Consider the following 144,179-nt stretch of genomic DNA (forward strand, 5'->3'; position numbering starts at 1 on the left):
CTAATTTCAGTTTAGCTTTCAAATTTACCTAAAGATAGCTTTTCTTTAATCTGGTACTCTTTAATATGAGACTCTTAAGAAGTAGGTTCTCTCTTATTTAATAGAGAACAATTATTTTTAAACTCCAGGTTATAATTCAATGAGTTGTGAAATCAGTCTTCTGTCATCACCAATGTTTTTAAATTATTTTTATGTTTATTCATCTTAGAAAAAGCACAAGTGGGGAAGGATCAGAGAGAAGGAGAGACAGAATCCCAAGCAGGCTTGGCACCATCAGAGCAGAGCCCGATGTGGGGTTCAAACCCACAAACCATGAGATCATGACCTGAGCCAAGATCAGGAGTTGGACACTTAACTGTCTGAGCCACCCAGGCGCCCCATGACCAATGTTTTTAAATGCAGCAGTGATATTACGATGTATTATGTCTTTTACTATGTACACATTACTTTGGCTTGTAGTCAAAGAAGCTTGATGATATCTTTTCTAAAATAGTTTCTACTGGAATATAAACTGTTAAGACCCAGGACCTCTGCCACATACCCAATGCCTAGAATGCCATCTGGCACATAATAGATACTTAACAAATATTTGTTGAATGTATAAGAAACATTAAATAAAAACTCTCCATTATATGGTGAGTGTTGAGAGCTTCTTCAGCCCCATAACAGGACATTTTACCTAGCATTTTCCTTAAGACATCCATTCTGTACTCTGGACGATTCCATATATCATACTATGTATGTCAATCTGAAATCTCTATATGCAGACTAGGTTACATCTCATACTTTATAGATAGTTGGGCCTTTATAATAAGTTCAACCTCAAAACCTTTTTTCTTCCAGTGAAGGTTATTGCTCACTCTAGGAACCTGAAAGTCATCTCTAACATCTCCCTTATCCTCATATCCAAGCTAGTTTTATTAAATACATCCACAGTCTTTCAGTTTCTCTCCCTCTTCTTTGCTATCATGCTGGTCTAAACCATGCTTATCTCCTACCTAGGTGTTAGCAGTCACTTCCTAACTGGACTGTCTACATTATTTTATTGTTTTCTTCTCCCAGTCCAGAACAGAGCAGGCAAAGTGATTTGTTTAAATGGAAAATCTGGTGAAGTTGTAACCACCACTGAAAATCCTTCCAGTGACTTGTTGATACTTTCAGGACAGAGTCCACACTTTTAACTTGATTTGCATTGTTTAGGTCTCTTTCTGCCACCCAGCCTCCTCTCTAGCCCCGTCTCTGACCTACTAAGCCCCAACCACCTTATGTTGCTTTCATTTGTGGGGTGGGGTGGGGCTGGCCCCTTCCTGTTGTGGAGCCCTCCCACCTGCTTTTTTCCCTGCCTGGAATACATCCACCTCTGCACCTCCGCAGCCACCCCACCCCCCACAAACTCCTGCTTTCTTTAGGTCTTGGTATAAGTATCACTTTCTCAAGGAAGCCTGTCCTGGAACTTAGTTGCGTCTTGTTATACACTCTCATAGCACTATGTGTTTTTCCTTTATAAAACATATCAAAAATAGCAATTGAAGAATTGTTTAATCATTGTATCTGTGCAGTCTCCCTTCCTGTGGGTGATAAGCTCCATGAAAACGGAGACCAGGCATATCTTGTTTTATGCTTTATTGCCAGCACTTAGCATAGGGAACGTTATGGGTCCCCAATACTTATAGAATGAAAGAATTGGTTAAACTGTAGGTTCTAGGGTGAGTCATTGCCCAATAAGAAAGCATTAACTGAAGTGATATAAAATATCCTGAATTCATTTCTTGTCACAAATATTGAAGTACTTTCTCTGTTTAAGGCATTAAGCCAGGGGTAGGTATAAAGATATGTCTGTGGAGACTCCTGGGTAGCTCAGTCTAAGCATCTGACTCTTGATTTCAGCTCAGATCATGATTTCAGCATTCTTGAGATCAAGCCCCGTGTCCAGCTCTGTGCTGACAGGGCAGAACCTGCTTGGATTGTCTCTCTCTCTCTCTCTCTCTCTCTCTCTCTCTGTCTCTGTCAAAATAATCATTAAAAAAAAAAAAAGATGTGGGGGCCTGGGTGGTTCAGTCGGTTAAGCATCCAACTTCAGCTTATGATGCTGACAGCTCTGAGCCTGGAGTCTCGGATTCTGTGTCTCCCCCTGTTGCCAACCCCCATCTCAAAATTAAATAAGATGTTAAAAAAAAAAAAAATGGGAGCACCTGGGTGGCTCAGTTGGTTGAGCGTCCGACTTTGGCTCAGGTCATGATCTCACGGTTCGTGGGTTCGGGCCCCGTGTCGGGCTCTGTGCTGACAGCTCAGGGCCTGGAGCCTGCTTCAGATTCTGTGTCTCCCTCTCTCTCTGCTCCTCCCCTGCTCACACTCTGTCTCTCTCTCTCAAAAATAAATAAAGATTTAAAAAAAAATTTTTTTAAAGATGTGTCTATGTGCTTGCCTTTAAAAATGTACAGATATTTTATATGCTGTCACCAGAATGAAATCTCAGATCCAGTAGTAATTAAGTCATATTCAAAAGTACTGCAAATAAGAAATCTATTATTTGTGTGACAGTTTTGAATACTGAATATTGACAGATGTTGAATGTCATTTTGAATATTACCTTCTACATGAGTAAATCATACATAGGCACCAATGTTCAAATGGTGACCATTATGCTTGGGCTCAGAGGTAAGGATAATATCTCAAGCATGGTATTGAGGTGGTTAAAAAACCTAATGATAAGTTTAAGGCTAACCAGTAGAGATTTGTTGAAAAAAAAGCTGGGGGCGCCTGGGTGGCTCAGTTGGTTGAGTGTCAGACTTCGGCTCAGGTCATGATCTCACAGTTTGTTAGTTCGAACCCCGCGTCAGGCTCTGTGCTGACAGCTCAGAGCCTGGAGCCTGCTACTTGTTCTGTGTTTCCCTCTCTCTCTGCTCCTCCCCTGCTCACATGTTGTCTCTCTCTCTCAAAAATAAATAAAGATTAAAAAAAATTTTTTTAAATAAAAAAAGAAAGCTTGTTAATGGTGTTTTATTACAAGAAAAGTATTTTAGTTTTAATAGGAAATACTTAATCAGTGTTACAGTATAGTTTCAGGTTATAAAAAGTATAGGAAATATGTGGTTTCAGTGTCCAAAAGAGGAATGGAGAGAGAATCAAGTAATTGGTTAGCAGCTCACTAAATGCTGGAGAAAATGTCTCTAGTTGATTCCAAATTGATAACCTGGGGCAGAGTTCAATTTTAATGTGTGTATGAATCATCTGGGCATCTAGTTAAAATCCCTATGCTGATTCATTAGGTCTGGGGTGTGGCCCAAGATTGTTCATTTCTAACAGGCTCCCAGAGCACACTTAAAAGTAGATGACATGGGGGACATTGAGAAAGATGACTATGTGATTTTGCAACATTTCCTATTATTGGAACTTTGACACTTCACCTTTCTGAGCAGTTATTATGTCTAGAACACACTACTAGGTGCTGTATAAGTTAACTATAGGCCCTGCCTGCCTTTGGATGACTTTTATTCCAGTAAAGTTCGTTTACTGTGTTGTCTTTTTCTGAATCTTTTGGTTAACTGTTTGTTTACAGTTGTACACCTAAGCAAGTCAACTGTTTTAAAGTATGGCTTTCCCTTGCCATTTTAGAATCAGAAAAAACCTGAAAATGATGATGATCTGGAGATTAAGAAGCAGCTGTCCAAGTATGAATCTCAACTTTCAACAAATGAGGAGAAAGTAGATGCAGACGATCGTAAGTCTTAACACATCTGAGGGCTGGAGGTAGTTGATTGCTCCGTGATTTACAGGCAGTTTAGACTATCTGGAAGAAAGGGGACTATGTCCCTTTTTAAATGTTTTCTTTTTTACTTTTGAAATATCTTATACCTTTTCTTCTTAATTGTAAGTTGTTTATATTATATTTATTTTTCCAGAGGTAAATTCAGACATACAGAGAAGTTTCAAGAATAATACAAAGAATTTCTGTATCTCTTTCATATATTCCCCAGTTATTTTACCTACATTTATCATTCTATTTCTCTGTGAGTACACATATACAATTTTTTGCTAAACCACTTGAAAGTAAGTTACAGATGAGATGTCTGTGTATCCCCAAATGCTCAGTATGTGTTTTTTTTTTTAAGAAAAAGGGCACTGTGTTCTATAGTTACTGAAATCAGGAAATTAATGCTGATACTATGCCATTATCTAGTCTCTGTAGATATCACTCAAGGTTTTCCAGTTGTCTTAATGACTCCTTTATATTCTCCCTCCACCCAAAGAAAAAATTGGTCCAGCGTATAATCCAGAATCAAATGTTGCGTCTAGTTGTCCCCGACTTGGGGTTTCTCTCTCTTTTTTTTTTTATGATTAATTGATCATTTTGGGCAGGAATACCACAACGTGATATTGTATCCTTTTCAGTGACATGATGTGCCACCTAACATGATGCTCCACTGTAAAGTTCCTATTTTTCCTGTAACTTGACTATTAGCTTGGCATTTCTTGTTAGACAGATTGAGTTAATAAATTTTTAAACCAGGCTCCTTGCCATGAACTCTCTCTCATTGTTCATTGTGTCCAGTTTCACTGGCCGCCTTTTCATTCTGTGAGCACACCAGGTTTATCTCGGAGCCTTGCATTCGCTGTTGTTTCTTCTTGAAAGCCTCTTATCAGATCTTCACACAAATTCCTTCTCCCATCATTTGGGGGTCAGAGGCCTTCCTTGATCACCAAAAGACAAAGGTTTCCCGGTCACTGTCCTTCACATTAACCTTTTCTATTTTTTTCCATGCTTTCTGGTGCCTTAAATGACCTTATTTATACATGTGTTTCCTTATCAAATATGGCTGTCACCCCACAAGAACGTAACTTCCTTGAAGGTAGAGACCTTGTCATGCTCCATTCCATCCCCAGTGCCCAGCAGGGTACTGGCCAGTGTAGGTGCTCACTACATAGTTGCCAGCTGACAAAGGAGAAAAAACTACTTTTTTGCTACTGCCTACTTGTAAGGTTTCCTGTCCACCCTTTGTTTTTTCACATGTTTTTTTCTCTAAAGAGTAAGTGAAATGTTCTTGCTCTTTTTCTTGTGTCTCTTCCCTCTTCAGCCTTTTTAATGGAGTCCAGTGAAATATGTAACATTGAGCAGAAATAGCTGCCCTAGGATTGGACCACAGGGTCAGAATGTTCCCAAGAAAAGTGTCATCAGTGGACAAGACAAAGGGAAAAAAACAAAACTTTATTGTTGCAGTTTAATTTACTTCTCTTTGCACAATAAATGGTCCTTGGTGATAATTGTATTTCAAATACACTACTTGTTTTTCCTTGAACTTTGCCCTCAAAACAGAAGAAGTTGGATGATAGGATTAAGCATGTTTTTTATTTCCAAATTTCAGTATTTTTCTTACATGTTTTTCTAAAGTATGTGGTGCTTTTATAATCAGGAAAACAGTCATCTTTCAAAAATATAAGGAGGCAGATATTACACTGTATGTTCACTAACTGGAATTTAAATAAAAACTTGAAAAAGAAAAAACAAACGTAAGAAGGCAGAAGAAATCAAGGAAGAATCTGAGCGGTTGTTATTGAAGGCTAAAGTTTAAAATCCATTCTTAATCTGTGAGACCATTTAATTTCTTAAAATTCAATAAAACCTGTTGATGTTTGTATTTTCTTCTTTCCTTCTTTTTCTTTCTTTCTGTCTGTCTTTCTTTCTTTCTTTCTTTCTTTCTTAATTTACATCCAAGTTAGTTAGCATATATTGCAATTATGATTTCAGGAGTAGAATCCCGTGATTCATCCCCTACAAAGAACACCCAGTGCTCATTCCAACAAGTGTCTCCCTTAATGCCCCTTACCCATTAGCCCATCTCCCCTCCCACGACCCCTCCAGCAAACCTCAGTTCTCTGTATTTAAGTCTCTTCTGTTTGTCCCCTCCCTGTTTTTGTTATTTTTGCTTCCCTTCCCTTATGTTCATCTGTTTTGTATCTTAAATTCCACATATGAGTGAAGTCCTATGATATTTGTCTTTTTCTGACTGGCTCATTTCACTTAGCATAATATCCTCTAATTCCATCCACGTAGTTGCAAATGGAAAGATTTCATTCTTTTTTGCCAAGTGATATTCTATTGTGTGTATGTGTGTGTGTGTATATATATATATATGTGTATATATATATACACACACACCACACTTTCTTTATGCATTCATCTGTCGATGGACGTTTGGGCTCTTTCCATACTTCGGCTATTGTTGATAGTGCTGCTACAAACATTGGGGTGCATGTGCCCCTTGAAAACAGCACACCTGTATTGTTTGGATAAATACCTAGTAGTGCAATTGCTGGGTTGTAGGGTAGTTCTATTTTTAATTTTTTGAGGAACCTCCATACTGTTTTCCAGAGTGACTGCACCAGTTTGCATTCCCACCTACAGTGCAAAAGACATCCTCTTTCTCTGCATCCTCGCCAACATCTATTGTTGCCTGAGTTGTTAATGTTAGCTATTCTGACAGGTGTAAGGTGGTATCTCAGTGTGGTTTTGATTTGTATTTCCCTGATGATGAGTGATGTTGAGCATTTATTCATATGTCAGTTGGCCATCTGGATGTCTTCTTTGGAGAAGTGTCTATTTATGTCTTTTGCCCATTTCTTCACTGGATTATTTGTTTTTTGGCTGTTGAGTTTGATAAGTTCTCTATAGATTGTGGATACTAACCTTTCATCTGATATGTTATTTGCAAATATTTTCTCCCATTCCTTAGGTTGCCTTTTAGTTTTGTTGTTTGTTTCCTTCACTGGCTGTGCAGAAGCTTTTATCTTGATAAGGTCCCAATAGTTACTTTTTGCTTTTGTTTCCCTTGCCTCTGGAGATGTGTTGAGTAAGAAGTTGCTGCAGCCAAGGTCAAAGAGGTTTCTGCCTGCTTCCTCCTCGAGGATTTTGATGGCTTCCTGTCTTACGTTTAGGTCCTTCATCCATTTTGAGTTTATTTTTGTGTATGGGATAAGAAAGTGGTCCAGGCTCATTTTTCTGCATGTCGCTGTGAAGCCTGATGATGTTTTTCATAAGCATCACTCTGTTTAGTACTTGCCATGCTCTAAGATCTTTTTGGACTTTGTCAGTGGGACTGTTTGAAATGTATCCAGGCACATTAACAAAGTTTTCTGACTCTTTCCCAATGTCCTTTGTGTTTATACCTAGGACCTGAAGGCTATTTACGAGCAGACTCACAGGAGCCTTCCCACTTTGATTCTCAACAGCCAGCAATCTTGGAAGAAGAAGAGGTCATGATAGCTCATGCTCATCCGCAAGAAGTCTATAATGAATATGTACCCCGAGGGTGCAAGAATAAATGCCATTCGCATTTCCATGATACCCTCGGCCAATCAGACGATCTCATTCACCACCATCATGACTATCATCATATCCTCCACCACCACCACCACCAAAACCACCACCCCCACAGCCACAGTCAGCGCTACTCTCGGGAGGAGCTGAAAGACGCCGGCATCGCCACATTGGCCTGGATGGTGATAATGGGCGACGGCCTGCACAATTTCAGCGATGGCCTGGCAATTGGTATACATCTACATAGTTGCTTGTTGTTTGACTCTGAAAATGTCACATTAAACTACAATTTTAACAAAGAATAGGTTGATTTTGATAAGGCTATTAACTTCTAAGATTATCAAAATGTTATTTCTTCTGTAGCTACTTCGACAACGAAGTTCTCAATAAATATTAGGTAAGGTTAAGTGCTACAACTGCCTACCCCATTACCTAACTTGTAACTATCAACAGTTGTTTTAATTTGCAGTCTTAAGATCAAGATCTAATGTGTACAGAGCATGTGTTTTGTTTTTGTTTTTGTTTACATTTAAGTTCCCTTATCTATAAAATAGTATTAAGGGAAGAGAATTTTCATCATCTTTTATACCAAAATCATCTTGGCATATCTGATAAGTTCAGTTACGAATCTCTATCCAAAAAACTAGTTTTTGCTGTTAAATTGTTGTATCACAATCAAGAGATAATAGAATACTTATGAGTTTTAGTAACTTGATGCTGGAAGGAGCAATGGAAATAATTACCGGTTAGGCAGCTGAGGCCTGGCAAAGCGAACCACCTGCCCCAGGAGGTAGTGCTGTTGTGCAGCCGGGCAGATGCGCCCAGGCCTTGGCCCCCTGGAAGCCTGGTGCTCTCCCTCCGGTATGTACTGTGCACAGCATGAGCAGCAAAGGAGGACGTGCAGGTGCTCAGTCACCCTGTATAAGCAGTCAGTTATATATGGTGTTAGCTTTTAAAATGGGAGGAGCCATTTGTTCTAGACTGTCCTTGGTAGACAATGAAAGAATGAATGTAAACAAGTCTAATTACATAGTGAATTCTTCTGAGGCCAGCGAAACATATTTGTACTCCTGACTGCTGTGTTTTCTTTTAAACCTTTTAAATCAGTTTATTTTTTACATAAATGCTTTATGTGGTTGCAGTTACTTCCCGGGTCTGTGGGAAGATCCTCTAATCACTCTGAGGCATAGTGGAACTTTCCCTTCTCTCTCGTACCTGCTTATGCTCCACTGGGAAATGTAAACCTAATGGAATGTAATCTAACATTACTTATAAAGGAGATACGGAGTGCAGCTGGGAAAGTTCTGTTTATTTACGACCAGAATATGGTTCACATCTTTTACCTTGTTTTTTAAGCTGGTAAGTTGTTTTTAAAAACACCCGCAATATAATGTAGCCAAACTTTCTCTGATTTTTACCCAGGGGCTGCTTTTACTGAAGGTTTATCAAGTGGTTTAAGTACTTCTGTTGCTGTGTTTTGTCACGAGTTGCCGCATGAATTAGGTAAGAGAACCACATAAATGGCATTTTCCAGGGTTATGAAGTATCCTAGTATTGCTGGGTTTTGCTATTGAGAGTTCCAGCAAACTTCTTTGTAACTTTCATGCCTTCTTAGAAGTCTGCTAACCTGTCTAGCTTGCTTTTCTTACTGAGTACAAGTTTGTTTCCAGCCAGAACTCTGACCCTATAAGTATAATTACACAATTGTCCGTGTGGGGTTGCCAGAGAGAAACCTGGGTCTCCTCCCTTGTCCTCTTTCCCTACCACATATCTTCTTACACCAGCATGCTGGTGACATCAGTGATCATTATCTTCATACGTACAATATGAATAAGACCACAGGAATAAGAGTCATCTTCTGTTAACAGAGATAAGTTGGCAAAGAGACTTGTTACAGCTGAAGAAAAGGGAAGTTGATGAATTATGTTTTGAATATTTTTTTCTTCTGTCACCAGGACTTAAAACCTTCCCAGAGTTGTTCTGGATCCCAGTTCATGTCCTTGTTTTTCTTTTTACAGACACATATGTGCACACACCTGTGATGCCATTTTCACTTTTGCTCCTTGGCATGTGTTCTCCCATTCACAAGGCCTCCCATCTGCCTACTCAATGTTTATGATCCTCAACATCTGGTTTATGTTCCACATTCTAGATCCTTCATGCTTCATTAAGCCTCTCTCAGCTATTCCTATCTTAATTTGTCTCTTTTTCTCCTTTTATAACTAGAACATTAGACTCTTTAGCTCTTAATTATAAATTGCCTTTATCATATGCTAATCATTTCCTCTGTTCTCCACTCTCCTCTTCTTGATGGCCAGTTACAAGCTTGTTGAAGACAGTGCAAGACCACAAATAGTAGGTTTGTGGTATTTATCATTCATCGACAAAGTGAAAGCCATAACAAAAACCAGAAAAAAATAATTTAGGGGTCCTGGGTGGCCTAGTTGGTTGAGCATCTGACTCTTGATTTCAGCTCAGGTCATGATCTCAGTTTGTGAATTTGAGCCCACATCAGGCTCTGTGCTGATAGTGTGGAGCCTGCTTGGGATTCTCTCTCTTTCCCTCTCTGCCCTCTCTCTCTCTCAAAATAAATAAATAAATAAATAAACAAGCAAACAAACAATCACAAACTTAAAAACCAAAATCTTAATTTATAGAGCTGTTAGGTGATTTACACTAACACTGTTACCCCTGGGTAATTCTCAAGTTTGCTGCTTTTTCTTTTCCCCTCAAAAAAATTAGAGAATTTTGTAAATTGGGAAATCTGTTGGGTTTGTGTCTTAAAAGTGATTTTTCATTACTTTGTCCCTTTTTGTTTTCTATGAAAGGTGACTTTGCTGTTTTACTAAAGGCTGGCATGACTGTTAAGCAGGCTGTTCTTTATAATGCTCTGTCAGCCATGCTGGCATATCTTGGAATGGCAACGGGAATCTTCATTGGTCATTATGCTGAAAATGTTTCTATGTGGATATTTGCACTTACTGCTGGCTTATTCATGTATGTTGCTCTGGTTGATATGGTAAGTTTTTAAGAAGTTTAATTATAGTGTTGATTAATGATAAAATAGAGAAAATGCTCAGTGAAACCTTATTTTTATAAAGGCTTTAGATTAAGGGGCATCTGGCTGGCTGAGTAGAGCATGTGACTCTTGACCTCAGGGTTGTGAGTTCAAGCCCCACATTGGGGATAGAGCTAACTTTTTAAATAAATAAATAATAAAAAGGCTTTATATTAAATGCAGTAGTGATAAGGGAGTCTATACTTTAGTAAGGTAACAGAAAATACAGGCTCTTTAGAGTTTATCCTTTTGGATTATTGATCACAAGCACATTTATCCTAATGTGTATCAGGATACACAGAAATATCTACCCCTTTCTGATGTGTCTTCTTGAAGGTAGAATCTCAGTAATCAGGTATTGAATTGTGTATAGATTTGTAGGAAACCCAGCACATGTCACATTTTGTTGGCATGCTGTGTATACTTGAAACTGTTCATAAGTTTCTTACTAATGGACAAAGGAGTTACTTTTTTTTTTTGTCACCAAAATCCACACAATAGTCCCAGCTAATCTGATTGCCGAACTTCTATATAATGTAAGAGTTCCAGATCTCTGAACTTAGGTGAGCTATATGTCATGTTCAGTTCAGCTATACACAGTAACTGAAGCAGCATAATCAGTATAGCTCTTAATCTTATAGCGGAGCAAACTGGACCAATAAAGATTGTGGCTTGTTGAGCATACTGTGAATAATCATTATTAATTAAACTGCTGGGAGGGGTGCGTGGGTGGCTCAGTTGATTAAGTGTCTGACTCTTGATTTCGGCTCAGATCATGATCTCGTGGTTCGTGAGATCAAGCCCTACATTGGGTTCTGCGCTGACGGTGCACGCGCTCCGAATGCACGCACTCTCTCTCAAATAAACAAGCATAAAAAAAGATAAACTGCTGGGAAATGCTGTGTGGCAGTATTAGCTAGAGTCAACGTGTCCTGTTTTAAGATCCTGTTTTAAGGAGTTGACTCAGTATATCCAGCTACGTATACAACTAATATTACCGTATACTATATACTATATACTATTCTGTAATAAAAACAAACTTGTGGTTCTGAAAACTTAAATGTTGCCCTTTTTTTTTTTCTTTAAGGTACCTGAGATGCTGCACAATGATGCTAGTGACCATGGATGTAGCCGCTGGGGATATTTCTTTTTACAGAATGCTGGAATACTTTTGGGTTTTGGAATTATGTTGCTTATTTCCATATTTGAACATAAAATTGTGTTTCGTATAAATTTCTAATTAGGGTGTAAATTCTAGAGTAGCTTAAAAAATATAGCTGTCTGTAGTTTGAATAGGTCATAGGGAAATGAGAGTTCTTACGCTGTGATACGCAGACTTTACGGTTAGTGGATTTTGTGTGTTTTTTTTAATTGAATATTTCCATTTGTTGTGCTTTATAAGGTCAGTTTTGGTGGTAACATAAAGGTACGTTTTAATATTTAAGTTATTCTATTTTGGGAATATGAGCTGTATGTGCAATTTACCAGTTTTACCAGTTTATTGTATAAACAAGAGATTTGGCATGACATATTCTGTATATTTCAGGAAAAATGTCTTGAATCCTTTTTCTAGAACTAATCTAACACAGCAAGCCCCGTGCTGGATGTCAGGCCTCTGAAGAACTGCTGGTGTTGAGGAACAAGGACGCACACAAAGCCTAAGATACCAATAAAGCTTGTACTGAATTTAAGCTAAGAAATAAAAAGAAGAATCTGTAAGAATAAAGAAGACACAGATGTCTTACCCAAAAAAGTCACAAAACTAGTTATAAAAGAGCAGGAAAATTTTGAATTAAAAAAAAGCAGTATTAGTATAGAGTACACATGCATAAACATTTTTGTCAGAGTAAAATAAACCACAGTGAGCACTTTTTACTAATTTAGTTGTACATTTAACTTTGTATAATAGAGAAGTCTAAGTATATTTAATGAGCCCAAGCATATATAGCTTAACCAAGAAATTGGAATCTTAAAATATTTGTATGGAGATATACCGGATGAGTACGAGTAAGTTTATGTATGGTCAGAAAACTTGGCTGTTGAGTGTTCTGGTTATCTGGTTTGCCAGATGTCAGTATATTAGAACTTTGAGATAGGTAAAGACCTGAAAACCATTCTGAGTGTAATTTGACTTCTTGGATTCAGAAAGTACTTTGGTATCTTTCAGTGCTTCAGTGTTGTCACTTTGAGCAATTATCATGTTTATATGTAGTACTTTAGACATACTAGGGCTGTCTGTGGCATTCTCTAGATGTTGCTTTTCTACAAAATAAATCCCCCATGTCGGCTTGGTATCAGATACCTGATTTTCTTTTCTCTCTTTTACCGTCGTAACCATTTGTAAGTATATAGTTCATTAAAGTATATTCACCCTGCTGTGCAGTGGGTCTCCAGAGCTTTTTCATCTTGCAGAACTGGATCTCTACACCCATTAAATAACAACTCCTCATTTCCTCCTTTCGCAGCCCCTGGTAACCACCATTTTACTTTCATCTCTATGAATTTGAGATGTCTAATTTTAAGTACAATCCAGATTATAGTATACTTATCAACTCATTTATATTATTAGGTGGCCTTAACTCCGTTTGAAAATCTTTTCCACAAAGACAATGATCCACAATCTGTTCCAAGCTGCCCCTAGTTTTTCTTTTATAACAACCAGGGCCTTAAGCCCGAGAAGCATTGATACCCTACGTTCTAGAGAATCAGAAGAAAATTGGACAAAACCCGATGGCCTACTGAGAGTCAATTGGGCTATCATTTCTATTCCCCAAACCAAGTGACAGGGATGGATATGGGTAACCAGAGAATGACTTGGATTTAGGGTGCCTCAAAGCATGACATGAGGTGTCTCCTCTAGTTCAATGATTACTGTGCTTGAGACTTCTGCCCACAGACCTACCTTACTGCTACTACTAAATCACTGCAAGATGAGGAAGTTCTGGAAGAGCTGAAAATGTTCCTTGAGTTTGGGGAACACAGACTTCATAGACTCTGAAGGTGGAAGGTGTGCAGGACCAGCCCACAAAACAATGAACTGGAAATAATTCCTACTCCAGGTTAAACTCCTTAGTAGATATGTGGAAGATTTAAGTAGTTTCCATGGCTCCATATGGGGGAGAATGGAGATGAGAAGAAAATGTAGGGGGGCGCCTGGGTGGCTCAGTCGGTTGAGTGTCCAACTTGAGCTCAGGCAATGATCTCACGGTTTGTGAGTTTGAGCCCCACGCCGGGCTGTGTGCTGACAGCTCATAGAGCCTGCTTTGGATTCTGTCTCCCCTCTCTCTGCCTCTCCCATGCTCATGCTCTATCTCCCTCTGTCTCTCAATAATGAATAAATGTTAAAAAAAAAAAAATGTAGGAGCTGTAGAATATGAAACAAGCTGATCAGGCAGGGAGTGGGGGAAGGGTAGGGAAAACTTAAAAGACTGATAGAAAAAGGCACAAGTAATACCTTGAATGAAAAATGCATAGAGTAGATCATGTATACTTGAAAACTTTATGGATTAATTTTCTGGAAAATGGCCACTCAAGAAAAAAATAGAAAGTCAATTACTGTTAAAATAATCCTGTCAAAACTCCCGCCTTCCTCCTCCCAGACAAGGCATTGTTTGCTGTGAATTTTCCCAAAACTTCAAGCAGCACATAAATCCCTAGGTTATTTATTTAAATAGCTTCTGGGATTAGAAAAAAAGAATGTTCACCATGTTAATTGAGGGTAGTGTAAGCTTGAAATAAAACCGTGCTGGGAAAGGCAGTCTACCTGGTACCCTAAGACTCTCTACATTCTTGCTAGCTAGGTCAAGAATGGAGGACCCTGACCACTCTTTGCTTGGGTCATTTCTCAGTGAACAACATTGAAGGATGAGGTCAGAGACAAAGATCAGGCTTGTATATGAGGTGAATTCCCCAGGTTCAGCTGCTACACAGATTTATACCATGTACAACATCCACTGGAGACCTTTCACTTTGCTACTGTAGGATCTGGGGTCAAGAAGTACCGATGCAAATGCTTGCTGTGCTGTGAGCAGTCAAATCCTTTGTGTCCCGGAAGTCTCATGTCTTCAGCCATTATCCCTGAAATATCTCAGGCTTGCTTGCAGCTCCTAAATTGGATAAAATCTCAGGCCCTCACAAAACTATAGGATTGTGTAGAGAAAGAAAAAAATGGATATAGGTACAAGAATCCTTTTTTTTTTTTAATATGAAATTTATTGTCAAATTGGCTTCCATACAGCACCCAGCGCTCATCCCAACATGTGCCCTCCTCAATACCCATCGCCCACTCTCCTCTCCTTCCCACACCCCATCAACTCTGTTTGTTTTCAGTTTTTAAGAGTCTCTTATGTTTTGGCTCCCTCCCTCTCTAACCTTTTCTTTTTTTCCTTCCCCTCCCCCATGGTCTTCTGTTAAGTTTCTCAGGACCCACATAGGAGTGAAAATATATGGTATCTTTCTCTGTATGACTTATTTCACTTAGCATAACACTCTCCAGTTCCATCCATGTTGCTACAAAAGGCCATATTTCATTCTTTCTCATTGCCACGTAGTACTCCATTGTGTATATAAACCACAATTTCTTTATCCATTCATCAGTTGATGGACATTTAGGCTCTTTCCATAATTTGGCTATTGTTGAGAGTGCTGCTATAAACATTGGGGTACAAGTGCCCCTATGCATCAGTACTCCTGTATCCCTTGGGTAAATTTCTAGCAGTACTATTGCTGGGTCATAGGGTAGATCTATTTTTTAATTTTTTGAGGAACCTCCACACGGTTTTCCAGAGCAGCTGCACCAGTTTGCATTCCCACCAACAGTGCAAGAGGGTTGCCGTTTCTCCACATCCTCTCCAGCATCTATAGTCTCCTGATTTGTTCATTTTAGCCACTCTGGTGTGAGATGGTATCTGAGTGTGGTTTTGATTTGTATTTCCCTGATAAGAGACATTGAGCATCTTTTCTGTGCCTGTTGGCCACCTGGATGTCTTCTTTAGAGAAGTGTCTATTCATGTTTTCTGTCCATTTCTTTACTGGATTATTTGTTTTTCAGGTGTGGAGTTTGGAGAGTTCTTTATAGATTTTGGATACTAGCGCTTTGTCCAATATGTCATTTGCAAATATCTTTTCCCATTCCGTTGGTTGCCTTTTAGTTTTGTTGATTGTTCCTTTGCAGTGCAGAAGATTTTTATCTTAATGAGGTCCCAATAGTTCATTTTTGCTTTTAATTCCCTTGCCTTTGGGGATGTGTCAAGTGAGAAATTGCTGCAGCTGAGGTCAGGGAGGTTTTTTTCCTGCTTTCTCCTCTAGGGTTTTGATGGTTTCCTGTCTCACATTCAGGTCCTTTATCCATTTTGAGTTTATTTTTGTGAATGGTGTAAGAAAGTGGTCTAGTTTCAATCTTATGCATGTTGCTGTCCAGTTCTCCCAGCACCATTTGTTAAAGAGACTGTCTTTTTTCCATTGGATATTCTTTCCTGCTTTGTCAAAGATTATGTTGGCCATACTTTTGTGGGTCCAATTCTGGAGTCTCTATTCCATTGGTCTATGTGTCTGTTTTTGTGCCAATACCATGCTGTCTTGATGATTACAGCTTTGTAGTAGAGGCTAAAGTCTGGGATTGTGATGCCTCCCGCTTTGGTCTTCTTCTTCAAAATTACTTTGGCTATTCAGGGTTTTTTGTGGTTCCATACAAATTTTAGGATTGCTTGTTCTAGCTTTGAGAAGAATGCTAGTGCAATTTTGATTGGGATTGCATTGAATGTATAGTTTTGGGTAGTATTGACATTTTAACAATATTTATTCTTCCAATCCGTGAGCACAGAATGTTTTTCCATTTCTTTATATCTTCTTCAATTTCCTTCATAAGTTTTCTATAGTTTTCAGCATACAGATCTTTTACATCTTTGGTTAGGTTTATTCCTAGGTATTTTATGATTCTTGGTGCAATTGTGAATGGGATCAGTTTCTTTATTTGTCTTTCTGTTGCCTCATTATTAGTGTATAAGAATGCAACTGATTGCTGTACATTGATTTTGTATCCTGCAACTTTGCTGAATTCATGTACCAGTTCTAGCAGATTTTTGGTGGAGTCTGTCGGGTTTTCCATGTCTAATATCATGTCATCTGCAAAAAGCGAAAGCTTGACTTCATCTTTGCCGATTTTGATGCCTTTGATTTGCTTTTGTTGTCTGATTGCTGATGCTAGCACTTCCAGCACTGTGTTAAACAACAGCGGTGAGAGTGGACATCCCTGTCCTGTTCCTGATCTCAGGGGGAAAGCTCTCAGTTTTTCCCTATTGAGAATGATATTAGCTGTGGGTTTTTCATAGATGGCTTTTATGATGTTTAAGTACGTTCCTTCTATCCCGACTTTCTCAAGGGTTTTTATTACGAAAGGATGCTCAATTTTGTCAAATGCTTTTTCTGCATCGATTGACAGGATCATATCGTTCTTATCTTTTCTTTTATTAATGTGATGTATCACATTGATTTGTGAATGTTGGACCAGCCCTGCAGCCCAGGAATGAATCCCACTTGATCATGGTGAATAATTCTTTTTATATGCTGTTGAATTTGATTTGCTAGTATCTTATTGAGAATTTTTGCATCCATATTCATCAGGGATATTGGCCTATAGTTCTCTTTTTTGCTGGATCTCTGTCTGGTTTAGGAATCAAAGTAATGCTGGCTTCATAGAATGAGTCTGGAAGTTTTCCTTCCCTTTCTATTTTTTGGAACAGCTTGAGAAGGATAGGTATTAACTCTGCTTTAAATGTTTCATAGAATTCCCCCAGGAAAGCCATCTGGTCCTGGACTCCTATTTGTTGGGAGATTTTTGATAAGTGATTCAATTTCTTTGCTGGTTATGGGTCTGTTCAAGTTTTCTATTTCTTCCTGTTTGAGTTTTGGAAGTGTGTGGGTGTTTAGGAATTTGTCCATTTCTTCCAGGTTGTCCAGTTTGTTGGCATATAATCTTTCATAGTACTCCCTGATAATTGCTTGTATTTCTGAGGGATTGGTTGTAATAATTCCATTTTCATTCATGATTTTATCTATTTGGGTCATCTCCCTTTTCTTTTTGAGAAGCCTGGCTAGAGGTTTATCAATTTTGTTTATTTTTTCAAAAAAACAACTCTTGGTTTCATTTATCTGCTCTACAATTTTTTTAGATTCTATATTGTTTATTTCTGCTCTGATCTTTATTATTTCTCATCTTCTGCTGGGTTTGGGGTGTCTTTGCTGTTCTGCTTCTATTTCCTTTAGGTGTGCTGTTAGATTTTGTATTTGGGATTTTTCTTGTGTCTTGAGATAGGCCTGGATTGTAATGTATTTTCCTCTCAGGATTGCCTTCGCTGCATCCCAAAGTGTTTAGATTGTTGTATTTTCATCTTCATTTGTTTCCATATATTTTTTAATTTCTTCTCTAATTGCCTGGTTGACCCACTCATTCTTTAGTAGGGTGTTCTTTAACCTCCATGCTTTTGAAGGTTTTACAGACTTTTTCCTGTGGTTGATTTCAAGTTTCATAGCATTATGGTCTGAAAGTGTGCATGGTATGATGTCAGTTCTTTTGTACTTATGAAGGGCTGTTTTGTGACCCAGTATGTGATCTATCTTGGAGAATGTTCCATGTGCACTGGAGAAGAAAGTATATTCTGTTGCTTTGAGATGCAGAGTTCTAAATACATCTGTCAAGTCCATCTGATCCAATGTATCATTCAGGGCCCTTGTTTCTTTATTGATCCTGTGTCTAGATGATCTGTCCATTGTTGTAAGTGGAATATTAAAGTCCCCTGCAATTACCACATTCTTATCGATAAGGTTGCTTATGTTTGTTATTGTTTTATATATTTGGGAGCTCCCGTATTCGGCACATAGACATTTATAATTGTTAGCTCTTCCTGATGAATAGACCCTGTAATTATTATATAATGCCTTCTTCATCTCTTGCTAAAGCCTTTACTTTAAAGTCTAGTTTGTCTGATATAAGTACAGGTACTCCAGCTTTCTTTTGACTTCCAGTAGCATGATAGATAGTTCTCCATCCCCTCACTTTCAATCTGAAGGTGTCCTCAGGTCTAAAATGAGTCTCTTGTAGACAGCAAATAGATGGGTCTTGTTTTTTTATCCATTCTGATACCCTATGTCTTTTGGTTAGAGCATTTAGTCCATTTACATTCAGTGTTATTATAGGAAGATATGGGTTTAGAGTCATTAGGTACAAGAATCCTAAATAGCTAACTCTGTTTATAATATCATCAGGTAAGGTGATCCTAGGAATGTAGGCATTGTTCATCAGAAACCCTGTTGCTGTAATCTATGTTAAAGAGAGAAAAACACAATCGTAACTGGATCAGAAATTAAATAATTCAGGGGGCACCTGGGTGGCTCAGTCAGTTAAGCATCCAACTTGAGCTCAGGTCATGATCTCACGGTTCGTGAAGTCGAGCCCGACATCAGGCTCTGTGTTGACAGCCCAGAGCCTAGAACCTACTTCAGATTCTGTATTCTGTATTCTCCTGTATTCTCCCTCTCTCTGCCCCTCCCCTACTCGCGTTCTCTCTCAAAAATAAACATTAAAACAATTTTTTTTTAAGTTTAATATTTCAGGATTAAAGGAAAACATTTTAGCATATTAAGAGTACAAGAAATGTTTTGGAATTCAGGAAGTCTTTTAAAAACTTGTCTCCTTTATATACTCTGGTTTCTCTTCAAATTGTATAAATCTTTTGCCTTTTTAAAAACTTGGCTCCTTTTTGGTGTCCCCATCCTATGAAGTCAAGGGCTTGAGAAAGAACAGGAGAGGGGTGCCTGGGTGGCTCAGTTCGTTAAGCATCTGACTTGATTTAGGCTTAGGTCATGATTTTAAGGTTCAGTTCGTAAGCCCCACGTCAGGCTGTCAGCACAGAGCCTGCTTGGGATTCTTTCCTCTCTCTCTTCCCCTACTCCCCCACTCGTGTGCACACACACATGCTCTCTCTCAAAATATTTTTGTAAAAACAAAAAAAAAGAGGGGAGGGGAACTGTGCAGAGAAGGAGGAACTAATGTAGACCAAAAAGAGAGAAACTACAAGTCCAAAAACATCAGAGCTTGAACTTCCCATTAAAGTATACAAAGTATAATGAGAAAGGAGGTAGCAAAGTACCACAATTTCATAGCTGTCATCATAAACACTATGTTACTGATAACTAGAAAGAATTTTTCCTTTAAAAAAATTCTGGTAAACATAATATTTACTATTTTAACCATTTTTAAAGGTACAGTTCAATAGCATCACCTATCTTCATGTGTTGTGCAACCATTACCACCATCCATCTCCAGAGCTTTTTCATCACCCTGTACTGCATCTCTGTAACTTTTAAACAGTAATTCTCCATTCTCCTCTCCAGCCCCTGGTAACCACTGTCCAACTTTTTTTTTTTTTTTTTTTTTGGTCTCTATCTATTTACGTATACCATGTAAGTGAAATCCTACAATTTGTCCTTTTGAGTCTAGCTTATTTCACTTAGTGTGTCTTCAAGTATCATCCCTGTTGTAGCACGTGCCAGAATTTCCTTCCTTTTTAAGGCTGAATATTACTTCATTATATGTATATACTGCATTTTGTTAGTCCATTTATCCATTGATGGACAGTTGAGTTGTTTCTACCTTTTAGCTATTGTAAATATGTTGCTAGGAACAGGGGTACAAATATCTTGTTTCCCTACTTTCAGTTCTTTGGGAGTATATAACCAGAAGTGGAATTGTATGGGAATTCTAGCTTTGATTTTCTGAGGAACTACCATACCATTTTCCACAGTGACTGCACAATTTTCACATTCCCACTATCGGTGCACAAGGGTTCCAATTTCTCCACATCCTCACCAACATTGGTTTTCTGGTTTATTTGTAGGTTAGTTTCTGGTAATAGCCATCCTACTGGATGGGAAGTGGTGTCTCATTGTGGATTTGATTTGCATTTCCCTAATGACTAACCGTAAGCATCTTTTCATGTGCTTGTTGGCCATTGCTGTATCTTTGGAGAATTGTCTGTTCAAGTTCTTCTCCTGTGTTTTAATTGGGCTGTTTGTTTCGTGCTCATGTTGACTTGTAGGAGTTCCTCACATATTCTGGATATTAACTCCTTATCAGATATGTAATTTCCAAATATTTTCCCCCACTCTAGGGGATTTTTACTCTGTTAAATTGTCCTACAGTGCACAAAAGTATTCAATTTTGATTAAGTCCAATTTGTTTATTTTTGTTGTTGTTGTCTGTACCTTTGATATCATATCTAAGAAACCAGTGCCAGATCCAATGTCACAAGGCTTTTCCTCTGTGCTTTCTTCTAAGAGTTTTATAGTTTTAGCTCTTACTTCTTTGATCCAATTTGAGTTAATTTTTATATATCATATTAGGTAAGGGCACAACTTCATTCTTTTGGGTGTGGATATCCAGTTTCCCTAGCACCATTTGTTGAAAAGACTGTCCTGTCTCTGTTGAATAGTCTTTACCTTTGTTGAAAATAATTTGACCATATATACAAAATCTCAATTCCATTCCACTGGTCTGTTTATCTGTCTTTGTGCAGTACCACACTGTTTTGCCTATTATAACTTTCTGGCTATTTGAATCTGTTACTGAAGTTTCTATTCTGTCTTGATTACTGAATTTTTTTAATTTTTAAAAATGTTTTAAACAGCACACAAGAGCAGGGAAGAGCAGAGGAGGAGAGAGAGGGAATCTCAAGGAGGCTCCACGCTTAGCACAGAGCCCAGTGCAGGGGCTTAATCCCATGACCCTGGGATCATGACCCGAGGTGAAATCAAGAGTTGGACATTCAACCAACTGAGCAACCCAGACATCCCCTGAATTGTTTTTAAGTTTATATATTTAAGTAATCTCTACACCCCATGTGGGGCTCAAACCCATGACCCTGAGATCACCAGTCATGTGCTCTTCTGACTGAGCCAACCAGGTGCCCCTAAATTTTCACAAGTTTGAAATCAAGTCTTGAAATCATGACATATCAAATTTTGTTTACTTTTTTCAAAAATGTTTAGGATAAAAAAAGTGTTTAGGATATTCTAGTCTTCATTTTCCAATAAAGATTTTAGAATCACTTTTTCAATGTCCAAAAATATTGTGCTTGGATTTTGACTAGGATCACGTTAAAACTATAGGTAAATTTGGGAAGAATTGACAAGTTAATAATATTGAGTCTTCTAATCAATGAACAACCATGTTTATCCATTTATTTAGGTCTTTAAAATCTTTTTTTCATTGATGTATAGTGTTTAGCATGCATAATCCTCCACACATTTTGTTAGATTTATACCTAAGTATTTCATGTTTTGGGTACCATTAATAAATCATTCTGGTTTTTATTTCAATTTCCAGTTTATTTTCTAGTATACAGAAATAAAATTGATTTCTGTGTATTCACCTTATATCCTGCAACCTTGCTATACTCATTTATTCTGAGAGATTTTTAAAGATTTTTTTATTTTTCAGTAATCTCCACACTCAGCTACACCCAACATGGGGCTCAAACTCACAACCCTGAGATCAAGAGTCACATGCTACACTGACCAAGGCACCCACAGACCCCATTCTAAGATTTTTGTAGATAGTTTTTGATTGTCTATGTAGTAATGTCATCTATGAGAAGAGCTTATTATATGCCTCTCTTTCCAATTGTATGCTTTTTATTTCTTTTCCTTTATTACACTACATTATACTAGGACTTCCTGTATGATGTTGAATAGGAATGGTGCAAATGGACATCTTTGCTTTGTTCTGATCTTAGAGGGGCATTCAGTATTTCTCCATTAGATAAAGTGTTAGCTATAATTTTTTGTAGATGTCCTTTATTAAATTGAGGAAATTCTTTCTGCTTCTAGTTTGCTAAGAATTTTTATGAATGAATGTTGAATCTTGTCAAATCCTTTTTTGATAAAAAAAAAAATTTTTTTTAAAGGGGGGTGGGGCACCTAGGTGGCTCAGTCGGTTAGGCGTCCAACTTCAGCTCAGGTCATGATCTCCCGATTCGTGAGTTCAAGCCCCATATCAGTTCTGTGCTGTCAGCTCAGAGCCTGGAACCTGCCGTGGATTCTGTATCTCCCTCTATCTCTGATCTTCCCCCACTCACACTCTGTCTCTCTCAAAAATAAACATTAAAAAAAATTTTAATGCTTTTTTGGTATCAATTGATATGATAATGTAATTTTAATATGGTAGGTTAATTAATTTTTAAATGAACCAGCCTTGCATTCTTAAAATAAATCCCATTGTAGATGATATGTTATCTTTTTTGTGTATTGCTGAGTTCAGTGTGCAGATATTGAGTATTTTTATTCTGTATTTGTTCATGATGGATATTGGTCTGTAGTTTTCTTGCACTTTCCTTGTCTGGTGTCAGTGTTAGAATAATGCTGGCTGCATAAAATGAGTAGGAAAGTGTTTTCTCCTCTTTTATTTTCGGGAAGTGTTTGTGTAGAAATGGTATTGATATTTCTTCCTTAAAATATTTGTTAGAATTCACTCCTAAAACAATCTGACCCTGGAGTTTTTAATCTCTGTATTCAATTTATTTAATAGATAACAAGAATATTCAGATATTTCATCTTGAGTGAGTTTTGGTACTGTGTGTCTTTCAAGGGATTAATCCCTTTCATCTAAGTTGCAAATTTATAGGCACAGAGTTGTTCAAAGTATTCACTTATCCTCCTAATAACAGCAGTAAGTTAGTAGTGATACCATTGCTATTATTGATAACGTGTCTCTTTTCTTCTTTCTTGATCAGTCTGACTACAGGTTTATCAACCAATTTTTGTGATTTTCACAAAGAATACACTTTTTGGTTTCATTGATTGTCTCTATTGTTTATCTGTTTTCAGTTGCATTAATTTTGGCACTTTTTAAAATAAGTTTTGGGTTTATTTTGTTGTTTCCTAATTTATTTAAGTGGAAGCTTAGATTATCGATTTGAAACACTTCTACTTATCTTCACTTAATATCATAAATTTATCTCTAAATACTGCCTTAGCTACAACCTACACATTTTAATATGTTGCATTTTCATTTTTAGTTCAAAATAAAGGATCAAGGAAAACTATATTCACAAAAATTTGGCAACTTAGAGCAAATAAACCAATTCCTAAAAAACTACAAATAACCAAAATTCACCCAAGACGAATAAGCAACCTAAATAGTACCATAACTGTTAAAGAAATTGAATTTGTGGTTAAAACCTTCTGAAAACAAAACGAAACGAAAAACAAATAAACAAAAAACCTTCTGAAAACAAATATTCCATGCTGAGATCATTTCAGTGGTGAATTCTCCCAAATATTTAAAAAAAGAATAATGCCAACAGTAAATGATCTCTCTTAGAAAATAGGAGGGAACACTTCCCAACTCATTTTATGAAGCCAACATTACTCTGATACTGAAACCAAGAAAACTACAAGAAAGAAATGATCATATCAATTGATGCACAAAAGATATTTGACAAAGGTTAACAACCATTTATGATTAAGAAAAAACAATAAAATGATAGCTTACATCATACCTATTAGTCAAAGAATGAATGCTTTTCCCCTAAAATTGGATATTAGGCAAGGATGTCCACTCTCAGCACTCATTTTCAACATCTTGCTGGAACTCCTAACCAGTACAATAAGGCAAGAAAAAAATTAAAGTGCATATGAATTGGAAAATAAGCGATAAAAATTTTTCCTCGCCACAGATGACATAATTATCTACATACAAAATTCCAAGAAATCTACAAAAATGTTTCCAAGAACTAATAAGCAGTTTCAGCAAGGTTACTGTATACAGTGTCAACAAACAAAAGTTAATCATATCTATTTTTGGCAATGAACAATTGGAAACAAATTTAAAAATAAAATTCCACTTACAATGGCTCCCCTCAAAATGCAACCCTAGTTACAAATCTTAACAAAATATGCTGAAAACTAGAAAATGCTTTAAAAAAAGAAAAAAAAAAACTAAGAAACATACCATGTTCATAGATTGGAAAGCTGGACATAAAAGTAAGTCCATTTCAGTCAAAATTCCAGCAGGATCTTTTAAGGTAGACAAGCTGATTCCAAAATTTATATACAGGCCACCTGGATAGCTCAGTCGCTTTAAGCATCCAACTCTTGATTTGGGCTCAGGTCGTGATCTCGCGGTTCATGAGGGCATGCCCTGTGTCAGGCTCTGCACTGACAGAGCAGAGCCTGCTTAGGAGTCTCTATACACCCCTCCCCCACCTATGGGTGCGTGCTCTCTCTCTCTCTCAAAATAAATAAACATTAAAAAATAAAATGTCTATAGAAAGGCAAAGGAACTAGAATAACCAAAACAATTTTGAAGAGTAAAGTTGATGGAATCATACCATCTGACTTTATGACTTACTATAAGCCTACTATAATCAGTACTCTGGTATTGGCCAATGGATGAACACATAAATTAATGCAATAGAATAGAGGGTCCAGAAATAGACCCATACAAAGATGGCCACTTGCTATTTACAAAAGTGAGAAGACAGTTTAATGGAGAATAGTCTTTCCAACAAATTGAACATTTGGAGCAAAAATAAATATCTACCTAAACCTCACAGCTTGTACAAAAATTTATCTGAAATGGGTCATAGACATAAACCAATGAAACTTATAGAAGAAAATCTTCAATACCTGAGGTTAGGCAGTGTTCTTAGACATGACACCAAAGCACTAGATAGATAGATAGATAAATAGATGGATAGATAGATACACACATAGATAGATTTTTAAAAAACAATTTGAACTTCATAAATATTGAAATATTTTGTGAGAATGCAAAAGAGAGACTGGGAGAAAAATATTTGCAAATCACATGTTCAAAAAGTTACTTGAATTTAGAGTGTGTAAGGAGCTCTCATAACACAAAGGGGGAAAAAAGCAAAAATTTTTAAAGTGGATAGAAGACTCAAACAGATATTTCACCAAAGAGGATGTATGGTGGCAAATAAGGTAATGAAAAGATGTTGAACATAAATAATCATTAGGAAAATACAAACTAAAACCATAAGTAAAAACCAGTGACAGATAAAATAGACCAATAATAGATAAAATCAATAAAACCAAAAGCTGTGTTTTTTTTTTTAATTTTTTATTTTAGAGAAAGTGAGTGTGAGTGGGGTGGGGGGGGGACAGAGGGGTGGAGAGAGAGAGAGAGAGAGAGAGAGAGAGAGAGAATCTCAAGCAGGCTCCACACTCAGTACAGAGCCCAACTCAGGGCTCCATCCCATGACCCTGGGACCATGACCTGGACTGAAATCAAGAGTCAGGTGCTCAACCAACTGAGCCACCCAAGCGCCCAAAAGATCTTTCTTTGCAAAGATCAGTAAAATTGATAAGCTTCCTAGCCAAATTGATCAAGGAAAAAGATATGACAGAAATTCCCAATGCTATAAATTAAAGAAAAGATAGATCCTATGGAAGTCAAAAGGATAAGAAGATGTTATAAGCAAAATATGGCGATAAATTAGACAATTTACATAAAATAAGCAAATAGTATAGAGTAGTGGTTCTCTAATAGTCCAACAGTAATATGTCACATTGTTACTATTAGTTAAGAGCCTTTCTGCAAGCAACATGTTTCCAATGATGGTTAAAAATAATACAATCTGGAAGTAACTTACTTTTCAAAAAAAATTTATTTATTTATTTTTTTAATGGTTTTTATTTATTTTTGAGACAGAGAGAGACAGAGCATGAACAGGGGAGGGTCAGAGAGAGGGAGACACAGAATCTGAAACAGGCTCCAGGCTCTGAGCTGTCAGCACAGAGCCTGACGGGGGCTCGAACTCACAGACCGCGAGATCATAGCCTGAGCCGAAGTCGGCCGCTTAATGGACTGAGCCACCCAGGCGCCCCTCAAAAAAAATTTTTTTAACGTTTTATTTACTTTTGAGAGAGACAGAGACAGAGTGTGAGCGGGGGAGGGGCAGAGAGAGAGGGAGACACAGAATCTGAAGCAGGCTCCAGGCTCTGAGCTGTCAGCCCCAATGTGGGGCTTGAACTCACGAATTGTGAGATCATGACCTGAGCTGAAGTCGGATGCCCAACCGACGGAGCGACCCAGGTGCCCCAGTAACTTACTTTTCAAAAATAAATTGGGAGTAGATTCAAAGTCAATCCTATAACATTATGAAATTACATTTAGTAATTTATGTACATAGAGTACTGAGAAAGATTAAAAGCCATAGTCTATCTTACTCATGTCTCTGTTACTACTTGAGAGAGTGTCCCACACATGAAAATCCTCTATCACGAGTGGTAGCAAAAAAAGATGTTTGAATATCTCCCAACTATGGAAGTATCCTATATAAATTAGTAAATCATGTCAGGGGTAGAACAATGTTTTTGAAATGTTATTGGCTGTTTTGGACGAAGTTCTTACTGAGTTCTGAAACTAGTAGCATATTTCTAGTGGCAAGGCTTAAGAAATGCCAAGTGCTTATATCTAGAAAAAACTAGAAATACAACCATAAATGCTGTATACTAATTGAAAGAGTAATGCTAGCCTTTTAGAAATATTTCCTCCTTTGCAGTTTTCTGGAACAGTTTGTGTAGAATTTATATTGTGTCTTTTTTATTTACAAAGCTTTTGTTTACCTTTGTTTATTTTTGAGAGACAGAGCACAAGCGGAGGAGGGGCAGAGAAAGAGGGAGACAGAGAATCCCAAGCAGGCCCCACACTGCCAGCACAGAGCCCAATGTGGGGCTCGAACTCAGGAAACCATGAGATGAAACCGCGAGATCATGACCTGAGCAGAAACCAAGAGTCAGATGCTTAACCAAATGAGCACGCCAAGCACGCCAAGAAAAATTATTTCTTATCAAAATATTCCCTTTAAAGATCCATAGAACACAACTTTTAAAAATGATTTTTAAGGGGGGCCTGGGTGGCTCGGTCAGTTGAGCATCTGATTTCAGCTCAGGTCATGATATCATGATTCATGAATTCAAGCTGCACACCAGGCTCTGTGCTGACAGCTCGGAGCCTGGACCTTGCTTCAGATTCCGTGTCTCCCTCTATCTCTGCCCCTCCCCCGCTTGCACTTTTTGTCTCTCTCTCTCTCTCTCTCTCTCTCTCTCTCTCACACACACACAAAAATAAATAAACATCAAAAAATTAAAAACAAAAAATGATTTTTAAAAACCATGATATCACTACTCACCTACTAGAATGGCCAAAATAAAAAGTATTGGCAGGACACCTGGCTGGCTGAGTTGACTCTTGATCACAGGGTCGTGAGTTCGAGCCCCACATGTGGTATCAAGTTCACAATAAATAAATGAATAAATAAATAAATAGCAATTACTGGCAAGGATATAGCACAACTGGAACTTTCATACATTGCTGGTGGGTATGCAAAATGGTATGCGCCACTATGGAAAACCTTTTGGCAATTTCTTATGAAAGTAAACATGCACCCACATCATGACCCAGCAATCCCTCTCCTGTGTATTTACCCTAGAGTAATTGAAACACATTTTCACAAAAAGCTGCATAGCAGTTCTATTCATAACTGCAAGAAACTGGAAACCACCCAAATGTCCCTCAAGTGTTGAATGAATAGCCAACACTGGTGTATTTGTTCAATGCAATACTGCTCGGTAATGGAAAGAACGAACCATTGATACAGGCAACAACTTCCATGAATGTGAAAGGCATTACGCTAAGCAGAAAAAGACAGATACAGAAGGTTACCTATCGGATGTTGCCATTTACATAACATTCTGGAAAAAATAGTAAGATAGGGAGAATACATGAGTAGTTTCCCAAGGTTAGCGTTCAGAGGGAAGGTATGACCATGAAGTGGTAACACAAAGAGTTTTTTGAAGTGACAGACCATTCTGTATTCTGATTCTTGTGGCAGTTACACAAATCTATATTGTATTAGAATGAATAGAACCATACTGAAAATTTTTAAAGTAAATTGTCCTGTATGTTAAACTTTTTTGGTGGGGAGTGGGGGGCTGTGGAGAGGGTGGGCAGTGCCTGGGTGGCTCAGTCCTTTAAGCGTCTGACTCTTGATTTCAACTCAGGTCACGATCTCACTGTGAGATGAAGCCCGAGTCAGGCTCTATGCTGACACCAGAGCCTGCTTGGGACTCTGTCTCTCCCTCTCTCTCTCTCTCTCTGCCCTCCCCCACTCTCTCTTTCTCTTTCTCAAAATAAGTAAACTTAAAAAACAGAACAAAACACAACAGAACTTTTTAAAAAAGATTTTATTTTTCAGTAATCTCTGCACTCAGTGTGGGGCTCAAGCCTACAATCCCAAAATCTAGATTCACATGCTCCACTGACTGAACCAGCCAGGTGCCTCAAACTTTTTTTTCCAAAACAAGGATGAGGTAGATTTTTGTCTCTTAAACTAGTTACGCAATTTAAAATATCAAGTTTTCGGGACACCTGAGGTTCAGTTAAGTGTCCAGCTCTTGGTTTGGGTTCAGGTCATGTTCTCGTGGTTTAAATGCAAAGTTCTATGATTCTATTACAACTAATTTAATGGTAAAACTTGTCAACTAGATTTGTAAAGTTGTTTCTGGGAGAAAATATCTTCATAGATTCCCTTTGTTGGCTTAAAAATTTGTTTTATACTTGGGGATGCCAATATTGGGAATATCTAGAATGTATTTAAAAATCAGTGCATTGAGGCCAATTTAATGGAACCAGTCTGCCGCCTTGTGGAATTTTACTGCAACTTAAATTGTACAAATTGAGAGGATGACTAGAATTTATAGATGATGCTCTCTGTGTTCAACTATTAGGTTTTTCTCCTGTGTTAAATTTAAAGAACCAGTTTTACTTAATGTATCTGTGCAAGATCTATGGGAAGATAAAATGCTGCTAATGGACACAAATATTTGAATAAACGTAAAGGTATTTCCTGTTCTTGGCTAGGAGGAAGTCACATATGACATGAATTGTGGGGTCACGGGCAAAGATTCAAATCGCTCTTCATTGTATAAAAAATGACGTATTACAAAATTTCTCACTCATGAGAAAAAATACAACTCAAAAATTTCACTGTCTACAGTATGGATGAACCATGATGAGAACATTATGCGAAAGTGAAATACACCAGACACAAAAGGACACATACCGTATTTGTGCTTTTTTATTGTATGATGTTACTGGGAAAAAAAAAGCTCTCTGCTTCCACTTTATCATGGCTGAAGACACTTGGCAAATGGGAAGGGGTTATGAAGTAAAAATGATAGCGTTTATTAAAGTCTCTTGTAGGCTTATACATAATCCTCTCAATCTTTATGACAACGCTGCTGTGTAGACCTGATCAGTTACAAGTCGCAGATGAAGAAAATGAAGTTCGGTTAGATTCATTGGTTTGACGAAAGTCTCAATGCCACGTGATGCCACAGAAGAGGCTTAAATTCCCATTAGCCTCAAAAGCTGAAAAATTTGGGAGTTCAGGTTGGGCACCCTTGTCTTAAAAGAGATTTCCCCATCTGATGTCCAATGTCTTTTTTTCTCCATTTCCTCTGAAACATGTGATTCCATTATTAGAGATGAGGAACATACCCTGAGCTCTGTGGGGTTGGCTGGCTATGGATTTGTTTTTCTTCAGGTCAGTAGAAGTACACGGTGCCAGATAGGGAGGCATGAAGTCGCAAGACGATTGTCCGCCAGACAGGCTGAGCTTGCCATAAAATTCAAGGCTATAAACAAAGGAGAACCACCTTAGTATTTTAAGACTTATCTAGAACATATTCTAATAGCTTCAGAGAAACATTGCCAAACAAGCGTGTTCATAAATGTCAGACCAACATAATGATGGATCTGAAAACCATTCATTCAACAAATATTTATTGAGCTCCTACTATGACCAGATGCTGCTCTATGCAGTATTTTGTTATTTAGCAAAATAAATAAAAATTCCTGCCTTAGTATTTATTTTATTATTCTAGCAAGAATAGACAGACAAGAAGATAAATAAGCAACTTACGTAGTGTATTAGAAAGTGATATTTGGGGGCATCTGGCTGGCTTAGTTGGTGGAGCATGTGACTTGATCTTGGGGTCATGAGTGTGAGCCTCATGTGGGGCACTGAGCTTACTTTTTTAAAAAAAATGATATTTTACAAAGAAAGGGGGGGGGTGGATAATGGAATAAAATATTCTCCTGAAAAGAAAAGTCCCAAGGAAGATAGTGCTAAATCTAATAGTCAACTCTCATCCTTATCTTGGTCTATTAGCAACATTTGACACTTGATCATTCCCTTTCAAATGCGTTCTTCGGGTTTCTAGGATTCCACATTGCTAGTTTCTTATCTCAGTGGCAATTCCTTTGGATAAGTTTAGCTTATTTCTTTGCCTTTCCCCAATGTCTAAATACTGGAGTGCCCTGAGTTCAATCCCTGACCTTCTCTGTTACCCTGCATTCCCAGCTGGCTGCCCTCATGCAGTCTCAGGACTTTAAATACTGTCCATCACCAAACTCAGATGTTATAACTCCAACCCAGATCTCTCTTCTGGATTCTGGGCTATTCGGTTGCCTGCCCAACATCTCCACTGGTAATTGCAAATGTTATGTGAATTCCTATTCTTTCCTCCTAAAAAACCTGCTGTCCCACTATCCTTCCTCAGTCAATGGTAACTACTTGCCTTCCAGTTGTAACTCTTCTCTCTTTCACTCCTACCCCCTACCAGTAAATCTGGCCTGTTCTACTTTCCAAATAGATCTAGAATCTGTCAGCTTTTCATCTCCTGTGTTTCTGACCTGGTCCAAAGCACCATCAACTCTCACTGGGTTATTACAAGTACCTGGTCTCCTCGCTTGATGCTACCCCTCACCTGGTGACTCCTCAACCTAGCAGCTAGAGTGTTGTTGTTGTTGTTTTTCATTACAATGTAAATGGGGAGCCTGGGTGTCTCAGTTGGTTGAGAGTCCAACTTCAGTTCAGGTCATGATCTCAAAGCTAGTGGGTTTGAGCCCCACATCAGGCTGTGTGCTGACAGCTCAGAGCCTGGAGCCTGCCCAGATTCTGTCTCCCTCTCTCTCTGCCCCTCCCCTGCTCGTGCTCTGTCTCTGTCTCTCTCTCTCAAAATAAATAAACATTTAAAAACATTAAAAAAAATTTTTTTAATGCTTATTTATTTTTGAGACAGAGAGAGACAGAGCATGAAAGGGGGAGGGTCAGAGAGAGAGGGAGACACAGAATCTGAAACAGGCTCCAGGCTCTGAGCTGTCAGCACACAGCCTGATGCGGGGCTCGAACTCATGGACCACGAGATCATGACCTGAGCCAAAGTCTGATGTTCAACCGACTGAGCCACCCAGGTGCCCCTAAAAGCATTTTTTAAAAAAATAAAACAAAATGTAAATAAGATCACGTTACATTTCTGTTCAACACTTTCCCACAATTTTCCATCTCAGAGTAAAAGCTGAAGTCCCTGCAGTGGTCTGCAGGTGCTGTATGCTCGTTCTTCCCCGCCCCCGGACTTCATCTTACTCTCTGCCTCCTCTTACTCTCTGATCACCCCCCTCCAACCCTAGGACTTCTCCTTGCTATTTCTTGAGCCACAACAGGCACACTCCTGTCCTAGGGCCTTTGCTGTTGCCATTCCCTCTGCCGGGAACACTCTGAAATAGTTGCTTGACCCTTGCTCCCTGTCCTTCAGATCTCAAAATATCATCTTAGTAAGGCTTTCCCTGGCTAAGCAAGTTAAAAATTCTAACACAAGTTGTCGAGGATGCAGAGAAAGAGGATCTCTTCTGCATCCAAGATAGATAGATAGATAGATAAATAAATAAATAAAATTCTAACATAAGCTACCTCCCCCCCTATTTACTTTTGCTCATGGCACTTACTCCACCATGCCTTGTATTACACTTACATACATGGCTCATTATTTACCTCCAAGTAAGCTCTATGAGGGGCAGAGTTTTTTTTGTCTGTTTTATTCACTGCTGTATCTGCAGCACCCGGCTCATGTTAGGTGTTTCATATCTCAATGTCCTCCTGCCAAAGACCATGAGGAATACAACGGGTAGTTGATCAAGTTGGGTTTTTAGCTGTTGTAATGAGGGAGAATGTACACTAGAGGGAACCAGGGAGCGGCTCACTTAGAGGTCTTAAAGCATTCAGACTTTTTGGTAGGTAATTTGGGGTAGGTTTCAAGGAAGAGAGGCTTTTTTCTTGTTCAAGTAGGTATATGTTTGAATGATTTAATGAATAAATATAAGGGTGGTCTTCACATACCTGAAGGGCTGCCGTATGAACCTGACTGAAATCAAGTTCATTTTATAAGAATTCAGAGGGTGGAGTTGAGATAATGGATAAAGTAACAGAGTGAGCAAGCTTCCACTCACCCTAAGAATTTTAACAAAATGAGCCCCTCTGCAGGAAGATGAATCCCAATGACTTGACTTCTTGAGAGAAGCTGCAGGAATAGTGGACTAGGATATTGTAGAAGTAACTAAGGCTAGACCTAATAGCTTCAGATTTTTGTGAAGTTCCGTAAAGATCTACCAAAACTTACTTGGCCTCCCAGCTTTCTTCCTGTGAAGATCCCAGTAAGAATCAGACACTGGTGACGCTAAAATGAAGAAGAAACTGTCTATGTCATTAAGGATTTCACAGTCTAGAAGTGAAGACAGACAGGAAACAAACATAGGCAGTGTAGTTCTTTTTTTTTTACAAGTGCCCTCCTCAGTGCCCCTCACCCACTTCCCTCCTCTTCAGCCCCACCCTAATCAACCCTCAGTTTGTTCTTTGTATTTAAGAGTCTTTTATGGTTTGCCTCCCTCTCTGTTTGAAACTGTTTTTTCCCTTCCCTTCCCCCATGGTCTTCTGTTAACAGGTTTCTCCAGTTCCATGCATGAGTGAAAACGTATGATATCTGTCTTTCTCCAGTTCCATCCACGTTGTTGCTAATGGAATAATTTCACTCTTTCTCAATGCCAAGTAGTATTCCATTGTATATATAAACCACATCTTCTTTATCCATTCATCAGTTGATGAACATTTGGACTCTTTCCATGATGTGGCTATTGTTGAAAGCGCTGGTATAAACATTGGGGTCCATGTGCCCCTACGAATCAGCACTCCTATAGCCTTTGGATAAATTCCTAGTAGTGCAATTGCTGGCTCATAGGGTAGTTTTATTTTTAATTTTTAGAGGAACGTCCACACTCTTCCAGAGTGGCAGCATCAGCTTGCCTTCCCACCAATTCTGTCATTATTTAAAGTATTTCTTCCAACATTCTCTTATATACTGTATCCACCTTCTTTTTCTTTTCCTTTTTGTTTTATTCTGCTGTTGTCATCAACATGAGAGTTCCTGTTACATTTTGGTTTCAATGCTGGTGCACAGGGAGGGGTGGTTTTTAAGTAGGTGGGCCTTCTGCTCTGCATGAGGCACAGCTCCCTGGTGGCAAACTCAGATGTTAAAAGTGGAAATATTTGTGCCACAATCGGCAGTTAGCAAAATGTATCACTATTTTCAGCCATAATTTTTTTAATTATTATTATTTACATCCAAGTTCGTTAGCATATAGTGCAACAGTGATTTCAGGAGTAGATTCCAGTGATTCATCCCCTATGTATAACACCCAGTGTTCATCCCAACAAGTGTCTCCCTTAGTGCCTCTTGCCTATTTAGTCCGTCCCCCCTCTCACAACCCCCTCCAGTAACCATCTGTTTGTTCTCCATATTTAAGAGTCTCTTATGCTTTGCCCCCCTCCCTGTTTTTGTATTATTTCTGCTTCTCTTCCCTTATGTTTCATCTGTTTTGTATCTTAAAGTCCTCATATGAGTGAAGTCATATGATATCTGTCTTTCTCTGACTAATTTCACTTAGCATAATACCCTCTAGTTCCATCCACATAGTTGCAAGTGGCAAGATTTCATTCCTTTTGATTGCCGAGTAATACTCCATTGTATATATATACCACATCTTCTTTATCCATTCATCCATCAATGGACATTTGGGCTCTTTCCATACTTTGGCTATTGTTGATAGTGCTGCTATAATCATTGGGGTACATGTGCCCCTTCAAAACAGCATACCTGTATCCCTTGGATAAATACCTAGTAGTGCAATTTCCTGGGTCATAGGGTGGTTCTATTTTTAATTTTTTTAAACAATTTTTTTAACGTTTATTTATTATTGAGAGACAGAGAGACACAGAGCATGTGCGGGGGGGCGTGGGGGCAGAGAGAGAGGAAGACAAGGAATCTGAGGCAGGCTCCAGGCTCCGAGCTGTCAGCACAGAGCCTGATGCAGGGCTCGAACTCACAAACCGTGAGGTCGTGACCTGAGCCGAAGTCGGATGCTTAACCGACTGAGCCACCGAGGCGCCCCTTTAATTTTTTGATAGTCAGTGTTGTTCTTAAGGGTAGTTCTGAAGAAGTTGTTCTCACTGGGGGCAGTTTTGCCTCCCCATGGGACATTTGACAATTATCTGGAAACACTTTTGGTTGTCACAAAGGGGAGGGAGATGGTACTTGTATCTAGAAGTAGAAGCCATGGGTTGCCTACGTGGCTCAGTTGGTGGAACACAGAATCTGACGCAGGCTCCAGACTCCAAGCTGTCAGCACAGAGCCTGATGTGGGGCTTGAACTCATGAACCAAGAGATCATGACCTGAGCTGAAGTCAGATGCTTAACTGACTGAGCCACCCAGGTGCCCCAAGACATTATTTTAGAGGGAGCATCTAAAATATTTATTGATGAAATGATATAATGTCTACGATTTGCTGCAAAATAATTCAGTGTATGTATGGTGAGGGGAGGGTGTGAGAAAGGGTAGAAGTTTGGCCAGGGATTGATAATTGTTCTGAGTGTTGATGGGTACATGGAGGCTCATTAAATTTTTCTCTTAATTTTTGTATATTCCTGAAATTTTGTATAATAAAAATTCAAATCAAGTTTTTTCTTTTCTTATTGTGGTAAAATATACATTACATAAAATTTATCATTTTAAGGGGTGCCTGGGTGGCTCAGTTGGTTAAGCATTTAACTCTGTATCTCAGCTTAGGTCTTGATCTCACCATCTTGAGTTCAAGCCTTGCATTGAGCCCTGTACCACGTTGGGCATGAAGCCTACTTAAAAAAAATTTTTAGGGGCACTGGGGTGGCTCAATTGCTTAAGTGTCTGGCTCTTGATTTCAGCTAAGGTCACAAACTCACAGTTGGTGAGGCTGAGCCATCGGGCTCTGTGCTGACAGCATGGAGCCGGCTTGGGATTTTCTCTCTCCCTCTCTCTCTCTCTTTCTCTGCCTCTCCCCTGCTTATGTTCTCTCTCTCTCTCTCTTTCTCTCAAAATAAATAAATAAACATGAAAACAAATTTTTAATTTTTTTTTAATTAAAAAATTTCCATTTTAAGGGCACCTGGGTGGCTCAGTTGGCTAAGTGTCCAACTTCAGTACGGGTCATGGTCTTATGGTTTGTGGGTTCAAGCCCCACATTGGGCTAACTGCTGACAGCTCAGTGCCTGGAGTCTGCTTCTGATTCTGTGTCTTCATCTCTCTCTATACCCCTCCCCATCTCCCTCTATACCCCTCTCCTGCTCATTCTCTTTCTCTCTCTCTCTCTCTCAGAAATAAACATTAAAATTTTTTTTAATTCCATTTTAATCATTTTTTAGGGTATAATTCAGTGGCATTATGTATATTTACAATGTTGTACAACTATTACCACTATTTCCTGAAATTTTTAATCATCCCAAACATAAATTCTGCACCCATTATACAATAACTCCCCATTCCTTCCTCCCTCTAGCCCTTGGTCATTAATTTTTTAAAATTATTATTTATTTTATTTTTAAATTTTAATTTAATTTAATTTTTTATTTAATTTTTTTAAAAATTTACATCCAAATTAGTTAGCATATAATGCAAAAATGATTTCAGGAGTAGATTCTTTAGTGCCCCTTACCCATTTAGCCTATCCCCTCTCCCACACCCCTTCTAGTAACCCTCTGTTTGTTCTCCATATTTATGAGTCTCTTATACTTTGTCCCTCTCCCTGTTTTTATATTACTTTTGTTTCCCTTCCCTTATGTCCATCTGTTTTGTCTCTTAAAGTCCTCATATGAGTGAAGTCATATGATATTTGTCTTTCTCTGACTGGCTAATTTCCCTTAGCATAATCCCCTCCAGTTCCATTCATGTAGTTGCAAATGGCAAGATTTCACATTCTTTTTGATTTCCAAGTAATAATCCATTGTGTATATATATATAGAGAGAGAGATAGATATAGATATAGATATATGTATATATATACATGTATATATATACATATATCTATATCTATATATATACACACACATATCTATATCTCTATATCTCTAGATCTATAGATCTATAGATATAGAGATATAGAGATATAGAGATCTATAGATATAGATATAGATATAGATAGATATATATATCTATAGATATAGATATAGATAGATATATAGATCTAGATATAGATCTATAGATATAGATATAGATATAGATATAGATATAGATAGATATATATATAGATATATACCACATCTTCTTTATCCATTCATCCATCAATGGACATTTGGGCTCTTTCCATACTTTGGCTATTGTTGATAGTGATGCTAGAAACACTGGGGCGCATGTGTCCCTTCGAAACAACACACCTGTATCCCTTGGATAAATACCTAGTAGTGCAATTGCTGGGTCATAGGGTAGTTCTATTTTCAATTTTTTGAGGAACCTCCATACTATTTTCCAGAGTGGCTGCACCATCTTGCATTCCCATAAAATTATTATTTATTTTAGAGAGAGAGAGAGCACGAGTGGGGGAAAGGCAGGGGGGCACAGGACAAAGGATCTAAAGCGGGCTCTGCACTGACAGCAGAGAGCCCGATGCAGGGCTCGAACTCACAAACCATGACCTGAGCTGAAGTCTGACATTTAACCTACTGAGCCACCCAGTAGCGGTCACTTTTTTTTTTTTAATGTTTATTTCTTTTTGAGAGAGAGAGAGAGAGAGACAGAGCGTGAGCAGGAGAGGGGGAGAGAGAGAGGGAGACACAGAATCTGAAGCAGGCTCCAGGCTCTGAGCTGTCAGCACAGAGCCCGATGTAGGGCTTGAACTCAAGAACCATGAGATCATGACCTGAGTGGAAGTCAGACACTTAACCAACTGAGTCACCTAGGCGCCCCTGGTCACTTCTATTCTACTTTTTGTCTCTATGGATTTGCCTGTTCTAGGTTCCTGGTGTAATCATACAGTGGAATCATACAATATTTGTCCTTTTGTGTCTGGCTTATTTCACTTAGCATAATGTTTTCAAAGTTCACCTATGTTGTAACGTGTCAGAATTTAATTTCTTTTTATTGTTGAACAATATCCCATTGTATGTATGTATTGCATTTTGTTTGTCCATTCATTCTATTGATTCAAACCATTGTTTAAGTTTATTTATAATTTTTTTAAATTTTTAAAAAATATTTATTTATTTTTAAGAGACAGAGAGACACAGAGTGCCAGTGGGGGAGGGTCAGAGAGAGAGGAAGACACAGACTCTGAAGCGGGCTCCAGGCTCTGAGCTGTCAACACAGAGCCTGATGCGGGGCTCCAACTCACAAACAGTGAGATCAGACCTGAGCCAAAGTCAGATGCCAAGCCAAATGAGCCACCCAGGCACCCCTATTTATTTATTTATTTTGAGTGGGGAGTGGGACACACATGGGGCAGGGTCAGAGAGAGAGAGAAAGAGAGAGAGAGAGAGAGAGAGAGAGAGAATCCCAAGCAGGCTCTGAGCTGTCGTCACAGAGCCCAATGTAAGGCTCGATCTTACAAACCGGGAGATCAAGACCTGAGCTGAAATAAAGCGTTGGATGCTTAACCGACTGATCCACCCAGGCGCCCCAAGATTCAGACCAATTTTCAAGCCAATTTAAACTTCAAAAGGAAGTTCCTCATTGTGGGGGAGAACAGGCAGGTGCAGGAAGGATATTGTTTGCATGTTTAAATGGGTCGAAAGCAGTGGAAAATGGAATTGCATAGGATTTGGGAAATAATTGGGGAGTCTGACACAGCTAGAGGCTCGAGAACATAGGGGAGTTGTGACCAATGGGGCTGCCAAGACTAGTAGAATTCAATTAATGTGAACCTTGTACGCCAGACTAAGGACGTGGTTTTTTTCTTAGAGCAAAGGGAGCCAATGGAGGTCCCTCATCTGCCCCAATCAAAATATACTTATTATTTTTCTCAGTGCATGCTTGTGGTCAAAAACTCAAACCTTACTGAAATGTCTACATTGTAAAGAAGACATTACCTGTTTTCTTACCCAGAGAGCTAACCACTAGTTAACAGTTTGATGTATATCTTATATTAAAGCTGTCTAGCTGAAAGACCACAAGAACCACATCAAGTTAAAGTTCGGTTGATTTAGCTTGCTGCAACTGAAGAACACACATCAGAGACACTGTGGGTGCGTCTTTAGGAAAGAATTGGGAAGGGCTTATAAGATTTGAGCTTGAGTTGGGTGATTCTATGGAGATTTTAGGGAAAGGAGGGATCTGTTCTGGATTGGATGCTGTCAGGAAGCAGGGAGAATCTGGTGAGTGGGTAGATCTTTGGTAATTTGTATCTACAATGCCAAAGGACTAAGGTGGGTGGGGTTAGAGATATCATTGGTAAAGGAGCTGTAATCATTTATGTTTGTTATAAGAGGAAGACGTTAGTGATTTTTGTGGTTTCAAGGTGGCCTTGACTCTGTTTTGTTCCACAACAGTCACAGAATAACCTTGTCCAGTTACTCTTTATATCCTCTGAGGATAGTTGATGTTTTGTTAGGAACACTACAGCCCAGCTATCAGCTTCCAGGGTTATCTTTTTCCTTTCTCAGTTCCCCATGTTAGCAAGGGCAGATGAAGTCAGCCTGCAGGATATGCTATTCTGTGATGTTCAGACCCATTGTCAAGATTTCATTGATTGGAAGGTTGCTTAGAGAACATCATCTGTTATTGCACTGAAGTCAGTAATCATGTTTCTTCTGTTGGAACAGGAGCTGTTGAGTCATCTGATGTGACCATGGCTGTATTTACACGTACGGGGAAAAACAGCCAAAGTACCCGATCTCCTAATTTCTTTGTTTCCTGGAACATTTTAGTAATATTAATGATTTCAGAGAAGTCTATAGGGATATAAGTACAGTTGACCTTAAACAAGGCAAGGTTTAGGGGTGCCAACCTCCCTGCACAGTCAAAAATCCACACATAGCTTTTGACTATAACTAAAACTTAACTACTAATAGCTTACTGTTGATTGGAAGCTTTACCAATAACATAAACAAATGATTAACACATATTTTGTGTTTGATGTATTCTATACCATATTCTTATAATAAAGTAAGCTAGAGAAAAGAAATTGTTACCAAGAAAATCATAAGGAAGGGGGAGCCTGAGTGGCTCAGTTGCTTGAGTGTCTGACTCTTCATTTCAGCTCAGGTCATGATCCCATGGTTGTGGGATCAAAACCCACACTGGGCTCTGTGCTGAGTGTGGAGTCTGCTTAAGATTCTCTCTTTCTCTCCCTGTGTCCCTCTCCTCCTGCTCGTGAGCTCTTTCTCTTTCTGTCTCTAAAATAAAAAAAAATTTGGGAAATATGAAATAAACCATTAATCTAATTATTTCTATTAGACTTCCCTTTTTTTTTTAGTACTGAAGTGAAATGCACATAACATAGAATTAATCATTTTTAGTTTTTTTTTATTTTTTTATTTTTTAAGTTTATTTATTTTCAGAGAGAGAGAGAGAGAGAGAGAACTCGCACATGAGCACATGAGCAGGGGAGGGGCAGAGAGAGGAGGGAAAATCCCAAGCAGGCTCCGTGCTGTTAGTGCAGAGCCCCATGTGGGGCTCTATCTTATGAACTGTGAGGTCATGACATGAGCTGAAATCAAGAGTCTGACACTTAACCAACTGAGCCGCCCAGGGGCCCCTATTATTTATTATTTTTTAGTAATCTCTATGCCCAACATGGGGGTTGAACTCACAACCCTGAGATTAGGGGGTCGCATGCTCTTCCAACTGAGCCAGCCGGGCATCCCAGAATTAACCATTTTAAAGTGTAAACTTTAGTGGCTTTTAGTACATCTACAACGCACTGCAACCATTACCTCTATCTAGTTCTAAAACATTTTCATCACTGCAAAAAACAACTCCGTTAAACAGTCACTTCCTTGTTCCCCCTCCCCACCCCCCCCAGCCCCTGGCAACCATTTTCTAGCTCTGGATGTACCTATTCTGGACATTCCATATAAATGGAATCATACAGTATGTGCCTTTTGTGTATGAGTTCTTTCATTTAACATAATGCTTTTAAAGTTCATCTATCTTCTAGCATTTATTGCTGCTTCATTCCTTTTTTTCACTTAATAATATGCCACGCTGTTTTGATTTCTATAGCTTTGTAGTAAGTTTTGAAACTCACTTTGCTTTGCTTTTTCAAGATTGTTTTGGTTATGCAGTCTCCTTTGCAATTCCACATGGATTTTAGAATCAGCTTTCCCATTTCTGCACAAAAGGCCACTGGGTTTTAACATGAATTGCATTGGACTTGAAGATTGTTTTATGTAATATTGTTATATTAACAACATATGTCTTTTAATCCATGGACAAGTTATGTCTATCCACTTATTTAGGTCTTCTTTGATTTCTTTCAAAAATATTTTTGCAGTTTTCAGTGTATACCTGAAAATATCCTTGTTTAAATTTATTCCTGTGTTTTATTATTTTTTGTTATTGTAAGTGGGATTGTTTTACTAATTTGATTTTCAGATTGTTTATTGCTAGTATGTAGAACATAGAACTACAACTGATTTTTGTGTATTCACCTTAGCCTTGTTTTTTTGCTGAATTAATTTAAAAATTATTTAAAATGTTTATTTCTTTTTGAGAGAGAAAGAGAGACAGAGCATGAACAGGGAAGGGGCACAGAGAGAGGGAGACACAGAATCCAAGGCAGGCTCCCAGCTTCACGTTGTCAACACGGAGCCCGATGTAGGACTCAACCTCACCAACCATGAGATCTTCATCTGAGTGGAAGTTGGATGCTTAACCTACTGAGCCACCCAGATGCCCCCTGATGAATTTATTTATTAGCTCCAGTGCTTTGGTGGATTCCTTAGGTTTTTTTTTTTTTTTTTTTTTTTAGGATTTTCTTATGTGTAAGATCATGTCCTCTGTAAATAGAAATAATTTTATCTCTTCTTTTACAATTTGGATACCTTGTATTTCTCTTTATTGCCTAATTGCTATGGCTAGAACTTCCAGTATAATGTTGAACAGAAGGTGGCAAAAATTTATATACTTGTCTTGTCCCTGATCTTAGGAGGAAAGCTTTCAGTCTTTCATCATCGAGTATAATGTTAGCTGTGGGTTTTCCCATACATTTTATTATGCTATATATATAACATTATATATGTATTATTATTATATAATATTATGTTCAGAAAGTTCCCTTTTATTCCTGCTTTGATGAGGTTTTTTTTTTAAATCATGAAAGTATGCTGGATTTTTGTCAAAAATTTTTGTTTTTTCACCAATTAAAATGATCACGTGTTTTTTTCTTCATTCTTTTAAATTAAAAAAAAATTTTAATGTTTATTTATTTTTGAGAGAGAGAGATGGGGGGGTTGGAGAGGGGCAGAGAGAGAGGGAGACACAGAATCTGAAGCAGGCTCCAGGCTCTGAGCTATTAGCACAGAGCCTGACAAGGGGCTCAAACCCACAAACTGCAAGATCATGACCTGAGCCAAAGTCAAATGCTTAACCGAGTAAGTCACCCAGGTTCCCTACCTTCATTCTTTTATTATGATGTATAATATTGATTGGATTTTGTATTTGAACTACCCTTGCATTCTTGGAATAAATCCCACTTGGTCATGATGTATAATCCTTTTAATAGGATGATGGATTGGGTTTGGTAGTATTTTGTTAAGGATTTTTGCTTCCATATTCATAAGTGATATTGGTCTAGTCTCTTCTTGCAACAATCTTTTTTTTTTTAAGTTGAAGGAGCGCATCTCTTTGTTACTTAGTGGCCATTCCAAGAAAGCCAAAGATAGTTTTGTCTTTAATTTTTTTTTTTAAGTTCATTCATTTTTGAGAGAAAGAGAGAGACAGAGCACGAGTGGGAAGGGCAGAGAGAGGGAGACACAGAATCTGAAGCTGTCAGCACAGAGCCTGATGTGGGGCTTGAACTCACAAACTGGGAGATCATGACCTGAGCCAAAGTCGGATGCTTAATGGTTAGAGCCACACAGGCGCCCCAAGCCAAAGATAATTTATGGGGGGAAAATGCAACATTCTGATTTAAATTTTTTTTTAATTTATTTTGAGAGAGAGAGAGAGAGAGAGAGAGAGAGAGAGAGAGAGAGGCTGCAAACAGGGGAGGGATCTGAAGCAGGCTCTGCGCTGAGAGCAGTGAGCCCGATGTGGGGCTCCAACTCACAAACCGTGAGATCATGACCTGAGCCCAAGTTGGATGTTTAACCATTGAGCCGCCCAGGTGTCCCAACATTATTCTGAATTTGAGGCCTGTATTTGGAAAGGCAAATCAAGAAGTATAGTCAGAGGAGGGGTGCCTGGGTGGCTCAGTCAGTTAAGCATGACTTTGGCTCAGGTCATGATCTTTCTGCTTGTGAGTTTGAGCCCTACATAGGGCTCTATGCTGCCAGCACAGAGCCTGCTTCAGATCCTCTGACCACCTCCTCTCTGCCCCTCCCCTGCTTGTCTCTAGCTCTCTCAAAATACATAAATAAACTTAAAAAAAAAAGAAAGTGACATAATTTGAAGGTTTTTTTTTTAAAGAAGTATAGTCAGAGTATATTATGAAAACAAGTTATAATTATCTAAGGGCATATGCAGTTACAGCCAATATTTTAAAAACACAGCAATAAGTACCAATGTCAGTAAATATAGAACTAACAGCTTAGTGTGGAAAGCCATGTCACATACATGTACAGAATACTGTAGAAGTTCAGAGCAGGAACAGCCAAATCAGACCAAGGACTAAGGCAGACGGAAGAGTTGGTGCTTTTACTGGGTCACTGAGAGCAAAATCTCGCTGGAGAGAGAACAGATAAACTATATAAGCATACATAACATAGATTAGTAGTGTAAGTGCTAAAGAAGGCATTCAAATCAGTAAAGGAACTTTTTACATGCATTGAACTGGCTGGGAAGGAAAAGAAGGTGGAATTTAAGATGGTCTTTAAATTTCAAGTAGAATTGAGGTAGAGAAGGAGGGAGTGGGAAGAATCAGAATTTTAGGTAAAGACATAATTTGGGAGATGATATGTAGGAATTCTGGTGGCTGAACGAGAATAGTGTAGAAGATACACTGAGGTCTCAGAAGACAGGTAAGTTAAACCTGAACAAAGTGAAGGCTAAAAACTAGACTAAGTAGATTGGAAAAACAAAGGATGTACAATAGGGAAAGACAAGAGTGTAGAGACAGGAATAGACCTAGGAGTGAGAGGAAGAGAAAGAAGTCATCTCACCTTTTGAGGTATGGCAGAACCTCAAGCTGTAGTAACATTAAAAATGGGGGGGGGAGGGGCACCTGGGTGGCTTAGTCGGTTGAGCATATGACTTCGGTTCAGGTCATGATCTCACAGTTCCTGGGTTTAAGCCCTGCGTTGGGCTCTGTGCTGACAGCTCAGAGACTGGAGCCTGCCTCATATTCTGTGTGTCTCTCTCTCTCTCCCCCTCCCCCACTTGTGCTCTGTCTCTGTCTCTCAAAAATAAATGCTATTTTTTTTTAATGGGAAAGATAAACTATACTTACGATCAAACAAACAAAAAACGTATTTGATGCCCAGTTGGTGCAAAATTCTTGAACACTGCTTCTCAAAAGATAAGAATTCCTGTGTTTTTTTATGTATCTTTCTAGAAGTTTGTATTAATATTTAGAATGTGACAGTACCTGTTTCTTTTGTGAACTATTGTAGTACTATGTCAAAACGTATGGATTTGTCACACATCATGTCATTTGTCATATGTCAAAATGCTAGATTAATTATGGGATTTCTTTTTTTTTTAATTTTTTTACATTTATTTATTTATGAGAGACAGAGAGACAGAGCACAAGTGGGGAGGGGCAGAGAGAGGAGACAGAATCTGAAGCAGGCTCCAGGCTCTGAGCTGTCAGCACAGAACCCGACAAGGGGCTTGATCTCACAAGCTGTGAGATCATGACCTGAGCCGCAGTTGGGCACTCAACCAACTGAGCCACCCAGGCACCCCAATTATGGGATTTCTGAAATTAGTTTTTAATTATACAAGGAATATGTGAAACCATTCTTGTAAAAAAATGAAAACAATAGAAACATAGCTTAAGGACTCCGATTCTGATCCTCTCTTTGACACCACTATTAATGTAGTGTATACTCTTCCATACTTTTTGCCCTGCATTTACATACTTATGAATTAATATAAAATATACACTTTTATATTAAAAAAACAAATGTTATACTGTATTTTCCCCCAGGAACTTAAAAAAAAAAACAACCCTCCAATTCACCACTGGATTTATTTAATCTTTTGAACTGCTGCATGTACTCTGTAATATGCAGTATTACAATTTTTAGCCATCTATCTGTTGTGAATGTCCCATCTCTTTAGGGTTAGTAAGCCTGACAAGAAACTAGCATACAGCTCCTTGGGCAAGCATGCGATTTCCCTAGCACTGAGGGCAATTAGCGAAAGTGCAGGGTCACAGGGAAATTGTAATTTTAAAATGTAATTATCACGCCAAATAGTCTTCCAAATTGGCTATGCCAATTCACACGCCTATGTAGATATTTTTAATCACTCCTTTCTTGGCAGACAGTTTTAACCCACGAGGGTTCCAGACTGGGCAAACCCCACTCCGCCCCAGCCTGGCCCAAGCGGCACGCCCCCACATGCCTCCCTAGCGCCAGTTTTGGCCCCGCCCTTCCGCTCAGAGGACCTGCCGCTTGGCCTCGCCTCTTCCGAGGGCGGGGCGTGGGTCGGCCGTGACGTCACTGCCGGCCGGACGCCATCTTGCTGGTTTGCGGCCGGTCTTGGATGTGGCGGCAGCAGTGGTGAGGGCGTGGGGAAGGGTGGGGTGAGGGGGCGAGGCCGCGGCGCGGGCGGCGAAACTCTCCTCCCCTCAGCCCCACCGCGTGGGACGGCGTGAACGCGGTGTCGGAGGGATGTCAGCCTTCTCTGAGGCGGCGCTGGAGAAGAAGCTGTCGGAGTTGAGCAACTCGCAGCAGAGCGTGCAGACCTTGTCCCTGTGGCTCATCCACCACCGCAAGCACTCCCGGCCCATCGTCACCGTGTGGGAGCGGGAGCTGCGTAAAGGTGAGTCGCCCCGCCACCCGGCCTGTTCCCTGGTGCCGCCGGGACCCCCCTCCCCGCGAGCTCCACTTGCCCAGCGACCCCAGCTCCCCGCTGCCCGGCACCGCCCTACCCAGCGTGCCCGGCTTCCTGGCGTCGGTGGTCCGCCGGCTAGGAGGAGCGGCGTGCACTGCGCTTCCCGCAGAACCTGCGGTTAGTAGGTATTGTTGCATAAGGAATGAAGGATCAAAACAAAACACAACTCCTTCTGATTTAACACAGAGGCCGTAGCCAGGAACTCAGGACTCTGCCTCTAATTAGGGCCAGAAATTCAGGCAGTCAGGTATCTTTTTCATTCTGTGGGTTATAATGGAGGGTAAGGGTGAAAAAAGGGAAGTGGAAAGGAAAAGATTGGCGTGCGGATGGGAGTTAATTCCATCATTTCTATAACGCATCAACTCAGTCTTGAAAAATTAATAGAGGAATCGGAATTTTAGAATTGGGGAATGTGAAATTGCATCCATGCCTGATGCAGTGAAGGAACCCTGAATTTGTAGATTTTAGAGGACTAGCATTCGGTGAATTTATTATTAATTTCTGGATTGCGGTTGCCTCACCTGAAAATGAGGGAGTTACATTGAGTCACCTAAAGTCTTTTCTTGCTCCATGATTATGTACTTTCAGGGCAGCATGTTTGTTTTGCAAAACATCAGTCCTGTAAATGAAGTTAACTTTTTTGAGCAGTAGTCTGCTCTCGCTAAAATACTCAGAATCATTTCACTTCTGCAGAGCGACTTTATCTGTAAGAACTGATTGTCAGTGAGACTAAATCATTTGCTTAGAGTCTGGGTTTTAACCGTAATTCTTAATTCATTGCGTCGAAAGAATGTGCGCTTCTCGTTATTGCTTCAGACATTCTCATGTATCGATATGCTGGTTATTTATTAATTAGGGGTTTTAACAGCCATTATTAATCAAAATGGATGCTTGTTTACTGACCTATATGAAAGCTGTATGATGTGATGTATTAACATGGGAGCTAAAATGTGGCATTGGCTATAGGGAATGGAAACAAACTGTCCTTTTCTTGTGTATTTGCTTGTGGTTAATCTCTTAAGAGAAATGGACCTTGGAGTGAGGTTTTTCAGTTCATATGTGTGTCTCTGTATTGGTGCTCAGGGAGGAATTCATCTTCTGTGAGTGACCAGAAAGGTTTGAGAAACATAAGATATAAAGATCTGGAAAATAGCTGAACTCTGAGAAGGAAGTAGTTGTCTTTGCTCCTATACTTTACTAGATTTCGAAATAAGCAAAAGGCTTATACTTTTTTGTGGGTTAGGGAAGAGTATTAGAAACACATAATCAGTAAAGGATTGGTACCCAGACTATCTTAAGAACTACCACAAAGCAATAGAAAAATGGCAGTACTATTAAAGGTGTCCCATGAGCAGAAACCTGAAAGGCCAATGAATGATACTTAATCTTACTGATAAGGAAAGAATAAACCAATGAGGTACCACTTTATACCCTTCAGTTTGCAAGAATTGGTGAAGATGAAAAAAAAAAAGAATTGGTGAAGATGGGGAGAAACAGGAACTCTCCTACACTACTGGTTGAAGTGTAAAAAGGAGATAAACTCCATGACTTCCTAATGAAGTTGAAGGTATATATCCTTTGACCTAGCAGTTCTTCTAGGAATGTGTCTTAGAAACTAATACATGTCCTCAAGGAGTTATGTTTATTGTAGCTTCTTAGTAACAAAATTAGAAACAGCTGTGGGTGAATATATTGAAACATTCATGGAATATAATACCGACCAGCAGTTTTCCTGAACAGACTAGAGCTCCATGAAACAACATCACTGAATTAAAAAAACAACAAACAAGCAAAATGTTGAGCTAAGAAAGCAAGGTGCAGACCAGTATGCCATCTGGTAAAGTTTGAAAACATGCAGGAACAATACTCTGCTTCGTTCACAGATACCTGTAGTTACAGTTAGAAAAACATGCATAGTGATGATTAACATCACGTTGCAAGATAGTGCTTACCATAAGGGAGAGAGGAAGTGAAAATGGATCTGTGGTATCTTACATTTCGTATTTTTTTTAAATCATTTGATACCTGTGGGAAAGTGATAAGATGTGCTATTAACTGGGCTTGGGGTTATTTCCATATGTTTAAACGATTTATAATTAGAAAAAAATTGAAGGCATATAAATAGATACTGTAGGAGGAGAGTGGTGTTGGGTGATGATGGTGATGATGGTAATGGTGGTAATGGTGATGATGATCATGCTGCTGCTGCTGCAGTTTTGTTTGGTTTTGCATTATCTGCCAGAAGTTTCCTTTCCTTGACATGACTGTACCTTTGTAGGGTAGAGCCTTTGTGTTCCCCCACCTTTGCAGTGTTTTGCTCATCAACTTTATTTTTTTTTAGTGTTTATTTTTGAGAGGAGAGAGAGAGAGAGAGTTTGTGTGCGCACGCATGCGCGCAAGTTGGGGAGGGGCAGAGAGAGAGAGAGAGAGAGACACACACACACAGATTTCAAAATAGTCTCCAGGCTCTGAGCTGTTAGCACAGAGCCTGACATGGGGGTCGAACTGATGAAGTGAGGAATCGTGATATGAGCCGAAGTTGGACTCTTAACTGACTGGGCCACCGCAGCATCCCTCCTCATCAGCTTTAGGATCCTCCATGGCCTGTAGCATAATGATAAGGCGAATGGTTAACTGAATATCAGCATTGTTTTATCTTACCATCTTACTGTGATATTGTGAATCCTCACATAATCTCTATAAAATAAATATTTATAAAAGGAATTGGTCAAATTTGAAATAAAGAAATCAATAAGTAAAATCAGTAGAACATTTTGTATTAAGCTTGGCATTCTTTAGTTTCTTGAAGTGATTAAAGAAGACAAATGTGACATGGGTAGGAAAAATTACTGTTCAAAATGTAAGAATCAGGTAAAATGGTAATGTCACACATGGTAATTATCCAGTTATGAAGATTTCCTTTTTTGTTGTACCTTCCTTATTTTTGCGTCTTTTAAAGAATTTCTGGGGTGGGGACAAAAAAAGAATTTCTGTTTGCAGGTATATATCCCAAGGCCTTTATGAAGACTATAAAGTAGCCATATTTTCCCTGAGAAATGTGATAGAGTGTAACCAAAAAACGTAAGGATTTTGTTGTTTTCTAACTGCTTTATTGAGATATAATTAACGTATCATACAATCACTCATTTAAAGTGTATAGTTCAGTGGTTTTTAGTGTATCGTAAAGTTGTGAGACCACCACCATAGTCAATTTTAAAACATTTTCATCACCCAGAAAGAAACTCTATGCCTTTTAGCCATTATCCCCCAAACCCCTCCACTTTCCCTAGCCTTAGGCATCCATTAGTTTGTGCTGTCTATAGATTTGCCTATTCTTAGCATTTCACGTAGTGGAAGTATACAACATGTCATCCTTTGTGCTTGATTTCCTTTGATTAGTATAATGTTTTCCAGGCTCATCTGTGTTGTAGCATTTTTCATTCCTTTTCATGGCCAAATAATAATCCATTATATGGATTTATCCATTGATCAGTTGATAAGACATTTGGTTATTTATGCTTTTTGCTATTATGAGTAATATTGCTATGAACATTTGCATACAGGTTTTTGTGTGAATGTTTTTTCATTTTTTTGAATATATACCTATGGGTGGAATTGCTAGGTCATACAGAAACTCTATGTTTAACCTTCTGAGGAACTGCCAGACTTTTCCACAGTGACTGCTTCATATACTCCTACCAGCAGTGTATGAGGATCCAGTTTTTCTACACCTTTGTCAGCACTTGTATTACCTGTCTTTTTTGTAGCCATCCTATTGGGTTGTAAAGTATGATTGTGGTTTTCATATGTATTTTCCTGATGGCTAAGGATATTGAGCACATTTACATGTGCTTAAGGCTATTTGTATGTTGACTTTGGAGAAATGTTTGTTCAGATTCTTGCCCATTTTTACATTTTTTTAAAATGTTTTTTTATTTTTGAAAGGGGGGAAGGGAAGGGCAGAGAGAGACACACACACAGAGAATTCCAAGCAGGCTCCAGGCTCTGAGATGTCAGCACAGAGCCTGACACAGGCTGGGCTCGAACTTATGAACTGTGAGATCATGACCTGAGCTGAAGTTGGACACCTAACCGACTGAGCCACCCAGGTGCCCCAAATTGATTTCATGTTAATGTAAAATAACATTTAGTAAAAGATAACGATTTCCTAAAAATATTAAGGATTGGAGTGATTTACATTTTTGCAAATCTTTGTATCTCTTTTTTTTTTTTTTTTTAATGTTTATTTATTTTTGAGACAATGTGAGAGAGTAAGTGCAAGCAGTGGAGGGGCAAACAGAGGGAGACACAGAATCTGAAGTGGGCTCCAGGCTTTGAGCTGTCAGCACAGAGCCCGACATGGGGCTAGAAGTCACAAACCATGAGATCGTGACCTGAGCTGAAGTTGGACACTTAACCGACTGAGCCACCCAAGCACCCCTAAGATACATATTTTTTAATGTTTATTTATTTTGAGAGAGAGAGAATCTCAAGCAGGCTCCATGCTCAGTATGGAGCTGGACTCGGGGCTTGATCGCACAAATTGTGAGATCATGACCTGAGCTGCAATCAAGAGTTGGACACTTAACGGACTGAGCCACCCATGTGCCCATAAGATATTTGAAATTTTTATGTTTATAAAATGCGTTAGGAGGATTATAATGAATTATTTAGTTACCTTGCTGTCTTCTAGGTCATTTGGTCATTTTTGGTTCTGTAGCATAACTCTTGGCTGCTCTCAGGTACCTAGAATCTTCTTTTTATAATTTTTCCTTAGTCCCTTCTTTAATAACTGAGAAATTAAGTAAAAATTTTACTGTGCTTACATTAGATGCTTGGACTTTCCAGGTGTATTAAAAAATACACAGATATATCTTAGTAACAACATGCACATAATGTAAAATTCAAAAGCCAAAAAAGGTTATAAAGAGGGGTAAGACTCCTTCCGATTATTCTTCTCTTCTTTACCCACAGATTTTCCCCACCTAGAATCAATTTAACAGTTTATATATTTTTCCAGAATTTTCTATGTATATACAGTCATATATGTAATTTTTTTCTTTCTTGTTTAGACAAATGGTAGAGTATTACATAGACCAACATGTAGACTTTGCTTTGCTTTTCTTCCTTTTAATATATCTTTCAGATTGTTGCATATTGATAAAAATGGTGTTGCTTCATTAAAAAAAAAATACTGCATTGTATTCTGTTTTTTGGACGCATCAAAATTTATAACTGTTTCTTTATTGATGAACATATAGGATGGGTCTGTTTTTAATATTAATATTTATATATTAATTTTTGTTACTAAATATTCTAGTGTTTTTCTTAATGGTTTCAGCTGACTTAAGACACCATAATAGAGGGGCCCCCTGGTTGGCTCAGTCAGTTAAGCGTCTGACTTCGGCTCAGGTCATGATCTCACGGTCTGTGAGTTCGAGCCCTGCGGTCGGGCTCTGTGCTGTCAGTTCAGAGCCTGGAGCCTTCTTTGGATTCTGTCTCCCTCTATCTCTGCCCCTACCCCCCCCCCCCCCATGCTCTGTCTCTCAAAATATGAATAAATGTTAAAAAAATTTTTTTTTAAAAGTAATTTCATTAAAAAAAAAAGAGAGAGACCATGATAGAAATGGTTGGGCCTTAGTGTATTGTACCATTTTTTTTTAATGTTTATTTATTTTTGAGAGAGAGAGAGAGAGAGAGAGCAAGCATGAGTGGAGGAAGGGCAGAGAGAGAGACAGTCTGAAGCAGGCTCCAGACTACAAGTCAGCACAGAGCCTGGTGCGGGGCTCGAACTCACAAACTGTGAGATCATGACCTTTTCAGTTTATATATTAGCTTAAAGAGAATTCACATCTTTTTAATGGTAAATCATTTTAGGCTGAGAATCATGCTGTCTTACTCTAAATGTATTTATTATAATTCTTTAAATAAGTGGTTCTCAAGCTTGTTTATATATCAGTTCTTGATATTTATAAAGGTTTGTAAAGACTATTGTGCAGTGCACCCTTAACTTTAGAATAATTTTGTGCTAAATGTATCTTGTTTAATTCTAGTACAGACTAACAGAAGGATGTGTCAAAGGATTAAGCCACATTACACAGAAAGACTTAAAACTGAAAAAATATTTTTTGCAAATTGAGAAAATGGCTTGCCTTAGTTGATTTTTGTGATGGCATGCTTTGGTCTAGCTCAGGGAACATCAATCTGCTTCAAGAGCGTGGCTTAAAATCCTCATCTACTCAACAGTGTTTGTTTCATTAGTATTTGTACAAATCGTACTGTGTACTGTATTCTGTTTTATATATTACTTTTTAAAATAACTGAAATTTATTTGGGTAGTCAAGGACCATATTTTTGCTTATCAGAAAATTCAGTTTTCTTAGCAGAGTATCATGAATTATTATCTTTAACAGCACTTAATGATGGTTAATTTTATGTGTCATGCCGACTGGGCCACGAGGCAGCTAGATATTGGGTCATACAGTATGTTTGTGAAGTAATTTCTGGAAATTTAACATTTGAATGTATAGACTGAGTAAAGCAGATTGCCCTCCTTTAATGTGAGTTGACCTCTGTCAGTTGGAGTCCTGAATTGAAAAAGGCTGACCTTCCTGTAAGTAAGAGGGAACTCTTCCTGCCTGACTGTTCTTTCTTGCCTTTGGACTCACACTGAAACATGGACTCTTCCTGGGTCTGGAGCTGCTTGCAGACGGGACCCACGGGACCTAGCTGCAGATCTTGGGACTTGTCAGCGTCTATAATCTTATAAGCTACTTCCTTTTAATATTATAATCTCTTTATATGTATATACACACATATTTTATTGGTTATGTTTCTCTGGAGAACCCTCATAACATAGCAGCTTTATCTGGATTTACTACGATTTCATTAGTAAATCAACTATATTAATTGTGGATTTAATCCAAATAAGTCCCTGTTTGAGAATTTTTAAAAAGCAGTTGATATGCTATAACTAACATATAGCACATAGAAAACTCTTCATGACTAAAAATAATTTCATTTTATGTGTTTATAATTTGGTGCTTTAGATGTTAAGTGATGGTAGAAACATCAATATGCTGATCACACTTAGTGATCCCTTTTTTTAGCCCCTGTTTCAATGTTACTGAATGGTATTTCTTGAGCACTACAAACTCACCTTGCACAAAACAACCCTTTATGTCATCTTTCCCCACTCTCATCCCACTGTTTTTTTGGTTTTGTTTTGTTTTGTTTTGGGGGGGGGCTTTCCTGTTCCAGTGAAAGACATTACTGTCCACCAGTTGCCTAAGCTCAGAACTTTAAGTTTGGCTTGGCCCCTTTCCATACGTGCCTCACCTTGAGCTATTTTGTTGCTATTTTAGCACTATCTCTACTGCCCAAGTCCTCATCTTTCACTAACACCCTTGCAATAGCCTCCCATCTAATTTCCTTGTGTTTAGTCTCTTCAGCCATCTGCTTGTCCTCCTTACCAGTGTTAGCATAGAATTACCATATGACCCAGTAATTCCACTTGTAGGTATATGTTCAAAGAGTTGAAATATTCAAGGATTCAAACATATATTTTACAAGACTGCTTATAGCAGTGCTATTCAGAGTACCAAAAGGTGGAACAACCTGAATGTCCATCAATGGATGAATGAATTTATATGGTGCAGTGGAATTCATGCAGTAGGATAGTATTCAGCCAGTAAATAAAAAGGAATGAAGGGCTAATTCTGCCACATTGTGAATGAACCTCAAAAACATGTGAAGTGAAAGAAACCAGAGACAAAAGGTAACATTTTATGATTGTATTCATATGAAATATTCAGAAGAGATAAATCCACAGAGATAGAAAGTGGTTGTCAGGAGCTGGGAGGAGGGGAGGAATGGAAAATGGACGACTTTAATGGGTATGAGGTCATCTGGGGGCATGACAAAAATGTTTTGGAACTAAATACTGTATAGGTAATGGTTGTGGAACTTTATGAATGCATTAACTGCTGCTGAATTAGATACTTTAATGTGGTTAATTTTGTTATGTAATTTCCTAAAAAAAAAAAAAGTCCTATAAACACCTTGCACTTTTATGTGTCTCTGTGCTTTTATATCTCTGTTTCTATTTCTACTCTGTCTCTTAGCCTCTAAGCTCTGGTGTCTACCTACTCCTCTCTGCAGCTTCCCCTAGTCCCCAGGAAGAGTTAATTGTCCATTTATAGTCCCTAATGCTTTTTTGGGAATAAAAATTCCAGTTAACATCCTAAATTTATAATGATCTAGTTTGAATTGATACTAACTTTTCTTCAATAACATACAAAAACTGTTCCTATAGAGCTGTCTCCCCCCCCCCTTTGTTATTACTGTCACAAGTTACATCTTGTGCCCATTAAAAGACTTAAAATTGCTGTTCTATATATTTGTCTTTTAAGTCATATAGGAAACAAAAAGAGGGTTACAGATTAAAACATCAATTAATACTGGCTTTTATATTTAATTATATAGTTACCTTTACTGATGATCTTTATTTATATTCTTCTAGTTACTATCTAACATCCTTTCATTTCAGGCTGCCGGAGTCTCTTTACCATTTCTTGTAGGACAGATCTGCTAGTGACAAAATCCCTCAGCTTTTGTTTAGGTTAATATGTCTTATTTTCTCCTTTGTATTGAAAGATAGTTTTGCCAGATTTCTTTCAGTATTTTTTGGCATCTTTTGGCCTCCATAGTTTCTGATAAGTTGGCTGTCCTTGTTACTCAGTCTTATTGAGTCTCTTTTGTGCGTGAAAGTGAGTCATTTCTTGCTGTTTTCATAATTCTTTGCCCTAAAGTTTGATTCTGTGTCTCAGTGTGGGTCTCTTTGAGTTTATCCTACTTCGAGTTCATTGAAATCCTTGGATTTGTAGATTCATGTCTTTCCTAGATTTGGGGACATTTTTGGCCATTGTTTCTTCAGATATTCTTTATGCACCCTCCTCCCTTCTGGGATTCTTGTAATGTGTGTGTTTGTTGTATTGATGGTGTGCCACAGAACCCTAAGGTTCTGTTCATTTTTCTTCATTCTTTTTCTTTCTGTTCTCCACACTCCCATTTCAGTGGTCTTCTTTCAAATTTGTTGGGTCTCCCAACTCTGACATCAAGTACTTGCTACTGCTATTCTTATACTACTTATTGTACTGTATTTTAATGGTTCTGTGTTGAGTTTCCTATTGCTAGAGGACTGAGCCTATTTCTTCGTTGCCTCAGAATCTAGCATGAAGTAAAATACGTGATGAGTTAATGAATGTTGGAAAGTGTGTAGAATCTGAGATTTTTAGAGCTTGGAAGGAGTATTAATGTTTTGCTTTTAAACAGTTTCTTTTAAAGATAGTGCCTGATTTAGGAACTTCCAACATTTTAAGACAAATAATGAATTCCAGTTATGAATATTTCCCTTAATGAGAAAAACTTGGAAAATTTCCACCATTTTCAGTCTGTCATACTGTTCTGCTTTTCCCATATTTATCAGTTCTTAGGGTAGTGGTTCTTAAAGTGTGGTCAGTGAATCACCAAGACCCTTTTAGGGAGTGTATGAGTCCACAAGGTAAAAATTATTTTTGTAATACTTCTAAGATATTTTCCCCCTTTTGACTGTGTTGACGTCAGTGTAAAAAGCAGGTGTGGGTGAAAACGGTTAGTGCCTAAATATTAATAAAGGTAGAGGGACCATTCTACTGAAATTCATTGTATCTTTCACATGACATTCACAGCTGAAAAGTGTATCACATTCCTGACTGCTTATCAAAGCAGCGCACACTACTAATTTTGTTGTATCTTGACCCTTGAGTGCATGACTCTGTGTGTGTGCACACACGTGCACATTTCTTTATTGTGGTAAAGTATATGTAACATAAAATTTAATGTTTTAATGTTTTTTCTTGGTTATATATAATATACACTTACCATTTTAACCATTTTTTAAATGTGCAGTTCAGTGGCACTGTGTATTTTCACATTGTTTTGCAACTGGCATCATCATCCATCCTAGACCTTTTCTCAGCAGGGAAGGGGCAGAGAGAGGGAGACAGAAAATCTCAAGCAGGCTCCACGCTGTCACCACAGAGCCCCATGTGGGTCTTGAACCCACGAACCATGAGATCATGACCAGAACTGAAACCAAGTCAGATGCTTAACCAGCTGAGCCATCCAGACGCCCCTGAATTTTGCTTTTGATATCAAGTTTAAGAGCTTTGCTTGGCCCTGTATTTTGAAGATTTCTTCTACATTTTGTTCTAAAATGTTTATATAGTTTTACATTTAAGTCCATGATGCCTTTTCAGTCGATTTTTGTGGAAGGGGTGAAATTTAGGTCAAGGTTCAGTTTTTGTATGTGGATGTTCAGAATCTCCAGTACAGTTTGTTCAAAGGCTGTCTTTCTTTCATTGAATTACTTCTGCATCTTTGTTAAAATTGACTTGGGCTTATTTGTATGCATCTTTTTCTGGGTTCTCTATTCTATTGATCCGTGTGTCTTTTCCTGTACCAATAAATATCACACATAGTCTTTATTATAACTATGTAATAAATCTTGAAATTGAGTAAACTTATTTCTTCTATATTTTTCAAAATTATTATAGCTAGTTCCTTTGTTCTTCTGTATAGACTTTAAAATATTCTTGTCTATATCAATAAAAATTATTTTGATGGGATTTTGATAAGGGTTCTTTAATCTTGTATATCAGTGTAGGGAGAATTGGCCTTTATTACTCTGAGTCTTCCAATCTATAAACATGGCATATCTTCCCCTTTCTTTACTATCTGTGCAGAGCCTGCTTGGGATTCTCTATTTCTCTGACCCTACCCCACTTGCGTGTGCACTCTTTCTCTTTTCCAAAAATAAATAAGCTTTAAAAAAAGTATTTATCTTGTTTTGTGTGACCTTGCTGAACATACTTATTAGCTGTAGGAGTTTTTTTGGTAGGTTTCCTTGGGATTTTCTGTGTAGACAGTCATGTCATCTGCAAATGGGTATGGTTTTATTTTTTCATCTTTGACCTCTGTGGTTTTTTCTTTTTCTTACCTTATTGAACTTGCTGGCATGTCAGGCACAGTGTTGAATAAGAATGATGAGTGGACATCCTTGTCTTTTTCCTTAGTGGGTAAGCAGTGTTTTCACCATTACGTATAGTGTTAGCTGTAGTTTTATTTTTAGATTCTGTATCCAGTTGAGGAACTTCCTCTCTGTTCCTGGTTTTTGAGAGATACTAAAATAAAATGTTGGTGAAATTTGTCAAAAGCCTTTTTTGCATCAATTTGATCATGTGATTTATTTTCCTTAGCCTGTTAATATGGTGCATTATGTTGATCAGTTTTCAAATCTTGAACCAGCTGTGCATCCCTACAATAGATCCCACTTGTTTGTGGTTGTTAATTCTTTACGTATATATATAGCTGAATTCTGTTTGCTTAATTTTGTTAAGGGTATTTACATCTGTATTCAGGAGGACTGTTGGTCTATTGTGTGTGTGTGTGTGTGTGTGTGTGTGTGTGTGTGCGTGTGTGCGTGCGCGCGCGCGCGCGCATGCACATGTGTGTCTTGTTTTGAAATCAGAGTAGCACTAACTTCATAAAATGAATTGAGGTTTGTTCCCCTATTTTCTGGAAGAGGTGTAGAATTTTTAAAATTCTTCTTTAAATGCTTGGTAGAATTATTTGGCAGAAACTATCTGGATCTGGAAAGTTCTTTTTTGGGAGTTAAAAAGTTGCATATTCAATTTTATTAATTGTTACAGGGCTGTTTAGGTTTTCTATATATTTTCTGTATATTCATATATTTGGTTTTCTGTATATTTTCTGTATATTCATATATTTGGTGAGTTTGCAGTGGTTTGTGTTTTTCTTGAGGAACTATAGTCCATTTTTTCTAAGTGTCAAATTTATGTGTCCAGAGTTTTTCATTGTTTGCCCTTACTATCCTAATTGTCCTTTCAATACCAGTGGTAATCCTCATATTGAAAATTTGTGTTTTCCCTTTTTTCCTTTGTCATTCTTGGTAGAAGTTTATCATTTGAATTCATATTTTCAAGGAAGCAGCTCTTTGATGCTTAACATTACTAATCATTAGGAAAATGCAACTCAAAACCACAATGAGATATCACCTTACACTTGTTAGAATGGCCATCATCAAAAAGAGAAATGATGGAGAGGATGTGGAGGAAAGGGAACCCTTGTGTCCTGTTGGTGGGATTATAATCTGGTACAGTTACTATGGAATTAAAAATAAATTAAATAATTAAAATTGGAGGGGTGCCTGGGTGGCTCAGTTGGTTAAGCATCTGACTTCAGCTCAGGTCATGATCTCACCACTCATGAGTTCAAGTCCCTCATTGGGCTTTGTCCTGACAGCTCAGAGCCTGGAGTCTGCTTCAGGTTCTGTGTCTCCCTCTCTCTCTGCCCCTCTCCTGCGCGCACTTTCTTTTTCTCAAAAATAAACGTTAAAATTTTTTTTTGAAAGAAAGAAAATTAAAATTGGAATTAAAATAGATTTAAAACTTAAAAAATAAAACTGCCATATGACACATCAGTTCCCCTTCTGGAATATATCCAAAGGAAATGAAAATGCCAACTTGAAAAGCTGTCTGCACCCCCATGTTAATAATATCAGCATTATTTACAATCGCCAAGACAAGGAAACTACCTAAGTGTTCATCATCAGATGAATGGATAAACAAATTGTTTTATATATACACAATGGAATATTATTCATCCATAAAAAATGAGGAAATGCTGCCTCTTGTAACATGGATGGACCTGGAGGGCTTTATGCTAAGTGAGATAAGTCAGAGAAAGACAAATACTATATGATCTTATTTATATGTTAACAAACAAACCCAGATTCAGCAAAAAGAGATCATTCGGGGCGTGGTTACCACAGGTGGGAATGTGGGAAGGGGCATTGTAAGGAGATGATCAAACGGTACAAACTTCCAGTTACAAGGTAAATAAGTACTAGGGATATAATGTACAACATGGTGACTGTAATTAACCTTGCTGTGTTATATAAATCAAAGTTATTAAGAGTAAATCCTAAGAGTTCTCATCCTATGGAGAAAAAATATTTTTTTTGCAACTGTATGTGATGATGGATGTTAAAACTTATTGTAGTAAGCATTTCACAGTACAAGTCCATCCATTGTGCTACACACCTTAAACTTGATGTACAATGATGTATGTCAATTAAATCTCAGTAAAACTGGTGGAGAAAATAGCTCTTTGTTTCACTGATTTTTTTTTCCCCTCTAGTTTTCTTTTCAGTTTCATTAATTTCTGCTTTTACTTTTATTTCCCCATTCTGTTTCCTTGGGTTAATTTTGCTCTTATTATTCTGTGTTTTTGAGGTGAGAGTTTAGATTAGTGATTTGGGACTTGTTCATTTTTTCCATTATATGCATTTAGTGCTAAAAGTTTCTCAGCCCTGCTTCAGCTTTATCCCACAAATTTTGATACGATGTCTGTTCAGTTTATTTGCATATGTTAATTGAAGTGTTCTTATGATGGATACCTTAAAATAATTCTCATACCTTTGTCATTGTGGCGTTAGCATCTATTGATTGTCCTTTTTCATTCAGTTTCACATCCCCCTGGTTCTTGGTATAATGAGTGATATTTGATTGATTCATACTTTTCTTTTTAAGAGAAGGCGCGTGCCTGTGCAAATGGGAGGAGTGGAGGAAGGGGAGAGGGAGGGAGAGAGGGAGAATCTCAAACAGGTTCCATGCCCAACTTGGAGCCAACTCAGGGCTGGATCTCACAAGTGTGAGATCATGACCTAGGCCAAAATCAAGAGTCACACACTTAACCGACTGAGCCACTCAGGTGCCCCGATTCATAATTTTTTGTATGTATTATGTTTTGAAACTCTGGACTTTATGTAATCCTGTTTTATCTGGATTTCTATGACATTAACCCATCAGGGGAAGGTTAGGTACTTTTTGTTACTGCTGAGTGCAAGTGAGAGTTTGGCTGACACCACAGAGTAAGGGGTTTAGGAATGTGTGGTGTTAGTATTGCTGGGCCATGGTGAAAATCCTGACTCTTCACTGGCACATCCCAGGGGGAGTGCCTTCTTACCCCTGGGTAAGGGTGGAAGTCCAGGCCTTTCTAACTTTGCCTTCTCTGACACCACTCTTGAGAGGTGTTAGTCTCTATATCACAGCCTGGTTTCCTACTTAACCTTTGCTGGTATGGATGTGAGTGGGGCACTGTTTTGTGTTTTTGGTTTTCCCCTGTCATGTTTGGCTGGAGTAGATTGGTTATTGTCTAAAAGTTTTCTGTCTTTCTAGGCTGTCCTTTTCTTGGTCCTTTGGCTGGAATGAGAAAGTTTGTGTTGGAACTCTTTATGTCTGCACCTGTTAGGATTTCTGGGTTGCTGACTTTTTCAACTCCCAATTTGAGATAAAGGCAAAAAGAAAACCCCGAGAGCTCATTTTGTATTGTTCTTTGGGTTGCAAGGTCCCTAGCCTGTCTGCTGCCTTTTTTCTTCTTATATTTGTTTTAGTTATAATGCCCAGGATTTATAGTTGTACTTTCCAAGAAAAATAGGGAAAACTACATCTGCTCTTATCTTCCTGGAAGCAGATGTTCCCTACAAAACTGGTCTTTATATTGGAACTGGGACACATCAGTTTTACTGGTATTTTTACTAGTATTTCCTTGTCCGAGATATTATAAGATACTTTCTGGTTTGCATCTGGTATTAGTATTTTAATAAGCTTATTTTAATATAACTGCTAAACAGTTCTACTTTTTATTGTTTTAAAACACACACTTGTAAAATTTAAAACAGCACAGTAGTATGTAAATTGCTAAGTAAAAATGTATTGCAAAGAGGCCAGTTATCCCCAAATTAATTTATAAGTTCAGGGCAGTTTATAAGAAATGTGTTCTTTTACAAGACATTTTACAAGGCAAGGTCTTTTATAAGACCTCTAAATCTAGGGGCACCTGGGTGGCTGAGTTGGTTGAGCATCTGACTTCAGCTCAGGTCATGAGCTTGCCATTCGTGAGGTCAAGCCCTGTACCGGGCTCTGTGCTGACAGCTTGGAGCCTGGAGCCTTCTTCAGATTCTGTGTCCCCCTCTCTCTCCACCCCACCCCTGCTTGTGCTCTGTCTCCCTCTGTCTTTCAAAAATGAATAAACATAAAAAGGTTTAAAAAAAAAAAAAAGACCTCTAAATCTAGAGGTCATTGGGAAAAGTAAATGTGGAGGAACAGCCAAGGCAATTTTTAATTTTTGTTTTGTGAATTTTGACAGTTTTGAAGGGAAAACAGTAATGGAGGTATTGTGCACAGACTGTGAAGGCACTGAAGGTAGAAGAGTGTGATGTTGATAACAGAAATAAAAATATATGTGGAAGGAACAGACCAGAGATTTATGAGGAAACCCATTTTATGTAGTAATTTGGTAATCATTAATTTGGTAAAGTAAGCACTTTAAATTCATGCGGAAAAGGCTAGAATATGAAATGATTCTTAGGTTTCTACTTGATACCATATATAAAGTTAAAGATACAACACTGAAAAAAAAATCACCTGTGGAATCCTGTAAGGAAAACATGTTTATAGTTATTTCTAGTCTTGCACTGTGCAAAGATTTTCTAAATAAGGTCCAAGAGGTCTTGTAGGAAATAGATTTGGCTAATAAAATTATAAAATCATTGAATATGGAAAATACCAAATTTCAGTGCCTAGTTATAAGGAAATAGTGCATATATTTTTTAATACAAATATAATTAACATACAGTGTTACAGGTTTACAGTCTGATGATTCAGTAATTCTATATATTTCTCTGTGCTCATCGAAATAAGTGTACTCTTAATCCCTTTTATCTATTTCATCTACCCACCCACTCTCTTCCCCTTGGCAATCATCAGTTTGTTCTCTGTATTTATAAGTTTGGTTTTGTGTTTGTCTCTTTTTTTCTTTGTTTCTTAAATTCCATATATGAGTGAAATCATATGGTATTTTTCTTTCTCTGACTTATTTAATTTAGGAGTATACTCTCTGGGTCCATCTGTGTTGCGAATGGCAAGATTTTATCCTTTTTTTATGGCTGAATAATACTCCATAGTGTATCCATCATCTTTATCCACTCATCCACCAGTGAACACTTGGGTTGCTCCCATATCTTGGCTATTGTAAATAATGCTGCAATAAACATAGGGGTGCGTAGATCTTTTTGAATTAGTGCTTTTGTTTTCTTTGGGTAAATACCCCCGTATTGTTTTCCACAGTGGCTGTGAGAATTCCACAATATTATTTTTAAAACGTTATTCTTAAAGGAGCAAAAAATTTTTAGTCTCCATCCTACTGTAGTGGCATAATGTGAACAAACCATATAGTGTGTATTCTAACAGAACTCTTCCATTTGACAGTGTCCTTTATAGTGGTCTGATGGTTCAGGATGAAGTTTGTTCTTTTTAAGATTTAAAAAATTCATTTGTTGCATATATCAAAATAAAAAAATTTAAAGTTACTTCAGGAACTTGAATTGATTTTAACCTATTAGACTGGGAAAGATGTCCATTTGTTTGGGTGTAGGTGGAGGTGTGCCTGTTTGTTTGTTTGTTTTTACCAAACATTGAAATAGGAGAGACCATTGATAAATACACCTACAGGACAAAGTCATATTGGTGGAGGAGCACTGAGTCAGCACTACCCAAAAGGCGTTTTCAGCATGTAGGTTCAAGTTAATTGTTTAATATACCAACACATGAGTTGTTGGTAACTCTTGACACACACGCCTCCCCAAATTACTTCTTGGTCTTCCCTCAAAGTAGGTCTGTCTGTTGTGTGTTTGTGTTTGTGTGAATATGTATAACTTAACACTACGTCTGAGATGTCTGTTTGAGATAATTTTGCATATCAGTATGTAAATATCTCATTTTTGAACAGTTGTAGGATATTGGATTATATGGATATAGCATGATTTATTTAGTTATCTTTTTCTTGTTGTTGTCATGAGTGTCCTTAATTATTTCTGTGTACATTTATGAGAATATATCCATAGGGTAAATTCCTAGACATGAAATTTGCAGGGTCAGGGGATTGTGTGTTTACATTTTTCATCGATACTGCCAAATGATTTTTCTGAGAGGTTGCAGTAATTTATTTATTAACCACCAATGTCTGAAGTTGTCTAAAGGTGATAATCTTACTCATGCTTTTGCCAACTTTAGTGTCAGACTTCCATCTTGGTCATTTTAATAGGTGGAAAATGATGTTGGTTTTAATTGCTTAGTATTTGTGTTTCTTTGACCTTTCCATTCATACTAGCCCATTTTTCTATAGGTTATTGATTTGTGAGAACTCTAGAATGGAGGGGGAGATAAAAATATTTGAATTCAATACATTGAAAATAAGCAAAATTAGCTAGATCTGTAAGAAAGTTTGTCTTTCATAATCTGAATTTGAAGTTGAGGTTTATGAGAGCAGTGTGATTTAATTATTTCCTTGTTCCCATCTTCTGTTATGTTGGGCAAGGTAAAGACCAGGAGCCAACTTAGTAGAACAGATAATTAAAGGCACAGGTCTAGGCCAAAAGTTATTTAGTAAATAGCTGAACAAATTTTGAATCGACTGCTGGGCTTGATTCCATAGATTGGTAGATGAGAGTGACAGTTGTTGCTTTCAATGGAACTTAGTTGTGTTGGGAAGCATTAGATTAAATAAAAATGATATCTTTGGGATTAAGTGTTCAAAGTAAAGTATGGGGTGCTCCGAGAGCATATCAGAGTTGCCTGACCTGTGGGTACTAGGTGGTCAAGGGAAACCAGAAGAACTTATTAACTGAGGTCTAAAGGATGGGTAGGAGTTGGGGAAGTTAGAGGAGGCATTGTATTGGTCATGAAGAGAGTAGTATAGATGGCAGAGACAGACATTTTTGGGCCTTTGGTTCATATTAAGGATTTAAAATATTATCTGGAGAATAATAGAAAATCTTTGAAGGATTTTAAAGCAAAGGGTGGGCTGCCAAAAATCTGAGGCACTGGGGCAATGGTGCAGGAATACGCTGGCTTTATCCACCTCGTTTTTCACCCACCTCAGCTGTTAAGCAGCCAGCTGCAGCTGGTCCTGTCTGGGACAAAATCCATTCAGGAATCACCTGCGGATTATACAGTTTCTGTGACAAAGAAAATTAGTTTCTGCCACATAACCAACTATTTATCTATATGAGCATGTCTTCTAGTCTGTAGTGATAATCAGCTTACCAGGGAAATAAATGAGGCTGTCCAACAGTCAGTAGTAAGTCTTTAATAGAATTTTATTTCAAGGTAATGGCTTTTCTTCTGATTTCTTTCTGTAAGACCTATAGTAATGCTCATTGGTGTGTGTGTGTGTGTATTCAGTTATTTTGTTTGTTTAGAGAGAATATGAGAGCAGGGGAGGGACAGACGGAGAGAGAATCTTAAGCAGGCTTCATGCTCAGTGTAATGCCCCACGTGATCCCACGAATGACTTGAGGCGAAGCCAAGTCTGATGCTCCACCCACTGAGTCACCAGACACCCATTTATTCAGTTTTTTTGCTGCTTCTCCCATTAATAGGGCTTCCTCTGTAAAGTGTTCTTGTGTTAATAGGTAACACAGTAAAATTTTAGCTATTTGTTGTATTTATTGGCATTATTATCTGTGATTTTAAATTTCAGTCCCTGTAAAAACATGGGTGATTAAATTATATTATAATATTCTGTATTATGTCAAAATGAATAGGTATATGGTTTGTACAGTGTAAGAAAATAAGTAATGTTGTTGGTTCCTGATTATGAATAAGTAAAACTGAATTCTGAACTGATTATGAATTAGTGAAACTAGGTGGAATTTATGTAGTACTTTGACTAATTAAGTTTGTTTCATATTGTTTATCTAATAGCCCAGACTCTTCTTTTTGAAGCCTTGTAGTTGATCTTTTTTTTAATTTGAATTATTGAATTATGTAACTCTTTCTTACTTGTGTGACGAACTGAACTTGTATTGCCCTTTAGGGGATATGCTTAACATTTTAGGTAATATTATGTCCTCACATATTGGCCAGATTTTATTATTTTTATTTGTTTGTTTTGATGTACCTATTTACATACAAGGTCTGAGGAAAAGGGGCTATACTTAATACCCATAGTAGCTTAAAATTTACAGTTCAGACAGGTGAGATATAAGAAACCATTTTCTTCACAATATAAATGTTGATCGGTCTTTAATTGCTTATACTTTATTGGTGCAAATATAGCAGTACAGACACATACAGATACACTGGGACATAATATTGTATTTAAGATTGTTTCCAGTGTTTGTGTGATACATCGTCGGAGAGAAGGAATAAAGAAAGAGAACTTACATTTTTAGTGATGTGACGTATCACGTACCAGTTTATATAGAGCTTACAAGCTCTTGATTGAATAGGAAAGGTTATTTTTGATCTGTGCCCAGCATGGGACACTATTTAAATTGAATGGAAGATTTGGAAAATAAGGAGCCCTGTGACAGTAGAAATAAAGGAAGTGACTAGATCAGACTTGGTTTTAAGCCTTATTGTCAACAGTTTTTCTTTAAGGAATTATGAAATGGTTTGTTGCTCTTTCTGTTAATTTTGTATGCCTTAATAAAAATTTATGGCCCTGTTATTTTCAAATTATCAAAATTCACTTGAAAGTCATTTTTGTAATTTTCTTCTGGAATTCCTTGTTTTGATTAGTTCCTTTAGTTTAATTTGCTCTACATAAAGGTACACCTAGCTTTAAATGAAAGTAAATTTTTTCACTGAAAACTTGGAAAAGAGTATACATTACAGCAGTTTCTAGGTATGTCTCATATTTTAGCCTGGATTCCACAAGGGAAACAAAATGAAAATAATGTCTTGATATTTGTACCCCATACCAAATCCACGCTCCTGGTATGGTTTGTTTTTGGAATACACTGGGAACTGCAGTTTGAAATCTTGTGAATTTTTGCTTTAATGTATATTGTAGTAACTTTTCTGCATTAATTTTAAGAGATGGTAGCCCATGGATTTAAAAAATACTGTCAAATACACATTTTTTAATTTGCATAGTAAAGTACCCATAACAGAAGTTACCATTTTAACCATTTCTAAGTGTTTGGTTTATTGGTATTAAGTACATTCACACTGTTATGAAACCATCATCACGATCCATTTCCAAAACTGGAACTTTTCATCTTACCAAGCTGGAACTCTATACCTATTAAACAGTAACTCTCTATGCCTTTCTTCCCCCAGCCCCTGGCAATAACCATTGTACTCTCTGTCTCTGAATTTAACTATTCTAGGTACTTCATATAGCGGGACCATATAGTATTTGTCTTTTTGTGACTGACTTGTTTCACTTAGCGTAATATCCTCTAGGTGCATTCATGTTGTAGCCTGTGTCAGGATGTCCTTTCTTCTTTCTTTCTTTTTCTTTTCTTTCTTTCTTTCTCTTTCTTTCTTTTTTCTTTCTCTTTCTTTCTTTCTTAAAAATGTTTTTTTAATGTTTATTTGTTTTTGACACAGAGACACAGCTTGAGCAGGGGAGGGACAGAGAGAGAGAGGGAGACACAGAATCTGAAGCAGGCTCCAGGCTCTGAGCTATCAGCACAGGGCCCAACGCGGGGCTTGAACTCGTGAACCGCGAGATCATGACCTGAAGTCGGCTGCTTAACTGACTGAGCCACCCAGGCGCCCCAGGATCCTTTCTTTTTAAGGCTGAATAATATTCCATTTGTATTGATGTACCACATTTTGTTCATTTATCTGTCCGTGGATACTTGGGTTGTTTCTACCTTTTGCTGTTGTGAATAATGCTGCTAACATTTTAAAATACTTTGATTGAGTTGCTCCTTGATCTTTTCCAAAGGTAACATTCTTTCATTTATAACATAGTCATGAGAGGCATAGTCCAGTTATTAAGAGGGAAGCTTGGGTGTTGGACTTTGGATTCAAATCCTGGCTGATCCCTTCCTGGATATTTCACTGTGGGCAATTAACCCTTTTGATGCCAATTTGTTAAACTGCCAAATGAAGGTAATAATGGTACCTCACATTCCTTGGATTAAATTAGGTATTAAATGTAAATTATATGTAAAGTGCCTAGGGTAGTGTGTAACACATAGTAAAAGTTTGCTGAATGTTACTGTTATTTAGGAAAAGGAGCCCATTGGTTCAGGTACCCATTCAAAGTACTGCAGATGCTCTCCCAATTGGGTAATAACACAAATTTGAATTTTTAAAATCATTTTGATGCTGAGAAGGCAAATACTTGGATTAAGTAATATTAACCTTTCCTTTGGGTAAGATTTTCTTTGGGCAGAGTTAGGTAAAAAAAAAAAAAAATAGGGTTGAATATTGGGAAAGTTGACATTATTGTCATCTTCATGGGAAAAGGTCCTAGTATCTTCACCAGTTACACTGTATAGTTTATCTAACCAGACAAGCCAAAAACAAATCAGAAGTTGGTCTTTGTTATTGCCATCTCTTTCATATCTCTATTCTATTCCAAGACTTTGAAAAACATGAAAAGTGTGGGGCCACATCTTTAGATAGACAAACAAGATTCTGCAGCGGATAGCATAGGTTTGTAAAGTCTGGTCATCTCTAACTCAGTATTTTAGTTTCTTGTAAGATCGTGTTACTAGTTTCCCCTCAAGAAAGATGTGAACTCAGAAATGGCTTTTAATTCATTGAACACTTAAACTGAATACTCAAATCTAGAGGACCAAATATAGCCTGCCTGTTTTTGTCTTAAAACCAGTAAGTGGCCACATTAATGGTGCACTGGATTATCATTCCTGACCAGAAGTTTCCTCCATCATTGAATGTGGATGCCACAAAGTAGTGTTTCTAAATATGATGGTACAACTTTGAATAATTTAGATTTAATTCTAATAAAATTACGTTATGAAAATAGTACAAAAGATTATGTTCAACTAACTAAATTTTACCCATTTGTAAGACTCTTATTTGAGTCATACTTAATAATAAGCCACTTAACCTTGTAACCAGTAAAAATGTATTCTGGCCCATAATTGTTGAAATCTTTTCTGTTCTTTTTAGAAGGATGACTACTCCCACAGAATATAGTGAGTAGGGACATATTTTTGTCAAGATGAATTCGGTTATTTAAGGTCATGTAATTCAAAGCAGGAGAAAATCTAAACTGCCCATTTGGTCTCTCTAACATTTAGTCCGTTAGCTTGGGAAATATTTATTTCATGAACAAAAAATCCATAATTATTGAAGTGATGTTTCTTTCAACCTATTTTACGTTTTGTACTCTTGTTTCACAGTAACTTAATGATCGACTGTAAAGTCAACGTGGGTATTAAAACATTCAAATTCAAGATTTAGGGTACCATTTTAATGGTACCAGTTGCCATCTTACTTTATTTTATTTTTTAAAAAATGTTTATTTATTCTTGAGGGAGAGGGAGACAGAGCATGAGCGGGGGAGGGTCAGAGAGAGGGACACACAGAATCTGAAGCAGGCCCCAGGCTCCAAACTGTCAGCACAGAGCCTGATGGAGGGCTTGAACCCACACATCATGAGATCATGACTTCTGAGCCAAAGTCAGATGCTTAACCAATGAGCCACCCAGGCGTCCCATCTTACTTTAAATAAGCTTTATTTCAGGTAGTGTTTAATAGTTTTAGCAAAATTTAGTACAGATAGAGTTACAGAGATGCAGTTTTACAGACATGAGGATTCAGTGTATAAAACTATTAATTTGGGAATTGTGATAAGACTAGGAATCAAGGGTAAGTATTTTGGGCAGTTTGGTAAAAGTGCAAGGAAGCAGATTAATTATTGATTTTCTCTGCCTCTTGAGTCCTCTTTTTTCCTCACATGATCCATCTCCAGAAATTATAGAAACCTAGTGAGGTAAAGAATTGTGACTTTGGTAGTAGAATGAGAAGCTAGAGTTGAATATATTACATAAAGGTTAGTAGCCATGTTGTAGTTCTCAAACTGCTTCATTCAGATATTGAGAATGTTTGTCTAACTTAAATGAGGATATTTTAAGTAGATTTTTAAATTTTTTTATTTTTCAGCCAAACCAAACAGGAAGCTTACTTTTCTCTACCTAGCCAATGATGTCATTCAGAACAGCAAAAGGAAGGGGCCGGAGTTTACAAAAGATTTTGCGCCAGTTATAGTGGAGGCTTTTAAACATGTTTCAAGGTATGATAATTGTTTTGGGTACTTGGTAATGTTTTAAATGCATAATATGTCCTTTTGTTAAAATTTACTGTAAGCCATTCAAACAAAAAACAGAGAATGTATTTCTTTGAAAAGACTTAACTATAAATGGCATTTGTAAATGTGTTAAATACTTTCTGTAAAGGAAAATTTTTGAACTGTCACAAAGTGGTAGGCTTTTGGAGTACTTGAATTAACAATTTTCCTTTAAGAGACCAAAAAAAGCAACTGCCATTTTGGAATGGACTTCATTAAGAATGAATGAGTATTGAATTGAAAATTTGTGTGCTTATAAAGCTGTCTGTTTTCCAGGTATTATTTCTGGATAAACGTTGTACCCTTTACTTGCATATAATTTGAAAGTTTTTTTAGTGTTTGGGTATATATGATAATACTTCAAAGTGTTTTGGAAGTACAGGAATTTATTTAGAATAATTATAAGCCTGTTGAAAAATTTTGCTACAGAAAAGTTCTAAGGGTAAAAGTTGGTGCTTTGGCTTATGCTCTTTTTAAATGCTTATTTCCAAACATATGCAAATATTTGGTAGATTTCTGGGTAAACATTATTGGGGTAGACTGTTAAATCAGTCTAAATTACAGAATTCAGTGGTAAGTGAAGATCTGTGTTGAATGATTTAAGGATGAAAATATGCTCACCACATGCCCAAAAACTTCAGTCATAGTGGATGCATTTTTTAAAAATTACAGTGTATGAAATACTACCATATGTTACTTTCTTAAATGAATATTATTTATCTTTCAATTTAGATACTATCTTACCATCTTTTCAGATGTTGCCATTTTTTAAGAGTTCAGTCCTAGTCCCTCTTCCTATGGTCATATTCTTCGCTTGACCTTTGGGTGATTTCATACACTGCATATATTTAGTTATTACACACCCTAATAACTCAATTAACTGTGAGATCAAGACCGGAGCCGAAGTTGGACGCTTAACTGACTGAGCCATCCAGGGGCCACTGGATGTGTTTTGTTTTAGACCTGTGTGTCTAATTGCCTAAGGAATTTCTAGTTGTATGCTTCCAGACATCTCCGATGGACTCTGTCTCATATTGAATTCACGTCACTGCGCCCTGTCAGACTTGCTCCTCCTTCAGGTTTCACCCAGTGAATGGCAACTCTGTCTGTCTGGATGCCCATATGAGAAACTAGGTGTCATCTTAAACTTTCTTTGATAGTGTAATTTATAGTGTATCACATTCTCCTTTCTCTTTCACTCCCCTTATCCATGTAGTATATATAGTTCCCACAGTTTAGATTTTTTCTATAATGTCATTTCTATATAATTTGCAAGAACCTCTAGTGTTGTTTAATCCATTTAGGAAACTAGCCACAGTTGCAGAGCTGATCATAACACTCCCTTGCCTTTGAGTTCTCAAAACTTGATCCCAGAGATCAAGTCTGAAGTCCTGAGCAGGACTTAAGGTGATGATGCTTCTTCATGGCCCTGTCTACATCTTCAGACACATGTCTCACGTTCCTTCCACACACACACACGCTTTATAGTCCACAGTTGAAGCTAACTGAACCTCTTTAAATTCTTTCTCCCTTAAGGCTTTTATATATGTTGCCTCTCCCAAGGAATTCAATAAAATATTTCTTGACCGCCTACTGTGTGCTAGCCCTGACGATACAGTAGTGAATAAGATAAAGTTCTGTCCTAGTGGAGCTTACATTTCAGTTGATGACCAAAGTAGTAACTAGGTGGACAGATGAATATATATTATGCCAGTAGATAAGTAATGTGAAGAAGCAAAGTAAGGAAGAACTAGAGAGTATGACAGTGCTCATGAGAACTTTATCTCATGAGATAAAGAGTGACTATTTTGGAGAGGTGGCATTTGAAGGAAAGGATAAAATGAGACACTTGAGCATCTAAAAGACAAGGATTCTAGGTAGAGGGAATACTTGGCAGAAACAATGAGACAGTTGTGTGCTGGGCATGTTTGAGCATCAGCAGGGAGAATTGTATGGCAGAAGGTATTAAGGGAATGTGGACTGAGAAGTAGCCAGAAAGCAGAACATATCTACCTTATGGTCTGGGATAAGGCTTTTTGGTTTTATTCTTGGTATGATTGATAGCTCTTAGCAGATTCAAGAGCATTATGATTTGATTTACAATAGTAGAGCATAGAGTGAAGAGTAAGAGCTGAGGACACCAATGAGAAGACTTTAAAAATCCAGACAAGAGGTAATAGCAGTTCAGTCTGCAGTGGTAGTGATGAAGGCAGTAGGACGTGGTTGGGAGTAGTCTGTTTGCCACTTCCTTGATGTTCCAGTCCTTAGATCTCAAATACCGCTTGCTCAGATACCTTTTCTAATCTCTCTTGAACTGGGCCAGATCTCTGCATGATGCTTCTCTTTAATACTTGGTTCTTTTTTGTGGCACTTGTAAATAACAGCTGCCATAAAGCTCCATTTGTGTCTCCAGTGTCAAAGATAGTGCCTTGATCAATAAATATTTGTTAAATAAATTTAAAAATCACCTATTTGAAATCTTCTTGGCCTCATAATCAGCCGCCATTAGGTTAAGGGCATCTTCTCTATAAACACCTGTAGCTTGTACAAGCACTTTTTTTGGTAATTTTTTGTTTATTAAGATGTCTGGGAGCACCTGGCTGGCTTAGTTGACAGAGCGTGTGACTATTGATCTCAGGGTTGTAAGTTTGAGCCCTATGTTGGGTGTAGAGATTACCTAAAAATAAAATCTTAAACAAAAATGTCTGTAAACTTTTAAAGGAAGCTGGGAGTATGTCTGTCTTGATCACTTCACTGAACTTCTGATCACATAGTCGTGCTCAGTAAAAATTTGGACTGCTTTTTCTCAGAGAGTGAATGTCTGACTGTATTTTAAATCACCATTGCCTTTTCAGTAACACTGTTAATTGTTAATATTTTTATTTTTTCTTTAGTGAAACTGATGAAAGTTGTAAGAAGCACCTTGGAAGGGTATTATCTATTTGGGAAGAAAGGTCTGTTTATGAGAATGATGTGTTAGAACAACTTAAGCAAGCTCTGTGTAAGTGTGTAATCTTTTATCGTGATCTTTCCATTAAAATGTTTCCTTTCATTAAAACTTTTGATGTTCTTTCAATTCAGATGGCGATAAGAAGCCTAGGAAGCGAACTTATGAACAGATAAAGGTGGATGAAAATGAAAACTGTTCCTCTCTGGGATCTCCAAGTGAACCACCACAGGTAGAAGTTTTTCTCTGTTAAGGGAGTTGTGTTACTATTACTTCATGTGGCCACTAAGCTTTATTAATTTTGAGGTTTTACTAATATAAATGGACTTTTATTATAATTCTGAGTGCAAGAAAGAAGCTTTGTGAATATCTCTTCTGATTAACAGGTTGCTTATGTTTGTTATAGTATGTTGTATGTTTTATATTAGGCAGTTATATTTTACATAGAAAGAGGTTATCTGATTGCTAAGTATGATTAGGTCTGGTGAGATATCTGTCACTTAAATAGTTTCCTTTTAAATAAATAAAACATTGTATGATAAGACCCTTTGTTGTATGATTTAAGTACACTGAGAATGCCATTCTTAGAGATATACAACTGCCCTTTACTGTATTTTTGCTTTTAAACATGTAAAAATGAGTGTTATAGCAGCAAGCATGTACTCATACAGTTCTATGTAACTATATAGAACCATATAGTTCCATGGTAAAATAAGACAGATTAGAGTTATTATCTTAATACCCCATGTCCTCCCAGGTTGGTACAGTATAGCATTCCTTAGCCATCAAATGATTCCAGAAAAACATTTTTAACTTTTAATTATGTGGGCATTGAGTGTTAAAGCTTCCTCCTTCTATGTTTCAAACATATAGGAGGGACAGATAAAATTTAAAAGGAGAAAATGAAGACATAGCCATACTCATAAAACAAGGTAAATATCTTTGTGGACTAGAAATGGTACAGAAGCACAATTCAATATGTGGGCCAGAGCCTGGTTTTTCTGAGCTTTGGTCAGGAAACAGACATGGATTTCCAGAAATAAGTATCCTGTAGGGTAATAAGAACTCACAGTGCTCCATGGGAGTTGGAGGACTGGACCTGAATTCACTGCATGCAACCAGAGGCTGGTTGAAACTCTTTCCCCAGTGAAAGGAGCTAGAAAGAAAGATAGAACCAATCACTGCCTAGAACTTTGTGTGTATATTCGTAGTAGTACTGGGGAGGCAGAAAGAATCTGACCAAGGTGCTCAGCTGGGACCTGAACCAAACTACCTGTTCACTCATTGATAGGAGGTACTGAAGCCCATATGATCACCAGGGACAAGAGCTTGAATAAAAAAGTAATAAGAACATAATGTTTTGAACAACCAAACCTTAAGGTGTATATTTTTTTCTATTTGGTAATAATTTAAGACAAAGCACTTTGTGCAACAAGCCCTTTTATGATTCCATGAACAGTATTTTATCTGAGTTTTAGATACAGAGTCTGATCCTTTTTTATTCTCCCTGATGACAGACTAACTCCAGTTGTACTTCTTAGGAGTATCTAGTACTTAAATAAAACACTGTTGCTTTTCATTTTATGATGACTATTTTCAGATTAGTTGTACTGCTTAATTTTCAGTGGTTCAGCTTTGTAGTTACCATTTTGTGTCATTCTTTATAAGAATGACTAAAATTTCTCTTCGTAGGATCCGCTTGAACTCATTTCATTCTCCTCTATTAGAAAGTTGTAGGCTAGTGTTGTTTTCAGACAACTGTGCTTTTTTGTCTGATCTTTGACCCAGCACTAGAAACTTAGAATTAACTCATGTGGGAATGTGAATGTGAGATGAAAGCATGCGTATCGGGACCATAAAGCCAGATGACTTTTCAGAACTTCAGAAAGCTTTAGAACTTTCTAGGACTGATTAAGAAATGACAATATAAAAGTTAATTGGGGCCCACGAGAAAAAAAGCTTCATGATAATCGTCATTGCTCTTAAGCTCACTTTCATTTGTAGGGGGAAGCTCACTTTCATTTGTAGGGGGGATGTATCTTATAACAAAATTATTTTGTAAAATATTAGAATTTTAAAAACATAGTAATGAATTAAAAGCATACAAGGGATAGTATATTTATTAGGCGTCATTCATTGTTATCATGCTGGATCATCTACTGTGTGCTAGACCCCAGTGATAGCATTTTTTTTTTTTGGTCAGGGAATAGCTTAAAGAAAAATCAGTAACTATCTATCAGTGTCATCTCAATGTATTCACAGAATTGGTTATATCCTATATTTTTCAAGTGTGTGTATAATTTTCTACTGTTCCAGGAACTAGTCTTAGAGATTAAAAAAAAAAAAAAAAAGGAGGTGGATGGGGATGGAAACCAGTAAAAATAAAATATTCATTTTTCTTTGGAGTAAATTTATAAATATTATGAATTGTGAAATTATCAGCAAAGACTTGCCCTTTCTTCCTAATTATATCTTATATGACAACAGTATAAGTAAATATTCTAATGATAAAATAATTTTTACATTGGTTAAGTGTTATATAAGTATTAGCCGTCAGATATATGGAATTTTGTGATCTCTTAATGATCTTATTAGCAAACTGTAGGATAGTTGAAGATAACCATATTTGAACATATTCCAAAACTACATTGCTTTTGTGCTTTAAGTACATCATTTAGAAATAGACTTTGTGAGACCCTTCTGTGTTGTAGTAGAACATGATTTGTATCCTCCTTCCCTCAATATCTAATATAGTATTAAAAATTCTCATGTATAATAATATAATGAATATGTCATATGTAAAACGTGTAACGTCTAGGTTGAAGTTATAGCCTGCTTTCCCTTCTACCACTGTATGTATTTGGCATATAAATCAACCATGTCACTTTCAGAGCCCAGTAATTATTTTTACACTGTCTCCATTGCTTGAGTATGACTTCTTCAAAGCTGAGGGCCATGTCTTATTTTAGTTTCCAATTTATATATTTCCAATGCCTAACATAGTATAGTTTCTTTTTCTTAATATATAAAAGAAATGGACTATCTTTAAAAGCAGTTTATACTTGAAACTTTAAACAAGTATATAGCCCGTAAGGATAAAGGAATATGAAATAAAATTGAGGTCTTTTGTGTTTGTTTAAGCTTCATTTATTTTGGTTCTAAAGTTGTGTAACTTTTTAGACTCTAGATCTTGTTAGAGCATTACAAGATCTAGAGAATGCAGCTTCAGGTGATGCAGCAGTTCATCAGAGGATAGCGTCTTTGCCTGTTGAAGTCCAAGAAGTATCCCTACTAGATAAAATAACAGGTAAGAAAAGAAATGTGATCTGGAACTTTTTGGAAGTCAGGGTGAGGGAACGGCATATGGCATTGTTTTTGTTGTGTAATAATTCTATTATTCTGTGCTTTTCTTAGATAAAGAATCTGGAGAAAGGCTTTCTAAAATGGTAGAGGATGCTTGTATGTTGCTGGCAGATTACAATGGCAGATTGGCGGCTGAAATAGATGATAGGAAGCAACTCACTCGAATGTTAGCAGATTTTCTTCGTTGTCAAAAGGAAGCCCTTGCAGAGAAAGAGCATAAATTGGAAGTGCGTAACCTTTTCCTTCTTTAGTGCTTATTTGCTTAATTTATTTTTTGGTAGGAATTTCAGAATATTTCTGTTCCTGTACATTTTGCATATTTTTAGACAGTGACCCAGGTAAGCTTCTCCTTGCAGGAAAGGGCTTCTTTTTACTTGAACCAAGTCAACCTAAGTAAACTTAGAAATGTGGAATTACAGAAACGGGCTGCTTTTTAAAATTATTGATGTGAAATCCCAGTAATAGTAATTCATCATAAGAGTTTAAACTCTTCAAGAACAAAACTAGTGGGAAAATAGCAGTTAGTATGAAGTCTGGTGTCATCTATAGTAAATTATGGTTGGATTTATTGAATTCCTGTTTAGAGTACATGCAGGCTTTTAGGTATACAGTTAAGAAATAAAAAGAGTTTTTCTGGCATAGAATTTGTTGTGGGTATGCTAGTCCCCTCTCCCAGTCCCTGAACAATTCATCAGTTTTGTTCACAAAGTCAGTCTTCAAGTTACTCTTTTGTTCCATCCCTGATTCTGATGCTTAACATATTGCCACCTCACTCCTGGCTCATACACACCCTTAGGTAGAAAGTCGCTCCTTTAAGTTAAATGGTGATTGCTACAGTTGATGAATCTGGAGGTGCAGGGTGAAAAAAGAAACATTCTCATATTTTCTTTGAGCAGAGTAGCTGTTGTTGGTAGATGGGCCAGATTTGTTTTTGTTTTTGTTTTTTTTAAGAATCTTTTTTGACCAGTTCTTGTTTAAATTGTTTATTGCTGTAGCAATTTCCTATTGTAATTCGATATAATAGAATTTCTAACTTGTCTGGATCCCTTTATTTAAACCGTTCTCTGTAAATTTGTAGGTCTGTTAGGATACTGCCTTTATTAAGTTGCTTTTAGTAGTGTTCTTGTTTTAGCAGTCTCTATGCCAAAGAGGATTGTCCCTTCTACTTGTGAGACCTGCTGTTTGATCAAGAGCTTTCCCACCCCAAATTCTCAGCTCTTCGTTTAGCATTACCCCTTTTCAGTGTGGAGCAAAGTTGTTGGCACCATGCTCCACCTTTAGAAAGGTTTCCCAATTGTACATAAAAAGGAAAAGGTAAACAGTTTTAAAAAGATACATGTGATACGTAACTTGCCAGTTTTGATCTTGTGATGCAACTTGTCTTAAACCTACTGTACTTGTTTTACTGTTAGCAGAATTAAGGGTAAGTAATGTGCAATTCTTGTCTTTAGTCTTTTGGTATGGTTTCTTTAACTTCTATTGAGCTTCTGTTGCAGGTATTGGACATGGGCGTATCTTCTAACGATGTCATCATCATTAGCATATTCTTCCTGCTAAAAATAAATATCAAACTCCAAAGCCTGTATCGTCTCATGTTTTTGAAGATTTAAGACTGAAACTTTGCTTTTTTACTGTATGCTTTTTCACTTAAGTTGGTTATTTATTACTGGTTACAAAAATAGAATTTATGTTTGAAATATAAGTGTAGGAATAGATCAGATGTCACCCTCCAGTTACCTCTTTTCCCAGTTCCTTTAAGCTAGATTGTGTAGTTGATAGTTCTGGTGATGAGGTTGATGATAACAGTAACAGTAACATTTACCATGTGTCAGGTGCTATTGTAAGCATGTCACATCTGTCAGCTCATGTAATCCTACATAGCAGGAAGATTTATCCCCACTTTACAGGTAAAGAAACTGAGGCACAGGGAAATTACATAACTTGCCCAAGGTCACAAAGAGATTGTAAATTGTTAAGAACCCAGGGACTCCGCCTCCAAAAGACACATTTGCTTCCAGGTTTTACTTAAAGAAATGTAAGATCAAAGCAAAAACTGAAACCCTATCCAGTTCTTTCTGCTTCCTCTCTCTTCAGAGGAATCTACTCTTCAGAGAAATCACTGTCTTAAAGTATTCTAGGAACGTTTTTGTTTTTCAGCGTGGATATTATCATAGTAAAAAGAGACGACCTAAATTATGCTAAACATGTTTTTACAAGTAAAAAAAAATTTAGATCTCTGATAAATCAGGAAGTCATTCCACAGAACCTCTGTAAATTATCATTTATAACTGATTTCTTTCTCAGAAGATTATGGAAATGATTTTAGATATTTAGACATTTTTTGTGTCAAGTAGGTGGCATCACTTTGAAGTTGAGACAGAGAGGTCAAGATTTATGCTTCCCATGTAAGCTGTGATGTCATCAAACAGTTTTCAGTTATCTGCATCTTTGAGCATCACCTGTCATTGACCAGGTATTGATGAGTCATTGGTTTTTCGTTTTTTGTTTTTTTTTTTTTCTTTAAATGGAACAAAAATTTAAAGTATCAGTTCAGGGATTGTCTATTTCATGTTTTTTAAGGAGGTTGCTGTTAAAGCATTTGTAATGAATGAAAAGATGAAGTGGTTTTAAAAATTTTGGGTATTATGAATCATTTTTGGAACTTTAGCTGGTTATTAAGCAGATTACTGTCTAAATGGACTATTAATCTAATTTGTATTTATAAAATACATGTCATAGATTGTAGAAATCATATTTCACCATTTAGAAGTTAAAATTATTGCATTAACTTTTGTTCACCTAGCTTATTTTGGAAGGCATTCATGGATAGGAAACGTAAAGTGACATTTTGATTTTGATACTGTTGGAGAGGGAAAAATACAGAGATCAGAAATTCTTTCACATTCAGTAAGGTAATGTCTTTGATGCTCAATTTTGGATTCTTTCTCATGATGCAGTCAGTATAAGAAAACATGCTTTTATCAAATCCCTGTCATGTCATTGTACACTGACAGTGTGCTAGGATTCCATAGAAAATTGTCTAGTTTATGGAGTAGTTTTACATAGAAAATTGGAACTCACAATTCGATTGATGGCTCTTAAATTGTAGTTCTAAGGTTTGGAAGTCAGGATGGACTTCATAGAGGACTGCGTTTATCTTTTGCAGTCTTACATCAGTATATTCTTATTTAGCTCATTTTTAAAAATGAGGCATAATATTAGTTGTATGAATGTTGTTTATTTAAGTCTGTCCCTCTTCTCATGGTGTTAGATTGCAGCCACTGAGTTGCTTTTATTAGTTTTGTGCATTATATATAGTGCTGCAGAGAACATCCCATCCTGGTGATCAGGCCTGTATAGTTGTGCAGGTATATCTGTGGGATTGATTCTTAGAAGCAGAATAAAATAATCTGGGTCCAAGGGAATGTATGTTTAAGTGTTGACAGTATACTCAAGCCCACCAAAGCGTTCTGCCGTTTTAATTTTTTAAATTTTTTTGTGCTGCATCTATTTATGTATGTATGTATGTGTGAATATAGTTGATGCAGTGTTATATTAGTTTCAGGTGTAAAGGCTCTGCCTTTTTTTTTTTTTTTTTTAATGTTTATTTCTGAGAGAAAGACAAGAGTGTGAGCGGGGGAGGGAGAGAGAGAGAGGGAGACACAGAATCCGGAGCAGGCTCCAGGCTCTGAGCTGAAGTCGGACACTTAACCAGCTGAGTTATCCAGGTGCCCCAGGTTCTGCCTTTTTAAACTCCGTATCGTAGGAGTACATCTTTTCCTGTGTAACCTAGCGCTTACTATCGGTGATCTTTTAAATTTTTGCATATCTGATACTTTAAAAATTATTTTTTTGTTCACTCAGATTGGTCATCTTTTAAAAATATTTCTTGCCTGGCGCCTGGGTGGCTCAGTTGCTTGATTTCAGGGTCGTGAGTTTGGGTCCTGTGATGGGCATGAAGCAGCGTCAGGCATGAAGCCTACTTAAAAAAAAAAAAAATCTAGCCATTTTTTTCCATTTCAAATTTCCTATATCCTTTAACTACTTTTCTCTTTGGTTCTAAGTTTGTATGTTAATATTTGTCTTTGTTTTTGTAGATTTTGGGCTTTCTGGATATAGTTAAGGTGGTCTTCTTAATTCATTACTGTAAAAATACTTTGCTATTTTTCTTTGTTTTTTCCCCTAATATTTTTATCCATTAGGATTTTTTTTTGTTTATGATGTGACATAGAGATCTAATTGAAAGTGATAGTGAATGTCCCTTGTCATGTATTAATGATTAATCAATGACTCAGTCTGTCTCTTATTATGTTGTGAAGTGCCATTTCTGTTATACTTAATTCGTGTGTGTGTGTGTGTGTGTGTGTGTGTGTGTACACATGGGAATGTAGTTAGTCCCTTTTCTATTCTATTGGCCAATTTGTCTTACCCACCTTTACTTATGCAGATTTTTGTTTGTATTATTTTTGGTATTGTTTGTATCTACAATTTAAATAATGATTATTGTATACATGAATTTTTACTTTCTTCCCACTTTATACATATTTAATAGCTTTCATACTTGATATTTCTCATGCCATTTTGCTAAGTAGATGTTTCTTAATTTACTTGGCCTTTTACCTGTTTCTGAATGTACTGTTTACTCTTGTTATCCTTCCCCTCTATCTGCTAGATGGTATTTTCCTAGATTTTCAAAAGTATTTAATTTCATAAAACTTTATTTTCTCGGGCACCTGGATGGCTCAGTTGATCAATTGTCCAACTCTTGATTTTAGCTCAGGTCGTTATCTCAAGGTTTGTGGGATTGAGCCCCCCGATGCTTAACCTAATTTTCATTTTTTAAATGCTTAAGAAAAATTTTGTTTTACCTGAGGCATTTATTGTTTGTTTGTTTTTAATTTATTTATTGTGAGAGACAGCAACAGCGCAGGTGGGTGGAAGGGCTGAGAGAGGGAGAATCCCAAGAGGACTCTGCGTTGTCAGCACAGAGCCCAATGTGGGGCTCAGACTCATGTGAGATCGTGAGCTGAGCCAAAATCAAGAGTTGGACACTTAACCAATTGAGCCACCCAGCTGCCCTTTCCCTAAGATATTTAATGATTAGAAATTTCTAATATTAACTCTCTTACTATAGGAAATAATGTTTTAAATAGTACTGAAAATTTTAAATTAAAATTTTATTGCTGGAGGTGTTTACCTTCATTGTAGCAGCTTGAGCTGCTGGTTGTAACAGTCCAAAGGATGGAGAGGAATGGTGGCAGTGGCAGTGTTTGACAGCCTGATTGAAGTTGCTGAGTGGATTACAATGGGGACAAATTTCAATAGGGAAACAGAGCTTAATTAGAAAGTTTTATATTGTGGATAATGTAGGCCTGAACCTTACTTGGTGATAGCACTGAGAAAATAAAGGAGTGGGCGGGATGGGAACAATTGAATCATAATTTAACTGCGTCTGAGCATAGAGAGTAGAAGGAATCAGTGATAAATGAAATTTTGGAAACCATGGGGCAAATGAAACTGGCATTGACTAAAAGGATACTAAAATAAGGGACTAGTTTTGCTGAGGAGGATGATTTGGTTTTAGGCAGGTCAAATTTTTTTAACTTTTTCACTTTCATTTTTGTGCAGTGAGGTATATTATTTTTATTTTTTTCCCAGCTTTATTGAGATAACTGGCATATGAGTGAATTAAAGGGGTTTTTTTTTTTTTTGGCTTTCTTAAAAAATTGAAATATAGTTGACACCAGAGTTTTTCTAGTTGTAAAAGTAGTACGTGTTCCTCATAGTTTAGAAACCATTCATAAGCACACACAGATGCCACCTAAAATCTCATTACCTCCTAAAGAACCATTGATAAGATTTGAGAGATGGAATCCCAGTGTATGCTATTTTATGTAGTCTTTTTTACACATTTACAGTAAACATTTTCTCATGATTATATTCTCATTATCTAAAATGAAGTATTTCCTTAACCAGCTATTTACTGTTTAGCGTTTGTTTTTTCCAGTTTCTTGTTATTAGAAAAACATGGTTTTGAATTGCACTTTAGGTAAATCCTTGCTTATTTTTGATAATTTTTTCTTTTTTTTAATGTTTGTTTATTTTTGAGAGACAGAGCACGACTTGGGGAGGGGCAGAGAGAGAGGGAGATACAGAATCTAAGCAGGCTCCAGCTCTGAGCTGTCAGCACAGAGCCCGACGTGGGACTTGAGCCCACGAACCGTGAGATCATGACCTGAGCTGAAGTTGGACGCTTAACCGACTGAGCTACCCAGACACTGTGATCATTTTTTCATAAAGTCCTAGATGTAGGGGGAAAAAATGAAAGCAGTGAGGCAAAGGTAATTTTAATGCTCAGTCTTCTAGAATTTAAGAAAACAAAATGATATTCTGTCTGGTGACAAAGGGAGGTGGAAGTGGAGACGTCTCAACTGCATATTAATTGATATAAATTCATAATGACACAACGTGTGTGAAGACAGTTGATAATAAGTATCAGAAACCCTTATTTTTACATAATGATTTTTTCTGCTCTTTTCCTTTTACCAGGTCATTTAAATTGCATAATGCTCTCAGAGTAGCTAGTTGGTAGGGCACATTCTGGGAGCCATTAAAGTGATGGTACATTTTTTGCTTTTGTATTTTAAAAAACCGTAGTTGGGGCTCCGGGGTGGCTCAGTCGGTAAGCATCCAACTCTTTGGCTCGGGTCATGACCTCATGGTTCCTGAATTTGAGCTCCACTCTAACAATGTCTCCCCGTGTCTCTGCCCCTCCTACACTTTCTCTCTCTCTCAAAATAAATTTAAAAACTTAAAAAACATGTGGTAAAATACACGTAAAATTGACCATCTTAACTATTTAAAAACATTTTTTTAAGTTTTATTTTTTGAAAGAGAGTGTGTAGAGGGAGGGAGAGAAAGGATCTTAAGCAGGCCACCATGCCCACCAGGGAGCCTGATGGTGGAGCTTGATCTCATGATTGTGAGATCATGACCTGAGCTAAAATCAAGGGTCAAGGATGTTTAACCCACTGAGCCATCCAGGTGCTGTGACTGTCTTAACCATTTTTAAGTGTATGCTTCAGTAGTGTTAAATACATTCTCGTTGTTGGGCAGCGTATCTCCAGAATTCTTTCATCTTGCAAACTGAAACTCATACCCATTACGCAGCTCTTCATTCCCTACTGTCCCCAGCCCTGACAACCACCATTCTTTCTGTCTCTGAATTTGACTAGGTACCTAATATAAGTAGAATCATGCACTTTTTGTGATTGGCTTACTTCACTCAGCATAATGTACTCTAGGTTTATTGGTGTTGTAACGTGTGCCAGAACTTTCTTCCCTTTTAAGGCTGAAATACTCCATGGTATGTATATACCACATTTTGTTTTCCCATGTGTCTTTGGATACTTGGGTTGGTTCCACTTTATTGCTGTTGTGAATAATGCTGCTATGAACATGGGGTCTTAGCATGTATCTATTTTGAGTCCTTACTTTCAGGTCTTTTGGGTTTATACCCAGAAATGGTATTGCTGGATCATATGACAATTCTATTTTCAAATTTTTTGAGAAACTGATGTACCATAGCATACCATTCATAACAATTGCACCATTTTATGTTACTACCAAAAATGCACAGGGTTCTTATTTCCTCACATCCTTGACAGCACTTTTTATTTGGGTTTTTGTTGATAGTAGCCATCCTAATTGATTGGCTATTTGTTTATCATCTTGGAGAAATGTCTGTTCAAGTCCTTTGTCTATTTTTTAAATGGGCTGTTTGTTTCATCGTTGTTATAAAGGGATGATAGATAGATAGATAGATAGATAGATAGATATAGTCTAAAGTTGATACTTGTTATTAAAAAGAGTTTGGAGATAATTTAATGCACCAGTGCTGGAAATTATTCTAGAACATTTCCCAAAACACATTCTCTACTTGAATGTTTCTGATGTAAAGGGAACACACTGTTTTGAGAGCAGTCTTTTTCATTTTCTGGAAAACTGCTAGAACATATATACTTTTTTATCTTAACATTTTCACAAATGTATTTGCTCAAATATATATATATATTTGTGTGTGTGTGTGTGTGTGTGTGTGTGTATACATACATACACATTTGTGCATCGGGGAAAATGGAAAATACCAAAAATCCAGAATGGAAGATAAAAACCAAAATCTGCTATTGATACTGAAAATGCATAATTTGAAATAATAGCCCCTTACTCTCTTCCCTTCCTTTTTATAGACCCAATTTTGTTTATAGGATCTTAGATCCTTTTATTGGTGTGTAAAGAATCCTATTTTTTTTGTGTTATTGCCATTCATGTATTATTTGTCATGAAAAAATTTACGTGAATAGCTATTTCTGTCAACTATGTCAAAATAAAGGACAGGATATAGCAGTCATGAAAAGTAACAAAAAGTCCTTGCATGTCTGAGAACAGCTTCCTTTTTTGCTCACCCATCACTGACTGCTTCACTGAATGTAGAATTCTTGGATCATGTCTTTTCTTTTTTTCTTTTGGCCTAGTTAATGTATTTTTGCTTTCTCTTGCACATTTAACACTTTGCCTACACATACATAGGATATTGGTCTTTAAATTTTGCCTGATGTTTGAGGGGTGCCTGGATGGCTCAGTTGGTTGGGTGTCCTGCTTTGGCTCAGGTCATGATCTCACAGTTCACGAGTTGGAGCCCCACATCAGGCTTTTGCTTCGGATTCTCTGTCTCCCTCTCTCTCTGCCTCCCCTCTTCAAAAATAAATCAACATTTAAAAAAGTAATTTTGTTTGATGTTGATGTTCCCTTTAATTGCAAAGATCTAAGTTGCCTTTTATTTTTGCTTCTGATTTTTTATGGTTTCTCCTTTTTTTTTAAGTTAAAAAAATTTTAATGTTTATTTTTGAGAGAGAGGGGATGGGGGATGGGCAGAGAGAGAGGGAGACACAGGATCCGAAGCAAGCTCCAGGCTCTGAGCTGTCAGCACAGAGCCCGATATACGGCTTGAACCCATGAACTGTGAGATCATGACCTGAGCCAAAGTCAGACGCCAAAAAGACTGAGCCACCCAGGCACCCCTCTCTTTAACTTACGTGTATATTGAGTATTCTGAATCTTGACTTCATGTTTATCTTTTTTCATTTTTCCTCATGTCTATAATCTTCCTTTAGTTTCCCTAGAGTGTTTAAAAAATATATGTTTTAGGGTTTATTTTTGAGAGAGAGAGTTAAGAGTGGGGTAGGGTCAGAGAGAGAGGGATACACAGAATCTGAAGCAGGCTCTAGGCTCTGAGCTGTCAGCACACAGCCTGACACAGGCTCGAACTCAAACAGGGAGATCAGACCTGAGCCGAAGTTGGATGCAGGTGCCCCATCCCTTGTATTTTTTTTAAATGCTCATTTTTGAGAGCGAGAGCATGCGTGCAAACTGGGGAGGGGCAGAGAGAGAGAGGGACAAAGGATCTGAAGCTGCCTCTGCACAGAGAGCCCAGAGCCTTGTGCGGGACTCGAGCTCACAAATAGACAAATAGTTAAAGTCTGACACTTAACCAACTGTGCCCCTCAGATGCTCCAAACTTTTTTTTTTTTTTTTTTTGACTAGAGTATGTGGGAGAGGGGCACAGGAAGAGAGAGAGAATCCTAAGCAGGCTCCACACTCAGTGCAGAGCCTCACATGGGGTTTGATCCCATGACCCCAGAATCACAACCTGAGCCAATGTAAAAACTGGGTACTCAACTGACTGAGCCACCCAGGTGCCTCTTCCCTTGAGTTTGTTGTTTTTGTTATATTCTTCCTTACAGCCTGCTTGTCTGATGTTGGGAGTGGAGATTGTTTTCTCACCTTTTTATGGGACTCTGTTGAAACAAAGGGATTTATTACAGCTTTTACTTGGACAACTCACAGATCCTCCCATTCTGGGACAAGTCAGAAGGAAATCAGTCAGAGGAGATGGTAGTGCCAGAGTTTTGTGAGTTTGACAAGTCAGCCCAGATCTGGCTGGAACCTTACCTCTGTTTTGCCAGCACACCAACCGCAGCATTCAGTACTGATTTGGTTATTGCAGTCCCTGGATCATCATGGTATTGGGAGTCCCAGCAGGCACAGGTTCCCTGTTGAAGTGACCCATAGGAGAATCAAGTATAAATGTTCCTAACAAGTTAGTTACACCTCGAAAAGCTTGAAACAATCTGCAGCAGTGTTTGGACCTATTTAATGTAAATGTAAAATACTGTTTAATTAGACACTAAGTTTTATAAACCTTAATGTGGTTTTTTTTATCTTTTTTTTTTTTTTTTTCTGCAATGAGTGCTTAAAGCTTTTGCTCTCCCTGGTTTTACATTACTTTTTCTAATCCATGGGTTTAGGAATTATGCAAGTAAATATGTGAAAGTGTATGTCTGATGAAAGCAATGGGCTCTGAGAAAGAATCTAAGCATCATTTCAGTAAACAACATGTAACTACAGTAAGACCTATAATGTGTCTTTATATTTCTTATTTTTAAAATAAAGAGTATGTAAGTAAGGTCCAGTAAATACAGTTTTTTACTACAGCATGAATAATTTATGGTATTTATTTCTGCTGTGTATAAGCTTTACTTCTAAGCTCTGAAGTATTTTTTTTTATGAGGTGTAATATTTTTGACAATGTAGCATCAGCATTTTTGATCATGTTAATTTTGGTACTACTTCATCACTTTATTTTTTTAAGTTTGTTAATTTTGAAAGGGGGGAGGGGCAGTGAGAGAGAGAGAGAGAGAGAGAGAGAGAGAGAGAGAGAATCCTAAGCAGGCTCTGTGCTGTTGGTGCGGAGTCTAACACAGGGTTCCATCCCACAAACCGTGAGGTCATGACCCAAGCTGAAATCAAAAGTTTGGGGATGCTTAACCAACTGAGCCACCTAGGCACCCCTAAACCTCTTTATTTTTTTAACATCAGCCATTCTTGATAAAGAATATAAAATTAATTTTTAAAATAATATATCTTTCTTATCTTAGTGTTTCATCCTATGGGATTTCTTAAAAACTTGACTTGTCATTTCTTATTTTGGCTTGCTTTTTAGATAATCTTAAGAATATATTTATTCTGAATTAAAGATTAAAATGTTTTTATGTGTTAAAGATATAAGGCCAGGACATAGGTCTGTGGTTAGAAGTTTTTCTTAGGTGACTTTGGCCTTAGAGCAGTGAACACTTCAGGAAGCACTTTAGCTTTGTGATGACGAGTGAAGACTCTCAATTATAGGAGTTTAAATTCTGGCTTCACCACTTATTAGCTCACTGACATTCAGCAAAGCATTTGACCTCTTTGTACATCAATTTCCTCGTCTGTAAAATAGGGATAATACTTATACCTGCTTTATATGTTTATTATGTGATTTACATGAATTGGGTGCTTAAAACTGCCCAGCTTATAGTAACTACCTCAGAAGTTCCGGCCCAAACAAGAAAACGTGGAGGTTTTCTAGCCAGCCTGTGTCTTGTCTTACTGTATCTATAGTTCCTCTCAAAAAAGGAGATGTTTATATTGCTAGTTATATTCTTAGCATCTCAGGGATTGTGCCTGGATTCCTAAACTCTTAAACAATATGTTTAATCATTTTTTGAAATTCTGATTTATCTGTATCAAGGCCTACTTGTCTGTTTATGGAATCTACCTCTTTAAAATTAGGTACCAAATAAATAAATAAAATTAGGTACGGTATTTGCAATACTGTAATAATTTGCAAAATTAGGTACAATTCACCCTTTTGGTAATTTTTCATGATTTCTTGAAGGTAATTGTCTCAGAAATTAAGTTAGTCTAAAATGTTTTCTATATTTCACCCCAGTGTTCTGGAGTGTAGTTGATTACGTTAAGAGACTTGCAGTCAAAGTGTCACATGATTTCCTTGATGATTTAGATTTTCATTCTATTCCATAGAAAAAACAAAAGCAGGATAGTTGTTCAGACATTCTACCCATGACTTCTATTTTAAGATGTTAGAATAAATATATAAAACTTAGTGTAACTAATAAAGATGTATATAAAGATACCTTATATATTATGTTACGTATCTTATTTGCATAAACGCAAAATAAAAAGATCTAATGAAAAGAGGGTAAGTGAGGGGAGAGAAATAAAATGGAAAGACAAGATGAAGGAATTGAGGTGAAATATAGAGAGATAGCTGCATGCACTATTCAGTAGGCCCTTTGCTGTTTGTGCTATTTAAATTAGTTAAAATTAGGGGCCTGAGTGGCTCAGTCAGCTAAGCATTTGACTCTTGATTTCGATTCAGGTCATGATTTCAATTTGTGGGTTTGAGCCCTGCATCAGGCTCTGCTCTGATGCTCTGGAGCCTGCTTGGGATTCTCTCTCTGCTCGCTCTCTCAAAATAAATAAACTAAAAAATAATAATAATTAAAATTAAATAAAACAAAGTTTAAATCCTCAGCACTATCCAGATTTCAGATGCACAATAGCCTCGTGTGGCTTTTGGCTACTTTGTTGGATAGTGTAGATACAAAACATTTTCATTGTCACAGAAAGTTCTGTTTGTAATGATTGATCCGCCTTGCTTAAAAGATAGGTATAGATAAAATGGAGAGATAGATATATGGGAAATGAAGAAATTTTATTTACTATATATAAAATATGTAATAGCTCTGCTCTAATAGAAGAAATGCAGTTTGGTGCCCCTTATGGCAGTATTCTTAGAAGGCAGATACGGAACAGGAATTGAAGAGAGGAACCACATCTTGGCATTTACTCTTCTTCAGGTGGGAGCGTTTACACAAATGTTCTTTGCCCCACATTGAACACCTGGAAGCAGGAGGTTGGAACTAAGAGTGCTCCAGTGGAAACAACCAGGAGGGTCAGCTCCTGTGCATCTCCTTTCTTGGACCAGATTGCAGTGGTGAGGAACCTGTTTGTATGGGATCTTGGAGCAGAGGAAAAGCAGTGTTCCTTCTGCCTGGTGAGGCCCAGGAGTGATGGTGATCATCTGTATCTGGAAAACCACTGACTGCTGTAATCCATGTTGGATCTTGCCCACTTTACTGACAACCCAGGCAGGTTGTACTTACAGTCTGTAGTTACATAAGATGATATCACCAGAACCACCAAGCATTTTCAGAAAGACAATATGTAAGTAGAATCAGAGGGAAGAAATTTCCCCTAGGAAATAGTTCATAGAAACCTGTCTCCTTTTCTCTCTCTCTCTCACTCTCCCTCTCAAAGTAAGTAAACTTGAGGGGAAAAAAGGATGCGCCTGGTGGCTCGGTCAGTTAAATGTCCGACTCTTGATTTCAACTCAGGTCTTGATCTCATGGTTCATGGGATTAGGCCCTGTGTCAGGCACTGTGCTGACCATGTGGCCTGCTTGAGATTTTCTCTCCCTCTCCCCCTGACACTCCCCTCAGCCACGGTCTCCCTCAAAATAAATAAATACACTTTAGAAAAAAGAAAACCCAGCATTGTGATGTGCTGAAAATGCCTAAACACCTGGAGGTCCCAGCCCGCCCCTAATGAGTAGCCATCAGCAGATAGAGTGTCCTCATAGTCCTGTTAGGGAAAGCTCTCTACTTTTTTTATTCTTATCAACAAAGGAATGGTTGGGAATTCTAGGCAAGTAAGCAAGCAAACTATAAGCAATAGCATTAAAGTCATAATGGCTGTAAAATGGGAGTATAAGACTGAAACAGTGGGACAAGTGAGCTACTTTGTGGGATTCTGAAAAAGTAAAGCTACTGATGAAGTTTAAACTTAATATAGTAAGTCAGTGCTCCATCCTTCCATGTAATGCATTCCTAAAAATGTGAATAAAAGTAAATTACATTTTAGAACAAAATTTTTCTAAGTATTGGTCCAGTTTTTATTTGTAGCTCTATGAGGTAGATAACTATAGTTACACATGTTTTACAAATGAACACTGAGGCTCAGAAATACTAATATATTCCAAGGAAATTTGAAAAATCCATTTAAATGAATACATTAAAACCACTTAGCTCCTGAGAACATTTTCATACATTTGTCTTATGAAAATCATAGATTTGAAACATTGTAAACTGTAATAAAAAATGGGGGCGGGGAGTGCCTGGGTGGCTCAGTCAGTTAAGCATCCCAACTCTTGCTCTCGGCTCAGGTCATGATCTCATGGTTTCATGAGATTGAGCCCCATGTCAGACTCTGTACTGACAGTGTGGAGCTTGCTTGGGATTCTGTCTCTCCCTCTCTCTGCCCCCCCCCCCCCCCCCGCCCCGTCTCTCACTCAAAATAAGTAAACAAAAAGATTTTATCTTGAAAAACAGTTAATAGCCATACTGTATGTACAAATTTACATTCTACTTGGATATCTTAGTCTTCAATGAATAGAGTATGGATTTAGACTAATGAACCTAGAACTTAAGGGTTATGGGTTCTAGAATTTACTATATGAACTTGAAGAAATTGTATAGTATCAAACCTGTTCTTTTCTCAACCTTAGGATGTAGATGTATTATAAGGTCTATTAACGTTCTAAAGTTCAGTGCTCTTGACTTTTCCCCCTATTCCTTATGTTATACTTGGGAATTTCTAAGTACTTTATCTTAATTCAGCTTATAAAAGCAATATGCCATTTTCTTCATACAGTAGTCTCCCAGCATAAAAACAATACATGTTTATTATAGAAAGTAGGGGCGCCTGGCTGGCTCAGTCGGTAGAGCATGTGACTCTTCATCTCAGGGTTGTGAGTTCAAGTCCCACATTGGGCGTGGAGCCTACTTAAAAGGAGAAGAAAAAATCCAGAAAATACTGAAAAAGAAATAACAAAAAAACATTCACTGGTTTACATGAACCAGTGAAAACATTTGTTAATTAATATTTTGATGTACTTGTTCCACTTTTTTGTTTTTAAGTAGTTGTGTATATTCAGTTTCATTTTTTTAAATTGTATAAGTGATTTTCTAAACATTGACAGCTGCTGGCCAGCATTTATTTTTTTTTGTTTCCTTTATTTCAAATAGGAGTGGAGCTTTAAGGGGGAAAAAGACCATTTATCCATATTAAGTTAAATAAGTTATACCTGTTGGACCTATTTAAAGAACTAGATCTCTGTGACAAAATTGTGGAGGAATGTGTACTATCAAGAATATTTAAATTTTAATAAAGTCATTGCCTCTTTATGTCTAATTCCTTCACACCATTGTAATTAGGGGAGTAGTGGTATTACTTGTAACTATGCCATTTAATTTATCCACTTCTTGCTTTTGAAGTAAGATTTGTGTTAGAACTAGAACTTAAGTCTTGATAATTTTAATACCATTGCACACATCAGACTTGTTCAAGTAAAATGTGAACCTCTCACGTAGTTCAGTAAATGAAAAGTTTAAGGAGAACTGTGCATCATTTATACTAACAGTCTCCTAGAGCTCTGTCAGACTTAACTTCCTAACATGAGAATTCTTTTTTATTTATTTATTTATTAAAAAAAATTTTTTTTTTTAACATTTATTTATTTTTGAGACAGAGAGAGACAGAGCATGAATGGGGGAGGGTCACAGAGAGAGGGAGACACAGAATCTGAAACAGGCTCTAGGCTCTGAGCTGTCAGCACAGAGCCCGACGCGGGGCACGAACCCACGGACCGTGAGATCATGACCTGAGCCGAAGTCGGATGCTTAACCGACCGAGCCACCCAGGCGCCCCGAGAATTCTTTTTTAAGCATCTCCTGAATCTGGTCATGTTTAGATCAGTTTTTGGAGAAAGTAACTGCTTCAGAGCAAAGCCTGTTCTTCTTGGAACCTTTCTAAGATCCATCCAGTCATCTGACTCTAATATAAAGTAATATTCTTGGGAGGTTTTTAGGATTAATAAGCAATACATTCATTTAACAATACATTTTAAAACAATGCACATACAACAAAATGCATAGATATTAAGGCAGCTCATTATCAGTAAACTTGATCAATTTGATGACTTACTAGATGCTAGACGTAACATTATGCTGCAGTTAATATGTTTTGTATTCTAATTCTTCATAAAATTCTAGTTACTGTTTGACTTTTGGGAATATGGTTAAGTGTGTTTAGGGTTTTTTTATTTAAAAAAAAATGAGTGTTCATGAAAATCAGGAAGATTATAGAATACGAGAAGAACATAGACGTTGTTAACCTTTTCTGAGTTGCCAGCATCTTTGAAAAATCCACATATGCACATAAATTTGCTTACAACTTCAGTTGAATTAGGGCCACCTCTGAGACGAACAGTGATTCACAGTTTAATGACCTTTGTTCGCAACCAGTGCAAAATTAATGGGGATCTGTGGGAATCTTGCATTACTTTTTCTGCTTAAAAACTTCCAGTTATTTCCTCCTAAACTCACTGCATCAATACAGTTAGGACATGGCTTGGCATCACTTCATGAGAGAAAGCACTGGTCATGTAGCAGTTAGCATTGTGACGTAGCTGGTATAAACAGGGTTAAGCTACACCAAGTTTTCAGAATATGCCAAGTAAGTTCTGTTTCTTGGAAAGCTGGTTCAGTCACAGCTGGGTTTCTGTATTCAACTCTGGATTGCACATTGGCTAATGGAATTAACTACAGCGTATCCAGAGGTAGGGGCCAGGATGGCAAAGAAATAGAAACAAAATACCTTGGAGAACAGTTGAAGGAAATGGGGATATCAGAGATCAGACTTGTGCTACCTATCTTCACATGCTTTGAAAACTATCAGAAGAGATGAGTTGGGTTTAGGCAAGAGCGCAAAACTAGGACCAGTGGGTATGTTACAGGTGACAAGACCATTCTGCTAGTTTGAAATGACATTAATATGAAAGAACTATTAAAGTAATGAGTTTCAGCCTCTGCCGTCTGTATCTACAGCAAACACAGCCCAACTCCTGGCCAGATTAAGATAAAACCTCACAATAAAGGCCTACTTACCCCAGTTCCTGATAATCAAGTTCAGCTTTTGAAAAAATTACAGGGCATGTCAGAAGTCACGAAACGGTCTGAAGAGACAAAACAGACTAATGTAGGACACAGCTTTTGGAGATGTCAGACCAGGCGTTTAAAGTAACTGATTAATATGTTAATAACTCTAATGGAAAAGTAGGTACCATACTAGAAATGAAAAACACTGACAAATGAGTGCCTTTGGTGGTCACCTCGGTAGATTGGACATTGCTGGGGAAATGACCTATCAGCTATGTAATAGGTCAATAGAAATTTCCAAACTGAAATGCAAAAAGGAAAAAAAAGCCCAACACAGAAGATTCAAGAATTATGGGATCATTTTGGAAAGATGTCATGCATATTCTTGGAACACCAGGAGAACAATTGAAGTAGAAGTATTTGAAGAAGTAATGACCAAGAATTTTCAAAATTAATGACTGACATCAAGCCACTGATTAGGAAATTCCAAGAACAAATACGAGGCAGGATTACAAAAAATGAAACAAAAAAAACCCCACAGTCTACACTTAGATATATCTTATTCAAACTGTAGAAAACCAAGATAAAACCTTGAAAGAACTGGGGCAAGGGAGACCTCTTACCTATAGGATGAAAATTAGAGCGGGTTTCTCAGCTGAACCACTCAAGAAAGAAGGGAAGAGGAATGAAAAGTGCTGAAAGAAAACATCACCAACCTAAAATTCTATATCCAATTAAACTATTCTTCAAGAATGAAGGTTAAATAAAGTAGTGCATTTGCTGTTGGAAGTTGTCAAGAAGAGGTTAAATGACCAGGACAAGAGAAATGTTGGGTCTCTTGTTTGTATTCTGTATATAAACTATTAGCCCTGCAAGATGGTAGGATGTATTCATCAAAAATGTGTTTCAGTGATTTTGAGGAATTTTACAAAGCAGATTCTGCTTTTGGAGCTTTGCTCTGGACATGAGCATATTAAGGGTTGGAGCAGGGATGTAGCTAAGAAACTTATTTTTTGCTTCAAAACAGCCCAAAATCTCTAAGTTATGGTCTGCCTGTTAAAACCTTGTGCAGCAGTGTTCCATGAGACACCCAATTTGGGAAGCCCCAGATTAGCTGATCTTTATGACCCTGAGATAGAGTCATTCTTTAGTAAGTGGATAATACATACTAAGGGAGTGAGGCTAAAAACTTGACAGGAAAACGAGAATAAAGATAGCATGACTAAGTCTACCTCCTCATTTAAACTTTAGTACAAATAGAAAAAATCACCTTGATTGTTACAGCTCATTTGCTTAAATTTCTTCTCCCCACTTGGTTTTTAAAATTTATTTTGAGAGCATGAGCAGGGAAGGGGCAGAGAGCGGAGAATCCCAAGCAGACTCCGCATTGTCAGTGCAGAGCTTGATGGCATGAACTGTGAGATCATGACCTGAGCCAAAATCAAGAGTTTGACACTTAACTGACTGCCACACAGGCAACCCTCCTTACTTGATTTTTAAGTTGTTTAATAAACAGAATCAGACTAAGTTATATGCTATTAGCTTCTGGACAGCCTCTTCCCCACCAAAGTCAAAACATTATCAGCAGGTTCTGCTTTCCTGGAATATTCGTCATCATTCCTAATTGGACTAGCCCCTTGTGTCTTTTCCCTTGTGTCTTTGTGTTGCTGTTTTTTATTGGTCTCTTGTGTTTAAAAACATTAATAGGCCCATGTGCTATAATTCATAAGAAAAGGACAACTCGCCACTATTGGGAATTCCAGAGATTTTTTTTTTAATTTCTATTTTTGACAGAGAGACAGAGTGTGAAAGAGGGAGGGGCAGAGAGAGAGAGAGGGAGAGAGGGAGAGAGGGAGAGAGGGAGGGAGATGCAGAATCTGAGCTGTTGACACAGAGCCCATGGCAGGGCTCGAACTCCTGAGCCAGCAGATTGAACTCTGAGCCGAAGTCAGATGCTTAACTGACTGAGCCACCAGGCGCCCCCTCCAGAGATGTTTTAATGGCAGAATTAGACTACCTAATACAAGTCACAATTCGTTTAGTTACAGGATTTTGTTTTATGGATATGAATTAGCCCTGTCATTGTGGTGGTCCTGTATTTGGTATTAAGTAGCTTTCAGTTGGATAACCTACTTCAGAATACCCATCCCATTAATAATTCTAAGATATGAAAGGCAGGGTAGCTTAATGGTTAAGCATGAAGACTCTGAACCCAGACTGTCTAGGTTTGAATTCCTTTTTGCTCCTTAATCTGTTGACTTTGAGGAAGTTTCTTAATCAGTGGTTGATTGTGCTCTAGTTTCATTATATGTAACGCATGGTTAATAATTCTACTTATGAAGACTAAATGGATCACTTAGAACAATGATTGACATTTAGTAAGTATATCAAAATTTTAGTTAGGGTCACAGTATACTAAATTACATCTAGAAATACATAAACTTAATTATAACAGTATCTATTCTCATTACAAGTTAGCATTGATTTTCCAAACCTCAGTTGCTAGCCAGGTGGGCATTGGGTTCCTTGCAGAAAAATTAGTCCCTGAGTAAACTGTCTTTTCCACTTGTTTGCTAACAATTTAGAAGGCTAATGAACCTTTGCAGTAATAGAATTGAAACTTAACAGGTGGAAATTGCTCATTTCAAGGATATTTTTAAAGTAAAATCTGCCTTTAGAAAACTTATTTAAGAGAATGATAGTAAGCCTTCAAAGGATGTCAGAGGGTGTGTAGAGGTTATTCATTTACCCTAAGTATTTCCCATTAAATGGTAAAGCTGCACACTGTCAGGGAAAAATAACTCCATCAGAGAGGACTGGGATGTGAGAAGAAATGAGAGAGGATTTGATACCTGTGTTTTATATTTTTAAAAAATTATCAAAAGCAGGATTGGATTCCAAGCTAAATTTGGGTATTTTTATTTATTAAAAAAATTTTTTAATGTTTATTTATTTTGAGGAGAGAGAGAGAGAGTGAGTACTAGTGAAGGAGAGGCAGAGAGAGAGGGAAACACAGAATCCGAAGCAGATTCCAGGCTGCGTGCTGTCAGCACAGAGCGTGATGTGGGACTTGAACTCCCAAACCGTGAGATCATGACCTGAGCTGAAGTTGGACACTGAACCAACTGAGCCACCCAGGTACCCCTGGGTATTTGTTTTTAGAAGATAAGTTAGAGCAAACCACTGAGATCTTCCCTCTTTCTCCTAGAGATGGCAACCGACTTGACTAATCAGTCTCCAGAAAGTCCCCAACATCATGGAATTTTTTTTTGCCTTAAAAGAAAAAAACTGCCCTTTTGTGGGTTTTTATTAACTTTTTGTATCCTAGGAAAGAGATCCAATCTGAGAACCAAAATGAAATAAATTATAGTGGATCCTGAAAAATGAGAATCAAAGCTTATAGTTTAATTGAAGAGAGAGGCTTAAGAAAAATGTTTGTGTTAACTTTTTAAGAGAGGCAAAGGACATAAATACATGTCAAAGAACAAAACCATTTAGGGGTTTGCAAGAGAACAAAAGGAACCACGATTGTGAAAGTGAGGTTCTGTAATATAAAGATTATGTCTCGATATTTATTTTGAGTGAAGATAACTAGCCTTATGTTCAACATTAGTTCTTTTGTGACCCAAGAATTCACTTAATTCTCAAATATTTAGTTATAATAAGGACTAATAATAATGATAAAATAGATAAATTTTAAATAGAACTAAATCATATTTCAGTCTAATGATACATATATTGAGATATACAGGGAGAAATTAAATTGCTTAGATATTTGCCTTCTGGAATATGTTGGAAATAAGGAGTTATGAGAATACTACAACCCTATCTCTATCTTTAAGAAATACTTTTGGGGTGGGGTGGTCTTTAACCATCATGCTCAGATGTTCCTGTTTTCTTTGCAGAAAAAATATCCTAGTATATCTTTTTTATTTTTATTGGGTGCTTTCCAGTCCCATCATACTGTTCTACTTGAAAGGGATCCTGAAGATTGATTTTTCAGGGGTGTGTGGGTGGCTCAGTTGATTAAGTGTCCGATTTCACCTTGGTTTGTGAGTTCAAGCCCTGCGTCAGGCACTGTGCTGACAGCTCATAGCCTGGAACCTGCTTCAGATTCTGTGTCCCCCTCTCTCTCTGCCTCTCCCCTGCTCTCACCCTGTCTCTCTCTCTCTCAAAAATAAATATTAAAAAAATTTTTTTAAAGATTGATTTTACAAATGAAAAGTGAGAGAATGACTTCTCAAAGCCCTGTTTTCAGAGCATTCTGAAAACTGGACTCTGCTCAAACTTGCATCCTACAAACACTGCACAACTTGCTGACTAGAATCGGGATTTGGTTTCCTTGCTTGATGCATTCTTCCTGCTACAGCGGCTCTCAGGAAGTGTATAGGGAACAGGGGGCTGTGACCTGGTAGGCATGATGCTTGTAGTTGTTGACCATGGTTTTTAATGACCGCATGTGGAAGCAGTTGAAATTCTCCCAAGTCTTTTTTAATTTTATTTTATTTTTAAATAATTTATTGACAAGTTAGCTAACATACAGTGTATACAGTGTAGTTTTTGGCTTCAGGAGTAGATTCCCGTGATTCATCACTTACATACATCCCAAGTCTTTTTTTTAAAAAGTCACAGTCAAGACACAAGAGAGGAATTATTAGTAGCATATGCAAGAAAAAGGCAGCCATATAAATATTTAAATTCAAAAAATAGTTAAAACATTGAAAGCAATTGGAACAACGGTATGTGGGTCAGCCCTAAAATGAATAAGAACAAATTTTGGGACATTTGTTTTCTTTGCACTTCATAATTTAAAAACTTGTGCATTAACTTATTTAATCCTCACAACTCTATAAAATATATACCCCTATTTTATAAAGAAAGCATTTGAGGCTTAGGTAATACTAGGGAGTCTTGCATAAAGTCTTGCAAACAAATCGTTTGGTAGTAAATTCAGGAAGCAGTACTTGCACCCAGATCTTCTGACCTCATGCCCAGAAATACTGACTGGGACCTGTTCATACCCAGTGCTCTGCTGGATGCAAAGTGTGTTTCCACTAGTAAACCCTATAGTAGTATTTAAGTTCAGAAATAACTCTAATAGTAGCAGAACATAGGAAGTTAGTGTGAGACTAAAGTAGAAAACGTTCCTGTGGCAGTGTCTGGCGTTAAAGTAGGTCTTTTAAAATGGGGAAGATTGGACACTCAATATACACTCAGCTGTAAAGAAAGCGTTTTCTTAAGGTTCAGATTAACCCACTTTGAGTGTACACAAGGCAGATCAGACCTCCTGATTCATTAATGTTGAAGTACTTGGTGCTATAGTTTTCAGTCCTTGGGATGGAGACAGGTGTGTGTCTGTAAATGAAAAAACACAGAGATAGTTGCAGTAAATTAAAGACAGAAATATGGGCCTTGTTAAAATGAAGGAAGTAATGAAGGAGATGTAAATGACTTAAATAAAGTTGACAGGAGTGAGTTGTAAAGCATTCATTCCCAAGGTGATACTCATGCCATGCTGCTGCCTGAGAACATTTATTCTAGTAGTTGTGTTTATTTCAGTGAGTGAGTTAAATCCAAAGTAGCCCAACAAAGCTGATTAAAAGTTGGAAGAAGGTATGAGGAAGCCTGGGGTTCTGAAAAAAATCTATCTTTTGATGTAGAGTTTGGGATACATAACATATACACTAGCAAGAGTATAATGTGTACTTAATATACTTATGGGGACACCCAACTAGCTCAGTCAGTGGAGTGTGTGACTCTTGATCCTGGGGTCATGAGTTCAAGCCCCACACTGGTCGTAGAGACTACTTTTAAAAACTAGTTCTGGGTTTAAGTTGTGTCTCATTTAAAATATTGTAGGGGGTGTCTGGGTGGCTCAGTCAGTTAAGCATCTGACTTTTGTTTTGTTCAGGTCATAATCTCACAGTTAGTGAGTTTGAGTCCCACATTGGGCTCCATGTTGACAGTGCAGAGCCTACTTGTGATTCTCTGTCTCCTTCTCTCTCTGTCCTTCCCCTGCTCACTCTCCATCTCTCTCTTCTCTCTCTCTCTCTGTCTCTTAAAATTAAATAAAATATTATAAATAGCTGTTGGCTAAACAAAGGTGGTTACGATGGAAAAGAGGGCAGAATTTGTAGAGGAAAAAGATGTAAAGTTTGCCTCTGGTTAATTTAAGTATGTTATTTGTTCCTAGTAGAAAAACATTCAGGTAAATTTTTTTATTTATATCCTCTTCTCAAAACTTTTTTAGAGGATGTAACTCAACCATTATATGAAGAAAAGATCTGTATTTTCTTATGAATATTGCATTTCTTCAGAAACGTGTATATATATTTGTGTGAAAGGGCTTTAGCCATTCAGATGATTCAAATTTTTTTCTATTGTTTTGGTGTTCTCATTCATCAACTTTTTAAGTGTATCCTATGTGTAGTATAGGGAATAGTTAGCAGCATGTCAAAGCAGGATGTTGTTGAGTGGTCAAATAGTAGTGAAAGTTCAGTGTGGGAGAAGTAATCAGGGAAGGTTCATTTGGACGGCTTGGGGTTTAAGCTGGCACTTGAAGGATAAGAATGGGATGAGGATCCTGGACAGGTAAAAGAGGAATAATTTGGACAAAAGATTCTAAAGATGTACCATTTTTGACTTCACAAAAATTTTGTATCCAGATCAGGCTTAATATTATCCAGTTCCTCATATTTTTATTAATAAATTTAGTGTATTGCTCTAATATGTTATTCAGAATCTGAAATTAAAATTGGTTTTGCAATATTCTTAGCAAATCTGCATCAGAATGTGAATAATACAAATGGTATTCTACAAAACATCTTGAAAAATTTTTGATTATATCATCTTTTTGCGTGCTGATTGTTGTAGCATTTGACCAAGAATAACTAATCTATTAGTTTGTTATTCATTAATTTTGATGAATGTTATTAAACAAAATGTGTTGTATGGCTGGCTTCTGGCATTTATAACTCGAGCAATTTATGCTTAGTCTTCTAATTCTTAGTTTTTTCATCCATAAAACAAGGATAGTGATACCTCTTGCAGGATTTTTGTGAAGTTTAAGATAAGAATGTATGCAAAGTGGCTTTGGTAATCTGTGAAAATATTTAATTTGTCCATTAGACTTCTTTTTAAATAAACTATTTTAGGCAATTTTAAGTTCACAGAAAAGCTATGAAGATAGTACAGAGTTCTCCTATAGCCTATATCCATTTTCCCTTATTTTTTAATGTTTATTTTTTGAGAGAGAGAGATACAGTGTGAACGAAGGAGGGGCAGAAAGAGAGGGAGACACAGAATCTGAAGCAGGCTCCAGGTTCTGAGCTGTCAGCACAGAGCCCATCGCAGGGCTCGAACTCATGAACTGTGAGATAATGATCTGAGCCAAAGTCGGACACTCAACCAACTGAGCCACCGACTGCCCCTCCCTTATTGTTAATATTTTATATTAGTATGGTACATTTGCCACAGTTGGTGAACCAATATAGATCTATTTTATTAACTAAATTCCATACTTTCTTCAAATTTTACCTAATGCTTTTTCTATTCCAGAATCCCATTTGGGTTATCACATTACATTTAATTGTCATGTCTCTTTAGTCTCTTGGCTGTGACACTTTTTTAGACCTTCCTTGTGTTTGATGACCTTCATAGTTTGGGGGAATATTGCTCAGGGATTTTTAGCATGTCCCTCTGTTGGGATTTGTCTGATGTTTTTCTTAAAATTAGACTGGAGTTCATGCATCTTGGAAAGGAAGAGCACAGACATAAATTGTCAATTGCATCACATTTTATCAGGGATACTTACTCTCAAATGACTGATCAGTGTTGATGTGCCCTTGATCACCTGGCTGAGGCAGTATTTGTCAGGCTTCTTCATTGTAAACTTAGTTGATTTTTTCTCTTTTCATACTCTACTCTTGAGAAATAAGTCACCGTGTGCAGCCCACACTTGAGCAGTGGCAATCCATTAAACTTTTCAAGTTTGAAATGCTTTAAATGGATCTTTTTGAAATCTCAAATTACAACCAATTTGAATTGAATTCTCGTAAGAACTTGGAGAGCAGATATTTTGAGTTGGTTAAGTATGATTGCTGAGTTCTTCAGATGATGAACATAAATGGTATATTGTTCTTCTGAGGGTTGGATAGTCCTAGTCACAGTACACGAAGCATGTGTTGGGAAAATTAGTATTTCCCTGAGAAAAAAAAGTTCAAACCTTTCCATGTATATACTTTCCTGATTAACTTTGACTGCTTTTTTCATTTCTTTTTTTTTTTTTTTTTAACGTTTATTTATTTTTGAGACAGAGAGAGGCAGAGCATGAATGGGGGAGGGGCAGAGAGAGAGGGAGACACAGAATCCGAAGCAGGCTCCAGGCTCTGAGCCATCAGCCCAGAGCCCGACGCGGGGCTCGAACTCACGGAGCGTAAGATCGTGACCTGAGCTGAAGTCGGATGCTTAACCGACTGAGCCACCCAGGCACCCCTTCATTTCTTTTTAATACTGGGAACATTTCTTCCGTCGTTAGCCTACTTCTCTTTCTTCTTGTATGTCTGATTCCCAGCCAAGGATGGGAGGGGACAAGCCATATTCTTGGTGCACATTAGAATCATAGGATTTAGTGTGGTATGGTAGATAATTCAGGAAATCAGGTTTGTAGAGATTTGTTTGTTCTGAAACCACAAAAACCAGAGTTTGACAGAATCTTGACTGATGGTGGATATGCAGAAGATAGAGTTGTGTTAGGGTGAGGCAAAATGGCTTAAAACGACTCAGAAACATTTCTGTATACACCCATGTAGGCTTAATGGGCCATAGACTTTTATTTGCTGCTGCCCAAGCCGAAATCTTACTTCCAGTTCAGAATGCTAGAAACCACATTTCTATTTCCAAGTACCTACTACCAGAAGTCCTCAAGGATAACTCACACTTCACATGATGAAAACTGTACTGTTTATCTTCCCCAAAGGAGTGTCTCCCTATTTTTGCTATTTTAGGTAACAACACTCCATCTAGCCACTGATCAAGCCTGAGACTTCTTCATTCCTCACATCAGAACTACAACCAGTGCTGCTGAGTTTTCTTTTTTCTTTTTTTTTTTTTTTTTAATGTTTATTTATTATTGACAGAGAGAGAGAGAAACAGAGCAGGAGCGGAGGAGGGGCAGAGAGAGAGGGAGACACAGAATCCAAAGCAGGCTCCAGGCTCTGAGCTGTCAGCACAGAGCCTGACACGGGGCTCGAACTCACAGACCGTGAGATCATGACCTGAGCCAAACTTGGACGCTCAACCAACTGAGCCACCCAGGCGCTCCCTGAGTTTTCTTACTACACATTGTTTTTGTCTTTTTAATTAAGGTATTATGTGCATCCAATGTAGTGTGTGAAGTGCATTGCTACTTGACGAACGGTGTGATTTGTGCAGTGCTGTACCGCGACAGGCTTGGTCCAGGCCCTAGTCTTTCTTCCTTAGACATTTGCTGTCAAGTCCTGATTGGGATTCTTCCTCAGGTTCATCCTCTTCTATACTATATCCAGACCAGTTCTCTCATGACTTAAATGTGACTGTATTTGGTAATGGAACTAATTTCTTCACTTTGCACCATGCACTGTCTAATAGTGACTTGTCGTGCTCCTGTCATGCTATTTATCCTCTCTAGCCTGTTATCTTGCTGTTCCCGTAATCCTGTTGTATTCTCTTCACCTATCCTTAATTCTGAAAACCCTCCCTGAACTGTGGTAAAGTCCTCCGTCCTCCAGTTCTCGTATGTCATAGCGGTTTTCACCTCTGATGGAACATCTTATACTTTATTGTAATTACTCATTTGTTTGCATGCTTATTAAATTGTATGTTCTCGGTAAGGGTTATGATTCATCTTTGTGTTCCCAGGATAGTGACTGGCACCTTCTATAGTAGATGCTCAAGAAATGTTAGTGGAACTGAAGTATGGAGTAGATCACTTGAGACCTTCGAATTCAGTATCAAACAGCAGAATGATGCGTTTGTTTGAAAATTGCAAATAATATGTAGTAAGAGCTAGAATCTCAACTCAGAAAACTGTCACACTGACAGCTCAATTGTTGGTATATAAATCAGTAGGTGTTAGAAGTTGCAGGTGATGTATAATACAAACAGTTATTATAAACAATATCTGTTTATTTTGTATGGAATTCCTTTTGTTTGACCCTTTGGACCATCACTCATGTTCATCACTGGGTTTTATGTAATATTTGCATTAACAGATTGGTCTTTCCAAGAAGTCAGGTTGGAATTTGGTGGAGAGTGTATTGTATGAGCTTGGCATTTACTGCACCTAGAATAACCAGCTCACCTTTAATTTATCCTTGAACGGCTTTTTAAATTGTTTTAACATTCATTTTTTTAAGTTTATTTTTTAGAGAGAGAGAGCATGAACAGATGAGGGGCAGAGAGAGAGAGAGGGCGATGCTTGATGTGGGGCTTGAACTCCCCAGTGCTGAGATCATGACCTGGGCTGAAGTTGGACAGCCAACTGACTCAGCCACCCAGGCGCCCCTGAACTTTTATTCATTTTTGAGAGACAGAGAGAGACAGGGCACGAGGAGGGGGTGGGGGCAGAGAAAAAGGGAAACACAGAATCTGAAGCAGGCTCCAGGCTCTGAGCTGTCAACAGAGCTTGACATGGGACTCAAACCTACGAACCGTGAGATCATGATCTGAGCCCAAGTTGGATGCTTTACCAACTGAGCCACCCAGACGTCCCTATCCTTAATGCTTTTTTTTTAAGGGGATTTTTTTGTAAAGTAGCAAAACTTGGAATCCATTTGCCATTAAAAGCAATACTGTTTGTGGCACTGAGGTCCTCAGACTAATTCACAAAGAGTTTTTTTCCCCCTCTCTTTAACATTTTTATTGAGATGTAACTCACGTACCATGTAACTTGGTGTTTTCAATGTACAGGGTGTTGTGGTTTTTTTTTTTTTTTGTATTACAACCCTGAGATGAAGGGTCGCATGCTCTACAACTGCACCAGCCATGTGCCCCTACAGTGTACAGGTTTTAAATATATTTGCAGGATTTCGTAGCCATCACTACAATGTATAATTTTAGATCATTTTTGTCTACCGTAAAGGAAACCTCTTATCCATTTTCACTTCATCCCACCCCAAACCTAAGCAAACTCGGGTTTGCTGTCTCTATAAATTGGGCTGTTCTGGAGATTTCATATAAATAGAACCATACAGTATATGATCTGTTTAACTGGCTTTAATTTAGCATGTTTTCAAGGGTCTTTCATGTTGTAACATATGTCAGTACTTTGTTTCTTTTTATGGCCAAATATTACATGGTAGGACTATATCATATTTTGTTTCTCTTATCAATTGAGGGATATTTGGATTTTTTCCCCCTATTTTTTAGCTATTGTGAACTATGAACATTCATGTTAAAATTTTTGTGTGGGCATACATTTTCATTTCTCTTCTTATATATTCCTAGGAGCAGAATTGCCGGGTTATATGGTAACTCTGATTTTTTAGGAACTACCAGACCATTTTACATTTCCATCAGCACTGTGTGTGGGTTCCATTTCTTCTAGATGTTTATCAGCACTTGTTATTGTCAAATCTTTTTTGACTATTGCCATAATTGTAGTTGTGAAGTGGTATCATTGTGGTTTTGATTTGCATCACAAGTTTTTCATACCCACAGAGTAGCCAGAATACTATACATTTGCAGTAAAAGCCATATATATCAGCTCATTATTTATTGCTAAGGGAGAGAACTTAATTTCTTAATGGTTTTGCTCTGGGGAAATTTTTTTTTTTCAATATATGAAATTTATTGTCAAATTGGTTTCCATACAACACCCAGTGCTCATCCCAAAAGGTGCCCTCCTCAATACCCATCACCCACCCTCCCCTCCCTCCCACCCCCCATCAACCCTCAGTTTGTTCTCACTTTTTAACACTCTCTTATGCTTTGGCTCTCTCCCACTCTAACCTCTTTTTTTTTTTCCTTCCCCTCCTCCATGGGTTTCTGTTAAGTTTCTCAGGATCCACATAAGAGTGAAACCATATGGTATCTGTCTTTCTCTGTATGGCTTACTTCACTTAGCATCACACTCTCCAGTTCCATCCACGTTGCTACAAAGGGCCATATTTTGTTCTTTCTCATTGCCACGTAGTACTCCATTGTGTATATAAACCACAATTTCTTTATCCATTCATCAGGTGATGGACATTTAGGCTCTTTCCATAATTTGGCTATTGTTGAGAGTGCTGCTATAAACATTGGGGTACAAGTGCCCCTATGCATCAGTACTCCTGTATCCCTTGGGTAAATTCCTAGCAGTGCTATTTCTGGGTCATAGGGTAGGTCTATTTTTAATTTTCTGAGGAACCGCCACACTGTTTTCCAGAGTGGCTGCACCAATTTGCATTCCCACCAACAGTGCAAGAGGGTTCCCGTTTCTCCACATCCTCGTCAGCATCTATAGTCTCCTGATTTGTTCATTTTGGCCACTCTGACTGGCGTGAGGTGATATCTGAGTGTGGTTTTGATTTGTATTTCCCTGATAAGGAGCGACGTTGAGCATCTTTTCATGTGCCTGTTGGCCATCCGGATGTCTTCTTTAGAAAAGTGTCTATTCATGTTTTCTGCCCATTTCTTCACTGGGTTATTTGTTTTTCGGGTGTGGAGTTTGGTGAGCTCTTTATAGATTTTGGATACTAGCCCTTTGTCCAATATGTCATTTGCAAATATCTTTTCCCATTCCATTGGTTGCCTTTTAGTTTTGTTGGTTGTTTCCTTTGCTGTGCAGAAGCTTTTTATCTTCATAAGGTCCCAGTAATTCATTTTTGCTTTTAATTCCCTTCCCTTTGGGGATGTGTCGAGTAAGAGATTGCTACGGCTGAGGTCAGAGAGGTCTTTTCCTGCATTCTCCTCTAGGGTTTTGATGGTTTCCTGTCTCACATTCAGGTCCTTTATCCATTTTGAGCTTATTTTTGTGAATGGTGTGAGAAAGTGGTCTAGTTTCAACCTTCTGCATGTTGCTGTCCAGTTCTCCCAGCACCATTTGTTAAAGAGACTGTCTTTTTTCCATTGGATGTTCTTTCCTGCTTTGTCAAAGATGAGTTGGCCATACGTTTGTGGGTCTAGTTCTGGGGTTTCTATTCTATTCCATTGGTCTATGTGTCTGTTTTTGTGCCAGAAATTTTTTATCTTAAATCTTAAAATTCGGGTTCCTCCCTTTGGTGCTGGAACACAATTAAGTTCTTTTAGGAAAAAAAAGTTTATACACAAAACAGATTTTTTTTTAATGTTTATTTATTTTGAGAGAGAGAGAATGTGAGCAGGGGAGGGAGAGAGAGAGAGAGGGAGAGAGGGAGAGGGAGGGAATCCCAAGCAGGCTCCACACTGCCAGCACAAAGCCCTCCTTGGGGCTCGAACTCACGAACTGTGAAATCATGACCTGAACCAAAAGGTCACCCAGGCACCCCAACACAAAATAAATTTTTTGAAAGCTGTTTTTGCAAAATGCAGGTTTAGTTAGAAAAGGATGAGAAGGTTCTGAAAATAACTGATAAACCAGTATTGGCCTTTACCTATTGGTTTACTTGTCAGGTTAGGCTTCCACACGCCTGTCTTTACCTGATACAGTACAGGTATGCCGCTGGGCCCACAGGTATGTTTTCTCTTTCAATGCTTAGGGGTTTTTGTGGGTCTTTTTTAGTTTTTTTTTCGGGGGGGGGTGTGGGTGGTTTACTAATATAATAAGAAGAGCTTTCTTTTTTCCCAGCTTTATTGAGATAAAACAGACAGATAAAATTTTATATATTTAAACTGTACAATGTGATGACTTGATGTATGTGTACTTTGTTGAACTGATTACCATAATTGGGGTAATTAATATCCATCATCTCACATAGTTTTGTGTATATGTGGTGAGAACACTTAAGATCTCTCAGCAAATTTCAAGTACACAGCCTTATTATTGACTGTAGTCAACATTTCCCCCTGCCATCCCAGCTCTTGGTAACCACCATTCTACTCAGTTTCTATGAGTTCACCTTTGTTTTGTTTGTTTATTTGTTTGTTTGTTTGTTTGTTTTTAAGATTCCACATATAAATGATACAATATGTATCTTTCTCTGGCTAGTTTTTAAAAAAAAAATTTAATGTTTATTTTTGAGAGAGACAGAGTGCAAGTGGGGGAAGGGCAGAGAGAGAGGGAGACACAGAATCCAAAGCAGGCTCCAGGCTCTGAGTGGTCAACACAGAGCCCAACACAGGGCTTGAATCCATGAACCACGAGATCATGACCTGAGCAAAAGTTGGATGCTTAACTGACTAAGCCACCCAGATGCTCCTCTGTCTGGCTGATTTCACTTAACATAATGTCTTCTAGGTTTGTCCATGTTGCAAATACCAGAATTATCTTTTTTCTTATGGCTGAATAGTATTCCATTGTGTGAGTGTCTGTGTGTGTATTCACCACATCATCTTTATCCCTTCATCTGTTGATAGAAACTTTGTTGTTTCCATATTTTGGCTGTTGTAAATAATGCTGCAGTGAACATGGGGGTTCACTTACCTCTTCGAGATAACTGATTTTCTTTCTGAGGCCAGTGTTAGATATCTGACACCAGGACGGCACCTTCCAACTGTCTTACTGCGTTTCTGTCCTGCAAACTAGTTGGTCTTCAGTTTAGCCCCTGTTATGAATGAATCTCCTAATTGCCTTTCACCGTAGCTTCCACTGTTCTTGGCGGTACCCTTAGGCTTGAACAACTTCTTGCTTTGTTGTAACTAAAATCAGTTCCTTTGTGAAGAGATTAGGTTCTGTTTTATTGCCTGTTTCTTCTGTCAGGCAAAAATCTTTTGTGTCAGGGGTCTGTAACTAGGGGTGGGGACCATAGTAAACTTTTCTTTAGGGTTACCCCTGCTGTAGGAGCTGAGCTCTTAGTGAAAATGAGAGGTGGGTGGCAGCCTGTGTTCATCTTAGCTTTTCCCTTTGGGTTAGAACATTACCTCCTGAGTCGGGGGCAAGGGTTGTGAGTGCCCCAGCATTCTCAGCTTGCCACATCCAAGGTAGAGCCTTTTTGTCACCAGTGGGGGCTGAGTAGAACCGAGCCCCATGCCTTCTAAACTATCCTGAGGCAGACAGTGTAAGCAACAGGTAGCTTGCGGAGGATTACATGCTAACGGCCTAGCCTTCTCAGGAGGAAAGTCTGTCTGTTGGGGAGTGATCCTTGGGTTCTCAGCTGCGGCAGTCTCAGGGGACTCTGCCTTACTGAGCTGGGAGTAGGGAGGGATGGAATATCTTGGTTTACATACCACAGACGCTTGCCTTTCTTAATGGATTTTCTGGAATAGATGTTTCTTCATAGGTCCTTTGCCTTTAGGATAATTTCCAAAGGCTTGAAATGGCCAGTAGGGTTTTTGAAAATAGTTCTCACCTGGGGTGCCTGGGTGGCTCAGTCGGTTAAGCGTCCGACTTTGGCTCAGGTCATGATCTTGCGGTTCGTGAGTTCGAGCCCCGCGTCAGACTCTGTGCTGACAGCTCAGATCCTGGAGCCTGCTTCCGATTCTGTGTCTCCTCCTCTTTCTGCCCCTCCCATGCTCATGCTCTGTCTCTCAATAATGAATAAATGTTAAAAATAAATTTAAAGATAAAAAAAAATAGTTCTCACCAAGGAGTGGGGCCTTTGAGCTCCTGGCTGTATCATGCTGGAAGTCAGCCTCCTCTAGGTCAGTGGCTCTGAAAGCTAACACTTTCAATCTTTAATCCTCTCTTAAACCCTCCCCAGTATTGCCCCATCATATTCTCCTTTTGCCCAACTTTATTTTCTTCATTGTATTTATACTTGAGATTATGTTTTATGTCTCCTTCCTCCTGATAGGTTAGTTTTGTGGAGGCAGGACACCTCATCTGTTTTGCTTAATGCTGTATCTCCAGTACTCAATAAATATACACTTGCCAAATGGCAGGACTGCCGTGCCATGAAAGAGGGGAGTACATTCATGGTGCTGTGAAGATTCTGATCTGAGAGAAGTACTGACGTTATTGTACCTCAGAATCAAAGTAATACACACATCCTGGTGAAAGCATTGTTGCCATATGAAACCAACCTGTGAAATCTTAGAGCCTCTTTCTAGACCGCCTAGTCTAGCAATTTAAAACTTTTAGGACTATGGCCTGGTTCATGTAATCGAGTAGTTACAAGGTGAAATCCAGGTTCTTCTTCAGACTCACATCAGACAGCTTGCCACAGTTCCTTAAATCTTCTGGGTAGGAGATCCTGCCTGTGACAGTAGCAGAAAGCTTTGGGAAAGTATGACTTCACATGCTGATGAAGGATAATAACTTTTCTCATGGGATTATTGAGAGGATTAAATGAGTTCATATTTTAATGCCTGGCATATAATGGACATTCAATAAATGGTAGCTTTTGTTTATATTTACCAATATTTTGTTTGCAGTATATACCAAAAAAGCTGAAGGCTTTTAGTTGCCAGTATCATTTGAATGAAATCTTAGTTGAAGAACAACCTATCTGGATGCTAGAAACTAAAAATTAGGCTGAGCAGTAATGACCACTAACAGCACATATGACATTTCTCAAGTCTCTAGCAGAGAATGATTGCTTTTGAGCATGTTTGATCAACATCTAAATGTGTCATGCTGACCCCAGAGTGCTTTATGTATTATGTATTCAAGAGTGATTCAGCTAAGAACAGTGAGACAGATGGAGACAAGTGTTTGTCCCCATACCGGTGTGTTTTGAGGAAGAAACGTGCTAAATGTGGACGTGTGTTATGAGAGCCTACTGAGAAGTAGGCCTCTGGAATGTGAAATATCCTGGTGCTAATCTTTCGTATGCCACTCTGAGCTGCTGTGCTAAAACTTACTTGGTGTTCCAGCGTGTATCACTGGTGAAGGGGATGGGGAAGAAGAAAATCATACCTTGAGATTATAGATTTCTATTAAACTCTCTTTTACTCCATCTTGATCTTCATGATCAATTAGAATTGCAGGGACAGGTAGACATGGCAAGAATTGATACCTCTCTTAGGTGCCCGAAGCTATGCTTGAACTTTTCCAGCCTTCAACTTTACCTGCTTTGCCTGCCACTGTGCCCAGTCCCCCATGCTTCCAAGGTCTCTTTTCCTCCTTCCTTTAGAATAGTGGAGTTTCAGTAAGTCTGACAAATCCCTTTCCCCACATGCGCTTTTTTTTTTAAATTTTTTTTAATGTTTATTTATTTTTGAGACAGAGAGAAACAGAGCACGAGTGGGGGAGGGACAGAGAGAGGGAGACACAGAATCTGAAGCAGGCTCCAGGCTCCAGGCTCGGAGCTGTCAGCACAGAGCCTGATGTGGTGCGTGAATCCATGAACCATGAGATCATGACCTGAGCTGAAGTTAGACACTTAACCAGCTGAGCCACCCAGGTGCCCCTCGTGTGGTTATTCTTTAAAGGAGGAGGTTCAATCATTCAAAGAAACCCCACTAGTTGATTTCATTTTAGGCAGAAAAACTAACAAAGTGGCTCATAACTCTGTGTATTAGCATCCTTTGGGGAACTTGTGTAAAATCCATGAACTCTGGACCCACTTCTAGAAATTATCCTCATTTAATTGATATGTAGGAGGACTGAGCTTCTCCTGAAAAATTTGTTTCTTCAAGAATTTCTTAGCTGATTCTGATGTATAGAGCTGAGGAACACTAAAGAAGAGCTCTTTGTGGATCAGCCTTCTTCCCAGAATGAAAGCTTATCACTCACCTGTTCTGTCTTGTTTGTGAGATCAGCCTTGGTTAGAAGGAGGATGTTCTAATTTTTTCTGGAAGGAAGAATACCCATATTCTAGATTACCTCCTTCCTGTCCCACCTCTACTAGGTAATGGAGTATAGAAGGATCCTGTTTCTCCATGTGGAAGTCTGGAAACTTCCATTAAAAGGAAATATTCCCAATAGAGACAGTGGACTGTTTCCCTCAAAACCAAACATGATCTTGATTGGTTTCCAGTTTCTGAGTCTTTAGGCCACTGTTTGCAAGGTTTCCTAACCTTTTAGGGGGCCACTGGAACTTTTAGTGGTCTGGTGAAGCTTTGGGCCCTTCTCAAGTTTAATATTTAAAAAAATTTTGTTTTAACATTTATTCATTTTTGAGAGAGACAGAGCGCAAGTTGGGGAGGGGCAGAGAGAGAGGGAGACACAGAATCCGAAGCAGGCTCCAGGCTCTGAGCTGTCAGCAAAGAGCCCAATGCAGGGCTCAAACCCATGCACCATGAGATCATGACCTCAGCCGAAGTCGAATGCTCAACTGATTGAGCAGGTGCACCTCAAGTTCAGTATTTTAATGTAGAAAATAAATTGCTTAGCATTACAAAGGAAACAAGTTATATTAAAGTACAGTTATTGACATAATATTTGTACAATAATATATGCTTCTTTATTGACACATTAAATAACATTTAATGTTTGGTCTGAGAATTACCATAATTTCAAAGTCATGATAAATGTCAGCAGCTCAAGATAGCTTTAAAAAACTGTAATGTAATATCATAGCAGCTTGTTTCCATTGAAGACAAATTCACAGTTACTGATAATACTGTGATTTGTTGCTAGAATTCACAATTGAAAACAGTGCTAAATTTCAGTTTAGGTTTGTGAAAACAGGTATATGGTTTTTCTTATCCAAGCTCAAGGACACCTGAAGATCTTACATGTTGAGGTTAACTATATTGACATGGTAATCTTCTTTTCACAGGTGTGTGACAACTGTTTAAGATGATGGTTTTTCATAATAATAGAGTTTATCTAGTAGTATATTTCCAAAGCCCCTCCTTTGATCTTAATGCTAACTTGGTAATTATCCTTTTTTTTTTTAGCATTAACTGAGTGTAATACCAGATTTTATGCAGACCATTAGCTAGATAGCTCTTCTCTCAACTCCCAGAATGCTAATGAAAGTGGTTTGATGTTATAGGAATACAAGCGCAAGTTAGCCAGAGTTTCCCTGGTGCGCAAAGAACTCAGGTCCCGGATCCAGAGCCTGCCAGACTTATCCCGATTACCCAACGTGACTGGAAGCCACATGCACCTGCCCTTTGCAGGGGACATCTACAGTGAAGACTGATGACCAGTCTCTTTCCAGGGCCCAGGACTTTGCAAGAGATGGAGACAGGTTAGGTGGACAGTCCTGTAGCGTTATTTTTGTATATGGTTGACAGAATGACTAACAAAAGAAGTGACAAGTAATTTATAAAATTGTTTAAAATGTTGGTTTGTTTACTATTTTATTGGTAAGTTAACATGACTTAGTTTAAACAAAGTGATCTCTGTGTATTAATAAGCTCACAAATAGTGATTATTTTCAGAAGATCTTTTTGTAAATTTTTTTGATCCAGGGCCTTGTGAGAAATTCCATGTTTCTATTTCTTCATGTATTTTCAAGTGTTTTTCCTTTTTTTTTCTTCAGTATCTAATCACTGTATAGTATGTAATTCCTAAGGGTGAGAACTAATCAGGAGTTGGTAGAGACTTTATTATGGTATAGTTAGGACTTGATTGTAGAAGGGACTAAATGTTCCAACTTAAACTCCACCCTTCTCCCTGACCAAAATAGCAGTTCTGTGCCTCTTAATGCCTTGATTCCTTATTCCTCAGAGGTCAGGAATTGAACACTAAACTGAGGGTCAGGTCAAAGCTTAGAGAACTTTTCCACAATAGTACTGTAGGGGTTCCATTCCAGCTGCCAGTGTAGAATAAAAGGAGTATTAAGTAGGGACCCCCTTGATTAAACTATTTAGAATTATTTGAGTAGGTTAATATGAAAATGCTTTGGAAATGTTGTAAAATTTGACCTTATACCAAGACGACAACTTTGATTCTGGAACTGATTGCTATTTTCAAATCAGTCTCCTTTTAACATAATTGATCCCTTTAACATAAAGCCGTCTATGGGATTAAAAGAACCGTAAAATACTTTTATTATTCGCTTAGCCATTTAACTTTAAAAACAATAGCATTTTTAGCTCTAATATCTCAACACAATATTCCTTAAAGTTCAGTAAAATAGCCTGGAACATTTTTAATGTTTCCTTAAGGTTTTTGAATGACTGTATATTTGGAAATTAAGCAGTGCTACACTACAGGGTAGATCTGGCAAATATTATATTTGTATATTTAGAATTACCAAAACAAATGTACTTTTACCTTTTATTTCTAACCCTGTGTGTTAGAGCAGTTGCATGCTCTCCTGCTTTCTTTTTAAAATCACATTGTTAAGCTGTGGATTTGTACTCAATAATGACTTAGGATAAACATTTTTTTTTATTCATTACATATTAGACATTTTGCTTTTCCTTGTAAGCAGATTCAAATTAGATAGTCAATAAAACATCTTTTAAATCCCACAAGCCAATTATGTCTCTCTAGTCTGAATGGCTTCACTCTTTTTTTCTCAATATTAGAAATTATAGTTAAAATGAATTTCTATGTGAAGAAGGCGAATATTTATTTTCGGTAGCCAAAAGTTCTGGAAACAGTACTTTTAACAGTTTGGCCTCTCTCCAGAACATAGACACATATTAGTAGTCCCCATCCATATATGGCTTATATTCCAAAGTCTTTTAGTCAACTTTTGGGATTCTGGGCACATTTTCTCACAGAAAGAATAGTAGTAGTTAGGTTCCCTATAAACACTACCACACAAAGGTCACCAGGGAACCTAATCCACTTAACCATGAATGTACTTAACTTGTAATGTGGTTGACAATTACTAATAGATCCTGATCAGCATTTGTAACATCACTCTAACTAAGGAAATGGTGTGCAGCAGCCAGATTCACACATTGTGGTGTCTGTCTGTTTTGTGTACCTCTGTCCCTAGGTGTAGATTATATAAAAAGAAGATTCAGCATGGGGGTGGTGGGGTAACAAATGCACAATTATAAAAACCTAGTTATACCTGTTCTAAAAGTATACCATGTAAGTTAGTTTTTCTTGTTAAAGTGAAAGCAAAAACTTGTATATTAATTTATTTTCAATGTCTTCACCTTATTTATGATCTGTTAAAGTGGTGGTTTATCCATTCAAAATATATTTTTTTCCATTTAAAACTAATTTATAAACTAGGTACTCCTGGGAAGATTTGAATTATTTGAAGTTTGTTGGAATATTTTCACCATTTAAGACAGACTTCTGACTTAGATACTGATTTTAATGCCAGTATCTGTTCTAAATATTTATGATAAAAAGGCATTATTTTTTTAAAGAGCTCGATGCGATTTGTGATAAGTGATAGTACTCAACCTGAATCCTGCCCCCAGTCGCACCCTTTGACCAGTCCTCCACAAACCTTTAAGCTGTTGGTTAACTCACTAACTGTAAACACAAATGATACGGTCTGGTTTAGAAGTTGTCTTTTCAGCCTTATGTTAACATGGTAAGCCTTAGCAGTGAATGGTCTTCTTTTCTAAAAGGTAGACTTACATTTTCTCAACAAATGGGGTTAGATGGGGGTACTATAATACCACATTCGAAATCATGAGTGTTTTCTCCACTGTGTATGAACATGAGGCAAATCATGCATCTTTGAGCGCAGTTTGGCCCGGCCCCTCAAGAGAGAAGCATGTCCCCACACTTGCCGCAGGGGTACTGTGGTTTGAATGGATACCATCACTCTTTTCTCCACAAACAGTGCAGAGAGCTGTCTGGAGTGGCCATTTGAACAGATTCCCTGGAGTTCCCTCTGCTCCTTCCATCACTACAGTAAGTAAAAGAACCACATGGGGGAACCCGGGAGTCTGAGAAAAATCAGCTGTGCTCAAAGGCCACCCTCCCCCTCTAGGAAAACCAGTCCAGATGCAGCTATTTTGGTACCTCTTCTCACATGCACTCTGAATCAGGGTTTTTCTATAAGAATTCCTTCAGAATCAGCAAACGTTGGGATGACCTGGTTGTCTTGATTTGCAAAATTAAAAGAACAAAACTAGGTTGTCAGTTGTCATGGTAGATGAGCAGCTCATCTATTAAAGTGTAGTCATTGAACTGGTTCTGAGAAATCTTTAGAAAGAAAAAACTTAAAAGTACAAATTAATTGGGAAAGTTAGAATGCCCTTTCTGAATTTTACATTCTACAAATTTGTATTATATGAAATAACATAAAGCTACAAAACTGCTTTGTATTCTATTAAGAAATAGCTCCTAAAGATGTAGTCTTGTTTCATAGTTGTTGCACTATATTGAAGCTTTTTAAAGTGTAAACCCATTTCTTCTCTGTATAGAAAGGGAGCATTGTGTTACACACTGAATTTATTTATACACAGCATTTGTTGCCATCTGTACTTCCAGCCATCCGCACGTGAGTCTGTTCCGAGGTGGCGGTAGCACATGGGAAGATGAAGTTTCCCTGTTTACCCCTTTTTCTTTGGCTGTATCTGATGACAATATAAGATGTTCTTAATAAAGTTTTATGTTGTTTTTGAAATGTGTAGATAATTTCTGTGAATCTGATTGATTGAATGTGACGTGGGAGGGGAGAGATTAATGGACTGGGAAGGAAGCAAGGGATTGGAAGTATTCCGTGACTTTCTGGCCGAGCAACCGCTGAAGGAGATCCCTTTTGCATGGCCTGTGCTTCCCAAACTCGAGCGAACATCAGAATCACCCGGAGGGCGGTTAAACTACAGATTGCTGGGCCCCACTCCCTGAGCTTCTGGGATAAGGCCTGCTGGTTTATATTTTTAACAATTTGATGCTGATGCCACTGAGTTTAGGGACCACATTTTTGACAACCAGTACTCCAGACCAACTTTGAAGTCCATGACTTACTTCACAATTTGTAATTCCAGGTAATGTGATAATAAAGTAAGGGTTTTACAGCTCATCCTATAGTAAGTTCCTTATGGGGAGAGAACAAGATCACCTCCTCTTTTGTGACCTACTGCCCAGTAATGCTGAAGTGGTTTGGAGTGAACGGATTCATTTGGTACTTTGAACTTCCGGAGCACAGGCCTTCACTACATATTGCATTTAAAGCAGATTGGGATATGCTAAAAATCTGTGGGAATCTCTAGGGCAGCATTTGCCAAACTTCCGTGATAAGACTCACTTGGGACATTTTCATAAAGGGCACATATCTACTAAGATTTTTCTGTGATTCTTAGCGTCTAGAAAGTTTGGGAAATGTTGTCCTCTGACCACTGTCCCTGGTTCTCCATTCCTAGAAGGCCCTCTGGTCACTTTATCTGAATCCAGGTGCTTCCCATCCCCACTCCAGTTTTCCACCTTTGCAGTGGGACATTTTACACAGTGGAACCTATATCCAAAGATGCTGGTTCAGAAGTCTGCGTGTTAAGCAAGGTACCCAGGTGATTTTGTTTGATGCGTGTCATTCGTAGATTGCACTTTGAGAAACAACGCCCTTCGAAGCAAATGGTAGTCTATTATAATGTTCGTTCACATGTATGGTACTTAAGATGCATCCGGAACTATTGTAAGCACTTCATACGTCCTTTACTCTGATTATTCATTCCACTTCTACATATGAGGAAACTAAGACACTGTCAATTCTGTGTGCCCCTGAATGGGTCAAATGGTGAAGTTGGGACTCACCTCCAGCTCCCAGATTGACTCTGAGCCCTGTGTTTTATTTATTTATTATTATTTTTTTTAATGTTTATTTTTGACAGAGGGGGGCAGAGCATGAGTGGGGGAGGGGCAGAGAGAGAGGGAGACCCAGAATCTGAAGCAGGCTCCAGGCTTTGAGCTATCAGCGCAGAGCCTGATGCGGGGCTCAAACTCACGAGTTGTGAGATCATGACCTGAGCTGAAGTCTGTCGCTCAACCAACTGAGCCACCCCGGCGCCCCAGTGAGCCTGTGCTTCTTAACCGCTACATGATGATGCCTGAAACACTGATAGGTTGTGTAGCAGCTCCATGATCACCAAATCCATGTTTTGCATAACGTGTCAAACTATAGTGAAATTATGACATTATGCAAGTTAAAAACCAACATCTTAGTTAAAAGCACTACTGGAGTGGGCTTGTAAAAAGATGTTAAATCCAGGGAGTTTTTTTGTTTTGTTTTTTATGGAGGTAAAAAGCACATAAAAAATTTACCAGTTTTAAGTGTACTTTGCATTAAGTACATTGACCATTAACACTGTTGTGCAGCCATCACCACCATTAATCTTTAGAACTTTTTCGTCTTCTCCAAGTGAAACTCTACCCATTAAACAATAACTCCCTATCCCTCCAGCCCCTGGCAACCACTGTGCTACTTTCTGTCTCTGTGAATTTGACTTCTCTGGGTACCTCATATATGTGGAATTAAAAATATTTGACCTTTTGTGACCGGCTTATTTCACTCAGCATTGTGTCCTCTAGGTTCATCCATGTAGCACGTGTCAGAATTAAATTCCTTCCTTTGTAAGGCTGAATAGTATTCCATTATATGAATGTGCCACATTATGTATATCAGTTTGTCTGTCAACGGACACTTGGATTGCTTCCACATTTTGACTATTGTGAACAATACTGCTAATGAACATGGGTGTACAAATACCTGTGCAAGTTCCTGCTTTGATTTCCATTTGTTGTTGTTTTTTTTCCATTTGTTGTTTTCAGAGGGGTTACTTATATTCACATCAACAAAGTGGAGTTAGAATGAACTATTGATAAGGGTATTCTAGATAATATTTAATGAATACCTACTGGCACAGTGTCTAATCTTTTGAGATATAGAGAGATTATTCAACTACATGTCTGCTCTCAAAGTTTACAACCTAGTGGGAATGAAATACAGTGACAACTTAAGCCTGTTACGGATTCTGGGTCTCCTTCTCTCTGCCCCTCCCCCACTCTCTCTCTCAAAATAAATATTTTTTAAAATCCAGTTCTGTACTTTATCATGATGCATGGAATTCAAATGTGAAAGGTAGGCTCCAGGCTCTGAGCTGTCAGCACAGAGCCTGATGTGACACTCAAACCCACAAACTGAGATCATGACCTGAGCTCAAGTCGGATACTTAACCAACTGAGCCGCCCAGGAGCTCCTAAAACTGAAATTTTGAAGTTAAGTGAAATTGTTAGAGTCATTAGCTTATTCTGATATCCTAGAAAAATTCAGTACAAGTGAAGTTTTTCGTCCTATTCAGGAAAGAAATTTTGTTTTTACTTATGGAAACACAAGTTTAATGAGAGATTTTAAGAGGTTTAAATTGTGCATTAATACATTAGTATTTATTGTCTCCTTTTCCCAGCTCTTGCTTTTAAGTTATAAAATCTTGTAGTACTTTCAGGAGATCAAGTTAATAGCAGAGTGCTACTGATGCTGTTGGAAGTCTTCTTAAGATCTCTTTGTATGATTCAGTTATAATTCCCCTCAGGTGGGAATTGGTTCCGCAGTTACAGACTGCAGCTGGAATGTGCCTAATGGAGGGAAATTAAACTGTTTCATGCTGCTTTTTGAGCTGATGTGGAGCAGTGCAAGAACTCAGGTGAGGTTCATGCCTACTTCCTTTTCCTATCCAGCTCCTAGCTCCTAACTCTAGATACTCTAGCCTGAGGCAAATGTCATTATTTGTGCTTAACGTTCTCCCTGTTTGAATTGCTAGTCTCTCCTCCTCTTGGCAAGCTTGATGAAGAAATACCTACTTCCTTGATCGTTGGTTTGTTGCTTTTATATCCATTGATGGACAGAACGGTTACAATTGTGAAATTTTGTGTCAACAGCACAAAGCTCTTTTTCCAGTTGGGCATAATTTTCCTCACCAGGAACCAATAAAAAGCTAACTGCCAAGGATTGAGTTTATGGACTGATTAAAGTGGAATTTTTTCTTAGCCAGCAGTTGCAACATGGCAGAGAGGAGGGTTTTTTTTAAAGGCTAAATATCTCTTTTAAAGCAGATGACTTGAAGATAATATTAAACAGAAAACCTATCTTCTTATGTTTTTTTTTTTTTTTTTAATTTTTTTGGGGAGAGAGAAAGGGAATCCCAAGCTGTCAGTGCAGAGACCAACGTGGGGCTCGAGCTCAGAACCGTGAGAATCTGACCTGAGCCGAAGTCAAGAGTTGGATGCTTAACCGACTGAGCCACCCAGGAGCCCCCTTTTTTATACATAATTTTTTCGAGCGGAAAACCTTTTTAAATATAAAGTGTTTTCAGTGTGAATTTTTTAAAAGCTCTATATTATTTAAATTAGTCTAAAAATCCTTGTAGTTCTACAATGAAACAACTAGTTAAAATAATCTAGGGCAGTAAGTATGGGATTTTATTTTCAGATGTTAGTTAGTCATAGTAATATTTGAAATACAATATTCACTAGATATATTTCTGGCAGCTTAATAATTACCTTTGAATAATGAGATTAGATACAGTAAGGAGGTTTATTAAGTGCTTGTTTGCTGTCATTTTACAAATTCTAAATCGTTATTTTTATTGTAAAAATTAGCACCAGTATTAAGCGTCATGTGGTTAAAATATTCCTGTTCCATTTTTAGTTCCGAACTTTGATTTGGTTTCTATTTTTGTTACATTATTCAGTGCATCATATGGATGTGACAGCATTTGGTAGGCACGTTAAAACCTCTTTACTAGAAATCTCATTTGTTATTAAAATAGTGTTAAGGATGTACAGACTTGTTTCATTGTATGCCACTTAATGAAATGGTAATTTGTATTTTATGTTCTCTAAGAATGCTTCTGCACAATGTACTTTTGTTTTCTAAAGGAAAAAACTGAAACCTGATTTCAGCAAGTGTTCTCAGAGGTCATCAGATTAAAAAAATAAGTAGTCTCATTTTCTAGAAAGACATACCATCTTAAGTACTCAGTAGGAGCCAACAAAATAGTTGTAAACTCAAAGTTGTACTTCTGATCCTTGAAGAAAATTTATCAAAGTACTCTGCAAATGTTCATTGTGCCCGAACCCATGCCACGTTTTCTTTAGAGCAGGGGTGACAGTCTCTATGTCATACATGCCCTTTTCCCCATAAGTTTCTTCCTCTTGCTTATGGTATATATTTCTAATTCTATGAAGCCCCATCAAAATCAGAGCTTCATGTAGCCATCACCTGTTTTTTTTAGTTTGTTTAATTTTTTAAATCTACATCCAAGTTAGCATAGCATATAGTGCAACAATGATTTCAGGAGTAGATTCCTTAATGCCCCTTACCCATTTAGCCCATCCCACAACCCCTCCAGTAACCCTCTGTTTGTTTTTCATGTTTAAGAGTCTTTTATGTTTTGTCCCCCTCCCTGTTTTTATTTTTATTTTTTGCTTCCCTTCCCTTATGTTCATCTGTTCTGTGTCTTAAAGTCCTCATATTAGTGAAGTGATATGATATCTGTCTTTTCTCTGACTAATTTCGCTTGGCATAATACCCTCTAGTTCTAGCCACGTAGTTGCAAATGGCAAGGTTTCATTCTTTTTGACTGCTGAGTAATACTCCATTGTATATATATACTACCTCTTCTTTATCCATTCATCCATCTGGACATTTGGGCTCTTTCCATAGTTTGGCTATTGTTGATAGTGCTGCTATAAACATTGGGGTGCATGTGTCCCTTCAAAACAGTATACTTGTATCCCTTGGATAAATACCTAGTAGTACAATTGCTGGGTCATAGGTTAGTTCTATTTTTAATTTTTTGAAGAACCTCTTCCAGAGTGGCTGCACCAATTTGCATTCCCACCAGCAGTGTAAAAATGTTGCCATTTCTTCACATGCTCACCAACATCTGTTGTTGCCTGAGTTGTTAATGTTAGCCATTCTGACAGGTGTGAGGTGGTATCTCATTGTGGTTTTGATTTGTATTTCCCTGATTATGAATGGTGTTGAGCATCTTTTCATGTGTTGGTTGGCCATCTGAATGTCTTCTTTGGAGAAGTGTCTATTCATGTCTTTTGCCCATTTCTTCACTGGATTATTTGTTTTCTAGGTGTTGAGTTTGATAAATTCTTTATAGATTTTGGATGCTAACCCTTTAATTGATATGTCGTTTGCAAATATCTTCTCCCATTCTCTTGGTTGCCTGTTAGTTTTGCTGATTGTTTCCTTTGCTCTGCAGAAGCTTTTTGTTTTCATGAGGTCCCAGTAGTTCATTTTTGCTTTTGTTTCCCTTGCCTCTGGAGACGTTTTGAGTAAGAAGTTGCTGCAGCCAAGATCACAGAGGTTTTTGCCTGCTTTCTCCTCGAGGATTTTGATGGCTTCCTGTCTTACATTGAGGTATTTCATCCATTTTGAGTTTATTTTTGTGTATGGTGTAAAAAAGTGGTCCAGGTTCATTCTTCTGCATGTCGCTGTCTGGTTTTCCCAGCACCACTTGCTGAAGAGACTGTCTTTATTCCACTGGATATTCTTTCCTGCTTTGTCAAAGATTAGTTGGCCATACGTTTGTGGGTCCATTTTTGGGTTCTCTATTCTGTTCCATTGATCTGAGTGTCTGTTCTTGTGCCAGTACCATACTGTCTTGATGATTACAGCTTTGTAATACAGTTTGTAGTCTGGGATTGTGATGCCTCCTGCTTTGGTTTTCTTTTTCAAGATTGGTTTGGCTATTTGGGGTCTTCTCTGGTCCCATACAAATGTTAGGATTATTTGTTATAGCTCTGTAAAGAATGCTGGTGTTATTTTGCTAGGTATTGCATTGAATATGTAGATTGCTTTGGGTAGTATCGACATTTTAGCAATATTTGTTCTTCCTATCCGGGAGCATGGGATCTTTTTCCATTTTTTTGTGTCTTCTTCAATTTCTTTCATATGCTTTCTATAGTTTTCAGTGTATAGGTTTTTCACCTCTTTGGTTAGATTTATTCCTAGGTATTTTATAGGTTTTGGTGCAATTGTAAATGGGATCGATTCCTTGATTTCTCTTTCTGTTGCTTCATTGTTGGTGAATAGGAATGCAACCGATTTCTGTGCATTGATTTTATATCCTGCAACTTTGCTGAATTCATGAATCAATTCTAGCAGTTTTTTGGTGGAATCTTTTGGGTTTTCCATATAGACTATCATGCCATCTGCGAAGAGTGAAAGTTTGACCTCCTCCTGGCCGATTTGGATGCCTTTTATTTCTTTGTGTTGTCTGATTGCAGAGGCTAAGACTTCCAATACTATGTTGAATAACAGTGGCGAGAGTGGACATCCCTGTCTTGTTCCTGACCTTAGGAGGAAAGCTCTCAGTTTTCCCCAGGATGATATTAGCGTTGGGTCTTTCATATATGGCTTTTATGATCTCGAGGTATGATTGTTCTATCCCTACTTTTCTTGAGGGTTTTTATCAAGAAAGGATGCTGTATTTTGTCAAATGCTTTCTTTGCATCTGTTGAGAGGATCATATGGTTCTTGTCCTTTCTTTTATTGATGTGATGAATCACATTGATTGTTTTGTGGATATTGAACTAGCCCTGCATTCCAGGTATAAATCCCACTTGGTCATGGTGAATAATTTTTTTAATGTGCTGTTGGATCCGGTTGGCTAAAGTCTTGTTGAGGATTTTTGCATCCATGTTCATGAGGGAAATTGGTCTATAGTTCTCCTTTTTAGTGGGATCTTTGTCTGGTTTTGGAATCAAGGCAATGCTGGCTTCATAGAAAGAGTTTGGAAGTTTTCCTTCCATTTCTATTTTTTGGAACAGCTTCAAGAGAATAGGTGTTAACTCTTCCTTAAATGTTGGCTGGAATTCCCCTGGAAAGCCAACTGATCCTGGACTCTTGTTTTTTGGGAGATTTTTGATTACTAATTCTACTTCTTTACTGGTTATGGGGGTTTGTTCAAATTTTCTATTTCTTCCTGTTTCAGTTTTGGTAGTGTGTGTATGTTTATAGGAATTTGTCCGTTTCTTCCAGATTGCCCATTTTATTGGCATATAATTGCTCATAATATTCTCTTATCATTGTATTTATTTCTGCTGTGTTGGTTGTAATCTCTCCTCTTTCACTCTTGATTTTATTTATTTGGGTCCTTTCCTTTTTCTTTGTGATCAAACTGGCTAGTGGTGTATCAATTTTGTTAATTCTTTCGAAGAACCAGCTTATGGTTTCATTGATCTGTTCTGGTTTTTATTTTTGGTTTTGATAGCATTAATTTCTGCTCTAAACTTTATTATTTCATGTCTTCTGCAGGTTTTGGATTTTATTGACTGTTCTTTTTCCAGCTCTTTAAGGTGTAAGGTTAGGTTGTGTATCTGAGACCTTTCTTCCTTCTTTAGGAAGGCCTGGATTGCTACATACTTTTCTCTTATGACCGCCTTTGCAGCATTCCAGAGGTTTTGGGCTGTGGTTTTATCATTATCATTGACTTCCATGTACTTCCATGTACTGTAGCCATCACCTATTGACTGGAGCTGGAATGGGAATTGAAATGTATTTCTTTGCTGTCTAGGTGAAAATTTTGATGAGTTCTTCAGTTTCAAGAATGGTGCCAACTGAACTATAGTAACCAGTGAGAGGTATATGTTCTCAGAATTGTAGTTTTCCAAGAATACATAGTCCATAACTTCCTCAGTTTTTCAAGATTTTATGGACCTAAGTTGCCAGAAGCCCAATTAATATATCTAAATAAATACCTCTTTTCCATTTAATAAAGCAAATGTAGTTTCTGTGGTTTTTGAATGAATGTGTTATGTTGAGCCTTTAACTTGTGGCAAATACAATACCAGAAGCTGAGAGAATCGAAACAGAGAAAGATACCGTGTTGCCTTTATAGAACTCAGAATCTAATGTGGGAGACACACACTGACTATATTAAAATATCGTAAGTTCTACACGATGGTGTGAAAAAATGTTATAGAAAAGGTGAATGGCATTTGAACTCATCTCTGAAAGTTGGTTAACTGACCATGGGTTGAAAACATAATTAAAAGATTTTTTATTTATTCTTATTTAAAACATTTTTAAAAATTTATTTGAGAGAGAGAGAGAGAGAGAGAGAGAGAGAGAGAGAGAGAGAGACAGCACAAATGGGGGAGTGGCAGAGAGAGGGAGAGAGAGAGAATCCCAAGCAGGCTCTGCACCGTCAGTGCAGAGCCTGATGAAGGGCTCGAACTTAACTAACCATGAGATCATGGCCTGAGCTAAAATCTAGAGTCAGATGCTTAACCAACTGAGCTACACGGGCACCCCTATTTTTATTTTTTTGAATGTGTTCTTTACCTGGTGTCTCAACAATACTGATGAATTAAGTGAAAAACTAAATGGGATAGTATATATAAACAAACATAAACATAGATTTTTGCTCGATGGAAATCTGAAGGCATTAACTTTTACTCATGTTGAATAAAATGGCTAAGTTTAGAGTAGGTCTACCGGATAGAAGACTAAGGTTTTAAAGAACAATGAATGTAGTTGCCTGATTTCAAGCATGTGTTGCTTCGGTCAAACAACACAAGCTGTCTTTAAAATTGTTCCCTGTGCCCCCAACCCCCACGCCCCAAGCCACAGCTGTGTATTTATTTTTCTCTTCTCTGTGGCTAAAAAGGCAATACAGTTTTTTATTCTGTCCATGTAGTACAAAATGCTGTGATGGCTAGAACATGACTCCATTATCTGAAATCAATTGCAATAATTGTAATAGTATGGACCAGTAAAGACCCTCACAGGAAAAAATGAAATGATGGGCAATCCAACTTCTTTCACTATACTGTTGCCATGGCTGGGATTGATTGTATTTGACAAAGGGACAGTGGGACAGACTGTCTTAGGCCAAGGACCGTGCCACTTTCTCTTGTTGCTAAAATTAGTAGATTTACTCTTGGGTGAATGCAACATCTAACTCTGTCTGACCACATCATTTGAAGAATGCCGTTTGTGACTGTGTAAAGCATCTGAAGCAACAGCCAGAACTATGTAGTAGCTGAAGTAAAATACTTGAATTCTAGAGGGGCATCTTTCACCCAGCTTTGGCTGTGTCTCTCAGACCTGGACCTTTATTATAAAGACCTGAGTGACGGTTCTGTTTATGGTTTTAACTTAAGGACTGGCTAGTTTAACCTAAGGACTGAGAATGTATTCTCCTGCTTTTATTAAAGTTAATAACTCTTCTGTGAGCCTAAAGCACTCACATGTTAATTGAGGTTATCAAATTCCCCCAGGTAAAACTAAGACTACGAGTATTTTTCTCTCATGCATTTAAGTACTATAGTTTTTAGGGAAATGCTTAAGAGAGAATATTAGCATTTTTGATGCACATATATTAAGGCTGGTTAGAAAGTTCCTAAATTCTTTAGAATAGAATTGAAATACCAGCAATATTTTAGATAAACCATTCTGTCTAATGAGGACTTTTATCCTAGACAAGATAGTACGTCTTAGAGGTATAGTTGAAGCTCGGGGAATAGTGAAAGTTCTTACTGAATTGATATGAGGAAACAACACAGCACTTAACAGAAATCTTAGCAGAGGAGTATGCTCCCTGCAAAATCCCTAAGTCCAAATGAGAGTTTTAAACAGTTTAAGAAGGGGCACCTGGGTGGCTCAGTCGGTTGAGCATCCGACTTCAGCTCAGGTCATGATCTCACGGTTCGTGAGTTCAAGCCCTGTGTCAGGCTCTGTGCTGATGGCTCAGAGCCTAGAGCCTGCTTCGGATTCTGTGTCTCCCTCTCTCTTTGCCCCTCCCCACTCATATTCTGTCTCCCTCTCTCTCTCTCAAAAATAAGTAAACATTAAAAAGTTTTAAAAAAATTAAACAGTTTAAGCAGTTTAAACAGAATCTTGAAGGCAGGCGCCCAACTATTCCTTTATATTCCAGGTGTCTAAAAGGTATTTGATCAATGCAAAGGCAGAAGTTTGAGTATGTATTTAAAATTCAGAAACATTGCTTGTATTGACTTGGGAATTCAACACAAAACTACTTTTAAAAAGATAAAAACTGTCACTAGTAAGTAAATAAAATAGGTATGCTTTTGCTACAAAGTTAAAAAGTTACAAGAAAATTTTAGACCTAACTTAAAAAACTTCTATTTGTCTCTTTTTATTAGTCACATACAATCATATTTAAATACCAGGTGTCCTGCTTGGTGTTTCCTTGAGGGTCTATGAAAAAAAGTAGCTGGTAGTATAGTTAGCTAATCCTAACAGGCAGAATTATTATTTAGATCTATACGCTGTAAATGTAATTCCAAGATACTGAAACAAAATCCCAAAACATAGATACTTAACACCACTATCTAACCTTTACATGAGTTTTGTGTGATCTTTTTCCTCAGTTCAGAATGAAATGATGAAACAACCAATCTCAAATTAGTATGATTTCCTGGGTTTTTTTTGGGGGGGTGGTTAAAAAATTATTTAAAGTTAAGAGTGCATGAAAGAAAACTGAAAAACACAAGAAATAAAGAACAAAGTCATCCATAATCACAGTTTGACTCCTAGGTCCCATGTGTATCTACACAACTAAACATTTTCATGTAATTAAGATTGTACAGTTATGTATCATGCTTTTTCACACACCATGAATATTTACCATTTCAAAGTCCCCAAACCATGAGTATATTGATAACCAAGAACACACTACACCAACTCCATCTGAAAGGAAAAAAAATGTAATCATGCTTGGTGACAAAAAATGAAGGACAAAAATGGCAACAGTCCTCTAGATAAAGATACTGACAGAGTTATAATTAAAATACTGCATTCCTGGGGCACCTGGGTGGCCCAGTCGGTTGAACAGTCAACTTGGGCTCACGTCATGATCTCGTGGTTTGTGAGCTCGAGCCCCGCGTTGGGCTCTGTGCTGACAGCTCAGAGCCTGGAGCCTGCTTCGGATTCTGTGTGTCTCTCTCTCCCTCTCCCCCATTCACACACTCTCTCTCTGTCGCTCTCTAAGTACCACATTCCCTTAGTGTTCAATTAAAACTGAGACATAAAGTAACAGTACATAAAGTATAATACTTCTAAAAGAATTCATTATCCAATCTATACTATTCAAGTATTAGCAAGGAGGTATGTTTCCACTGAATTGTTTGTTTTTTAGAGAGCATGAGTGGGGGAGGGGCAAAGAGAGAGGGAGAGGATCTTAAGCAGGCTCCCCTCCTAGCACAGAGCTCTACAAGGGGCTTGATCTCACAACCCTGAAATCATGATTTCACCTGAGCCGAAATCAAGAGTTGGATGCTTAACCAACTGAGCCACTCAGGAATCCCTGAAGATTGTATATTTTTCAAAGTTAAGGATTTAAAGACATACTTTAAATATTGTAAATTATATGTATGTTTGATGCATATGTGTGTATGTAATTGCATATTAAAGTTAGTAAGGAAATGTTCTCTAAAAAGCTAATTGGTCAGGAAAGATAAATTTAAAATATTTCATATCAAAACAAGGGTAAAAGGGCTTAACAAATTGAATTGAATGTATTAAAAACTGTATACTTTAAACTTTTGTCTGTTAACTTTAATGACAATTGATCATGGTACCCAGGTTTAAAACTAACATTTTGGGATGCCCAGTTTCTAAAAGAATTTGTTAATTCCAAAAGTGTTGCTACAGTTTCTGTCCTTGAGAAAAGTAAAAGAGGATTTGGAATTATTCCAGAGAAACTTGTGTATAAAAATCTTGTACTTCCAACTACGCATTGAGCCACTCCAGGAGGATGCAACTGCTGTGGTAAGGACCCTTAGACAGAACTTTGGAGACTGAACCACTGGATTTTCTGCATTTCTTGAGGTGAATTCACAGATCAGACTTCCCTTAATCTCCACTACTTACATGCCACCTCAAGGAACCAAGTGCCAAAGTAAGTTTCCACTTGTTAGAACACTGAACTGCTTGGAATTGAATGTGAATTTAAACAATTAGACGAAGAAATACTTGACAGGTGTTGATATTGTCCAAGAAAAAAATTATTCTAACACTTGTTAAAAGGGTAAGAAAGACTTTTCTTCAGGACTTTTGTATTCTGTATCAAGATTATCCCCATGGGAGACCTATGGGGCTCAACTCTGAAGATGTCAAAGACAGCTTGGGATTTATAGCAAAGGAACAGACCGAGGGGGTTAATGGGTAGAATATCAGTAAAGGGAGACATCAAGGGTAATGGGATTCTTGTCAAAAGCAGGCCACGATGATCAGATAAAAAGGGTGGGGGAATTCTTGCTTAAACGGGGCTAGGCAGGTGGAAGAGCCCAAGAAAGATGCCTCGTCAAAACTGGGGCTCTGAGAAGACTGTGTAATGTTTGGTCAAGAAGAGAGTGTTCATCAATATAATCGCAACGATTTTTTTACAAATACCTCAAAACAGTTTGCCTACATCAGTGAGATGCATTCCAAGGACAACCACCTTAGGATAATGCTAGACCTTATTATTCTTCTATTATGTTTTTAATTGATGTTGATGTTCGTATCTTATAGATTTGGGGGAGTCCATTACGATAACAGCACAAATTGCTTGAACACTTTCCATATGCCACTCTTCTGGGTGTTTTTCATGTACCATCGCATTGGGTCTTCACAGCATCCTCATCAGGTAAAGTACTATTATTAGTGTCGCTTTACATATAAAGAAACAAACTCTCAGAAATTAAGAGTGCCAAAGATTGCACCGTTAATTAAATGGCACTGCCTACTGCAAAGACTACAGTTGACCAGCAGGCTGTACTGCCTCCCAAACAAGTAATTCTTGGTCAGAATTAAGAATTATAATTAAAGGAATAATTTTATGGTTTATAAGATACTATCATTTGGTTGAAGGGCTAAAACATGTAACTAAGCATTTGGTGATGTCAGAGGTAAATATTAAAGACGAGAACTCAGGGGCACCTGGGTGGCTCAGTTGGTTAAGCATCCGACTTCGGCTCAGGTCATGATCTCACCATTCATGGGTTCGAGCCCTGTGTTGGGCTTTGTGCTAACAGCTCAGAGCCTGGAGCCTGCTTTGGATTCTGTGTTTCCCTCTCAGTCTGCCCCTCCTCTGCTCATGCTGTCTCTCTCTCTCTCTCTCTCTCTCTCTCTCTCTCTCAAAAATAAGTAAACGTTGAAACAATTTTTTAAAAATATGAGAACTCAGGATTTTTAAGAATTCATCTTTTCCAGCCCTTACTCTGGAGGGATCTGGTAGCAGTACCATTACTGTCCCTCAGTAGAATTATCTCCTGTTTCTGGCATCACTACTTTCTGCTCAAAATTAGCCTGGTTTCTGGGAAAGTGGAAGCCTCCATGCCATAGGCCTGAGAGAGTGAAGAGGGTCCTGGAAATTTCTTTGTAAGACAGCAAGGAGGGCACTTTCGAAGTTCTGTTGGGGTTAAAAGAATAAAGCTAGTTTAAAGGGGGCTCCCATTGGCCAAGATATAACAATTTAAACATCAAAATAGAAAATTAAAATTGTACTTAATTAAAGCAAGTAGTCTCTGGAAAAATTTGTCTCCATAATTTCTTTTAAAAGAAAATATGTGGGGTGCCTCAGTCAGTTAAGCATCCAACTTCAGCTCAGGTCATGATCTCACGGTCTGTGAGTTCAAGCGCCACATTGGACTCTATGCTAACAGCACAGAGCCTGCTTTAGAGTCCCTGTCTCTCTCTCTCTCTCTCTCTGCCCCTCCTTCACTCGCACTCTCTCTCTCTCAAAAATAAACATTTCAAAAAAAAAAAATTAAAGGGCACCTGGGTGGCTCAGTTGGTTTAAGCATCCGACTTCAGCTCAAGTCATGACCTCAGGGTTCATGGGTTTGAGCCCCACATCGGGCTCTGTGCTGACAGCTTGGAGCCTGGAGCCTGCTACAGATCCTGTGTCCCTCTCTCTGCCCCTCCCCCACTCACACTCTCTCTCAAAAATAAATATTAAATATTTTTAAATTCTTTTTATGTTTGTTTATTTTTGAGAGAGAGACAGCGTGAGCCGGGGAGCAGCAGAGAGAGAGGGAAACACAGGATCTGAAGCAGGCTCTAGGCTCCAAGCTGTCATCACAGAGCCCGATCTGGGGCTCGAACCGACAACCGAGAGATCATGACCTGAGCCGGAGTCAGACGCTCAACTGACTGAGCCACCCAGGTGCCCCTAAAAATTTTTTTTTTTTAATTAAAGAAAAATTTTCTTTTCAAATTGCTAGTATGATTATACAAATTTATTTTTATTCATAAAATTTCTGTTGTAAGTTTAGTCCCAGTTGGTGGGGAGGTGGTAGTGGGAATGAGGGTTTATTTTGTTTCTTAGTAATGGCATCTGTGGGGATGTACCGGGAAATACATCAAGCTGTCCACAATCCCTGTCCTTCCCCATCTGGGACACTTGGAGGTGGGGGTGGAGGAGTGAGAGGGGAGAAGCAGGGTAGGATTGATAAGCAGACAAAAGGCACTGGTAAATTAGATCTTGGGTCTGTGGGAGGGAGGACATGGGCCCTGGGTTCTTGGCAACCAGACCTGGCTGCTAGGACTTTCCCTTCCCTTTCTTGGCTTTGGCCTTGGGGGTGCAGGACTTGGTCACGGGAATGGTCTTCTGACACTGGGCATTGGTCTGTGCCTTCTTCAGAGTGCCTTGGCAGGCTTTGGCGCCTGTGCCCCATCACATGCCCCCCACCCCCAGCTCAAACTTGTACTTGCAGTCAGCTCCAAGCCGCTTCTTCCAGTTGCAGGCACCCTGCACCGGATGCGCAGCGTCTGGGCACCACAGGTACCCTTGCAGAAACCCACGCTGAAGTCCTTGCTGCTGGGGGTGCCAGGCCCCCAGGTCCACTCCGTGCACTCACTCCCGGGGCCGCCCTTCTTCTCTTGTCTTTTTTTTTTTTTTTAAGTTTATTTACTTAGAGAACAAGAGAGAGAGAGAGAGAGAGAGAGAGAGAGAGAGAGAGAATCCCAAGCAGTCTCTGCACCGTCAGCGCAGAGCCCAACTGGGGCTCTGTCTGACCAACTGTGAGATCATGACCTCAGCAGAAAGCAAGAGTCTGACACTTAACCAACTGAGCCACCCAGGCAACCCCACTTTGCCTTTCTTTTTGGCCACCGTGCTGGTGAGCACCAGCAGGGTGAGGAGGGCAAGGATCAAGCCTCAGCACTGCATCTTGTTCACTGCCTGCGCTGCTATGCTCCCTCCCATGCCAGGCCCAATACTATCATGTTCATTTAAACCAAAGTATCCACACTGTAATCTGTTTAGGTGATGTTTATTTTCATTTTTTTAATGAAAGCTTTACTGAGATAAAATTCACCCTTTTAGTGTAGAATTTAGTGGGTTCAAGTATTCAGAGTTGTGTGATCCTAATTCCAGAACATTTTCCTCACCCTAAAAAAACTACATACTGGTTAAGTTATTCCCTGTTCCCCCAGGAACAGGTAGCCAGATTAGTAGTCTCAGGCAGCCACTAATTTATTTCTACGTATTTTCCTATTCTAAGCGTTCCATATAAATGGACTCATACAATATGTGGCCTTTTGTGTCTGCATTCTTTCAAATGACATATTTTCAAGGTTCATCCATGTTCTAGCATGTATCAGTTAATTCACTTTTATAGCTGAATGATATTCCACCATATGGATGGAATATGTTCATTCGACAGTTGATGGACATTTGGGTTGTTTCCACTTTTTGGCTATTACAAATGTTGCTACGAATACTCCCATATAAGATTTTGTGTTTTCAGTCCTCTTGGGTATATAATGTGGGTCATATGGTAACTTTATGCTTAACTTCTTCGGGAACTGCCAAATTCTTACAGTGTGGTTGCACAGATTTTACAATCCCAGTGATGTGAGTTTGAATTTCACCACATTCTCATTAACACTTGTTACTGTCTTTGTTATTTTTGCCATCCTAATGGGTATGAACTGGTAGGTATCTCTGTTTTGATTTGGATTTCCCTAATGAGTGTTAGATAGAAGATGTTCAGCATCTTTTCATGTGCTTGTTGGCCATTTATTTTCTCTGGGGAATTGTCTGCTCAGAATCTTTGTCCGTGTTTTGTCTTTTTATTATTGAATTTTAAGAGTTTTTATAATTCTGGATATAGGTCTTTTAAGAGATCCATGATTTGCAAACATTTTTCCATTCAGTGGCTTTTCATTTTCTTGATGGTGTCCTCATTTGAAACACAGGTTTTGGGCGCCTAGGTGGCTCAGTCTGACTTCAGCTCAGGTCATGATCTTGCAGTTCGTGGGGGTTTGAGCCCTGCATTGGGCTCTGTGCTGACAGCTCAGAGCCTGGAACCTGCTTCTGATTCTGTGTCTCCTGCTGTCTCTGCCCTTCCCCTGCTCGTGCTCTATCTATCTCTCTCAAAAATAAATAAACGTTAAAAGAAAAAAACGAAACACAAGTTTTTAACGTGATGAAGTCCAATTTATCTATTTTTTCTTTTGTTGCTTGTGCTTGATGTGATAACTAAGAAACCATTGCTTAATCCAAAGCTATGAAGATTTAGTTCTAGGTTTTCTTCTAAAGTTTTATGTCCACAGTATAATTTTAATATTCTCTTTAGAGATGCCCAAAGACCATTCTACCAAACACAAAAGAAAGAATCCATGGTTTTTCATTTGCAACTGAGGTAATAACTCCCCACCTAGAAGTTCCTTTTACTACTTTTTATTTTTAATGTTAACATTTATTCATTTTTGAGAGACAAAGTGTGAGCAGGGGAGGGGCAGGGAGAGAGGGGGACACGGAATCCGAAGCAGGCTCCAGGCTCCGTGCTATCAGCAGTGAGCCTGATGTGGGGCTCAAACCCATGAACCATGAGATCATGACCTGAGCTGAAACCAAGAGTCTGACACGACTGAGCCACCCTGGTGCCCCTACTTTTACTACTTCTTATCCATTTCCCAGTCATGTGATTAAAAGGACCTTAGTTCTAAACCTGGTAAGGAATTCAAATGTAAATGTGGTGGCTTAGGGATATTTGGAAAACTTGTGCTGTGTGCTAGGGGCAAATCAAATGAGATCACCCAGGCCTGCAAAGAGCTCACAGGCAGTTGAGGACACAATCAGAAACAGGAAACTACCGGGTCACCACTTTTATAAGAGTGGCCCCTCATAATGCAGTGGGGTTGGAGTGAAGGACAGTATGCAAAAGCATGCCAAGGCCCAAAGCTGACGAGAAAATGATATGTTCTAAGAACTACAAAGAGCTCACTATGGGTGATCAGGAATGGTGGTAAGGAAGCAGGAGCAAGAAGAGAAACATGTTCCAGTGAGAAGTTAGCCAGAAAGGTAAAGCACCATGACCAAAGTATTGTGCTAGGTGCCCTGGACACAAAGGGAAGGTCGAGCCTCCCTATGGCTAAAGAAGTTCAAAATGATGACTCTTGCCACCCCTCTCTGACGCTGGCACTAGTTAGTATAATTTCACTTCATATAAGACCAACTCATTAATAACCTTGGCCTTTCAGTCTGCCAAGTGCTCATGGGAGAAACTTAAGTTTAAAATTTTTAAGCAGCAGAGAGGCTTGGAAACAGTTTATAGTTTAAAGTATCTAAATTATTTATTTAAAGAATTTTTAAAAGACAGGTTGAATACAACCCCAGCCTTTCATTTTGGTATATCTATGTTCCAGAAAAGGTTTAAGATAGCTAAACTGTTACTATGTTATATTCTGCTGTAAATTTTAGGCACAGAAATAAGTCTTCACCAAAGCAAATGAAATGCCACACATTATAAAATATTACTAGGATATTACTAGGAACAACAGAAATTTGTAAAAATGAAATTTTGTGTATATGAATGATTTAGAATCAAGAATGTTCCATATATTTACTTTTGCATGCAAAACAAGAATCATGTTCAGCTCTTCTAATACAGTTATGCAGATGATTGTGGAAAACAAGGACACTTGATCCTTTTCCCGAATTAGCAATGACAGACACCTAGAAAGGAGTGAGTAGGCCCTTTCATAAAGGTCTCAATTTCCTTATGAAAGAAAACTGCTAATTAAGGGAAGAGAAAATAATAATCAATGTCCATAATATCTTTGCTATTGACAAGGACCTTTCTTCATATATTTTTGATCCTTACAGCCACCCTGTGAAGTAGACAGGTTTCAGTTATTAATTTTAATGAAGCATTTTCTCCATCAACACTGAAAAGAGCCCAGAGAAGTTTGCTCTTGGACCTTAGTTTCCATGTATTTAAATAATCAAAGTTTTAGAAAAGATGTTTTTCTGACTAACTTTAGTTTCAGAGTTGCATTAAACATTTATTTTCACAGGGGCGCCTGGGTGGCTCAGTCGGTTAAGCGTCCAACTTCGGCTCAGGTCATGATCTCGCGGTTCGTGAGTTCGAGCCCCGTGTCGGGCTCTGTGCTGACATCTCAGAGCCTGGAGCCTGCTTCAGATTCTGTGTCTCCCTCTCTCTCTGGCCCTTCCCCTCTTGAGCTCTGTCTCTCTCTCTCGAAAGTAAATAAACATTAAAAAAACAAAACAAAACATTTATTTCACAGACTATCCTTTACAAAGACAATAAGAAATTTCTGAAGTCCACCTTTGAATTCTTTTGGGATTCACTCCGACTAAGCAACAATTTTAATTTAGAGAAGTGTTTCTTAGTTTTGCTCACACTATTTGAGCAGGTGGGTGTTGACTGTCCAGATGTCGGTGTCCTGAAAACAAACATAAAACCACACTTAGTTATACTGATAAGTAAGTTTTAAAAGTGTTTTTCCTGCTTAGCCTAGATAATTGCTACTAGAATCCTTTTCTACCCTTGTGTATTATGGCCACATATGAGCAGTGGCTGGACCCAGCATTCATTTCCCATTTTGTTAAAAACTCCCTGACTACTGAGGCTCTAGGCAATATTCAGGAGGTATGCTGGGTGGTTCTGGAAGTTTCCATCAAACCTCAAGAAGGCTAAAGGTAAAGTGTCATGGGGTCTGAGTTCCCTTTAAGTCTGACATCAGGATTCCTGACAATTCTAAGGACTTTAAAAACCTGTTTCTTCACAGCTCAAGATCACTTCCTTTCTCAAAACTGAAGAACTCAACCTCCACACGCAGGTGCCACTCCATCGTATCTCCCCGCCTGCATAAGCTCCCCAGGGTAGACTGTGTACTACTAGTCAAGTATTCCCCCGCTACTTAGCAGTGCCAGGCACAGAAGGGGTCTTCTAAAAATATTCCCTGGATAAATGGTTCTCCAGCTGCTGTGTATATATTTAGCTTCCTTCTATTTCATGCCCTCTAGTTGTGTTCCACACCCACGAACCCTTATTGGGGTTTGTCAGTCTGATCCCTCTTCCACTCCCCATCTGTATGATAAATGTGAAACATCTTTCCCATTCCTGCATATATCTAAAAAGCAGTCTGGTCTAAATACAAGTTAATTATTTTAAATATGCCAAATCCTCTTTTATCTATATTTGTCCAATAAAGTAGAAACTTCTGTGATGAATTCCTACCAGCCAAATATCAAAATAATTAGATCAAAATATGGAGAAAACTGGACTTGAAATTTTAATTCTTACCCAATTTGATAAATGTAAACACCAATATAAAAAACTCAATTCAGTAAACAGAGATAATTCAGTCCTTGCTGACTTATGTTATTTATATTCAAGAAACTACCAGACTGTTTCTCTTTCGGCAAAAAACATCCAAAAATTCCTTTCCCAGTTTCTACGAAACTAAATTTACTGACTATCAAAGTGAATATAGTACTGTGAACTACAAAAATAAGACATGTGCTCAGTCATACAGTTAATTTAGTAGCACCTGACAAATCCCTATTCAGCGAGATTTCCATAGGAACTTCTGACAGGAAATCAGAGGAAATACGAAGAACAAAGGTTTAGAGCAAGAAAGTAAACTGAGTGGTTCAGTTTTGCTGATACGTAAGATGAATTAAGGTAAAGTACAACAGGCAGACAGATTGGTGCCAGGTAATAAGGGCTGGGAAGCCAGGCTGGAACATCTGACCCAAATGCTACGGAGGTGAAGTGTGAAAGGCTTCTAATCAGAGCTGTGCGTTAGGGAAATGATCGGGCTAGAAGGGTTTGAAACTAGAAGCAAGAAATTACTATAGTAATCCAGCAAAATAATCCATTTACTGGATAATACAGTAATCCATTACAGTAGTAAATCCCAGCAAAAGGTAGATACAGACCTGAACACAGCAGTAGGAAAAAAGGAGAACAGGTGCAAACACCATGGAGGTAGGACAGATGGAAACTGGCAACTAACTGGACAAGGACCAAGGGAGTAGGAGCTGTCAACTCTACTCACCATGTCAGGTCAGAATGTCAAGGGCATGTTCACTGACAGAATAAGGAACTTAGGAGGATGAAGAGGTCTGAGTAGTCAGCTGTGGGGACATGGTGGGGGGATAAAATGGATGTATTTAGCAGGCAGCTGGGAACGGGCCCAGGAGAGGTTGAAGTAGAGGAATATACCTGGAAGTTATAAACAGAGAGGAGAATGAAAAACACGGGAGCATAGGACATTAGAAAAGAAAAGGATATGGAGGGAAAAAAGGGGCCAAGGCCTAACCTACGTGGCAAATTTAGGGAGTGTATATTAAACAAAGGAAATTAGAAGAAATAAGAGTTAACACCAGCAATTCAAATAGCTTAATGAATTCAGATACCTGAATACAAAGGCTGGCTTCTTGCCTTTGGAACCACACGTGTGATTTAGGTTTGTGGAACTCGGAGTCTTTCTCTCTGGTGTCTTCGGGCTGAGTTTAGTCGTAGGAGTGGTAGGACTGCTCTTCAGTGTGGATAGAAAGCTTCTACTTTTACCATGATGTTTAACTGTTCTGTTGCATGTTTTACAAGTAATCAACTGTCATAAAAAAGAAGAAATACTGGGCCTGATTTCTTTTCCAATTTAATCCAATAAACTACATGTTCATTAAATTCTTGTATATAAGGGACTACACCAGGTAATACTGGTGAGTAACAGGGGCTCCCCTGAGGGAGTTTATAATCTAGCGGCAGCAATCAGACAAGACACAAATTTAAAATGAGAAAATCTTCGATAAAAAGTTACTGGTTAAACATCTGTATTTAATTCAAAACACCTTTTTATTTTCATTTGATTTTTAAAGATTTTACTTTTAAATAATGTCTACACCCAATGTGGGGGCTTGAACTCACAACCCTGAGATCAATGAGCCAGCCAGGTTCCCCTAAAACACCTTTTAAAGATAACAAAGCCTCTACGTTCTCAATATAAAACCATGTTTGGGGAGAATGGAGGAGACTGTGATTGAAACCCTTTGACATCTGGAAGGATGTTCTTTACAACAGCAGTTGACATTTAACATTTGTTGCAGACAAACTCCAAGTGGTTTTCCAATAAAACATGGCAAATTATCACTGAAATTTTAAGTGACCCCTTCAAACTCTTAGTGATTCTGCAAATATAGGTCTAAGTTAGTTTATAAAACCAATCAAATGAATTCTCACATTCTCCTACCTCTTTACTCCATTAGCTGCAGAGGCTGACTTATAGTAAGAATTTCATAATGTAATTGTCAAATCACTATGTGTAAACTTGAAACTGGTATGTCAACTATATACTTCAATCACAAATTTTTTAAAAATAAGCTTTACTCTTGATGAAACATCACTAGAAGAAAAACTTATGTATATATTTTGACAATCTGAATGTATGATCACAAACTTCTGAGTTATATGTAGTCTGATCTTTAACCAACTTCAATTTAAGTAAAAGAAAATTCTAGTTTATTTATACATACTAGAATTGAAATCTTACCAATACACTTCTGGAGTCTTTGTATTTTTTCACAATTTTTGCTTCTTTAAAATTGAGTGTACAATTTCTTGCCTCTCGGTTAAGAAGTTTCTGTATTTTGGGTGTCAGTTTGGATTTGGGTTTGAGGCGCACTCGAGAGTTATCCGAGACCAGCAACTGGAAACAGTATGGACATGTTCCTTCAAAAGTGTTATCATCTGAAATTATACAAATGAAACTCATGATTTAGTCCATCAGAATAGTTTGTTACCTCAAGCCAATATTATGTGAAAAAGTGTATTGTTTAATATGAGCAGATACATATTTTCCTTAAGCAAACTCAAAATAGAACTTACAAGAAGATAAACTGGCAATAATTCATTTTGCAAAACACTAATTCTATCCATTCATTCCTTTAGCGACAGGTGAAGTCCCCACTCTTTGCGATGTTACTCATTACTTGTTACTAAGTAAAAAAGACGATCTTGCCAATTTTACATATTTATCATAAAACAATAAATTATACTGTGATTGTTTCTTTTTTAAACAATTAGCATAATTTTGTGATTTGTGGGCCAGGCTTTCTGCAGATAACTCTCAGTGCAAGGTAAAAGGACAACAGACTTGCCCCAGACTGTTTATGCAGTCAAGATAGCCATCTACCACACTGGGCTAGGGAGACATAAATATGGAGTAAGAGAGTTGCTATCTTTAAAGAACTCACATTCTAGGTGAGCCCTAAGCAAAAGAAAATACAGTTCTGGTAAGAACTGTAATAGAGTATAATTAAAATGCCCTGGAAATTATTAAACTCTGTATAGACCAGCCAGAAACACTCCAAAAGAAGTGGCCTGAGAGAGGTCAAATACCTATATTTAGAGAATGGTGTTTATTATTAGAAAAGGGCTTTCAGGCAGAAGTACAGTGAAAAAGAAAGCATGGCTATTAGGGAAAGGTGAGGTTGGGGAAGTGATGCAGCTGGAAAGGAAGGCGGGTACACCATCAATTTATTCAACAAATATTTACTGGCGAGCACTCTACATATACAACTAAAGACCATGCTTGTAACCCAGCTCTGCCAAATGTTAAATTCAATCATATTTATTAGTGACTGTAAAGTGACAGGAAGAGTTCTGGGTGCAAGAGATAAAACAGTGAATAAAGGACAATTCATGGAGAGAGAAAGTAAATATGGCAACACCAAATACTAAGTGCTGGGGAAAAAAGGGGGAATAGGGAGTGGCAATGGAGGTGCTGAAGTCCTTTTTTTTTTTGTTAGAGTTTATTTTTATGTATCTTGAGAGAGATAGAAAGCAAGCAGGGGACGGGCAGAGAAAGGGTGAACCGTTCCTGTCAGTGCAGAGCCCGACTCGCAGCTCGAGCTCACGAACTGTGAGATCACGACCTGGGCCCAAATCAAGTCAGATGCTTAACCAACTGAGCCATCCAGGCGTCCACACAGCTGCTGTCGTCTTAAATAAGGTAGCCACGGAAAGCTTTGTGGAATGACATCTGTAGAGAGCAGAAGGAAGCGAGTGAGAATGGAATCCATGAAGATACACGAGGTTAAGAATTCCAGGTAGAGGGAAGGACAGCTGCAAAGGCTGCTTTAGAACAAGGAGGGCTAACAGTGGTGGGAGTTGAGTAAACAAAAGGGAAGAGCAGGTTGGACAGGCAACCTTGAACTTTGATGTAGGTCCTTGTAGTCCATTTAAAAGATTTTCACTTTTAAATGATTTAGTCCATCATTGGACTAAATCCCATTGGTCCAAACATCCCATTTGAGATGGGAAGTTATTTGAGAGTTTGTAGCAAAGAATAACATGATCTAGCTTAGGTTTCTACTGGGCTCACTCTGGCTGCTCAATTGAGAATGGACTGTAGTATGCATGAGAGCTTGTTGACGTGGTCCAGGATAGTAACATGATAAGTGATGGTGATAAGTGGCTAGATTCTGGATATACTTTAAAGCCAACAGGATTTGCTGGCATACTGGCTTGGGGAGGAGAGCTGTTAGGGAGTCAAAAATGGCCCCAGAGTTTGGGGGCTGATAACTCTAAGGATGGAATTCCCGCTAACTGAACTGGTAAGAACTAGAGGAAGGCTGGGTTGGGAGGTAAAGCTCGAGTTTTGGCCTAACAGACACTCAAAAGAAATTGTCAAGAAGGCTTCTGGATAGATGTCTAGAATGCGGAGAAGTCCTGGTTGGGGGTACAAATTTGGAAGTCCTCAGCATACAGAATTTAAAAGCCATGAGACTGGATGAAAAACTGTCACAAAGAAGTGAGGTTAACGAAAAGAGATCCAAGGAAACTGGAACTTTTCATGAAACAGAAGTCTCTGGGGTAGTTGCGGGGGGAGGCGGTTAGGAGGGCAGTGGGTCGATGAGATTTCTCTTTTGGGTCATCCTGAGCGCTGTGCGGAATGGAGGGGAGCGGGGCGACGAGCGCCTGACCCGCAACCGTCGGACGTTCTCCCTACCGTGTGACGAACTGTAGGCCCAGCTGTAAAGGAGGAGGAGAACCGTGAGCGAAGAGGGAAGACCCACCACCGCCGCCCGCATCCCCTCCTGCCCCTTTCTTACAGGAGATACCGGGCCTGGCCCGGACAGCTCTCGTATAGTTGCCGCGCCGCAGCCTCAAGGTAATGCTTCTGCCTCATCTCTCCCACTGCTCCCACGCGGCTAAGCCCCGGAGACGACAGCGGACTCCGGAAGCCGGCTTCCCAGCGCACCGGACTTTGACCTCGGACTCCAAGCTCCCTCCGGAAACAGGCGCCCGCCGCAGAGGCGTTCCGGTTTTCCTCGAGTCCCGCCCGGCGCGCAGGCCGACCCCCTCCCCGCCCTTGGCCCTGCCCCCAGGCTCCGCCCCGTCCCCCCGGATCCGCTTCAGACCCACGCCTGCGCGGAGTGGCGGGAGCCGGCGGTGGTTTCGACGCTGGAAAAGCGTGACCGGCCGGCCTGTCTTTGGCTCCTGATGGCGTCCTATGTGATACCCCTGTTGTTTCCTCAGCCCACGCCGCCTTCTAGATTCTCCATCGAGGATGTGGACTTGGGTCCGCAAGGAGGCCACCGGGGTAAGCGCGGCAGCGGGCCAGCCTACTCTCTCAGTGCACAAGCGAGCTTACCTTCACCCCCGTTAACTGAAGAGAAATACACATAGGAGAGTGTTGACGATTCAGTACATTCTCAGTGTTGCGCAAACACCACTGTTACCTAGTTTGGAAACATTTCTATCACCCTAAAGAAAACCCCTTCCCCATTTAGCAGTTGCTTCCCATTCTCCCCTCCCTGCCAGGCCCCGGCGACCACTAGTCCGCTTTCTGAATCTGTGGGTTTATTCTCGCCATTTCTTGTAAGTGGAATCATACCTGTCATCTTTTGTGTTCGGATTCTTCCACCTAGTATAATGTTTATGATGTTCATTCGCCTTGTAGCTTATATCAGAACTTCATTCCCTTTTATGACTTTACGTCGTATGTATACCAAGTAGTCTTTATTCGTTCATCAATGATAGACAGTTGGATTATTTCCTTTTGGCTGCTGTGGATAGTGCTACTGTGAACATGTATGTTTTCTATTTTGGGGGGGGGTGGTAAATGGGAGTGAAAATGCTGGATCCTAAAGTAATGCCATGTTTAACAAAGATTCCAATTTCTCCTACATCCTCACCAACCCTCCTTTTCCTTTGGTTTTTGTTTTGTTTTCTTGTATTTTTATTCTAACCATCCTAGCGAGTGTGAAGTGGCATCTCACTGTGGTTTTGATTTGCATTCCCTAGTGAATAATGATGCCAAGTATCCTTTCATGTGTTTGTTGACAACTTGTATATTTTCTTTGGAGAAATGTCTATTCAAGTCCCTTGCTCATTTTAAAATTGGGTTGTTTGCCTTTTGTTGTTGAGTTGTTAGAGTTTTAAAAGATATATTCTGGAGACTAGACCCTTATTTATCCTTCATTTTCAATATTTGAAAGGACTCAAATTGAGATAGGGAAACTGAAAGGATTCCATTTTTAGAAAGGCTCCATCTCTGCTGTTTTTCTGCAAGGCCCCATTTACTCATGTTCTATATTTCACCTTGCGTCTGACTAAACCAAATAACCTATGTTCCCACTCCAAGAAGGAGGCAAGAAAGTTAATCATTCTTTGAGTTTTGTTTTAGGCCTCCAAATGCCTGATAACATCTAAGAAGAACTGGATTTCAAACATGTTTCAGGACATTAGCTTCAAACAAATCTCACCCACCGCTGGCATCGATATCCCCTCCCTGCGATGATTTTTGAAATAACAACTATTACTCACCTGTCACTCACCCTCGAATCCAACCCTACCCTGGATTCCTGGAGGAACACATACCCTGGACCCTTTCAATATAAACTCTTAACCCCAAGTGGTGAAGAGACTCACTCTCGTTTCCTTTCCGAGTCTCCCACTCTGTCTGCTATACTCTGTCACTTACACTGTTCAATAAACTCTGCTTTCACTTCCCACTTCCTGATTTCTCTCCTGCACAAAGCCAAGGACCCTCTTGGCTTGTCCTGTGGGACCTCCTCTGTGTTCCTGGACCTGGCCTGTCTACGTCAAAATGATACAGAAGTTTGTAAAAAGAAAGCATATATTTACATCTGTATAAACGTATTTTAATTTTTCAAAGGAAAAGTTATTACATCTGTTCTTCCCACCTTTTCATCCTACTTCTCTGGTTGATGGACGTTTAGCAGATAGGTATCTTCTCCTCTACGTCCACACATAAGTAAATGGATGCGTGTATAAACATCCCCTCTAACCACTGTCCCCACTACCACGAACACATACACACGCACTAAAAAACCAAAACATACATTAAAAAAGCTAAGCGAAAATTAGAAAGTTAGTCCCTTACTACATAACTTGCCTTTTTCCTTAACCAAAGACCGCAGACATCTTTCCAGGTCAGTACATATATTTTTGCAACAGCAAAAAATCTTGTATGAACTGGTACTTTTTATTTCTTTTGTCTGAATTCCTAAAAGAGAAATTACTGAGTGGAATGATGTGCGCATCTGTATTTGTCAGACCTCCAAAACAGGTTGTAGCAATTTGTACTCTAAGCATAATATCTGAGAAAGTTGGGTTCGACTGTATGGGTGAAAATGTGAAAGCCATTGGTTCTCCTAAATACAAGTGAGATAAAGTCTCTTTTCATATGTTCCTTGATGCTTGCATTTTCTCTTGTGAAGAGAAATCTTCTCCTCTTCTAGGAGATCTTTGTGTCTTGGGGAAAATTATCCTCTGCTTGTCATATAGAATGCAGTACTTTCTTGCTTACCATTTTTCTTTGGCATGGTTTATAGCATTTTTGCCATATAGGATTTTGTATGTGGTCAAACGTTTTTCGTTACTGGATCTGAGTTTCCTGTGTAGCTTTAAAAAGCCTCGCTTAGTGCTTGCTTCTGCAGCACATATACTAAAATTGGAAGGATACAGAGATTAGCATGGCCCCTCCCTGCCCATGCAGGATGATATGCAAATTTGTGAAACATTAAAAATAAAATAAAATAAAATAAAATAAAATAAAATAAAATGGCCTCATTTATGCCAAGACTAAACAACCAACTATCCATCCAAATGTTTTTCTCATGCTTTTCTAGTTTGACTTCTTCCATGCACATCTTTAATCAATATGAAATGTATTTCTACTTAAGTATAGAGTAGAGCATCTAACTGACATTTTTTCCAGATGGTTAGCAAGTTACGTGAATAACTCTTACTAGGTAAATTACTCTTTTTCTATTGGAATTGAAATTTAAACAATGCAGTGAACACTGAATGTGTGCCAGGCATTTCTAAGCATCTTACTTGTAACTCATATAATCCTCATACCCCGTGGCATTAGGTGAAATGCCAGTTTATCACATAAGGTTTTTTTTTTTAACACAGTTGCATCTGTTTCTAGAGTCTTTATCTGCTTCACTAACCAATACAGCAGAAAAGAGGAGAAATGCACTGTGTGCGCACGTACACCTACTTCCCCTGCCCTCCACCACACTTTCCTTCAGTTCTTCTCTCGCCTCTGAGCACCACACTCCTACTTCCAGATGCCACCTCAGCATCTCTGCTTGCGTTGCAACTTGTCTTCTCAGACACATTGTGGCCCAGATGGCACTCTTGATTTCCCCCACCAGCCTGCCCAGCCACCCAGTCTTCCTCTGTGTCAGCCCCACCAAGCACCATTGCTGCATCCTCTTCCCACCCCTTGTAGCCAATCCACTCTGGGGTGCCAGCTCCCCACCAGGAGCAGATGGGACTCTTCACTTCTCCGCACACCTTGGCCACCCTCTCCTTTTGCCTGCATCCCTAGCATGGCCCCCTACATTCTTTTCCTGCGTCCTCTCTCCCAGCCCATTCTTCACAGGGCATAGTGGCCTTCTTAAAATGTAAGTCATTTTTTTGGACATGGAATGTCCTTGCTCAGAGTCTCCAGACTCCTCATTGCACCTGGAACAAAATTGCCTAGCTGTGCTCTGCAGACCTCTGTTTCTCTTTCTGCCTCCTGCCATTTGGCCAAAGATGGGAGCAGTCACAGAGGCACATGACCATGGAGTAACTTTCCAGCTCCAGCTTTCTGGTCATAGAGCCAGAAAGGGGCATTGTAGAAAAGTACTGGAGAACCGAACTAACAGACCATCAACCAGGCTCCAGATGACCACTGAGTAGTAACTTGTTCAGGGTCTATCCAAATTGTACTGCAAAGGCTTTGGAAACAACTTAAATGTGAACCACAACTCACAAAAGGCAGGTTGAGCTTGTAGTATGACCCTAAGCAGGTCTATTCCCTAAAACAAAAATATGTACATACTGCATAGGATTTAAACAAGACCCAGGGTCTCATTACAAAATATAATTTCCAGGAGACAGTCCAAAATTCTTGGCATATGAAAAACCAAGAAAATCTCATCTCACGTGGGAAAACAACAATCAACAGACATCAACAGTAAAATTGACACAGATGTTGGAATTATCTGGCAATGACTTGTCCACAGCTATTGTACGACTGCTTCACCAAACAGTCACACCCTTGAAAACCAGCTTTTCTCATGAAGGGCTTGGTAGTAAGTATTTGAGGCAAGACCTATGGTCTCTGCTGCCTCCCCTCCACTCCGTGAAAACAGCCACAGACAGCTGTCCGCAATCCATAAACGAGTAAATGTGGCTGTTTTCCAGTAAATCTTTATTCATGGGATTTGCCCCATAGACCATAGTTCACCAATTCCTGATCTGTATTGTTTTTTAGATATTCTATTGATTTTTTTGTGTGTATTTACTTGT

General features: G+C 38.2%; 3 protein-coding genes and 1 non-coding gene across 6 annotated transcripts in view; 3 read left to right on the plus strand and 1 right to left on the minus strand.

Annotated features, from left to right (window-relative positions):
• Nucleotides 1–12,672, plus strand: part of SLC39A6 (solute carrier family 39 member 6) — a 22,559-nt gene extending 9,887 nt beyond the window's left edge. Inside the window, exons 6-10 of the mRNA XM_049619516.1 lie at nucleotides 3,616–3,721; nucleotides 7,169–7,546; nucleotides 8,738–8,818; nucleotides 10,144–10,334; nucleotides 11,461–12,672. Coding sequence (XP_049475473.1) covers nucleotides 3,616–3,721; nucleotides 7,169–7,546; nucleotides 8,738–8,818; nucleotides 10,144–10,334; nucleotides 11,461–11,613 — 909 coding nt within the window. The 3' untranslated portion in view covers nucleotides 11,614–12,672. The remainder of the gene's footprint in view (nucleotides 1–3,615; nucleotides 3,722–7,168; nucleotides 7,547–8,737; nucleotides 8,819–10,143; nucleotides 10,335–11,460) is intronic.
• Nucleotides 12,673–45,415: 32,743 nt separating this feature from the next.
• Nucleotides 45,416–114,747, plus strand: RPRD1A (regulation of nuclear pre-mRNA domain containing 1A). 3 transcript variants are annotated; one of them, XM_049619520.1, is made up of 9 exons: nucleotides 45,417–45,742; nucleotides 68,872–69,001; nucleotides 71,950–72,056; nucleotides 72,137–72,234; nucleotides 75,183–75,309; nucleotides 75,417–75,592; nucleotides 111,244–111,441; nucleotides 113,959–114,029; nucleotides 114,612–114,747. In XM_049619520.1, the coding sequence occupies exons 1-7, from the start codon at nucleotides 45,592–45,594 to the stop codon at nucleotides 111,391–111,393; spliced, it is 939 nt and encodes a 312-aa protein (XP_049475477.1). In that variant the 5' UTR covers nucleotides 45,417–45,591; the 3' UTR covers nucleotides 111,394–111,441; nucleotides 113,959–114,029; nucleotides 114,612–114,747. The 3 variants fall into 3 exon arrangements, with proteins under 3 accessions (XP_049475478.1, XP_049475477.1, XP_049475476.1); XM_049619519.1 differs by having other exon boundaries at nucleotides 111,244–114,029; XM_049619521.1 differs by lacking the exons at nucleotides 111,244–111,441; nucleotides 113,959–114,029; nucleotides 114,612–114,747 and adding an exon at nucleotides 76,862–85,059 and having other exon boundaries at nucleotides 45,416–45,742.
• An 18,845-nt stretch (nucleotides 114,748–133,592) lies between these two features.
• CD3H18orf21 (chromosome D3 C18orf21 homolog) lies at nucleotides 133,593–139,628 on the minus strand. The gene is made up of 5 exons (XM_049620191.1): nucleotides 139,457–139,628; nucleotides 139,354–139,376; nucleotides 136,894–137,090; nucleotides 135,761–135,957; nucleotides 133,593–133,779 (listed from the first exon to the last, which is right to left on the minus strand). The coding sequence occupies exons 1-5, from the start codon at nucleotides 139,531–139,533 to the stop codon at nucleotides 133,629–133,631; spliced, it is 645 nt and encodes a 214-aa protein (XP_049476148.1). The 5' UTR covers nucleotides 139,534–139,628; the 3' UTR covers nucleotides 133,593–133,628.
• A 2,665-nt stretch (nucleotides 139,629–142,293) lies between these two features.
• On the plus strand, nucleotides 142,294–142,404 carry LOC125914937 (U6 spliceosomal RNA). The gene has a single exon (XR_007455491.1). It is a non-coding gene; the product is annotated as a U6 spliceosomal RNA (small nuclear RNA).
• Nucleotides 142,405–144,179: the final 1,775 nt, after the last annotated feature.

This window comes from Panthera uncia, assembly GCF_023721935.1.
Source record: "Panthera uncia isolate 11264 chromosome D3 unlocalized genomic scaffold, Puncia_PCG_1.0 HiC_scaffold_8, whole genome shotgun sequence".
In the NCBI taxonomy this organism is placed as follows: Eukaryota; Metazoa; Chordata; class Mammalia; order Carnivora; family Felidae; genus Panthera; species Panthera uncia.

What these genes read in the sequence shown, in the direction of transcription:
- RPRD1A (XM_049619519.1), top strand. Translation starts at nt 45,592, where the DNA reads ATGTCAGCCTTCTCTGAGGCGGCGCTGGAGAAGAAGCTGTCGGAGTTG. An exon ending in ACAACTTAAGCAAGCTCTGT is followed by an intron (nt 72,057 to 72,136) that starts GTAAGTGTGTAA and finishes CTTTCAATTCAG; the next exon opens with ATGGCGATAAGAAGCCTAGG. An exon ending in CTCCAAGTGAACCACCACAG is followed by an intron (nt 72,235 to 75,182) that starts GTAGAAGTTTTT and finishes GTAACTTTTTAG; the next exon opens with ACTCTAGATCTTGTTAGAGC.
- CD3H18orf21 (XM_049620191.1), bottom strand. Translation starts at nt 139,533, where the DNA reads ATGAGGCAGAAGCATTACCTTGAGGCTGCGGCGCGGCAACTATACGAG. An exon ending in GGCCAGGCCCGGTATCTCCT is followed by an intron (nt 139,377 to 139,456) that starts GTAAGAAAGGGG and finishes CCTCCTTTACAG; the next exon opens with CTGGGCCTACAGTTCGTCAC. An exon ending in AAGACTCCAGAAGTGTATTG is followed by an intron (nt 135,958 to 136,893) that starts GTAAGATTTCAA and finishes TTTTTATGACAG; the next exon opens with TTGATTACTTGTAAAACATG.